Source organism: Myotis myotis, unplaced genomic scaffold (genome assembly GCF_014108235.1).
Source record: "Myotis myotis isolate mMyoMyo1 unplaced genomic scaffold, mMyoMyo1.p scaffold_m19_p_15, whole genome shotgun sequence".
NCBI lineage: Eukaryota > Metazoa > Chordata > Mammalia > Chiroptera > Vespertilionidae > Myotis > Myotis myotis.
In genome coordinates this window covers 16,913,787-17,047,172 of record NW_023416319.1, presented here as the reverse complement: position 1 = coordinate 17,047,172, position 133,386 = coordinate 16,913,787, and the positions used below count along the sequence as shown (strand labels likewise).

Sequence of the window (133,386 nt, the reverse complement as noted above, 5' to 3'; positions counted from 1 at the left end):
ATCCATGTGTGACATTGACAGGACCAAGGGGTTGCCCAGGCTCTGGGGTTTGGAGGTGTGGGGTGGGGCAGTGGACATTTACAAGCTCTGTGACCAGATTACTTCCTGTCTCTCAGCGTCAGTCTCCCCGGGTGTAAGATGGGGGTGAACGTCTTCCTTCTGGACGGCTGTGAGAACTCCGTGGGTCAGGGTTGCGCCGAGAAGTGCTTGCTAAGTGTGAGCCATGGTGGTAATGGCCATTAGCCTCCCCCGCTTTGGAAAAGGACACAGGTGTCTTCTCTTCGACAGACCACATGTGGGCCACAGCGCTCCAGCCCCATCCTGTCACCACGACCCTGGGCTGAGAGGGGTAGACCAGGGCCCATCTCACCCCAACTCAATCAAGACCTGACCTTCCAGTGCCCCCAACACAGCTCAGCCAGGGCAAAGGGCCTGGACCCCAGATTCTCCAGCTCCAAGGCCACTCTCGAGCCCTTTGGGGATTGTGCCCACCCTACCCCAGGCCTGGGCCAACCCAGGATAGATGGGCAGGTGGCAGGCGGGCGCTGCATGGGCAGGATTTACAGCCTGGCCAGCCAGGCTCCTGGTGCTCCGGTGGGCGTCATGTCGAATCTGTCCCATTATATGGACAGTTGAGTTTAATAGTCATTGTGTGCTCACTCAGAGCCCAGCAAACATCACGGGGCGACACCCCCTCCACGCAAGCCGCCCGCTCCCCAGCCACACGGCCCATCCGTACAGTAAATTAAAAATATGAATCACTTCTCCCCACTGCCTCCCCAAACGCTCATCTTGTCAGCCTCTATGTTGCCTTCATTTGTATTACCTTAATTTAATGTTAATTATGGTCTTCATTTACAAGGAACAAGCAGGCCCTGCTCTGCCAGGGGACCTTCCCCCATCCCTCTCCCTCCGCACAGCAGGGAGCGGCTGGGGGAGAAGGGGAGCTTGGGGGGCTGCAAAGCAATGAGGAAGGGAGTTAGGGGAGGGTGGGAGGGATGAGGAAGACACCTCCCACCTCCTCCACACACCCTATCTTCAATCATTTATTCATTCAACAGTTATTTATTGAGCACCTAGTATGTGCCAAGACAACCAGGGACCAGAGAGATGGGACGGGGCACGCCTTCCCACAAAGGGCTAAAGGAGTCCCTCGGCCATCCTGAGGAGAATGGCGGCATCAGGAAGACATATTATCCACACTCCAGGTGGGCGGGTACCCGACGCAGCCCAGACACAAACAAGAGATCTCTCCCTCCAAGCTCCCCTCTTGGCTGCTGGCACCGTCCTTACCCCAAACTGTCTCACACCCTTTTCAAGCAGGAAGTTCTTTCTTGAATCTTTCCTGAGTCCCTCGTGCTGCAGATCAGTCTAGGCTCAGAGCCTGAGCGTGGCCAAGAGTGGAAGGGTGACTCCCAGGCTACACTGTCTCTGGAGGGTTGAGAGGAAGGCATTGTGGGGACCACCACCCATCCACACCCCAGAATCCCCTACCCAGCCTTGCCATTTTGCTCAAAGTCCTTGTGTCTGGGAGGCCTGAGTGTGACCATTTGGTTGTCCCTGTGCTGCCACACTCTGCCGATGGGACACACAGTCACACACAAGCCTGTAGAGCCAGGGCAGGGGGGGGGGGGGGGGTGTCAATAAATGTTGGTGGCTGATGCCACACGTGTGCACACAGGGAGCTGGCAGAGGGCCACCTGCACTCAAACTGCCATTAGCCACGAACACCAGCCCTTCCCCCCAGTGCAGTCTCCTCAGCTCGGGAGAGGATCTCCAGCTGGGAATATCTGCCTGACAGATGAGGCTGTTCTGTGTGTGCCTGCATGTGTGTCCCTCTCCAGAGAGCCTCGATCCGCACACGGGGACATGTGTCCCGGGGCTCAGCGTGCCCCTCAGGTTCCGTGGGCCCGTTACCTGGGCACGAGCGCTGTCCAGCGGGCCCACCTCCCTGTGTGCGCGCCTGTGCTCGTGCACGCGACACCCCCACCCCCGCCTGTCAGCGGCGCTGATGACATTGGCGCAGAGGAAAGTGATGACAAATGCCCGTTATCAGCGAACGAGGCCGATGACAAATGGGCGGGCGCCCGAGCAGCCCCATTACGCTGTAATAACAGAAGATGGATGGCCTAGCGCCCCCCCACCCCTACCCCCTGCGCCGGTAACGGGAGCCCATCAGGCTCCACCCTCCCGGGAGGGAGCCACGCCGCCTGCCCAGCCCAGCCGCCAATCATGGTGGGCCAGGCCGAGATGCCCAGGCCGGAGCCGGGAGCCCACGCAGCCGCCTGCAGCGGAGGAACAAAGCGGCGAGCTCAGCAGGAGCAGGGGGCGCACCGGGCAGCCCGCTTGCCCGAGGCGAGGACACGCAGCTGTGCACACACATGGCCTGCACACGCGCCAGCCGCCTGTGTCCTTGCACGGTGCACCTGCAGCTCCTGTCCAGGCACAACCCCCACCTCACAGGACCACAGACACATGCTTGTGCGCCATGCACGGGCATACATGGCCACCAGATCTGGGTACACACCCACCAGCAGAAATCCAAGCTCACAGAGCCATGCATACCCCTACACCTGCAATTTGTGCACGCGCCTATAGAAACCACTTATGTCTGGGCACATGTATGCTCCCAACATGCCTGCACATGCCTGGATAATATGTATACACATAAGCAGAAATGCTTGTGTGTGGACACAAGCCCTTACACACAGCTCTGTGCACACAATTCAGGGGCTCCACACACAAAAGATACCAACAGCTGTATCCGCAAATATTAACTGAGCCCCTACATGCGCATCAGCTAGGTGCTGTGGAGTTACGATGATGAATATGACACCATCCCTGTCGCCTAGAATTCTAAGTCTACCAGAGGGACCAGACAAATGGCTATGAGTGAAGGCAGACGATGATTTGTGCTTTGACCCAAGTACATAGTTTGCGATGTGAGATTTCCAAGTGGAAAAATCAGAAAAATTGGTGGCTAAAGGAAGAGTAAATTTTCAAGAGGAACTGAATTATGAGGGAGGGGTATGAAAATGGGAAAGTATAGGGAGTGTTTGGGGCCGGAGTCTGCGTAGCCAGGAGTCCAAGAGAATGGCGTTGGGTGAATGTGATGGGAATGAGTCCTAGACAGGTTGGGGTCAGGGAAGGGGCTGGAGACTACGGAGCCAGCAAGGAGGCAGGCCCACGTGAGAGACGCAGTCGGTGGGAGCTAGCACTGGACTTAGCAAAGGAGAAGACCATGAGGACAATGAATGTGAAAATAAGCCTGTGGGAGGTGCCAGGCAGGGCCACCTTCACAGCTGTGTGACCTGTGGAGTCCCACAGGGCTCTGCATTTAGAAGGGCCCTATGCTGGGTTTAATGCCGCCTTAACATTTTTGACAATATTATAATAAGGAGCCTGTATTTTCGTTAGGCACTGGGCCCTGGAAATTATGTAGCCAGCCCTGGAGCCTGGCATCTGCCAGGTTTCCCCACTGATTAAGATGGTAGAAGGAGCAGGTGGCGGGAGATGGTGAGTTTGGCTGGGGCCAGGGGTGTGTGAGAGTTTTGATGCAGAGCGAGGGGTGGAGGTGATGGGTGAGGATTCAGTGTCTCCATCCCCAGAGTGGGAGCTGGGGCCTCACATATGTGTCTGCCATGCGTGTTTCTACTCTGCAGTGAGTCTACACATGGCTACCCACCACGAGGGTGCTCCTAAAACATACCTATCCTGTGTACTCCCCTCGCTAGAACGTAAGCGCCACAGTGTTGCCCACTTATCCCAGGGCATGGCACACGCTTGCCACTCAATACCTGTTGGTTGAAGGAATAAGTGATATATGAATGAATGAGCATACACAAGTCCACACATGTACACACTGGGCATCCAGTCACCCACCAGGAGGGGTACATGCATGCCTGAATATGTTCCTCTAGCCCAGCAATTTTCAACCTGTGTGCCACAAGAATGTTTAAAACACGCAATAACTGACTATTTAGTCAGGGGCACTGACCTGTTTTCGCTTAGATTGTCAAATTTAAAAAATGACAACAGCCAACACAACAGTAGCCATCCAGTGTGAATGAATCAAAATTATATCTTTTTGGTCAAATGGGCAAAAAAATATATATATATATATATTGGTGTGCCACAGAGTTTTAGTAATTAGTTTATGTGCGCCATGAGATGGAAAGGGCTGAAAATCGCTGCTCTAGCCCACCCCACTGCCCCATGCTGCCTCCACGGTGGTCTGTCACCCGGTGTCCACTTTGAGGTAAGAATGCCCTTGCCTTAGTGGCCCCCCTCATTGGGTATCTTCTTTGCAGAGCAAGCTGGGCATGAGTTAAGGATGAGCCTGCAGAGGTAGGAGCCCAGGAGCCTGGGTTGATGGGGCAGGAGAAGCTCTGATTTGGAACAAGAGGATCTGGACTCAAGTCTCAGCTCCTCCCTCGGCTGGCTGTCCCTCTCTGCGCTTCAACTGCATCCACAAAATGGGACTGGACGATGGAAACACATTTCCCATTTACACAGGCACCTTGATGCTAAGAGATTATTAGGGATATAGTTCATCAAGTCAGGTAGTAGAAGAGCTGCTCCCTTCCCCTCAACTCTGGGTTCCCTGGGGTGCTGAGAACAGACACGGGACCGGGCTGCCCAGGGGACCTGAAGAAGGGGCGTGGCAGACCTGGGAGGAGGAGGCTTTGGTCCACTCCCAATAGAGCCAGATGACCTAGAGGTTGAAACTCAGGCCCCAAACCTCCCACAACCCCCCTGCCAGGAGGGACACAGGGCAAAAATAAAGTAAACACTGTGACTGCAGGTAGCTTGGGGTAGTTCGGCAGAGGACACCTCCAGAGATGGAGGCTGGGGAGGAGCCTGGTGGAAGGGGCATAGGGGGGAGAGAACACCATTGTTTCTATTTCCGCCTGAGGGGGACTCCACCTGCTAACTTTGACTTCCCAACATGTGATGTTTCCTGTTCCTGGGTACAGAATGGGAGGGAGAATTCCCGGGACCCCCACCTGTCTCCCTCACCCGCCTGTGATCCACTTTGGGTCTCTGCAGTATGTCCTGGTCCCTGCCCTCCCAATATTTTAGTTGTGTTAACTGCAGCCTCAGACCTGCTAAGAGCCCTGGGGAACCGCCAGCAAGGGGTCTGCAGTGAGGGGCATTGGGACTAGAGAGAAGATGCCGGGAGAAAGGGAAGCTATGGCCGCTCCCTCCTCCCTCGTCAGTTCACTTTTTCTGTAGCGGCATTGACCCGTCATTAGTTATCCGTCCAAGGTCGCCGGGCCTGGCCCAGCCATAAATCATGGCGGCTGGAGGGCGCTCTGGGCAGAGTGATGGTTGCAAGGATACAGTGGGAGGTGCTGGCCCCATTCTCAGGAGAGCTTCCCGAGGGTGCTGGGCCCCTCCTCCTGCCCACCCACTCCCCCTGCCTCCTCCACGCTCCCCTCCACTTGCTTCTCTCCCTCCATCACTCACTTCTTTCTCCTCTCCCCTTTCCTCCCCCCTCCCCCGAGCTCCGTGTACCGGGCTGAGGAGGGAAGGCAGTGGGGACGCGGGAAATACTGGTTTTCTCTCGCTGGGCCCTTTCACCCTACCTGGTCTCAATGTAGAGCTTCCAGGAGCAAGAGCAGAACTCACCCAGGGAAAAACTGAAGCACAGAGTCCAGACCAAAGGCGAGTCTGGGAAAGGGGTCCCACTCGACTCAGCATCAACATCTCCAGTCCTGGATCCGCAGACCCTGCTCCCCTCCTGGGTAAGGGGGGCGGGGGAGGGGGTCAACCCGCGCTGGGGGCGCTGGGCCACATCCCCGTTCCCATCGGCCGCCTCCTGCAGAGGAGCGAGGGGCCGCATTGCCATTGCGTAGTCCGGACCCTTCCAGCCCCACTGCCCCCCCCCCCCCGCCCCCAGAGCTCGGAGGGAAGCCCCCTGGACGGTTCCTCGCCGCACGGGCCGCCCCTTCTACTACACCCGCACCCCCGCGCCAGCAAGCCGCCGGGCCTCTTCTCCGGTCCTCGCGCGCCCTCTGCTGGCGCCTTTCGGGAAACGCGCTCGTTGGCCTCAATACCCGCCCCACTCCCCAGCGCGACGCGCCCGGCGGCTGCCTCTGCCCCCAAATACCCGTTACGGCGACTCCCCTGCCCCTGAGGATACCCCTGGGGCATTCCCCTGTCCCACCATCCCCCTGCTTCGGAGCAGCCACCCCCACTCCAGATCCCAGGGAGGGAGGGAGATCCAGAAAAACACAACTTGAAGCGTGGAGTGGAGGGAGCCGTTTTCTTTAAAATTGTTTTATTTGTCGATTTTAGAGGGAAGGGGGAGAGACAGAGACTCGGAGACATGGATTTGCTCTGGTGGATTCTTGTATGTGTCCTGATGGGGGGCACAGCCTTGGTGTATTGGGTTGGCGCTCTAACCAGCTGAGCTACCCAGCCAGGGCGGGAGAGCCAGGTTCCGGAGGGGAATCTGCAGTCCATATACTTCCAGGGCGGCAGGTGGGGTCCTTCGGGCCGTCTCCCTGGGGCCCTCCTCCATCACTAGGGCCTGTGGCTTCCACGGGAACTTGGGTGGGGGAGGCTCGGGAGGCCTTTACGGCAGGGGACATTGGTTCTCACCTCTGACCTGGGGACTGCAGTCCTTGGCCCCTGAGTGGGAAGCTGGGGCTGCCCAGAGCTCCAGGACTGTTTCCCCGCGGGGAGAGGAAGGCCCAGACCCTGAAGGTGCCCCTTAAAACGAGACCCATTTATTATCTCACTAGAGGTCCGGTGCACGACATTCGTGCACTGGGGGTTGAGGGGGGGGTGTCCCTCAGCCGAGCCTGCGCCCTTTAGCAGTCCCTGAGCCCTCAGGGGATGTCCACCTGGCGGCTTAGGAAGCAGGCCTAAGCCACAATCAGACATCCTTAGCGATGTGGTGGAGGCTCAGCCCAGCTTCTGGCTGAGCAGAGCTCCCCCTGTGGGAGCGCACTGACCACCAGGGGGCAGCTCCTGCATTGAGCGTCTGCCCCTGGTGGTCAGTGAGCATCATAGCGACCGGTCGTTCCGCTGTTTGGTTCACTTGCATATTAGCCTTTTATCATTATCGATAGTTCTGTAGGCCAGAAGTCCCAGCAGGCGCAGCTGAATTCACTGCTGAAGTTTTCGCAGGGCTGAAATCAAGGTGTTGGCTGAGCTGAGCTCTTATCTGGAAGCTCTGGGGAGGATCAGCTTCCATGCTCATTCTTGTTGGTGGCAGGATACAGTTCACCGTGGTTGTAGGACTTGCTGGCTGTTAGCTGGGCTGCTCTCAGCTCCCTGAGGACTCTCCATGGTTCTGGCACAAGGCCTCCGCCATCAGCAAAGCCAGCAAAGGCAGGGAGAATCCTCCTCATGCTTTGAATTTCCCTGACTGCTCCTCCTGCTACTGGCCAGAGAAAACTCTGCTTTTAAAGGGCTGGTATGATTAGAATAGGCCTACCCAGATAATTCCCCTTTCCCATATAAGGTAACATAACCACAGGAGTGACACCTCATCATAGTTGAAAGGTTCCTCTCGCACTCAAAAGGAATGGGGGTCCTACAAGAGCAAGGGTCACTGGAGGTCTTTCTTAGAATCCTCCCACCACACCCAGCCTCCAAGGTGGGGCGGGAACGTCCCTCAATCCTAGTCTCAGTCCCCCTGACTTCTGTGAGACCTTGGGCCAGTCACCTCCCCTCTCTGGTCCTCAGTCTCCTCATCTGTAAAATGGGGCAAGGGGCTGGATGAATTCTAAAATCCTCCCAGGTCTCACATACTAACTGTGACAGAAGAAGACAGAGAATTTTGATCTTTTGGACTTCTGGGACCCCACTGCCCATAGAAGGGCAGGACTGCATGATCCTCCCAGCAACACCCTCCTGCAGGCCTTCAAAGGGGCCTTTTTAGGAAGAGCAGTAGACAGCACAGCCGCACAGCACAGCCAAGGCACCCAGTGTAAGGGGCCCAGCCACCCAACGGGGCAGCAGAGAGGACGCGTCTGTTAGTCAGAGAACATCTGTGCCTGTGAGGCCCACACATGAGGAAGGGTCCCCCCTGGAGTCTGCAGGCAAGATGGCCTGCACTTAGTTGGTGGGGTTGAGGGGCAAAAACCAGGTCAGGTGGAAAACCAACCTCTCAACTCAAGCTGGCCTTCCAAATTCATCCCCCAAACCCGTTCTGTCTACCCTCCCCAGCCCGCCCGCCCCCCCATCTCAGCCTCTGAGTTCCAAAAAAGCCCTCTAGGGCTCTTGCTGCCCTCCCCCAGCCCTAGCTGGGCAGGGGTAGTTGATCCAGCACCTGGGCCCTCTGGGCTGGCCCTGCCCAGGGAGAGACAGGAGCCTCAGAAGCCTCCCATCAGGGAGCCCAAATCAATCATCCCACCCCCTAGGGTGACAGCCCCCCTTCTCCCAGGCTCCCCCAGCCCTCCCCAGGCCCTGCTTTCTGTTCTGCCTGCAAGCTCCCCTTCACGGTCCCCACCCCAAAGGCTCCCACCAAGGCCTGATGGAGGGGCTGGAAGAGACCCTCCCCAACGCCATCTGAGCCGGGAGCTGGGTAAGAGGTGGGGAAATGAATATTAATTTATCATGATTAGGCAAATCCGGCAGGGAGAGCCGATTCCGGAGGAGGCTAAAAAGATGAATTTCAGCAATAAAATTAAATAAGGACGGACGGGCGGCCCCTCCTCCCTCCCGCTTTGCTGATCTCTCTCTTTCTTACAATTTATGAGGCCAATTATGAAGATGAGGTTGGAAGTTCCTGGAACTTCACTAAATGCAAACGGCGGTCCCTGCTGTTCCCATCAAATTAATTAACCGCACGCTATTGATGGCCGCTCAAGGCTGACGCAGGCGGCCCGCCCTGCGGCCGCCTCCACGGACACAGCACCCGAGCCCAGAGCCTGGCCGGGGCTCCACCACCCTCTGCAGTCCCTGCCTGGCCCCACAGCGGACTCCGGGGACCCTCCTTCCAGCCCGAGGCCCTGCCTGAGACCTTGGCCACACAGGGGCATGCACACAGCGCTCTAGACAGACATACCGACATATAGCCAGGTACCCACACGCGTGCACAGACACAAAATCACGAACACGCGGTGCACACGGGGCCTGGAAATGCACGTTAGGCACAAGCCAAGGAGCAGACTCAAGCGCAGTGAGAGCGCAGCTGAGGAACCGCCCGCCTGGGTGAGGGCAGTGAGGCCGAGGGGTCTCGCTGTAAAAGGGACATTTGGGGCCCGGAGCCTGCGCCGTCAGGGCTAGGCCTGAGTCCAGAGCGGCCAAGCAGTGGTTTCACTCCCACTCAAGCAGCTGACGACCCCTCACCTGGTACCTGCACAGTAGCCCCTCAGTCTCCGCGGGGGATTCGTTCCAGGACCCCCATGGGTACCAAAACCTGTGGGTGTTCAAGTCCTTTATAAAATGGTGTCGTATTTGCATATAACCTACGCACATCCTCTGGTATACTGGTACTTTTTTGAACTGAACCATGATCTCCTGGTTCATAGGTCGACGCTCAACCACTGAGCCATACCGGCCAGGCATCTGGTATATTTTAAATCATCTCTAGGTTACTTATAATACCGAATGCAAGGAAATGCTTTGTGAATAGTTGTTATATTGTATTGTTTAGGGGCTAATGACAAGAAAAAAAAAGTCTACATGTTCAGTAAGATGCAACCATCATAGGCAGGTCGGCAACAATGTAACTTAGAAAAATATTTTCCACCTGCAGTTGGTTAAATCTGCAGATGCAGCACCTGCAGATATGGAGGGTCAACTGGACTGTCCCCCGTGGCACCCTCAGAGCCCTCTCCACAGCCCCTTCCCCTGCTCCCCCTGCTCCTCTGGCCTTTTCAGGAGTGTTCTCTCTAGGTCTTTTCTGGCCTGCGCTGACCTCCATGGCGGGGCGGACCAGGCTTGCAGAGTCCCCAGTGAAGGTGATGAGGATGGGGCCTTGCCAGTCTCGGGCCAGCTTTGGGACTTCAGCTTGGGGGCCCCCCTGTTCCAGAGCTCAGAAACAGGATTGCCTAGAGCAGCGGTTCTCAACCTGTGGGTCACGACCCCCTTGGCGGTCGAACAACCCTTTCACAGGGGTCGCCTAAGACCATCCTGCATATCAGATATTTACATGACGATTCATAACAGTAGCAACATTACAGTTATGAAGTAGCAACAAAAATAATTTTATGGTTGGGTCACATCATGGGGAACTGTATTTAAAGGGCCAGAAGGTTGACAGCCATTGGAGTGGCTCAGGGGTTCTGGAAAACTAGCCGGCTGGTGCCTTGACTGAAGGGCACGGTGGACAAAGGGCTAAAGATCTTGGGGCTGAGCCCATCTTGGGCCTGGGGCAGCTCCTGGGTGTCTGTAGAGTCTGGGTAGCATTAGGTACCCTGACAGCTATAGTATCTGGTGAGGTTGATCTCTGAGATGGTCGGGAGGCCTGGAAAGGTGTTCGCTTTCTGGGGCTGCATGTCCTTAGGAAGGTTCTAGAGTACAATGTTTCCTTGCCTCCTCCAGCTTCTAGAGACCACCCACATTCCTTAGTTGGTGGCCCCTTTATCATCAAAGCCAGAAACATCGCATCTCTCTGACCCTTCTTCCCTCGTCACGTCTCTCTCTGACTGTAGCCGGGAAATGTTCTCCACTTTTAAGGATTCATGATTAGACTGGGCCCACTGTATAACCCAGGATAATCTCATCTCAAAATAAAGCCTAAGGACCTCTGCAAGGCCCCTGTCACCAGTAAGATAGCATACTCACGGGTATCAGGGCTCGGATGTAGACATCTTTGGGGAACCATTATTCTGCCATACCTGTGGTGTGACCAGGGGCAACTCTGGCCCAGGGACAGGTGACAATGGCTGGGCAGGGGGCAGGAGGCGAGCTTGTGGGGCCGTCTCCCCCCCTCAGGACCAGGTGCTGACTGGCGGTGATTTGGGGTCCTCAGTTGCTGGAGAGAATGCCCGTTCCCACCTGCGCTCTGAACTCAGTCTCCCTTCCCAATAGGGTGGCGCACTGGGCTGAAATCCAGGTGCAGGCTCTCAGGTGGCTGGGGAATCCCTCGACCACTCTTTGCTCCCTTTGCACTCAGAGAACCACCCCTCCCCCAAACTGGGTAACCTCAAGACACAGAAATCTCCCCATCAGCTCTTTTCCTGGGCTCCTGTGTCAGCGTGTGCAGCAAGGAGACCACCCTCTGAATGGCTCTCTGGAGGACATGGGCACTTGCCCTTTGCATCCTGTGATTCCCTGCTGCCCTTGCCAGGGGGAACCAGGACTCTGGAATTCGGAGTCTCCTGATGGGAGGGGGTAGTAGGATGGGGGCCCCTGGTTTCAGACGTAGAAGCCAGCACTATTCCTCCCCTTGGTTCTGGGGAGGTCTTGTGTATAGGTTAACTGGCCAAGTTACCCCAAGATCCACTGATTCCCTCTTCTCCTCGCCCTGGAGGCCCAGTTCCTCTGTGCCTACTGAGACAAGGGGCACAGAAGTGGGAAGCAGAAGAGGAGAAGCAATGGCCACATGTGGACCCCGACATCCCAGGCTTTGGGCTTCTGCCAACTCCGACCTTTCTGGGGATGGGGCCCGAGGGCACAGTCCAGAGTAGAACTAGCAGACCTGGAGCAAGGACAAAAGCAGCCGTAACACCTGGGGGGCCCAGGGGTTCCCCAGCTCCTCTTGTCCACTCCAGGCCCGGGGCAGCCACACCTGCCTGGGAGTAGCAGCTCTGAGGGAGAGGCTCAGCCTCACCAGGTTTCCAGGCCTCTGAGGGAGCTGTCTCTGGCTGGTACTGAGCTGTGACAGGGGCCTCAGACTCCATGGGCCTTCGGTTCCTTCCCTGAGTGACCCATGCAGACAAGGCCCCGTGGCGTGACTTCAGGGTTCTGAGCTAAGGCTGCTGGGGTCCCCTGACTGAAACCAGGTCAACAAAGGCCAGCTCTGGGACTCCGCAAGTTACTGACAGAGACCAACCCACCCTGCCTCGCAGCCAGTGCACTCAGGTTTGAGCCCAGCTCTGCACCCAGAGCTCCCCTTATGCTCTAAAAATCCCCCATATACCTTCATTCCCCTCACCAAATTCTTCCATATCCCTCCACTCCCCCCACCGAATTCTCCATCCTGCAAGGTCCAGCCTCTGAAAACGACCTTGATGCCACTAGCTGGACTTGCTCCTATCTGCTCTATCGAACTAAGCCCCTCAGCTTGACCTTCCGTCCTCCACCAGCCTAGCCTTCTCCCGACTCCCAGCATACCACAGCCCCTCTAAAGTGGGTTCCTGTTATTTCCAGAGCCTGCTTAACCCTCTCAAATAGGCTATTTCCCTGCCAGCCTGCCCCTCCCCTCTTCCAGGCAGCCTTCCTTGACTGCCTCACCCCTGTCAATGGCACACAGGTCACCATTTAGTTGTTCCTAATGAGTCTTTGCCACTTTTTAAAAAATATATATATTTTTATTGATTTTAGAGAGGAAAGGGAGAGGGAGAGAGACAGAAACATCAATGATGAGAATCATTGATAGCCTGTTCTAGGGGAGGCCCACAGGAGATGCCGATGGGTAGACAGGCACCCCTAAACGCCTGACTCCATGAATTCTCCCTTTTCACGTCCCCCAGTGTCCCTCTGAGTTCAGGAGCTGACTCAGGCCTGGCCTATATGAAGAGCAGCTAACTTGCATTTCTGGGCTCCCATTCAGCTCCCCTCTCCATGCCCCCCTGGGTGGAAGAAGGCAGGCAGGGGCTGCAGCAGCTCAGACACCAGGCAGGTTGAATGTCGAATGCACTTCACTGGGCCCCTGGGCCTGCCAATGCTGTCCTCACGGAGCCTGAGGCACCCTCTCCCAACACCTCCAGCTGCACAGGAAGCGGGGTGGATAGAGGGAGTATGCGAAGTGGTTCATTCTCCTGCTCCAAAGGGTCTTGGGTAATGCTGGGCCAGAGCTGCTTGCCTCTCCCACTGCAGCCCCATCCCACCGCCAGCAGCTTGCTAGACCCTCCTCAGGGTAGAGGAAGGGGATGCCTGGGCCACCTGTTCCTGCTTAACGTGGGGCCACATGCAAGCTTCTCCCAAGGGCAGCTGTGCAGAAGGGAGAGCAGCCTGCTCTTGGGGAGAACAGGGCAGACCCTGGGAGCGAGGCTGGCCCTTTCCCTCAGGCCCAGGGAGCTGGTGATGGAAGTGTGAGGTTTAGCCAGCTGAGTCTAGGGAGGAGTCCTGATAGCCAGGTGGGGCAGCTGGGCCAGTGGGTGCCCCTTCCGCCTCGACCGTGGGTCACCAGTCCCGCTCAGCTGGTTCTCGGTAGGGCAGGCCTAGGAGCCTGAAGACATCCTTCTCAGTCGGGGTGGGAAGCACTCGGCCAGACCCCACCTTGAGACCTCGGGTGTCCCGCACCACAGCTGCGCTGAGGGCGTGCTCCGACAAGCTCATGCCCTTGGTCTTGGCCAGAGCCCGCATGGAGCGGTTGAAGTGGGCAGAGCCGGTGAAGTAGAGCAGGGCGCACGCAAACTCGCTGTAGGGCACAATGATGATGTCCAGTCGTCGGTGCCGTCGCCCTGGTCCTGGGAGCTGGCACACACCCAGGTACTTCTGCTGCTGACCATTCTCCTCGTGGCTCACCAAGTCATCAGTCAGGAACCCTGGCCCGACATAGGAGGGCTGCTGGGAGGGCTAGGAGCCAGGCCTGGGCCATCCCATCCTCCCAGCTCTCTCAGGATCACCCTGGGTCCTCTAGTCCCAGGTGACCCTTTACTTGCTGGGTGACCTGGCCCTCTCTGGGCCTGTCTCCTGGCCTGTAAAATGGGCACAGAAATTCCTCCCGCCCCCTAGTGTCACAGGAGGATCAGATGAGACACAACCTGCAGGTGGTGCTGAGCACCTGTGTGGTGTGGGGCCGTTTCATATCTTCCCTGAAATGGCTCTGGCCACAAGGTGGGATTCTCATGAAGCGACCTTCCCCTGCTTCCTGCCTAGAGATTGTGACTCTGAGGCTCTCCCTCCTGGGGGCCGCCTAGCCCTGCCCTGGCCCCTGCCAACCTGCTCACCCAGAGATGGAGCTCATACCTCGCTGCCGAAGGCTGTCAAGGAGGCGACTGAAGATGCCCTGGTGAGATCGGCCATCCGGGTGAGTGAGCAGCACGTCCACATCACCACAGGTTGCTTTCCCCCGTCGGTAGGAACCGCATGCCACGCACAACAGCCCAGGGCTGAAGGCCTGAGCTGATTCCCGGACCTGGGGAAGGGCAGTGAGGGCTGAGGGCTGTGGGCCTTACGCTCTTCAAGGAGTTCCTCTCCTGTGTCAGCACAAGGGCCTTCCCTGACCCAGGGACCCACCTCCCAGCTTATGCCCCAAGCTGATCCCTGGTATGTGAACAAGGCCCTAGGGATGGGCCCCAGGGAACAGAGGCCAGAGATCTACCCTGGGAGCAGCAGTTCTCAAGCTTCGCTAGGACATGCTCCCACCCGGGAGGCAGCCTGGGAAAGACGTAGAAGATGCCTATGCTGTTTCTGAGGGAAAGTCCTGATCTTCCCTCTAGGGCTCTCTCAGAACAGAGACACGCCTTCTGGTGGCCCCTCCCCAACCAGGTGCCCGGTCTGTGAAATGCCACTTAAGATAAAGGGCCCTCAGCCAGGTCTCAGCAGCCCGGGGTATCTATGGATTTAGTACGACAGGCAGTGTGTGTGAGTTGGGGCTTGAGGCCTGAACAGGTGGCTGGCAGGGTGGCCTGGACCCAAGACTGGGAAAATGGAACCCAGAAATAGAACTACATCTGTGATGAGAGGAGGAGAGGAGAGGAGCCCGGAAATAGAACTACACCTGTGATGGTGGGGAGAGGAGGACAGGGAAGAAGAGGGAGGTAGGGGAGAGAGGAAGGCAAATCTGAGCCAGTGTTCACACCCTTACACGGAGGAATGGGACGGTGAGGAGTGAGTGTGACAGAGGAGACTGTCAGCTGAAGGGCCATCCCTCATTGAGAGGGATAAGCCCATCAGCCCCGCCCAGAGACACGAGGCCTTTCATGTGCAGATAGCCTCCCGCCTCCACCCCAGGATGCTGAGATTTCTGGGGCCCTGGATACCCTCAACCATGACACCTCAATTCTCCTGACAAGCGGCTCTGCTAATCCCCTCACTCCCTTCTTGAGCCTCCCTAGAAGATGGGAGGAGGCATAGGGCGAGTAATCCCATCAAAAACTCCTCAGGCTGGAGCCCTTCAATGGGGGGAGCGTGCCCGGTGGGCAGGAGGGCCCGGAGGCTCACTGGGGCGTTCTCCTTGCCTGGACCGTGGCTGAGTGACGGTGTCATCACTGACACCGCGCCTGGCGATGGGTGAACAAAGGGGCCTGCTCATCCACCCCGCTCCAGCCTCAGGTTCCTGTGGCCGGGAGAAGAGCTGGCAGTTGATCTCAACTAAGCTGTCCACAGAGTTTCCGTGGAGTTCTACGCTATCAGCGTCCTAGACCAAAGTAAGCAAACCTTGTCCATAGCAACCAGCTCCTGATCTCAATGCCAGTTATATGAACTTGACCCATAATCCACCTCTAAACCAAACGCTAATCTTGGCCAAACCTTATTTCTAGGGCAACCATGAATCTTAACTAAAGGCATCCAATACTAAAAAAACTTACTCCTAACTCAGGCCTAACCTTAACTCACTTCCTGACCTAGCTTTCTTCTAACCCCAAACTTAATCCTGCTTGCACTGGGCTTCTTCACCAACTCTACCCCAAACAGGTGGGCTCCAGAAAGTCCATACGTCTGGAAAGAGATATAAAACTCTGTACATGTGTACAACTTCTCGAGAGAAAGTTTTCACCAGGTTCTCAAAGAAGTTTGTGAGTCCCTGACCAGTTTGGCTCAGCAGATAGAGCGTCGGCCTGTGGACTGAAAGGTCCCAGGTTCGATTCCGGTCAAGGGCATGTACCTTGGTTGCGGGCACATCCCCAGTAGGAGGTGTGCAGGAGGCAGCTGATCAATGTTTCTCTCTCATCGATGTTTCTAACTCTCTATCCCTCTCCCTTCCTCTCTGTAAAAAGTCAATAAAATATATTTAAAAAAAAAAAAAAAAAAGTTTGTGAGTCACAAATGTTAAGAGCCTCTGCCCTGACCCAGCCTAACCTAGTACAGTTCAAATCTCAATGTCCTTATGTAGTTCCCTACCAGAGCTTTAGTCTTGACTCGCTCTTTCCTCCCTGATCCTAACCTCTGGTGGCCCACAGCTTCCTCAGCCTGTTAGGCTCCCCAGCTGAGGGATCAGGAGTTCTTGGCTTTGAGTCAGGCCCTGACCTTACAATAGGGCCTGGCTCTCCTCACTGTTCTGAGACACTTGCTTACTGTCTGCTCGATCTCGGCAGCCTCCTCCCTGGGCATGCGTTCCAGAAAGTCATCATAATGCTTCAGGCCAATGGCCTGCTGGGTAGTCAGGGAGGCCTGGTTGCGGATGTCTTCTAAGCTCCGGAAACCCTGGAGAAAAGAAGCCAGTGGGGCACTATGAGGATCCAGGACCAATGAAGAGGCAGTGAATGAGCATACACAGAAGGCTTCCGTCACCCCCAGCCTCCAAGGAAGACCTGAGGCAGGACCTCCCCCAGGAGCAGTTGGGTCTGTAATCGGTGGAACCTAGGAAAGGCAGGACGCATGGAAGACAAGCCCCAACCGAGCCCTGCCACAAGCCTAAAATATGATTCTGCTGGTCTAGTGGTGAATCTGGACAGGCCAGATCGGGAACTACTGCTCTGGATACTCAGCCCTGAGGCCTGGTCTCTTCAGAAAGGCCCTTGCTGGTCTGAGACAGAGAAACATACTTCTTGTCTCTGCCACAGATCAATGCCTCAAGTATACCAAGCCACAGGGCGGTCCTGGGAGCTAGGAGAGGGGTCTACATAAGCCCTGGTCCCTGTGAAAAATGGTCTCCCTATAGCCTGGGTTCATTCCCATCAGAGCACAGGGTAAGACAACTGGAGGTCAGGAGCTCTGAGACACAGCGAAACTGAGAGGGGGCGGGGGCAAGGTATGACCTGTTGGTACCACATCTGGGCAGTCTTGGTTCCAGCTCCCCAAATATTAGAGAAGAGTTCCAAGACAGGCACGCTGTCGCTGATGTGGTCCAGCTTCCGCAGATGTCCACTTTCTAGGATCTCTACGATCTTCTCGGCCATCCGTTTCCCAATCCCAGGGATACTGCAGGCTTCCTACAGGAAGGGGTTGGCAGAGGCAGGAAAGAAGAGTGAGAAGATGGGATGGGTAGGGCCAGAGGGTGGGGAAGCTGACTCCTTTAGCAGATGTCCAGTAAAAGCCAGTTAGCAATTAATGGCTCTGTAAAGCTTGGGCACAACTGAAGATGAGAAGTTTGGATGGATGGAATGGGATGGTTAAGTTGTCTTTTGCTTCCCAGAGGGATGGAGATCAGCACAGGAAGTAGAAAAAAGGCAATAATGGTGACACTAGTCATCATCATCATCACCACAATAGTGAGAGCCAACATTTACTGAGACCTAAGTGTGTAGCCGGCTGTGCACCACAGAGATCACCTCCTTTAGTCCTCACAGAACACTGAATTTGTTGCTATTCTTAGTCTCTTTTTACTAGTGAAGAAACTGACACTCAATGGGTTTAAGTAACTTGCCTGAAGTCACACAGTGAATGATGGAAAACAGAATTCAAACCTTGCTCTGTTGGCCTCCAGATTCTAATCGTTTAAAAACTTTATTATGGAAAAAATTCCAAAGTAGAGAGAACGGTTTAACAAACCCCCAAGTAGCCAATACCCAGCTTCTATAATTATCAAGATTTTGCCAAACTGCTTTCATCAGTCTCTTCTGTGCAAGTGCCGGACATCATAAAATCTCAACCACTCCACCTGATCCCTGATCCCCTCTTGTGACCGGTGCCTCCACCAACCTCTAGCCAGTAAAGAAAAGACCGCATCCCACCCGTCTGCATCCCCTGCCCCAGCCCCCAAGTACCTGGTAGGAGGTGACAGGCTTGTGGAAGCTCTTGAGGGCATTGATGGCCTTGTCATAGCCAAGGGCCCTCCACTTGTCTCCCTGAACACTGTAGGCTTTGGCCAGCACTTCCAGCTTTTCTGTGATGTGGGTGTTGTGATTGGTCGCCTTTTGACTCGAAGGCTGTGCACATACCCACTTTTTCAGACCCTCAGGGGCAGGGCTGGGGTCACCATCTCCCTCAGGGGGGATGGGGTAGCGGCCACTGATCAGGGCTTCCAAATCAGCTGCGCTAACTGGGGTCTCTTCCCCATCACTGGTGTCATCATCCGAGCCAGGCTGGAGGGAAGGAAGAAGAGACAATAAATTCCCGTGAATGCTCCTCGGAGTGGGTGGTTGAGTCTCCCAGTTAGACCCAGGAATTAGGCTGGGTCTTCTGCATCTACTTGGGTTTCCTAAGTGTGGGGATGTGTTCCACTTGATTTCTTGGTCCAGCCTAGGGTGCCCGGTGGCATGTAGTAGATATGATCTGGGCAAATACAGGAGTGATGAGTGTTGGGAAGAGCTAACTGGCTTCACAATAAGAGAGCCCTCGTCTCTCAGGGGCCCTGGCCTTTCTGAGGCTCTCCCTGTTTCTATGATCCAATTTCCAGGGAAAGTGAGCTGATAGTGCTGAAGGGCTCCTTACCTGGGCTTGGGTGTTTGGAGCTTCTTCTATCCTCTGGGGAGGAGATACAGGTCTAGGGGGAGTAGGGGGAGGAGAGGGGGCTGTCCTGAGCAGAGCCTCACAAGCTCCGGGAGGAGAGTCTTGGTCGGCCTTACTGAGCTGTGGTTGGTCCAGGTACCTGCAGGGATGGTGATGGGATGTTAAGACACCAAAGGTCTCACCCTAACTCTGCTCTCAATCCTTCTCTACTCAGAAACGTTGGTTTTCTAATGTATTCCATTAAGACAATGAGAGTTATTTTTAATAACCCAAAGAAAGAGCTCAAGATGCTGCCAGAAAACATTTGAGGAAAGACTGGGATCAGCCCACCTGTTGGGGATGAAGATGCTGAATCCTGCCGTGTCCACCAGCCTTCTCTCCTGCAGGCACAAGCTCAGCCAGGCTGACTTTACCAGCTGAGCACCTGGGGGCAGCCGGGGCAGTCTAAGGAGGCGTAGGGCTCGCTCACAGTCCATGCCATCATCCACCACAATGTGAGTGACCCCTGGGGCCTGGGCAGAGTATATCTGGCCACCATGTTGGACAATCTGCTTCTCAAAGAGTTCTGCCCGGGCTCGCCCAATGCCGGCGGGCACAACATGGGCCCGTAGGGAACTCAGCCACTCTGTGGAGGAGATATCCATATGCCTATTGTCATAACTTTCAGACCTGCTCCGAATGAGCCCATTAGAGTCTCCTACCCCCAAACAATCATTTTTCTTCCATTCAGGCAACCTGCCTTCTGAGGGTCCCACCACAAGCACACAATTAACTTCCTTATGTGTCATCACTTGATGTAAGAGGCAAACTAGAACAGTGTCTGGCACATTGTAGGCATCCTATAAATCACTTTGTTCATTTATTCTTTCAACAAGTATTAATAGATACCTACTGGATACCAGGCACAAGGTATATATATCTTATAGGCCTCATAGTCTAATAGATCCTTCCTTCACATCCAATGTAAGTTTTTGCCATCTATTTGTCAATTTGGCTACAAAATATCTTTTAACTCTAGAGGCCTGAGATGGATTTCTGCTCCCTCTCTCCCCCTTCCCCCCCAAACACACATACACACTGCATGGAACCTCCTGGAGAGCATGGAACCTCCTGCTGGTCATTTCCTCAGGGACTAGGAGTATTTTCTGATTAATGGAGGTTCTCAGGGTGAAGTAGAAGATAACAAAGACCTGGGACCAAGCCTACTGTAAGGCAGGTATAAACCAACCTGCTGGCCCTGGGCAGGCAGAGTCGGCTCTATCTGCTTCTGGCCATGAACAATGTGGGTTCTGAGATTGGGTTCGCTCACCTCTTGCTTCTTCTTCGTCTTCCCTCTTGGGAATCTTTGCAAGTGCTTTTGATGATGGATTGGCAAGGATTTTCTTCCGCTTGGGAAATGCCTTCAAGATGCCCCTGGGGTCCATTGAGGTATGGCTGGATCCTGGCCTTTCTGTTTGAGGGTTGATCGGGGCAGCTGTCATGTAGAAACCTAGAACTGGGGTTCCCCAAGTCCTTTGACTATGGCGGTAGGATCTCTACTGACCAGGCCTTGGGGGCGGTAGCTCAGTTCCCCAGGGTCTCCCCAACCCCATTTGAACTTCAGTTGCTTAGCTGAGCTCTACACTCACCAGCCTTTCAAAGTCAGAGTATTGGAGGAAATGGGGGGAAGAATGAAACTACTGGGGGAATTTGGGGGGGGGGGGAGGGCACTAAACGGTATCATTCCTCAGAGGGATTGCTCTAAAGGTTCAGCGCAGTGTCTGCCCTGCTGCACCCCAAAGGGGTCTCCCGAAAGGGGATGCCAAGTTAGGAAATGGAGCGATGCCTTTAGGAAGGCCTTGGGCTCCCACGAGGAGTGCAGACTGAGTGGGACTCCGCACAAACGCCACATCGTCTTGCTCTACCCCCATCACTGACCCGCAGAGGAAAACCTGGGGGTGCGAGTGTGAGGGCGGGAAGTGAGGACGGCAGGGGAACGCCCTGCACCTGCCCCGGCCGCAGGCCTCTCGGCACGGCGGTGCTCAGCCCCGCAGGTGCGGGAAGACCAGGCACAGCAACAGCAGGTGTGCAGCGCCTTCCGGGACTGGGGGCGTCTCAGCCTCACAGCTGGGGGTGAAGACGCCGGCAGGTGTGGGGCCTCCGCCGCGGTCGCAGCTGGAGCGTGCTGGCGACTATCCCAGCTGGAGGCCACAGGAGGGGAGACTTGTCCGGACCCTGCCCGGAGGGCCCCCGCCCCAGCCCCTGGATTCGGTCCGGGGCAGAGTCCGCCTCAGGCCCGGCAAGCCACCCAGGGGTCGAGCAAGAGTAAACTACTACTTACTTAGCAGGGCAGCCAATGAGCGCGGATGGAGGGAGGGTCGGGGAGGGGGAAGGAAAATGACCAGAACAATTTCCGGGTCATCCGGAAGTGACCCTGGGCGGGCCGGTCGTCATGGTAGCGGTGGGACGCACGGCTCGGCGGAGGGAAGATGGCGGTGACAGGCTGGCTGGAGAGCCTGCGGGCGGCCGAGAAGACTGCGCTGCTGCAGGACGGTAATTCGAGGCGCCCCGCGAGGTCCCTCGTCCCTCCCTCCGGGTCCGGCCCTCCGCGCTCGCGCCTCGGGAAGGGCCTCAGCGCCCGGGGCGCAGAGCCGCAAGCGTCGCGGCCGCCACCCAAGTCAGGTCCTGCATTTGCAGATGGGGAAACTGAGGCCCAGAGAGGTGACGTAACTGGAACGCGCATCTCTGGACACCCCCTGGTGGCCTGTATCCCACCTCGCTCCGCTCGGAGTGGTGTTACTAATAACACATAATTCCTTTCACATTCATGGTGGCATTTGCTCCGCACCGCTGTCCCGAAAGGCTGTTAATTTTTCACCCCATTTTACAGAAGAGGAAACGATCCCAGAAGGTTTTAGACTAGTCCCAGATCCCCAACCAGACGGTACAACTGACCCGGGATCCCATGAACCTCAGTCTTGGGGTTCTGTTGCTGAAGGCAGCCTGGTGCCTGGGAAGGGCGGGAGACCTGGCTTCTAGTTACGATTCTGCCGTTAAATCCCGGGGCTCTCTAGTTGTTCTCTGTACTTGTCTGGACCTCAATTTCCTCATCGGCAAAATGAGCTGGATGGGCTCCCTCTTATCTCTGAGGTGCTTTCCAGTTGTAAAGTTGTTTGTAAGTGAACCTCTAAATGTTCCTTGAGTCTTTAGGGGAGACAGCAAGGGCCTGGGGCTGTTCCAGGAAGAGATGGGCACAGGTGTAGGAATCCTGACTTCCATCCACTCTAGGATTGGCCAGTGCAGGCCCTCCTTGAACTTCAAGGTCCCTTCCTGGGCCCACTTGGTAGCCAGAATGAATTAGGTCTAAATTCCTGTAGCTTTTAGGTTACCAACTGGGGACTCACAGCCACAGGCAGAGGCCAATCAGGGAAGCATGGAAATTAAAATCAGCTGCTCATCTGCTTGTTATAAACACGGCATTTAGGGTGGCTTTACTGTGTGCCAAGGTGTGCCCTGGGAGCAGATAGAAAGAGACAACATCGAGCCCGCCACCCGGGCATGTGCCCTGACCAGGAATCGAACCAGTGACCTCTTGCCACACCACTCACAGATAGGTTTTAATAAAATATCATACCAATATACTTAAAAATTTTTTATCAACATACATATATACATACCTATATACAGTAATTTCATTCTGTGTTAGAATGAAGTATAAATAAATATTTTAAAAATCTTTGGGTAAAGAAGGATATTCTAAGTACAACTTATGGGTAGTAACCACAAAGGAAAAATAGTTGACTGTATAAAAATTAAGCACTTTTTTTTTTAAATAAACTTAACTTTTAAGTTTATGCTTATTGTATGGTATTTAGAAAATACAGATCAGTGTAAAAGAATATAAAAATATTCATAAACATGTTTCTGTATAAGAAATACCAATTGTCAAAATCATGTTTAATACCCAAATATATTTCATGGTAGGGCTAATATATTTAGCTAATTCTCTGTTGTTAAATGTTTGGGCTATTTCCAATTCACTCTTACAAAAGATTCTGTAGTGAACATTCTCTTTGGTAAGTCTTTGTGTATATAGGCTTCTTACCCTTAGGATACATTTTTTTTTCCTCATTCCCCCCATTAACACCCAACACCCCCCCCACACACACACACACACACACTCATGCTCCCATTTGTTTGGGGAAATTCACTTTAAACAAAGTTAAAAGGCAATTGAAACAATATTTGCAGCCTGTATGACATGTGGCTAATATATATGGCACATGGTTAATATATACAAAGCTCAATTAGATTAGTAAGAAAAAGATGAGTACCTAAGGAAAATAGGCTAAGGCCTAAACAGGTAATTCACTAGAAAATTACCAGCAAGCCCATGGAATGGTGTCAACCTTAAAAATACCTAAAGCCATACAAATTATCCTAGGATGGTTATTAGAGCATGGACTTAGGCTTCAAGTGTGTTTAAGTATGGACCCATCATGTCCTAGCTTTATGACCTTGGACAAGTTGCATGACCTTTAAGCCTCAGTTTTTCTCATTTGTGAAATACAGGTAATGGGGACCCATAGGATTATTAAATGATAATTAAATGCAAACAAAAAACAAAGTAGCTGGCCAGTAGTAAGCACTGCATCCTGCCTGGACTGAAGATTGGACTCCAGGCCAGACACCCTCAGCTACTCACAGGCAACACCTTGTATCACTCCTAACAGAAAAACTCCTTCCAGCTCTTTGAGCCATCTAAATGATTACGGATGGTGTGACCTAGGGGCCTGCTGAAAGACATGCCAATTTGGGGGGTGAGTTTCCCCAGAATATATTAGGAACAACTGTAAAGAACAATGTCCCAGAGGAGTGAATTGAACAGGAAAAAAGGCTTGGTAGATAGGATACAATTGCAAGTTTTGGCTAATACTTTGGTTAAGGGCCTTGGGGCTCTTATTCATCAAATGTATGTTGGACCTGCCTACTGGGCATTAGTTCTCTGTTATTAGTCTCACTGAGGAGCCTACCCATATCCACTTACCAGTCTGTAAATATAGGGGAAAGGCAGAGCCACCTTTACAAAAATGCTGTGATTACACCACATTGATGGAAGAGACAGGCTGGCATACTCCCCTGGGTTCTTTCATTCTTTCAGTGAAAGATGAATCACTGTTCACCCTTTCTTTCAATCAATATTGAGTTGAGCTCCTTCTATATGCCAGGTACTGTGCTTGGTACTAGGGGAGCCATAGGCAGGGGGGATAAATCCATCTTATCTAGTAGAAGACACAGGCAGTAGTAATTCACACAGATGTAAAATCATAACCAAGGTAAATGCTATGAAGAAAACACATGGGGCCCTACCTGGTTTGGTTCAGTGGATAGAGCATCGGCCTGCAGACTGAAGGGTCCCTGGTTTGATTCCAATCAAGGGCACATGCCTGGGTTGCTGGCTTGATCTTCAGTAGGGGACGTGCAGGAGGCAGCCGATCAATGATTCTCATCATTGATGTTTCTATCTTTCTCTCCCTCTCCTTTCCTCTCTGAAATCAATAAAAAAAGTATTTTTTTAAAAAAAGGAAACACATGGGGACTAACATTGTGTGTCTGTGTGATAGGAATGGCCTAGAGGCGTGCACAAGGCAAAACGATGGCATGACTAGGAGGAGTACTTAGTTGGGAAGCCCACTTTAATATCCCGAGAATATAAGCTTGGTTTTAGAAACTGGGGAGAGGAAGATAAACATGATATCATTCCTGGGGAGATAGAGGCTTTTAAACGTATCATACCATATGGTAAATTCTCCACTATGGATATAAATAAAGCATTAGCAAGGCACGAACAGGGAAGCAAATTTTGCCAAGGTGGCCGGAGTGATAGTTTAGGAAGACTTCCCAGTGGAAGTGATATTTGAGCTGGGTTTTGAAGAGCAAGGAGAAGCTTAACAGATGGAGAGACATAGGGAGCTATTGCTGGTAGAGGAACAGGAGAGCAAAGATGTATCGAGAGAAATCTTCAGAAAGGAAGAGAGTCCCAGGACATATCTTAAAGTAATGATGGGCGATGTTTGGCAACGAGTGCGAGGCCCTGGGAGGGCTTCTCAATAAGCCCGAGGCTGTGGTGTCTCCCAGGTAGACCCCTGATCTGTAAGGGACAAGGCAAGGGGAGGCTTGGGAGTTAAGCACCCTCTGCTTTGTGCTTAGGGAGAAGGAAGGTGCACTATTTGTTCCCAGACGGGAAGGAAATGGCCGAAGAATATGATGAGAAGACAAGTGAACTGCTTGGTAAGTGACAGGGTCTCCCAGCAGGCCCTTCGGGACACTTGGGATGACCTAAGCACACACCGCGCCTGAGGCTTGCGGGAGGAGCCCTGCACCAAATGTGGAGCCAGGGGAGACTGAGGCCTTTGAAGCAAGATTGTCCCTGAGAATAATCTGAGGCCAGGGCTGGACACCGGAGGTGGAGTGGGAGTTCGTTTGACCACTCAACCCAAAACAAATTAGAGAGTGAGTCGTTTTTCCAAGGTGGGAATGGGGATGTGGAGAATCCGTTGGGAAAAGACTTCAGAGAAGGTGCAACTGGAAGTGAACCTTGTAGGCTGAATAGTGGTAAGGGCACGTTTTCACTACAGTTTTTTGTGGGGTTTTTTGTTTGTTTGTTTTTTGCTTGTTTTTTTGAAGCCGCACTAGAAACAAGCAAGTATCAGAGGCAGCAGCTTCTGACTTTGCCTCAGTGTTAGTACTATTCAATGTGACAGTTATCTTGGAGAATGAATCAAAGGTATAGGGCAGGGGTCCTCAAACTACGGCCCGCGGGCCACATGCGGCCCGCCGAAAACATTTATCCGGCCCGCCGGGTGTTTTTGCTGCCGCTGTGTGCTTAGGAATTTGTTCATAGTTTTTTTTTAAACTATAGTCCGGCCCTCCAACGGTCTGAGGGACAGTGAACTGGCCCCCTGTTTAAAAAGTTTGAGGACCCCTGGTATAGGGGGTAGAAATGGTAATTTGTAGCATTGTACCTTGTGTTTCTGCAGCTCTTTTCCTTTAAGAAGAGGCTCATGAATAGAGGCTCCAGCTTGGATTTCTGGGAATTATTTGATTTGTCCATTCACTGTTCCCAGATCTGTACATCAGCATTAACTCACTTCCCAGAGCTAGGTGGCTGGTTCTTTGACCCAGGGCCTGAGGCTGTCAGCAATGGGAGTTAGTCTCTTTATTAAGTTCTACCTGAACTGCTAAGACCAATGATGGAATCATGGACTGGGTTATTTTCTTGTCATTATTCTTGACTTTAATTTCTTCCTGGGACTGATCGACAGGTAGTATTGGTGAGGGAATTTCTTTTTCCCTTTTTCTGACAGCTCATAAATGTCCAGAACCGACAATACAGATTACACTGGTTTGCATTCTCTTAGTCTCCAGTCTTAAAATGTGTGTCCTGCGCATGTTCAGTCACAGAGTGAAGTGTTGATCTCTCCTTATTATGAGCTGCTTGGGCTCTAGTCCCAATTGGTTTAGTCTGGTGCTATTAAAAATCTTGATGTGTTTAGCATATGACACTGATTTGGTGGAAACCAATACAGTAGTAATATCCTCACAATGCATTGTAATTTATAGCACTCCCAGGGGGTGACAGCCTTGGAATGCCTAACGGGGCGAGCTTATGAAAGCAGAGGTCACGTGGGCTAACCACCACCATCACCAGGCCAGAGACTAGTTGCAGCTCCTCTCCCCCAGCCCCCAGCGTCACCTCTCTTCTCCATACAGAGCAAATCAAACAGCTATAGCTGCTGTGGCTGTAAAAACAAACAAACAAATAAAACCCAGGCCTTTTAGTTGTGCTTGCACATGAAATTAAAATGAAAAAAAAAAAAAAAGTCCAGGTTTTTTCATTGGTAGCATCCTATATTAACCTGCCACTTCTCTTGGAAAGTAGAGGATAGACACTGGCCTCCAAATTCCTTTTTCTTAAAAGCAGAAATGGAGGTTCATCAGAGAACATTGTTTGGCTAAAGTTTACCTAATAATGACAGTGATACCGTAACTTCTATTGGGTACCTCGCTAAGTGCTTCGTGTGAATTATCTTGTGTAATCATCCCCATTACAGCCCAGTGAGGTAGGTACTGTTGTCCTCATTATAGAGTTAAAAATGGGGGGGGGGGGGGCCAGAGGTTAAGTGCCTTGTTGAAAATCACGTAGCTGGTTAGCTTCTGAGCTAGGATTTAAACCAGGTCTGCCTGATTAAGAGCCAGTGCTTTAGTTCTCAACAACATACTGCTGGGAGTGAGAATATTTAATCCTGTTTTGTTTTCTTCTTACTAAATTTTGCTCTCCTCAGAATAACCTGAGGAGGGGCTGGTGGGAACAGGACAGAGATGGGCAGAGAGAACCACCAGACCCTTTGAGCAGCTGATCCTTTTCTTACCCATCTCTACCCCCACCCCACCCCACCCTCACCCTCACCAGCTACCCTTGCAAAATACTGTTCATTATTAACTTTAAAATATATATATTTTTATTGATTTCAGAGAGGAAGGGAGAGGGAGAGAAAGAGATAGAAATATCAATGATGAGAATCATTGATCGGCTGCCTCCTGCACGCCCCCTACTGGGGACTGAGCCTGCAACCGGGCCTGTGCCCTTGACCAGAATCAAACCTGGGACCCTTCAGTCTGCAGGCCGATGCTCTACCCACTGAGCCAGACCAGGGGGATCATTATTAACTTTTAAATATAAATACTCCCAGGGCCTGAGCTGACTTTTACTTGTGCATTCTATGAAGTAGAATATGGACAGGGTTTTTGTGGCCGTAAATGGGAATAGTTTCCATTTTTCAAGCTAATCATATATATTTGGTAATTGGCCAAAGTGGTTTTCTGTTAGAAAAACTCAGAAAGTAATTTACAGAGGAAGACTTGCCAATGGTGCATCCGTCTAGAACAGAGTTCTTCCAGTTGGTGTTAATAAGCATAGTAGTGTCATATTTTTTCTACCCTGTCAATGCTATTCATTCCTACCCCCACAATGAATGCTGTATGTATTCATAGAGGAAAAAACTGAAGGGCCCCATAACAATGATCGGAACATCAAACCAGCCCCAGAAGAACACAGCATGTCCAGGGGGGCAGAGGCTGAAGGGCAGGCCATCTCCCAACGATTACATTCGGATTACCGGCCTAATCTGCTTTGGTATTTGACCGCCAGCCTAACCACCCCAGGCTGCGGCTGGAGGATATTGAGCACTTTCATTCCCAAGCACTTCACCAGCTTTATAAATGACCCACTCGATTCCCTTCAGCCTCCTCGGGGATGGGACGTGGCAGCTGTTTAATAGCCACACAGCAACGCTGCAGTGTTTTAGGGCAGAAAAGAAGAATCCTGCATCCAGTGTAAGCTGCAGGGAGTATTTGGAAGGGAGAATGTAATTACCCACATTGGAAATGGGCCAGGCTCGGAGCTTTGGGGAAAGAGGCCTTCAGGACCTCCACTTTCCAGCCCACCTGGAAGATGGGGCCTCCTTTCAGCAAGCAGCCGGGGGCATCAACCTGCTTCCTGCCGACAGGAGAAGCCCCAGGCGCTGCTTCCTTCATAGATTCCCCATCAGACCCTTTACAGGGTCAATGACAGTCTCCTTTCCAAGGACTGGCCCTGGCTCAGCTGGGAAGATCTGACAGCGTCCCAAGGAGCTGCCTTGCACACACCAGTTTGGGTTTAACATATAATCAAATCAGAGTGACAGCAGGTGGAAACAGTCGTCTGTTGCCGCAGGAGCTGTCCTTGAGTTCAGGAACAAAGACGACAGGAAAGACAGTGTGGATTTGCACGTGTGCACTCACGCCCACGTCCGTGGGGAAAAAATAACCAGGACTTTACCACAGTCATTTATTGAATCTTAAAAGGGAATGAGTAGGGAGACTTTCTTCTGCATTCTAACAAAGAACTTAATCCTAAGATTTTTTATTTCTTTTTAAGAGATGAAACAGCCATGGGTGCTAAATTCCTGTGACCTGAGTGGCTTTTAAGGTCAGTGGTAAAGAAATGAGTAGCTGATTTTCCTTCTCCTTCGTGTGCTCCTTGGGAAGGCTTCTGTGCAAAATCCTAGAGTCGGACTTGCTGCTCCTGGCCACGCTGGCTCTCAAGCTTTAGGACATGTGATTTAACAAGGCCCATGATTAGAGGAGCACCTCACTTGTCCAGTCCCGGGAGTTAGGTACTCCTCATAAATTATATTTCAAGTAAGCAAAGCTTTTCCTTTAAAGGCTACAATATAAAAAGAGAAGTAGAGATACTTAAAAAAATAAATAGAAACCTTTTTAAATAGCATACAATCTTATTGAACATTTATAGAATATAATTTAGCCTTTTATTAATGATTCAAATTCTGGACTTGGAGTTAGGGGGCCTGAATTGTAGCTTTGGCTTTACAAGTTGGTTTATCTCTCTGAGCCTTGATAAGTCCCCAAACTCTGTCCCCTGGAGAGTGGTGGCAAGGGAAGAAACACTGTTTCTCATTTTAAAGCCACAGGCATCGGACTAGCTGCTTTCTGAGGGAACCCCCACATTTAGATCTGTGATGACTGTATTTCATTACATAGTGATGCCCTCAGGGTCTAAGGGTGCTTACTTGCCCTCACTAAATGGTCCCATGTGCTTTGTAGTTCTGACACTGCCCCCTGAATGTGAGCTGTCCCCTCATGTGATTGCCAATGTGCCTGGGAAAACAATTCATTTCCTGCCCTATTCTACTTGTATTATTTTATATACATAGTCTGAGTGAGAATGCAGGAGTGATCTTTCCTACAGAATAGAGTGAGGTGTGTAGGTCTCGTCACAAGAAGCTGCTGCTGGGAGGCATTTGTCACTTCTGAGTTTGTGACTGTGACAGAGGCCCCAGAAGGCTGGCTTCCAGTTAAGCGAGGTGCTATATTACATGAGTAGATTTGGATATACTCCCGGTCACAGTCCATTCACTTAAAAGAGTAGAAGTATTTGTGAAAAAAAAAAAATTGCCTATAAAGCATATTTCCAAGTTTTACTCTTCCATATTAATTTTCATTATAAACTTGGAAATGTGTTTCTAGGGAGAATTTTTGGCCCTAAGACATAATAAAATCATACTGCAGAATGCAGCAGACCTTGTAAAAGCACATATTCAAGGGAAAATTCTAATTTTACAGCACACTTTTGTGTGCAGCTTGCGTGCCTTTCTTAGAGCAGTGAGGGTGTTTCGGTTTGGCACAGCTGCTCAAAAAGTCTCAAAGAAACTCACCGCTTCCCTGATTTGGAGAATCAGACTATAGCGCTCATCCCCCAGCCCAGAAAAAGCGGCTAACTGGAACAGCTGCAGCAGACGCCCTGGCCCTTTTTGAGTCGTTGAGCTCCTAACAACAGCTTTAGGAAGGCTGCTGGCCTTAAGCAGCACCTGGGCTGCCCAGGCTGGAGATCACCCCAGTGCAGCAGGAAGGAAAAGGAACAGAGAGGCTCCAGCTCCAGAGGGCCCCCCTGCAGTGATGGGCTGCCCCAGGACGCAGCCCTGATGACACAGCTGAATGGGGTTCCCGGCAGGGCTTTCCAGGTAATGTCCATTGAACTGATTTTTTCACTTAACAATTCCCATAATGTATGTTCCTTACTTGAAAAAAAAAAAAAAAAAAAAAAAAGCTTTATGCAAACATCTGGCTTGTAAAACAAGGTAAAATAGAGATAGCTGTTTGCATTATAAAAGAATGATTCTGCTTCACAAAAAATTCACATTACATTTGGACTTCCTTTTTTTGTTAAATATATTTTTATTGATTTCAGAGAGGAAGTGAGAGTGAGAGTGAGATAGAAACATCAATGATGAGAGAGAACCATTGATCGGCTGCCTCCTGCACGCCCCCAACTGGGGATGGAGCCCACAACCTGGGCATGTGCCCTGACTGGGAATCGAACTGTGACCTCCTGGTTCATAAGTCGACGTGCAACCACTGAGCAACACTGTCCAGGCTACATTTGGATTTTTTGAATCATGAGACAAATCTGTCTCTCAGATTTCACCCTCATAATTCATTTTTCCTTTGCACATTTTTAGAGAGAAAGAATGCATGTCAACTCACACATGTTGGGATCCAAATTTTCCCAATTACCAGTAGTTAAGCCTTTTCCTAACCCTCCCCTCTTCCCCTTCTGGAAGCCACAACTGGGGTTTATCTCCATGTGGCTTCTTAAAGAGCTATGTTCCTTTTGTCTGGGCACTCATGATATGAATTTTATAGGTTGTCTAATGTTGAAATGCTCAACTGAGATTTCAGAGTCTGGGAGGTCCCTGCTCAAAAAGCCAGTGCAAAGGAGCCCGTAGCTCCCACTTTGATCCTGTTCCACCCACCTAGTGTGATGTCTATGATTCAGCAAAAAAGAGCAGAGCCTCTTTCTTCCCCATAATTCCCTTGCTTCTTTCTCTCCCCAGTCAGAAAGTGGCGTGTAAAAAGTGCCCTGGGAGCCTTGGGCCAGTGGCAGATTGAGGTGGGAGAGCCAACACCCCACGGAGCAGGGAACCTGGGGCCCGAACTCATCAAGGAAAGCAATGCCAATGTATGTTTATCTACCAGGTGTCTTTGGGAGGGGAGCTGAGTGGGGAGTGGGCTCCCAGCCCTTGAAGAAAGGGACCGTGTCTTGTTCACCTCTTCATCTCCAGTGTGCCCACCTGGGCACAGTGCTCTAGAAATGTTTGCCCGAATGAATACCCAAAGGTTTTTGACGTGGTCATCCCAGGGCAAGGGCTTGAGGCCTGGCATGTCACCGTGATAGAAGCGTCAGAGGGAGCTGAGAAGAGCTGAGGGTCTCCCATTGTGTCTGTAGGCAGAGATTTGTAGGGGGCGGGGGCATCCCTTCCTACCCTCCTCAAGAACAGTCCTGGGGTTGGATTTCCTTCTGCAGCCCATCTTCATGCGCAAGGACACCAAGACGTGTTTCCAGTGGCGGATTCGAAACCTCCCCTACCCTAAGGATGTCTATAGTGTCTGTGTGGACCCGACGGAGCGCCGTGTTGTTGTCAGAACAACCAACAAAAAGTAAGCAGCGTGGTTGACAGCGGCCCGCCTATGTTGGAGCAGAGGGGGTGGGGTGGGGTGGGACCTGGGTTAGGGCTCAGACTGCTCCTTACCCTGGGGAGCGGGAGGGCAGAGAAGCCTCTTTCTTTAGCTGAGGGAGGGAAGTAGGGAAGGAGGAGGGCTTCACTAAAACCCCAGTAGGCAATGAATGCACAAGGGTTTCCTCTCTTCAGGATCAGCTGTAATAATGTCATCAGCTCCATCACGGCAGGGAAACTAAACAAGTATCTGGTCCAATACCTGGCATATACTGGCTACTGGGGCTCAATAAATATTTTTTGCATGAATGAGATGAGGGGATCACCTGGTTATTAACTTGTGATCTTAGGTGCTTCTGTTGTAAGGTTATTGTGACCTTGACCTCTGGATCCATGGGCTAGATCTAGTCCATTTTCTCAGATGTTGTGGTGCCAGCTCGTATCCCTCAGGTCCACAGGCCCCCAGGGAAGCAGCGTGGTTCCTGGGCTTCCCCAGTGCAGCTCTGGGTCCTGCCTATTTCTTTGGATCCCCCCAAACCCCCACCCCATCACGTTGGCAGGGTTAAGGGGACAGGGAAGGGGTGGAGATGAATGAATTAATTTCAGGATTATTGCTGTACATGCAGCCAGTAGCCGCTGCAGTGGGCCTTGTCTATAAATATAAAGTCATAATAATAAGGGTTTGCGTTTATAAAGCACTTTGAAGCCCTCAGACAAAAGGCACTTTATTCCCGTTATTGTTCTCATCATTAACAGGAGTCAGTGCCTAAAGTGGAATTTAGCAATTTCAGACAACAGAGCAATTGCCTTTAGGAAAACAAACTCCATACTTCAGCAAGCATTCCCTGGCGTAGGAGGCCTCGGGTCCAAACTGGGAACAAAAGTGCTTCTGATAGCACTTGAATCTGCAGCCCAGCAGTTTGTGGAGCTGGCTGCTGCCTCCCTTTTGTCCCCCAGAGGTCACTGTCGAATACAGATATCGGGCGGAAATGTGATTACCAGGGCATGAGAGCAGAGAGGCTAGCTGGCTCACCAAAAAATTCATCCGAGTGCAGATCCTCTGGGTCCCCTCTCCTGTGCGTACGCAGCCATAGGTGGCGCTGTTGGCCAGGAGCTCCATGGCTAGAGGCCCACTTCTGGGTTCAAGGGAGGGAGGACATTTTTGAACTGATGGGTGAGGCCAGGTGGAGTAGTGCCTCCAAAAGGGTGGGGCCAGGGATTGGAGGGAAGATGAGTTTGTCAGTGCTCACTTTGGAGCCAACACTAACCATTGGCTCCAGTGGCCCAGTCTGGCTCAGCCCAGCCTTCCTCAGGCCCCTCTGCTGGGAAGTAGGCGAGAGGGAGCGCTAAACCCTTAATCCTGAGCTTAGTGGCATTTTCAGATTCTACCTGGAGTAGTAAAATACCCTATACCTTTTTTTACAACTAACTGAACAGAACTTAGTGGCTGTTTCTTTGAGCAATGTTTAGCCTTCTCAGAATACTTTCCTTAAAATCTGTTCTCTGATTATCATATCGTCTGGAGATTGGCAGGGTACATATTTTTATTCTTGTGTTATATGTTAACGATTATGTAAGTGTATCTGCAAAATCAGCTTAATGGGCTGACTTGCCAGAAGGTACATTTAGGCCTGGTCTCAATGCCCAGGCACCTGCAGATTCCACTGCACCAGGGCATTACTCTCTGATTTTACTTCTTCACTCACCGGGAGATTCTGTGCCTGCCCCAGTTCTAATATTCTGGAATGTGGTTACTAATGAAACTCAGGCTTCCTTTGTCCATAACTGCCTTGTCCCTGAAGAACTGGGCTGGTCACTTTTCTTGAAGGAATTGATTCCAGTGTATCATGTCCTTGGCCAGGTATTGGTGAGGGAAGGAAGAAAGTGCTTTTCCAGGACCCCAGTGCAGCACCGTCTGTTCCTGTAAAGGGAGCTTGTGCAGAAAGGTTCTTACCCTTAGCCTGGAAGCTGGCAGCTGTAAGTGGAATGAGCCCGGGTGCTGGAATAGGAGGATGTCGGCTTAAATCTGGCCTCTGCCACGTGTTAGTTGTAGTATTTGGGGCAAGGTTTCTCGTCCATCACAGGTGAATACTCATGCCTACCTCACAGATCGGAAAACTTGATGAAAATGTGTATGTACAAATGGCCAGCCTTAAGCAGGTCCTCAACAATTCTTTGGAAATTTGAATGTGAAGGGAATTTGGCTGATTTGACATCAGTGATACTAACACTGTAGAAAGTGTTAATAGACACTGCTAGAAAAAGGATTCTGTGCTTAAATAAGTTTAGGAAACTCTGGAATAAACAACTTTTTCTTCAGTAGGACTTTTGAGAGCCTTTAGTATGTGAATGTATATTGTGATTCTCTAGGAGGGGCTACTATAGGCAGGGATGAACAGTGCCCAGAGCCTTGGTGTGAGAGAGAGAGAGAGAGAGAGAGAGAGAGAGAGAGAGAGAGAGAGGGAGAGAAAGAGAGAAAGAAAGAAAGAAAGAAAGAAAGAAAGAAAGAAAGAAAGAAAGAAAGAAAGAAAGAAAGAAAGAAAGAAAGAAAGATTTGCCTACTGATTTTCTATGGACTGGACTGGCTGGAGGCTTCTCTTGACTGTTCTGGCCAACCCTGCACACAGTTGTACAGGGTGCCCCCTGGAGTGTGTGGCGTATGGCCCATGTGACTGTCCACAGTGGCCCTGTCCTCTAGTGTCTCTCTCTGAAGACCTGACCTGTGCCCTTTCTCAGTTCACTGCAAGGGCGAATGAGTTGGGAAAAGACTGGGAATGGGGAAGGTGATGCAGTGGGAAGAGGGTGATGGGGTATGGTAGGTCATTTCTGAAATAGCCAAAAAGGAGTGTCCTTTTGGCACACATTGAAGAAAGTCGGCCTATTCCAACCTGTTGGACTGGCACCTGCAGACTTCAGACTTATCTAGGACAGCGCCTTTATTTGAGGAGGAAGAGACCGAGGCCGAAGCTAAACGGCCTGCCCTCCTGAGAGCCTTTGCTCCCACATGTCCTTTGAATACTCTTGAGATTCAGAAAGAAAAGCCACCATGTGTTAGAAAGAGTGCTGTGGAGACCTGCAGGGTGGCTGGATTCCTGGGGAGCCACCCATATCTGCCCCCGCCTCGGACAGGTGCAGGGAACTTATACCAGGTCGTCTATTACTTGGAAGTGAGAATGTGGAAAGATGGAGGGGTCAGGCTTGGGGGATTATCACTTGTTTTTGGATTGTCTCCCTTTACCAGTTTTGTGACTTGGGCCTCAGTTTCCTCTTCTGTAAAAGAGGATTCGAGAGGTAGTAACCCACCTGAGAGGGTTGTGTTGAGGAATCAGTGTGTAGAACAGTGCCTGGCACAGACTGAGTATTAATAAATGTTACCTCCCAGTGTGGCTGAGACTGAGAACAATGAAGGGAGATGAAAATGGGGAGGAGTGTTGGGGCATCTGCAAAAAGCCCAGGAACCACCTGCTGTAAGAGTTTGACTTTGAACAGAAATACAGCATGGTCTCCTCAGGCGGCAGTACGGCCTTGTTTCTTCTTCATCCTTAAAATCCTGAGGCTTACAGCTCAAGGCCTGGGACACAGTTGATGCCTAAGAAATGTTTGCTGCCTGAGGCTGAGTATTTTGGTTTCTGCAGAAGTACAGTAGGTCTCTCTCTAGTCCAGGTGCTGGTGAGAAAGTCAAGTGCAGTTCCTCTGAAGGCAAACCCCAAGGCCAGGGAATGGGGGCGGGGCTGCTTCTTGAGGAGAGATGTCCCACACTCCCCTGAGCATTGCCCGTCAGGAGCTTCTAAGGAAAATTGTTTAACTTCAACCAATAAACCTATTAGAACGACTCAAAACAAAGCTGAGTCTCCAGACCCACTGCTTCCATTCCCCTAATCTCGTGAAATATGGTGGGTATAGGACAGAGGAGGCAGCCATACACCTCAGGCTCCCTTAGATCTTGTTGCCATTGCCATGAGGCCAAGCTCCAGGATTCCTTTACTATCCCAGTGCCCCAGCCTGGGGAATGTGGCTTGAGAGTGCCCTGTCCCACGGGCGGGCACACAAGGCAGGTCAGCAGAAAGGATGTCCCGGTGCTGGTCTACAGGGCAAAGCCTTACACGGCCCTGGGGTTCGGCTGGGCTGCATGTGCCTGCGCTGCTTCTCTCCCAGTTGTTTCTGTGTATATTTGCAAGGAAGATGTTAACACTTCCTAACAAGCCTTTGTGTTCATCTAATCTTTGCTGTTTAACCTTTGACTCCCCCCTATTATCAGTGTCTGCCACCTTTGCTGGCCAGACCGAGGGCCCCAGGAAAAGACCTCAGCTCAGGCTGACTAGGAAGAGGATGAGGCCGGCATTCCACTCCAGTTTGCAGGCAGATGGATCACCTTTCCCTGGGGCAGAGCTTTGGAAAATAAAGCAAGCCTATGGTGCCATTAGGACCTCCCAGCCCCCACTCCTTTTGAACTGTCAGCCTTTAAGTAAACATTCTTTTCCTGCCATGGGTCCCAGCACCTTGGTGGGGAGTGGGGAACCTGGGAGGAGAGGGGCCCTGAAGAGCCTCTGCTAAACTAAGGGATTTGGGCAGGGAGAGTGGGGCAGAAGTGCTACATTGATGTCAACTCTCTGAGTCCCCAGGGCATCAGGGCTTTTGAAGTGGACTCAAGGTAGCTGTCACCACAAGGACCAGGCTCCTCTGAAGTATTAAAAGCCCCATCCTCCCCAGGCCCCTCACTTGAGTGTGTTTGTACCTGCCTGCAGCGTTTCCCTTCCCAACCCACACATCCTGGCAGCAGCGGTGATGCTGTGCCTGGGTGACAGGTCTGGCAGCCACTGACCAGAGCCTAGCTGCACTTCCAAGGAAGATGCCAAAAGGGCCTATTGCTAGCAATGAGTAGGCCATTCTTTGTGCTCTGGTGTGATAAGCACCAGACCAGGAGCAAGGAACATCAGTCCTGACCTGTGGCAGCAAAGCAGTCCAGGGCCCCAGAGATACAGCTTCCCTGATAGCTCGATGGTTTGTCCTGTCAGGGAGCTTTCTCCTGTGATGTACTTCCCTCTCTGGCCGGCAAGTAGAGTCCGCTAATAAGGCCTTAAGAGACCCCAACAAAGGAAAAGGTAGCTGAGGTCTTCACTGGAAGCCCCCTGTCAGCTTTGGGGGGTCGCCCTCGATGTCTCTATTCTGTCCCTGGTTAGCGCACATGTCCCGTTTTCTTGGGATCCAGAGGAGGGCTGGCTTGCTCGAGCTATCTGCTATCTGTCCTGGGTAGTCCTAAACCTCAAGTATGAGTCACTAATCCCTGGTTAGTCGAGGAATCATGACCAGTTCTGCTCTTCTGCTGGACTGGCCATAAGGCCTTTGATCCTTTTCTTCCCAAGGCCACTAAGCTCCAAAATACTGGTGTTCCAGTGGGCTTCCTTTCTTCCTCTCTGGCTGCTGGAAGTGCGAGAGAACGTTGTAGAAGCTTAGCAGTACAGGGCCTGATGCCAAATTGTTGGAATCACCTTGTTGGGTGTCCCCATGACCTCTTTTTGTCCCCACAGGTACTACAAGAAGTTCTCCATTACTGACCTGGACAGATACCAGCTGCCTCTGGATGATTCTTTGCTGAGCTTTGCTTATGCCAACTGCACCCTGATCATCTCCGTAAGATTCACCCAGACATCTTAGCCACTGCGTCAGGGAGAGCCTCCCTCCTTCCCTGCCCACTTCCCATTCCATAGGAGTCCTCAGCCTAGCCTCAACCCGTGGGGTGTACTAGCTGCAGAACAGGCATCTCTGTTTCAGCATGGGGAGAGCAGGGTGGGGCTCGGGGAGGAATCTGACAGCTAGAAGAGGACAGAGGGTGATGGGGAGGGATGGAAATCACAGGCTGGGGCTCTGGTTCAAGGCCTGCTCCTACTTAGCCATGTGACTTTGAGCAAATCAGTCAAGGCCTCAGTTTCCTCATTTTTGAACAAAGGGATCAAAAGGGGCCCCGTCTGTGTGTGTGTGTGAAGTGGAGGGCGGAATGTGACAGAATGATGTCCTCTTTCTGGCCCATCTATAGTACCAGAAGCCAAAGGAAGTCCTGGTGGCCGAGTCAGAGCTGCAGAAGGAGCTGAAGAAGGTAAAGATGGCCCACAGCAGTGATGGGGACTGTAAAACCCAGTAGTGGACCCTGAGCCTGCACCTCCGGCATGGAGGGTGAGTGAGCTCTTCTGTCACCTGTAAGACTCACAGCCTGGGCCTTTCTGGTACAGGGCAGCCTCCTCTCTTCCAGCAGCTCTACAAGCTCTGTAAGAACTGGCCCCAGGGCACTCCTGGCCCCTGCATCATGGTCTTCTCTCTGAGTAAAGTTTTGAGTCACTGCGGGAACACTGCCCTCTTGTCCACTTCTGTCTGCTCCTACGCCCGGGGAAGGAGCTGGTGGCGACACTCCCTTCTCTATCCTAGGGACCTTCCATGGCCAAAGGGGTGGGTGGTCAATGAGAGGGTTTCCTGAAAAAAAGAAAACCTTTGTTCTTTGGGACACTGAGCCATGAGGCTGGTCTTACTCTTTCCCAGCATGTACATCTCAAAATTTGAATCCGTTGTCCCCTCTCCAGCAAGTGAGGAACCAGATCTTTGAACAATTAAGCTTTATTTTTACAAAAATGAATATTGTAGCGTGTCTCAACAGCTGGCCTGAGGCTGGGCTGGCTGAGAGCTCACTCAGAACTTCTGGGTTTCCTTTATCCTTTCTTGGTTTCAAAGGGAGACCAGGCCATAGTGCCCCAGGAATGAGTCCCCAGCCCCAAAAACTTGTCCAAAGGTGGGGTCTGACTGAGGAGGTGGGGGCTGGTGCCAGCAGGGGTATTGGCAGCCACACCCTCCTTCCAGGGAAAGGGCAGAGAGGGACCACTGGGAAGGCCGGAGCACCTCACCTCACCTAAGCTGTCATGGCTTTAAGGGGTGAGGTGCAGGCGGGGGTGCCTCTCTAGGCCAGATCCTTGCTCTGGCGGATGGGAAAGCAAGGCCCAGTGGGTTCAGCTTCACTCTCCCAAAGCAGTAGGTCTCTTCTCTCCAACTGGTTCTTGGGAGGGGCTGTACCACTGGGTAATCTGAGTCCCAGGAGTCAGCAGCCTTTGGCTTAAGTGCTCAAGCACTGTGGTTGCAGGTCTGGGAGCACAGGCACGGGTGGGGAGCATTATCACTGCACCCTCCAAGCAAGAGAGGTCCCTGAGTAGCTAGCTTCCCTGGCCCACAGCTAGGGTGGCCCTGCCTGTCACGGGTTTTGAAAGTCCAGGACGTGAAGGTTGTAAGATAGCGCTGCATAGAGATGCTTGGTGGTGAAGCGCAAGCAATACACCGGACTGCTCAGGGGTGTCGACGTCAGCGGGAAGGCCTGCAAGGGAAGGCACACAATGACAAGAGTGGCCCGAGTAGGAGATAGGGGAGCCCAAACCCAGGACTCCCAGGCCCAGTGCAATGGGTCAGGTGCACTGTGGGCTTCCTCCACCGCTCCAGGCACACCCACTCTCAGGTGCAGCCCATAAACATGAGTGCTGGCTTCCGGGAGGTGTGCGTGAGGTAGGCGGGATGCTTACGTGTAGGCAGGCCCTTTGGCGCCGGTCCCACAGGCGTACAACCCCGTAGTAGGAGGAACCTGTGGCCAGCAAGTGGTTCCCATCCGTCTGCAAGCAGTACAGGGTGCTGTCGTGGGGCTCCTCCCACTCCATGACACACTTCCTGTCCAGGAAGAGGCGATGCAGGGGAGCTCAGGATGCCCTCCCTCCACCCCACTTCCCCATTCTGGCTGGGGGAGAGGCTGAATCACCAAATTCTTTAAAAAGCAGCCTTAATGGGGGAAAGCCTCCTCAGTAAAGGTCTCTTTCTTATCAAACTCCAGACCCCAGGGTAGCTTATGCCGCCATTTGTGTTTCACTTGGCTGACTACATGTCACAGGACCTGTAAGGCCTTAGAAAGGTAGGAAGGCTGGGACAGAATGCTGAGAGGCGGCACCCTCACAGCTCCCAAGGCTCTGATCAGGTCCTGGCGGCTACGCTCTCCCAGGTGGGAAGTCCAAGCTTGATCTGACCTTGCCGCTGCTCCCTACCGGTCCCTGACATGGAGTCTGTACCTCCTCCCACCAAGACTGACATAGGTCTCCCACCACCTGTCCTGCCCAGCACACTCACCTGACACTGGCTCGGAGGTCCCAGTATCGAACGTAGGTGTCATAGCCACAGGACAGGAGCGTGAAAGGGGACTCGTACATGAGGTCCAGCACCCCAGCCCCTGGGGGAAAGTCACTGCCCAGGTGTGTCATCAGCTGCCCACTGGGAAGAGAGAGGGGCAGAGGATGAGCCACTGTCCCACCTTGGCCCACACAGATTCTTTGAACCTCCAAATGGTTTCAGTCCCTAAGGAAATGCAGCTCTCCTTCCTGAACTAGAATTAGACTCCCTTAGGAAGGGGGGCTGAGGGAGGAGATGCCCCAGACTCCCTTCCCTCCCACCCCAGTCCCTCCCCCCAGCTAAAGGCCTCAATCAATCACCATCAGCCCCTCCATCACACCTGCACACTGGCCACCCGCCACCCAGCCTCTCCTCTGCCGGAGGATGAATGGGCCTTGCTGAAGGGGTTGCCCCTCACACCACACACACACACACACACACACACACACACACACAGTTACTTTATACTCCTTGATCCTGCAGGTCATGCAGTTCTGAGCTGCCTGCGTCCAATGCCTTAATTCCCGCCTGTAATCTGGGGCTCAAACCTCATTGGGGATAAAGACCACACAAAGGGAGAAGGGGAGTCCCAGGAGATGTTAAAACAAGTAAACACCTTTGTGTCTGGGGACAGAAATCGCTGAGAAAGCAGCTTAGCGGGCTGGTCCCTGGTGTTCCTGGCCAGGCTGGCCCCCAGCCCGGGGCGAGCACGCCTCTGTGATCACAGCCCCCAGCCTGCTGGGCTCCAGCTTGCTCCCCCACCCTCGCCCCTCCCGGTGGCCAAGAGCAGATTACTGAGAAGAACAATTTCTTTGTGACTGTGTAATTCCCTCCGTGACCGCGGCAGTGGGCAGACCCCTCGCCTGATGCCAGACCCCTAGCAACCATGTAGGGGGGCCTCCTGGCCCTAGCAACTACCCCTCAACATCAAGTGCACCCGCTAATCCCTATGGCTAGGGGACGGGTAGGAGCAGTGAGTTTGCAGCATGACTGGGGGAAATGAAGGAGAAGAGGGGCACCCTCCAGACCCCATTCCTCAGCTTCAACCAAAAGATGCTGGGCTCTCGGATACGTCCCAGGGACTCACAGGTAAGAGGCTGGGCACGGAGCGGGAGGCCTTCGTGGTCGCACCAGCCCAGCTTTGGCCCAAAGGGCTTAAGGCTGATGGGGCTGCCAGTCACATGTGTGAATGTGGCCCTCAGCTCTAGTCCTTCCACCTCACACAGATGCTGCCCCTCTTCATTCCTTCTCCCCACTGGAGCCACCATCTTCCCTGAAGGCTGAAGGAGTAAAGGAGGAGGCTGTGGGCTCGCTCCTCTCTGCCTTTCCCCTGGAGCCCTGGACAGAGACATGACCCCCAGCAAGGTACACGGTTGCTGTCTGGTGGGGGGGGCTAGGCCCTACGTCAGCACCCTGTCCCCCCGCCTCCTTCCCAGGGAAGAACACAGGAGAAGCCTGTGTCGGGAGAGGGGTGTCGGGGAGAATCCCGAGAAGGATCAGGCAGAAAGCCCTCTCTCCAGATCAGCGGCTCCTAGAGATCACAGACCGGGCTCCCAGGAAGCCCTTCACTAGCCGTGACTCCCCCGGCTGGGCAGGCGGGAGCCCTGCAGGCGGCTGGTCTCTCACAGGCACAGGTGCAGATCTGTGCACACCGGGTAGCTCCACAGTCCTCCCTCTCCTTCCAGATTGGGGGCCCTGCCCCTCCATTAGCGAGGCCTTCAGGAATGACTGAGGAGCTCTCCCCTTTAATCTGTAGAAGTAATTTCATGTTTGTCTGTTTGAAATAGAAGATGAAAGGCAGTAGGGTTGGGGGTGTGAAGCCCAGCATGGCTCTGCCTGCCCACTGCTGGTCCCAGGGTTGAAAGGGAAGCAGAGCTGGGCATCCATGGCTAGGCAGGGTCAGCAGCGTAAGGGCCACACCCAGACCAAGTTGTCAACCTGGGTCCATGCCCCCATGTCTGAGCCACCACTGGAAAGTGTCAGCCACAACATCTGCAATAAGAAACACAGAATCACCCTAGCTGGTTTGGCTCAATGGGTAGAGCGTCATCCTGTGGTCTGCAGGGTCCCAGGTTCGATTCCGGTCAGGGGCACATGCCCGGGTTATGGGCTCAGCCCTCAGTAGGGGATGTGCAAGAGGCAGCCGATCAATGATTCTCTCTCATCATTGATGTTTCAGTCTCTCTCTCCCTCTCCCTTCTTCTCTGAAATCAATAAAAATATATTAAAAAAAGAAACACAGAACTCTGCCCTGCGGGCGAGACCCAAGAGCAAGAGTGAGCCTCAGCCCCTGGGGCCAGGACAGGTCCTTGAAAGCCCGTCTGCCAGCCCAGCCTGGCCGGGCTGTTTTCTTTCTGGTGCACGCTTCTCCGATTCTCTGTAACGGCCACACACGCTTTAAATGGGCCAATAAAAAGATACAATTTCTCTTGTCGCTGGGCCTGGACCCTCAAGGCTGTTGTGCAGTGCTCGTGAGGTTAAGTTCAGAGCATAAACGGACACACCGCGCTCTGGGGAATGGCCAGTCTCTTCCAATAGCGGCCCAGCAGTACCATAGGAGCCCTGCTGGGGTTTTGATTTGGGAAAACAAACAGAAATGGCACTGTGGGCCCTTTGTGGCCCCTACCCCAGGACCAATTTAACTAGAAAACTCTAGCTTATCTGCTGTGGTGGAGGGAGAGAGACTGGCTGACAATAGCCCCAAACTTTGGGGGGAGGGGGACAAAGCAAGCTGTCTGTCTCGTCAGCCCCTCCTCCGAGCTCCTTTTCTTACTGCAAGTGTATTTTTGTAAAAAAACAAAAAAAACAAAAAAAGATTAGATTGCAATTTGTATAACATGGTGACCCCCAAATTCAGATGTTTCACCCCTTTTCTCTGGAAAGAATGTTAAGAATGCCTCTGGGCCTATCACTGTGGGGGGCGGGAGGGGTGCATTGCCTTGGCTGTGGAACAACTTGTGTGGGAGCCGGGCTGCTGCTCAGAGCCCAGGCCAAGACAGGAGCAAGGACAGGGTCTGTCACTATAGAAGGCCGGACAAAAAGTCCATTCCCTTCCAACTCCTGTGCACAAAGCCCGGGCCTCCAGGAGCTGCTGAGGGCTGGGGAGGGGTGTGGAGGGGGGAGCCTCCTCCCCCAGCCTCCCCCAAGCATGACTCCAGCAATTCTCTCTCGACCCAGGGAAAGATAAAGACAGATGGGGCCGCCCCTGTGATCCTGATGAATGCGACCAGGCAGGGAGGACAGCCTGAAGGAAATGTGTTCACAGCCTGGTTATGTAGGGCCTCATCCCAGGGACCCTTGAGGAGGGAAATAAGGTCTCCCTGGCCCAACCCACCCTGCTGCCCAGGCAATTCCACTGATGCTGGAGGGCAGTGGGAAGAAAGAGAGGAACTCCCTAATAGTCAGGGAGGAGAAAAATGTAAATAAGACCCTGATCCACCCCCACCCCATGACCATCTTTATGGGAAAAATAACAGAAGGTAAGTGCTAGCCCTGAAGACCCGGATGTCTGACCTGGGAGGGGCCCTGAGTGCCAGGCTGGAGTCAGGCAAGGTAGGGCAGGCTCTAGCAGAAACACCCCACCACTCCCAGGCTGGGCCCTGAAGAGCCAGGAAGCCTGGTACCCTGCTCCCCTCTCTCTTCCCTCCCTCCCTCCCCTGAGACCTCTCATCCCAGCCTCTGGACACTTCCCCATAGAAAGTCCGCCTGTGCTTAAGCGCCCTGAAATGCCCCCTGGCTCCCACCTGCCTGCCCACATCTAAGAATTCCTGTGGCCCACACACCATTTTACAGCCACTATTAATGTACTGGGTTCCTGGTGATGTTCCCTGGAGATCCTATGGGTGCTCTTTCCTGAATCTGTTTGGGGGTGAAGACACGCCATCTTGCATGTGCTACCACAAAATGCAACAATGGCTTTTGGTGGAGGGAACGGGTGGGAAGGTGACAAACAGTTCAACCTTCTATGTATCTCCTATTCCCAGGAGATAGATGGCCTATAGGCATAAGCTGGGCCCAACATGGTTGCTAAGAAAGTGGGAGGTTTTCCCTCCCTTCCTCCCCTCCTTCCTCCCCTTCTTTCTCTCTTCCTTTCCTTGACCAACAGCCATTTACTAAGCCCCTTCTGTACACAAGGCACTTTAGGGAGAGGCGAGGTTGAGGGAGAGAAGTCCGCCTCGTATCCAACTACCAATACAAGGTGTGACCTGGTGGCACCAGAAGGAGATGAAAGCAAGTGTTATGGGTGCAGACTCAGTGATTCAGTGAGTGACAGGGTTGTGACAGGCAATGACAGAGAGAGGGGATGGCCTAGGTCCGTGGTCGGTAAACTGCGGCTCGCGAGCCACATGCGGCTCTTTGGCCCCTTGAGTGTTGCTCTTCCTAAGCCTTAGGAGTACCCTAATTAAGTTAATAACAATGTACCTACCTATATAGTTTAAGTTTAAAAAATTTGGCCCTCAAAAGAAATTTCAATCCTTTTACTATTGATATGTGGCTCTGTTGACTAATGAGTTAGCCGACCACTGGCCCAGGTGAAGGACCAGCAACAACAAAAGTGCAGAGCGGGGCGCCTGGTTGGCAATCTGGTTTAGTTAGAGGCTTGGTCTGTGAGGGGGGCAAGTTGGTATGACCTGGTTCCCAGGCCATGGTGGACATACTGCTCAGCTGCCATGAACTCCAGGAGGGGCAGAGAGCTGCAAGGCTTTTGAGCAGGGAGTGGCTGTCCTAGTCCACCCTCTGGTGGGGAGAGCAAGAGAACCAAGGAGGCAGACAGGTCCCACGAAGTGGTGATGAGAAGCCCATGAAAGCTTCGTCTGCCCCAGCCCTGCCAGGTGAGAGGGAAGGGCCCTTGCCAAGCACACAGCCTCTCACATGCATGTGTGTACGCGTGCATGGCCTCCAGCACCGCCCATGCACACATGTTCAGACACAATGACTCAAAGGCCAGGCAGTCCACTTTGTACTGCTAACAAGGGGACCGTAATTACAGGAAGGGGCAGCGGGCAGATAAAAGGATACAAAATTTCAACATCTGTTGCCATAAAGGGATAAGGAGAAGTGAAACGCAAAGTATCAGTTTGGTGTCAGTGGGCAGAGAGCCAATTTCAAAGAGTTCAGGAGGACAGAGGGGACAAGAAAGAAAAAGGAAAGGGGGGTAGAAAGAAAGAAAGAAAAAGAAATTACAGGGTTCCTTAAAGAGGTAAAGAAAAAAGAAAATGAAAAAAGCTGTCAGTAATACTTTCAAAGGAGAAGGCAGGTACTTTAAAGAGGGGCAATTCCCATAATCAGCCTGACGGAGGGCAGGCCCCCTGCCTGGGTGGAGGCGGAGGGCCTGGGGCAGAGACAAAGCCACACCTGGCGGGGATGGGCACTAATGGTGCCCTCAGCAGCCCAGCCTGCACTCAGGACACCCGCTCGTCCTGCCGACGGTCAGCTGGCTGCAGCCAGGCGCCCTTGCCATTCCGAACTCGAGGAGATGCCTTGAAATGCAGCTCCTGTGCTCAGTCCAAGGTCCCAAGATAAAGTTCCCAGCCCAAAGGGGGCTTCACCACCAGGCCACACGGTGGCTGACAAGGTGGCCCTCTGAGTGCTCTAAGCCACCAAGTCCAGCCACAGGGGTCAGGATCAGGGTGGGCTTCATGATGGAGATGCTGTTTATGCTAAGGTGTGAGCAGGGTTTCAGGAGACAGAGAAGGGTTAATCCAGGGTGTCAGATGGAGCAAAGGCCCCGAGGGCCCCTGACAGAATGTGAGAAGCCTGCTGCCCAGCCTTCATTGAGAAAGGAGACTTAGGGGCTTTAAGAAGGAAACAGAGGAGTAATGGGGAACTGGGGATGACCCCGGCCAGAAGAGGAGAGGAGGAGGAGTGCAGGGGTCATGCCTATGGTCACGCACAAGGCAGCACAGTGCCTAGCCAAGGACTCAAACCCTCAATGCCCTCGGAGTAGTAGCCAGGCCACCCCTTCCCTACCTGACAGTCCCCAGGCTGGCTTAGAGCTATGGCTGGACCCACTATGACACCTCCAGGTCTGGGATCACAGGCCTCTTCATCCTGTTGCCCGGCTGCCCACCACCACCAGGGTGACCACTGTGCCCTGTTCTCAGGGCACCAATGCTAGATCCAGCTCAAATGTCCCTTGGCAGAAAAGTATAACCCACAGCAAGAACAAGCCCTGGGGAAGGGGTGTGTGTGATATCAGGCCAGTCAGATACCCCTCCCCCAGTTTTCTATCAGGTGGGAGGCAGTCCCCACAAAGACAACACCTTCCCTGGGGCCTAGCCATTGTCCTGGCTCAATGCTTGATTCCTCTAGACCTCAGGCTCGGGAACAGGATGGCCCTGGCACAGTACTTTAAGCTTGACGGGACCCCAGGGCCTAGCTAAGGACACTTCAGTGGTTGGCTGTTCGCACTGTCTGTCAGGATGGAGGTCCTGAGGGCTGGGGACTGGGCCTAAAGAGCATCTACCCTCAGGAGCAGGTTCTGATGCCGCAGAACTCCATCCTTCTCTCTGCCTGGTTCAGACAGGTTAGAAATCCTACACTTGGGCCCAGTCCAGGGTCCCCAGCTCCAGGAGAGAGGAAGGGAAGGGGGGACACCAACTTCCTTAACATCTAGGCAATGGCTGTGTGCGACAGCTGCCCTCTGACCTGTGTGCTCCAGCCAGGACTTCCCCTCTCCAGGAGTCTTGATGGAATGAAGGGCAGAGGGAGTCATGTGACCTTGAAAGGGATCCCCAGGCGTTGTAAGTAGCTAGGCTGCCTGAGGAAGCACTGATGATACTCAGCAGGGCACCTACACTTCCAAGCTATGTCCCAGGCCACCATCCTGAGGGCAGCCCCTGGAGGGGTGATGCTCAGAGCAAAACGGCCCCTCCATACTCCTCCCCCAAGTCATTGCACACATAAAAGGAAAATCCCAGTGCTCCTCAAGTTTCAGCAGTGACAGGTTAAAAGCAAAAGAATCCACCCAGCACCGCACACCGCCCCACCGCTGAGTCCTGCCGGCGATGTTGCTCCACCTTCCAGATTGGCCTGTCAGTCAGGCTTTAGCGTTATTGAAAGATCAAACTCTGTCCTGCCTGTTCATTACCTTAATCCTATTTTCTACATGGCTTTATTATCTGCTCGGGCTTCTCTGGGAAAGACAGCTACACACAGTCATCCTGACCATCCATTTCCTCCCTCCAAAAGCAGATGCCTCTACCAGGGCATCGTTCCCCAGACCCTGCACTGGGTCCTCCAAGCTCCCCTGGGGACAGGAGAGATGTTTAAAACAAGCCTGGCTGCTCTCAGTGGTGAGGAGGGGAGTTACGGGGGCTAGAAAGGTGGCAATACCAAGTGACACCCATGGGTAGGCTGGCCAGAGGGTGCAGTGGCTGCTGCTTGTCTGGTTCCAGTGAGAATCGAGGCCATAACTATCTTGTACCCATTTTAATTTGGGTTCTTTCTGGGTTCTGTAAAAACTGTGTTTGGGATGAGTGAGGCCTAGGGATTTCATAAAAGAATGCCTTTCAAGGATTGGTGCCTCAGAACTCCATCCTGATCATAAATCTGTGCCCAGGCATTACCCCCCACCCTGCCAAGGCAACTACAGGCAAAAGAGGCCACTCGAAGATTACTCAACCTCAAGATAAAGCTGGGCCATGGGCCATGGCAGTGCGGCCCTCCCCCCCCCCCCCCCCCCCCCCGCCCACCTTGCTGGCTTGTCCACCATCCTGGGCCCAGGCCAGTGATGATGCCAAAGACCAGGTCCAGTAAAACTGACCTTCAGCAGAAATGCCCATCTTTGTGACTTACAGCCTTACTGTCAGGTGCCTTCTCTATGCCATGAGGTCAGCATGTTCACCCTCACCCTCCACTGGTCATAGGCCACAAATATTTAGAGGACTGAAAGGGTGAGCCTCCACAAACACCAGGTGCCAATGTGGGAGACAGCTGTGGATGGGTAGGAAGAGAGGGAAGTAGACAGTTTGAGTGGTTGACTGACCCCAAGGTGACAGGCATTGTGTGGGTACTTGTTAAAAATAAATTTTTTATACTGGTTCTGTTAAGTAGGGATAATTAGATCCCATTTGCAAATGTGGAGGCTGAGGCTCAGAGAGGCCCCCCATGTCACAGAATTAATCAGCAGCAGAGTCGGTTCTAGAACCCAGGTCTGTCTGACCATAGCCTGTGCTCCCTCTGTCGTTCCTCAAAGCCTCCCCATCACCCGCCAGAGGAGGGGCTCCTTCCCCAGCCCCGTTCAGATGCAAGAAGTTGCCAGTAGCACGAGTTTGGCAGAATGAGCCATGGGAATAACCTTCACAGACTGCAGGAACTCCAACATCCCAGGGGCTACAAACAAAGGAGTCCTTGGAAGTTTTAGCTACGCTGGCAACAGTGTGATACAATCAGCTATAATAACAAAAGTAGAAGATTTGGAATAAGGGCAATGATAGCACCCACCACTCAGCCCACACCTGCTATGTTCAGTACTCAGTTATGAACACCCCATTTTAAGGGGAATTAAACCAGATAAATCAGAGAAACTTTCAGGTAAGAATGGTCCTAAAACAGGCGTGAGACCAACACTCGAAGATTACTCAACCTTCAAGGTATCTTGTACCCATTCTCATTTGGGCTCTTTGCTATTCCTCTCTTTCTTTCTTGCTAACCAAACCCTGATTATGTGCCTTCCTCCTCCTCCCCCACTGCCAAGGTGCATGGTGGGAAGCTGAGCTCTTCCCCAGGCCTAGAGGTGAATCTGGACTGGTCATTCCATTTCCCATGACAGAGTGTGATTCAGGGTGAGTGCTAGAATACACCTTTGGCTCACTAAATACAACAAGCCGGCTTGGGAGCTCCTAGGAAGGGCTTCCTCATCTTAAAAAGGGGCCCCAGGCAAGTACATGTCTTCTTCCTTCCCTCTTCCCTTTGGGTGTTGCCTTATGAGTTGGAAGACCTTTAGTAAACAAACCTGTGGGCAAGGGCAAAAGCCACCTTGACGGGTGGCAAAACAGAAAGCAGAAGAGAAAATGGGCCTCATTCTCTCATTGAACCACTGAACCCCTCAATCCTGGAACCAGCTCACTAGCCAATTTCTGGACTCCTGGTCATGTAAGACAATAATAATAATTCCTCTATTGTCTGAGCCACTTTGAATTAGGTCTTCATTACTTACAGACAAAAGCACCCAACTGATCTATTATGTTTATGAGCAACAACTAAAGAGTCTTGGACTTTTGGCCCACAAAGAAGAAGACCCTGGAGGAGCAAGACCAAAGGTTTCTGAAATCTAAAGGCCTGTCTTCAGAGGAGAGGTTCAACTTGCTTCGTGTTGGGATCACACCTCCAGGAAGGAGATCAACCCTCGATGACAGGAGGCACTCTAAGTCTCAGAGCTGGCCAAGGATGTAATGTGGTATTTGGTGAAGTCGCGAGTTTCCTACCTCTGCAGCTGGATGATCATCAAGAGAATGTTGTAGAGAACACCTTATTTAATTATGTGTTATAACACAATGGCTACTTCAGGAAGAAAGATATGGCTAAGACTTTTCTGGGAAGATGGAGACAAAAGGAGAAGACAAGCTAGAGCAACTGAGGCAAGGGAAACGCAAGATGAGCACATCCTCATTGCTCATTATGGCATTGAAGCCAGACTGTAGGTGCTTAGGGAGAGGTGAAGAGTTCTTAGACTTGACGGGGAAAAAAAAAAAGTATTGACAATACCTAATGCCACTGAGGATGTGAAGAAACTAGATCTTTCATACACTAGGGTCAGAATATAAAATAGTTAAGATACTCAAAACAATTTGGCAGGTAACAAAAACTAAACATACGCTTACCAAATGACCCAGCAATTGTACTCCTGGGCATTAATCCCAAAGAAATGAAATTGTAAGTCCACACAAAAGCCTACACACAAATGTTCATTACAACTCTATTTGCAATAGTTAAAAAACTGAAAACAACCCAAATGCCCTTCAATGGGTGAATTCTATTCAATGGGGAAAGAAACTTGGTTACATCCATACCTGAGAATCTATCTACACTAATAAAAGAGAAACATGCAAATTGGTGTCACTCCACTACGCCCACCAGCCAATCAGAGCGACTATGCAAATTAACCCAATAAAGATGGCGGTTGATTTGCATACACAGGTGTGGTGCGAAGACTGAAGGCTCTGGCTGGAGTGAAGACTAAAGCCAAGCCTCGCTACGGCCGGACCAAAGGCCTGGGTCCCAGGTGCCGGAGGAAAACCGGTGCCGGCAGCCAGGGGAAGGAAGGCCTATTGCACGAATCTCTTCGTGCAGTGGGCCTCTAGTATATATATAAAAGCCTAATATGCAAAGTGTCCCCTCAGGAGTTCGACCGACCAGGAGTTGGATCACTCACTATGACGTGTGCTGACCACCAGGGGTTGGCGCGAAACGAAGGGAGGCCCTGGTTGGCCGCCAGAAGGAAGGCCCCGATCAGCCCTGATCGCCAGCCAGGCCTAGGGACCCTACCCATGCACAAATTTCGTGCACTGGACCTCTAGTATACTATATTTAGCAATAAAAAGTAAAGTGCTATTTATACATGTAACAACTTCTATGGGTCTCAAGAGAATTATGCTGGGGGGACATATCAAAAGATTACATACTATATCACTTATTTAATACTTTCAAAATGGAAAAATGATAGAGATGAGGAATACAAGTGTTGCCAGCGATGAGGGACCACAGGGAGTGGAGCATGGGTATGATTATAAAGGGTAAATGAGGGATCTTTGTGCTAACGGAACAGACAGTTCTGTATCTTTTGCAGCAGTGATTACCTGAATCTACACACCGGGTAAAATTGGAAAGAACTACACCTACCTGCGTGCGTGCACGCACACACACACACACGTGCAATCTGAGTAAGGGTCTGTGGACTGTACCAATGTCAATTTCCTGGTTTTAATATTATACTGTGTAAGGCGTTATTTCATATGAATCTATAATTATTTCAAAATAAAAAGTTTTTGAAAACCATACGATAGAATGGCAGGTAATCAGATGGGAGTGTGTCAAGCCTGCCAAGACAGAGAAATAAATAAAACCTGGATGTATTTTAACTGTTCTGTATAATTCTTTTTATGGGTCTGTAGGCCACTTCCAAAATATCTTTATTTTAGAAAAGCCATCTCTGAGGATAGATGGGATTTTATGTAGCCACATAGGCACTCCCCGGAGAAAAAGTATCATAAATCCAAACTGTTGTTATCATAAATTTCACATGAAATTATTTACCAATTATAAATCACTTTAACAGTCTCCTCAAGCTAACAGAACGATTCCACATGAGAAGGTACCACAGCAGAGGCTGTACTGAGTTTCGGGGCAGGAGTGCTTCCCAGCCTTCTCCCAGAACTCTGGGAAGCCACCTGCAGGGGGGCTGGCTCCACCAGCTCTCCCCACTGCCGCCCTGGCAGCTCCAGCCCCTCCCCCACCGCAAGCCACGGTGGGCTCAGGAATCTCTTACCTGTTGAGGTCCCAGATTCTTAGGGGTGAGAAGTGCCCACAACAAGCCGTTCCAGTCACAAAAGAGCTGCCAAACAAAAGGAGAGCAGAGTCAGGTCTGGCTTGTCAGAACTTGTGGCGGAAATGGCTACACAATTGACGGTGCAGTGCTCATTCTCCAAGGGGTTCTGGGGTTAAGCCAGGATGAGAGAAGCAGCCAAGAGAGCCATCAGAGGGGTTGTGGGAAGACCAGTGGGAAGTACGGTGAGGGCTGTAACCTCCCGGAGCTGCCTGCACAGAGAAACCACAGGTTCACGATGGCTGAGCTTGCCACTCTGACCTAGCTGCATGGTCTCTGCCACCATAAAAAATCATCTCTAGGTGCACAACTCTGAGGCCAAGAGAAGCAAGCCTCTCAGGCCTCAGCTGCATGAAGTTCACAAAGCCAACGCACAGGAATGGTCTCCTGGAACAGGCTGCTGGGTGCCGGACGGTGATGCCCTTCCAGGGCTGAGGGGGTGGGGGCGTTCTTGAAGGTTTTCAGAGCCCAGGGTATCTGTAATGTGGCCCAAGCACAGGGCAGATGTAAAGGCACCGATCAGAGAAAGAAAACGGTGAGAGGTGAGCAACCATATGAAAAGATGAAGCGAGTAAGATGCCTGAAATGAAGGTGGGAGAGCTGGGAATGTCAGAGGCCAGGCAGCCAGGGCCGCTGCGGAGTGGGATGGGAGTCAGGCAGAGTTTAGAGGACAAGGACAGACGTTGCCAAGAGGCAGGTGAGAGGAACACTCCGACCAACTTTCCCAGAGTATCTTTTAAATCCTAAAATAGTGATGGCAAACCTTTTGAGCTCGGCGTATCAGCATTTTGAAAAACCCTAACTTAACTCTGGTGCCGTGTCACATATAGAAATTTTTGGATATTTGCAACCATAGTAAAACAAAGACATATTTTTGATATTTTATATATTTAAATGCCATTTAACAAAGAAAAATCAACCAAAAAAATGAGTTCATAGGTTCGCCATCACTGGCCTAAAAAGTTCAACAAATACAATCTGCAGAGTTTCAACTTAAGTGCAGGCACCAGCCCACTGAGAAGGGTCTGTGCAACGAGCCAGGCTGGCTATAGTGCTAGGACTAGAACTTGAACCTATGAACCAGGCCACTCCTTTGTTAGAGGATTTGGCAGGGGTGGGGAGGGGAGGGGAAGCCTACAGGAACCCAGGGCTTGAAAACCTAAATTGCAAGCAGGAGAGCTGAAAGCAGTTGTGTCACTCAGGAGCCCGGGGCAGGGCAGGGCCATGTCCCTACATGTCAGGCATGGGGGGAGAGGGACTGGACATACTAATGACATGTTTGCAATGCGGGGCAGCAGCCCATCCACCCTGGCCCTGCCCAGCACCTGTGGCTCTCTGATCCCAAGCATGTCAGTGGGGAGATGGATTTCCGCAGAGAGGGCTCTTTAGAAGCCAGGGGCTTTGGCTGGGGGCAGGAGGAAGGGGGGACTTGGCCTGCGAGTTATGACTAGGGAGATGTTAGGGCAAGCACTGGCCAAGCCACTGATTTACAATCAAAATTGTAGGGCAGTTGTCTGCTTTTCAACCCAGACTGACAAAATAGCCACGGGAGCCACCCTGTGGCTTCCATGCCTCAAGCCAAGACTTCCTCTAGGGACATGCTCCATCATCCTACCTTCCTCTCAACCCATGGGAGTGCCAGCAGCCATGAGACTAGAGCAGTGTGCCCAAACAGCCACTCTGTCATCTCCCAAGGGACTCCCAGCCTGGGAAATGGCCCTGGACAGTGAAGACCCAAACTACAAAGCTGCGAGGTGGTGTCCTGACCGCCCCCTACATTTTTCTTTGGAGGGTAATCCATTGATAACTGGTAAAGCCAATTACCTTGGGTAGGAAACGTAATAGCCACTTGGAAGTCATTCGAGCAGGCCATTGGGCTCTCCAGATTTTTGAAGATTTGGGGCCAGGTAAGGGCGCCAGCAGAGACATCTCTTAAGGAGACCTGCGGCAGGCCTCTGCCCCGCCACAGGCCTAAATGGGCATCAAGGTCAGTCAACAGAGAGAGGGTAGGCACCTGGAGCCTGAATCCCTGCCACTCCCACAGCTCTGACGTCCCAGCAGGCCGGGGTGGGGAGGGGGCACTTTGCTGGGACTCCTGTGCTGCTCTATCCCTGCCCACACCCTGGCCCTGTCCATCTGCCACCAGGAGGGGAGCCTCTCAACTGCATGCCCCACGAAGGCCCTTCTTAACTGTCTTTTTATGACACCCATGAACGTTTCTTCCCACAAGCTGTCTTCCCCTCACTTCACCATGTGAAGCAGGGAGGAAAGGAAGGAGGGGAAGTAGAGAGTCCGCCTGGCACGAAGAGTTTAATCAAATATGACACAGCAAAAAAAAAAAAAAACAGTCAAGCAACAGTCAAGCATATCTGGAGCCAGGTTCTGCTGGGGATACTCAGCAGGACTCAAACTCAAACCATGGGGCCGCCTGGGGACAGGGACAGCAGAGGCAGAAGCTGCTGGCTCCCAGATGGCTTGACCATCTTCCTCTGAGTCCCTACTACACTTGGATCTCACCTTCTTGGGACAAATGGCCTTTTGGGAGGTTATCTTCCCATGTTACCTTTGAGATCATTAAATAGCTGGTGGCTCTTTTGTGTATTCCAGTGACCAGCAGAGTGCCTGACCCAGAAGAAGGGCTCAGGACAAATCCGTGGACTTGAACTGAAAGGGCCTTCCAGAGCTCATGGCCAACAAGGCCAAGAAGCTAGTCACGGGCTATGAATGGGGTCCCTCTGCTTCTTAAAGGAATAATTCCCAAATCAGCAGACTCAGACCTGAATGACACATGACAATGATATACTGTTGTATATCATTGGGGCAGTGAAATAAGCACCACAACCAGATAATAGATGAGAAATACCAACAGTACCTAAAAATTAATGTCAAAACTCTCTCGTCTCACACATGCAAATGCACAAACTCTCAGCTTGAGTGTCTAAAAGTCATTCTGACTCCATAAACTATACTCTTTTTGGACAAGAGAGCCCTTAACAGGAGCCAGTCTTTTACAGTTTCTCATTCTGTGCCAAGATCCCCTTCCTACCTATTGGCCCCCTGGCCCCAGGTCAGGTAAACCTGGCATCACAGAGATCAGTATCAGGCCCAAGCAGTAGACATAGGAGCCCTCACATCAGGACAGCAGGAATAGAAAATAAAACACAGAAGAGAGAGAAAGGTATGAAGGGAAATTAGTTGGGTGTGAGTAATTTATTGAGCACTTGCTAGGTGCCAGATTCTGAGCAAGTGTTTCAAAAGCATTAGTCTATCTAATCTTCGTAACCCGGTGCAGTAGGTTTTACTTTCCCTATTTTACAGACGAGGAAACTGAGGCACAGAGCAGTAACGTCAGCTGCTCTAGCTCACACAGGGAGCAAGCAGGAGGACTGGAATTTGAACCCAGTCTTGATTCCAGAGCCCAGGTGGTTTTATACCCCTTGCCACATAAGTTCTCTCCCCAGCACCTAGTATAATGCCTGACACATACTGAAACCTCAAATGCTTGTTGAATGAATGAATGGACAAATGAACAAGTAACTCCACCTGGAAGATGAGAGGAGCGACAGAGTGGCGTGCTCAGCAGCTGTGCCCCGTGGCTGGCCCGGAGCCGCCCAGCTGGCCCAAGCCCCAGCCGCCTCTGAGCCGAGGTTGACACACTTTGGCAAGGGAGGCCACCAGAGCTGTCACATCATTCACCAACATGCCCATCAAGTGTATTCAGTTCTCTTCAACCCGCATTGGCATTTTAATTACTGTTGGGTAAACTAATTTGTACAAATGAAGGCTGGGCTGCCTAATAGAATATGCAAGCTCTCTGACCTCTGACAGGCACTGACACGAGATACAAAGGCCGCCGAGGAAGGCTTTTTATCTGAGCCTTATTACTCTCTATTACTCCAATTAGTCAGGCTCCAGTGCTCCTAATTGGAGGAAAAATTGCAATTAAATCAATTTTTGATGGGCTGCAAGTGGGCTCCTAAACCGCCCCACTTGTGAAACACTGATATTATAGCAGCAAAGGTCACAGGCCTCATCAGCACCTGGGAGCCCCCCAAACCTGACTTCCCTTGGCCCCCTCCTAAAATGCTTCAAGGAAACCCCTGCCCCTCCACTGGCTTGGCCAGCAAGGACGGGAAGGAGGGAGTCATTAGAACATGTCAGGTCTCATTGCTGCCGCGGCCATCTGCTAACCTGCACCACTGACATCATTGCAGTGGCTAAGTCCCGAAGCATGAATACAGTGTGAAGGTCACGCAAACTCACCCAGTGAGGGGGAGCCAGGAGCAGTAGTGCAGTGACAGTACCGTGAGGGAGGAACTAGCGGAGTGGGAACAGAAAGTCAACAGAAGTCAAGAAGAGGAGAGACATAGGCTGGGGCAAGTGAAAGAGTGAGGCAGCCAGTTTCCAAATTCTAGTCAACAGGGCACCCTGAGCCACCCAGCGGGGAAGGGAAATAGATGGGCTTGGAAAAGAAAGAAAAAAAAAAGAGAGAGAGGCAAATAAATCTTGTTCACTCCAACCAACATCCACCTGCATGCAATACACAGACCAGAAGACCAAGAGTCACATCAGTGCTAGGGGCAGGAGCATGCTTATGGGGCCTGCATCTCCAGTAGCGCCTGCCTATGAAGGTGGGGAGGGAGGAGAAGATACCCAGAACTGAAGCTGTAAGACCAGGGAGGGAAAGGTAAACATAATTTTGCTCATCAAACTAAAAGATAATAAGACCTTTATTATTATTTTTTAACAACAAAGGAGGCAAGAATATACAATGGGGAAAGGACAGTCTCTTCAATAAACGGTGTTGGGAAAACTGGACAGCTACATGCAAAAGAATGAAACCATACACAAAATTATACCAACACGAAAACTAACTCACAATGGATTACAGACTTGAATGTAAGACCTGAAATCATGAAACTCCTAGAGAAGAAACATAAGCTCCTTGACATCAATCTTGGCAATAATTTTTTTGGATCTCACTCCAAAAGCAAAACTAACAAAAGAAAGAATAAACAAGTGAGACTACATCGAACTAAAAATCTTCTGAAGAGCAAAGGAAATAATCAACAAAAATGAAAAGGCAACCCACTAAATGGGAAAATTATTTCAAATCATATATCTGACAAGGGGTTAATATCCCAAATATATAGAGAACTCATACAACTCAACAGCAAAACAACAACAAAAATGGGCAGAGGACATGAGTAGACATGGGCCTTGAGGGCATATGCTAAGTTAAATAGATCAGACAGAGAAAGACAAACACCTTATAATTTCATTTATATGTGGAATATTAAAAGACGTTAGCTATAATACATATTATAATAAAATATGAAATGATGGCATCTCAGAATTGAAGAAGGATGATAAGTTTTAAAATAACTGCCCTGGCCAGTTTGCTCAGTGGTTGGAGTGTCAGCCTTCGGACCTAGGGGTCATGAATTCAGTTGCTGGTGGAGGTGGAGGGTACATGCCTCGGTTACAGGCTTGATAACCTGGCCCTGGTCAGTGAGCATGCAAGAGGCAGCCAATCGATGTGTCTCTCTCACATCAGTGTCTGTCTGTCTCTCTCTCTCTCTCTCTCTTTCTCTCTCTCTCTTTCTCCTCCCATCCCTCACCTAACCTCCTCCCTCCCCTCCACTCTCTTTGAAAGAATCAATGGAAATAATATCCTTGGGTGAGGAAAAATAAACCTATTATAAGTTTAAAAAATAAACAAGCAAATCAAAACAACAACAAAAAACAAGCTCATAAACACAAAGAACAGATTGGTGGCTACCAGGGGGAGGGGGTTGAGGGTGATGGGTGTCAAAAGATACAAACTTCCATTATAAAATAAATGTTATAGAGATGCGATGTATAGCACGGTGATTATAATAAATAATACCACATTGCATATTTGAAAGTTATGAGAGAGAAAATCTTAAAAGTTTGCATCAGAAGAAAAACATTTTTTTTAAAATATATTTTATTGATTTTTCACAGAAAGGAAGGGAGAGAGATAGAGAGTTAGAAACATCGATGAGAGAGGAACATCGATCAGCTGCCTCCTGCACATCTCCCACTGGGGGATGTGCCCGCAACCCAGGTACATGCCCTTGACCGGATTCGAACCTGGGACCTTTCAGTCCGCAAGCCGACGCTCTATCCACTGAGCCAAACCGGTTTCGGCAGAAGAAAAACATTTTGTAACTATGTATGGTGATGAATGGTACCTAGACTTATTGTGGTGATCATTTTGTGGTGTATACAAATATCAAATCATTATGTCATACACCTGAAGCTAATATAAAGTTATATGTCAACTAGAGGCCCGATGCACGAAAATTCGTGCAAGAGTAGGCCTTCCTTCCCCAGCTGCCAGCATGGGCTTCCCTCCGGCATCCAGGACCTGGGCTGTCAGCACCAGCTTCCCGCCAGCACCCAGCTTCTCTCCTCTGGCCACCAGCAGGCACCCAGGACCCAGGCTGGCTTCCCTCCAGCCCCGGCTTTGTCAGGAAGGACGTCTGGAATGACGTCCGGAAGACATCTGGTCTAATTAGCATATTACCCTTTTATTATTATAGAAGATTATATGTCAGAAAAAAAATAGCCTGCACACAGAAAAGGAAAGAGTGGAAGGAAACATACTAAAATGCTAAAAGTGATTGTGTTTTGGCAATAGAGTGATTAGCAACTCTTTCTTAAATTTTCTTTATTTTCCAAATATTCTTTAATGAGGGTGTGCTACATTTTTAAGACCAAAACATTATTTACATCTTGTAGAAAACACAAAACCAGACACTCCTGTCCACTGACTCATGGCCAAGAGCAGGTGAACCCAATAATGAGCTGCCTGCTGGAGCAGGTGTCAGCAAAGGTGGCCTGGCACAGCTTGGGCTGAAGCTCTGGGGCTGACCATAGCTCAAGGTTAGGAAGGAAACTCCAGATCAAAATAGCACGCTCCACTGGCCTCCTTCTCAACTAGGCACTAGGCAACAGAGAACAGACAGACCCCCACAGCTGGCAGAGGCCTGGAACACCTCTCCCAGTCATACATCTTCCTCTCTCTCTCTCTCTCTCTCTCTCTCTCTCTCTCTCTCTCTCTCTCTCTCTCTCTCTCACACACACACACACACACACACACACACACACACAGCCTCAGGACAAGATGGTGCAAATAACCACCTAGGTCAGGCTCCAGAGAGAGTGTCCTGAGGCTGAGGATGCCAATGCTTGCCCTCATACTGCAGCCCTAACCAACAAGGGCCACCAAAGCAGGGTTTCTGCTCCCCACAGAGGCGTGCAGTCCCACACCTGGGAAATGCCTCCACAGAAACACAAAACGGTTACTTCCCACTCACACCATGGTAGAAGGTCAGCCTGGCCAAGACCGTGGCCCGCGCAACATCAGGAGGCTGGAGGTACAGACACATTTGTTCCCAAATGTACCCACTCCACTCAAGAAGCAGAAACTTAGAAACTCGAGCAATGGAAGAACAGAATTAATATACAGAGAAAAAATTAACTACATAGGAAACAAAAACTCACAGTACAATGGAATAACATACAATCTATTGAATTTAACAAGAAGTGTGTTGGGGCAGCAAGAAGAGTTTCTACACTCTATTTTCCATATACCTGGCCTCTAAACACAACAGCTTCACCCACTCCCAAGAGAAAGAAATGGCAGTATGTCCCAGTGCTAAAGGAAAAACTGACTGGGTCAGACTTCCTGAGAAATGATAAGATATTCACAAAACTATGTATCCAACAAGAGGCATGGAAAAAGACTAAATAAAAATGGTCATTATTTACACACAATATAGTTGTCTACCTACAAAATCCAACAGACTCAACTAAAACATTATTACAACCAGAATCAGTATTGGATGAGGTAGCTGGCATGCTGCATTGGATAGTGGAAAGGAGTGCAGGCTCAGGGCTTCTGCCTCTGCCACCTAGTGACCGCGTGATCTTAGATGAATTTTTTAGCCTCTTTAAAGCCCAGTTTCTCTATCTGTAACGCAGAAATAATAAAAGGACCTATGCATAAGCTTGTCGTAAAAACTGTGTAAGATGCTCAGAGCAGTGTATGGAACATAGCAAATACCCACAGATGTTAGTTATACATCAGCAATCACCAACCAAAATGTAATTAGAAATCTATTCACAAAAAAAGAATGAAGAAACTGTAAAATAGCCAAGAATAATCCTAACAACAACAAACAAACAAGACAGCCCCATTGGAAAAAAACTATAAAACTTTACCAAAGGACATAGAATTGCTGAATAAGTGGAGAGATACATCATGTTCCTGGATTCGAGGCCTCAAGATGATAAAACCAGCAGTTCTCCTCTAATTATTCTACAAGTACAGTACAGTCCCATTATACTGATTGTGCTTAATCAACTGATTGCAAAATTTATCTGGAAGAGGAAATACTCAAGAATAAAAAAAAATATTTTTAAAAAAACAATGAGAAAGAAGTAACTCTATGTCAAACATACTACAAAGGTGTATTATGATGTTCATGCTGGAACAGACAAATACATTAATGGATCAGAATAAAGAATCCAAAGCCATATTCATATATTTGTAGGGAATTAGTAGATCCTAAATGTGGCCTTTAAAGACAGTAGATAAAAAATGAATTAATCAATAAATGATATAGAGGCCCTAGAACACACACTTGGGGGAAAAATAAAATTAGAGCCCTACCTCACAGCAGATATAAATTCCAGATGGATTAAGGACATAAAAACTTCTTAAGCTATGCAAAAAACATTAAAGTATTAGAAGAAAATATAGGAAAATAGTTATCATCTTGGAGTAGGAAAGACATTATTAAGACCAAACAAAACTTTAAAGCCATAAAGGTAAAGATGACAGAACTACTCTCCAAATTCTAAAAGCTTCTACACAATAGAAAACACTGTAAACAACAAGCTGAAAGGAATTGCCAAATATATAAAATAGTCAAAAGATTAATAACCAGAACATATAAAAAGATCTTATAAATCATGGGGTAGGGGATGGGGGAAGGACGGGGCTAGATAAATGAGCAAAAAAATAAATTTCAAGAAGTAAATTATAGAAACAAATACATATGGCCAAAAAACACATGCAGTAATGTTAAACTTCCAAGTACTGTTCTAAGCACTTCATATAGATCAATTCAACTCTCAAAACATTCCTACATACTTGATGATATTTTTCTAGTATGATAATAGTATTATTAAGTATATCTTAAAGCATCACTATCTTTTAGAATATAAACTGAAATATTTACTCTCAGTGTTCCATAAGCACCAACCTGGGGAGTCAGTTTCATGTGACAAGCATCAAAGTACAATCAAGACCTTAAAGAAAGAGGTTCTCTTTAAGGAATCAAAGGGCAGAAGAGCTCATCCAAACTACCCACCACATAATTGCCTGATCTTTCTCATCCACTGGCCTCCTAACTCTTGCCCGGATTAAGACAGGCCCTGATGACCTGCCAATGAAAAGGAATTCCATGGTGACATCCAGCAAGTTAAAAAAAAAAAAAAAAAGGAGGCAGTGGGCATGAGTGTTGACCTACAGATTTACCATCACCATTTGCATCCCTGGACTACTGCTCTTCCATTAAAACAGGAAAGAGAAGGGGAGGTGAAGTTCTACACTCCTCAGCCGGGTCTGATTGCTGCAGCATTTTCCACCATTACCCCAAGGCTATTGCAAGGGGTAAAGGGTGTTGAGAGACGGAAGGGGGTATCATGGAGGTTGGTAGATCAATAGGGCCTGCTATGCATCATAAATTATAAACAGCAGGGTTACAGATGTACAACCTATGACAAGAAGAAAATAGAGGACTGTATATGTGCATATATGTGTGTGTGTGTGTGTGTGTGTGTGTGTGTGTGTGTGTGTATCACGTAAAACCTATTCCTCAAGAAAAAAGGTCTTCATTGTAGAGGAGGGCTAGCAGCAAATATTGGTATGCGAATCCAACTAATAGTTCTTGTGTCAGCTCCTTTCCTGTGCTGGGGGACAAGGGCCCTGAGTCCTCACATTGGCCACACAGACAGAGGCTTATATTAAAGGGGGAGGTGGAAAAATCAACAGGCTTGAGATAGTATAAAAATGAAGGTACTGAGGTCCTTTTATAAAGCAAGAGACTTCCATCACAGGACTTTTCAGGAAGGTGAAGTTCTGAGGAACCGCCTGATTTCCAGATTAGTTAGTAGCACCAGAAACTTTGACCTTGAACATGGTTTCTCTTCAAGATTTCCTGCCCTCTTAACAATGGCACTAAGGAGGGAAGAGGCAGGAGTCTCTGTCTTCCATCCTGTTCTACCAGGTCAACTGTACTCCCAGAGTCTAGTTCAGGCTGCCTGCTAGTCATTTTCCCCTGGAGGAGGAGGACCAGCCAGGTCAGGACTTGGCTCCAGTCTCTCTCTCTGCCCCACTGAGAGGGTGCTGGCCACTGCTCATTTGTCCAACCTCACACGTCTGCAGCCAGGGTCTTTCCCCTGTGCATGTCACACTAGGAAAGTGGCAGGTTTTTCTAAGGACACCATCAACAGCTTACAAAGGAGGAAGCTCTGATCAGCAGACCATTAACGAAGTGAGGAAGAGGAGGTTAAAGGCAGCGCCATCCACGTATACACTTTGGGACTGGGTGTCTTGGAGTAATTTGGCCTTGATGAAAACAGTAGAGCCTACTGTTCTGTTTGCCCTACACTATCCCTCCGTACATGTGGTTCCTAAGAGATTTCCCGTTCTTATGCACTCTCCTTTCTCTGGACACAGTTAATTGATTTAGGGATGGGCAGCTGACCCAAGCTGGGCCAATGAGTCTCTGCCCTGAGATTTTTGAAAACCAGTCACTCTCCATGACTTAAGTGATGAGCTGCCAAACTCAGAAACTCTTGGCAGCCTTTGGAATACACTGGTCAGCTGGGAAAACGGCAAGAGCTAAGATTCAGGAAGAATGAAAGATGAACACCTCAGAAGTATAAAGTCCTGGCAGCTCTGTGGCTTCTGGGTCCAGCTACTCCTGAGCTCAGATGTATTTGTGTTCTTCCTTTGCCTTGATTGCTCAGCCAAACATTTCCAGTTTTATTTAAGTTAATGTGAACTTAGTTTCTATCACTTACAACCAATCCGTCCTGACCACTATACAGTGCCTCATTCAGTAACTGATGGGTTTCTCACCCATCTGAATATCCTCACTGACAGATGAACAAAGGGCTTTGTCAGGCACCTACTGCACATCTGAGGCCTGGCTAAGAATAGATACCTCAACCATGAAATCAATAGTTGGTGGGTCTGCTAGGAGAACAGTTAAAATAGGGCAGTACAGCCTGGCCTGGAACTTCTCTTATACCCAGGCCAGGAAAAAAATCTACTCTCCCACTCCCAGCAGTTGGTGAGGAGATGATCTGGACAACAGCAGATAACAAGGACGCTGCTCAAGGAGTGGGATTATAGCTTCTAAGGGAGAAAGCCCTGACCTTCCGAGAGCTAGGCTCTTGCATGTCGTTTTTAGAGTCTGATGAGAGTGAAAAGTTCTGCTGGAAACCACAAGGCTCACTCTGATGAGAGTTTGATCCACTCTCAGACCCTTCTATATTCAACAACAATAGTGCCAGGCATCTGAGAAATGGGTCCCTTATAGATACTTTCCAGGTATTTATCTAGTTTGAATTAAAGACAAATAAGGTAATTAAGATAGGAATGAAAACACAGGAGTTAATTTTACCATTTTCTCTTTGTGTATGTTTAAAATTTTCAGAATTAAAAGTTTAAAAATACACACACACAGTTGAGATTTGACCCCAAGCAACTCCTTTGTTACTTCTTTTATCCCTTTCCGATCATGACTACTAGCAGCCCAAAAACCAAGGAAAAAATAAATCTGACCATATGAGCAAACGTGAATATTCCACTGCTCAATCTCACTGACAGATTCAGTGACACACAAAATGCAGAGGAACCAAACAGAAAACTCACACATAGCACGTAAAATCCTGTTTTTCTTAAAAACAAAACAAACAGCCCACACAACCTAAAGCAGTCCCCAAAAACCTTCTCACTCTCTCTTTTTTTTTTTTTAAATAAACCTGGCCCTAGGTCAGAAAGACATTTGAAGTCATAAATCAGAAATTAGGTGTGAGGAAACGAAGGCCCTCCCATACATGGAAAACCACATTCTGGAACATAAAATAAATGATATCATGTCATATAAAAACTATAAATATGTCACTATATATTACATAAACAGACACTTATATGTGTGTGTGTATGTATATATGTATTTAGACATATATAGATATAAATACATACATATAAAATAATTGAAGCAAAACATGACAAGTATTTGAGCTTCGGGTTCCTCCCAAGTACCATCTCCTCACAGGCGGGCACCGTGTGGAGCCTGCCGCAGGGAGCAGCCCATTCCTGCTCCTCTCTGAGCTACTCCACACATTCCCTCAGACCCTCATACCCTAACCAGCCCTTGCTCTCAGAAAAACTTACCGCCATGCTCTTGCTCAGGACTTTGTCAATAGCCCTCACCTCCCCGCCGGCAGGCTGTGGGCACCTAACTCTACCTCCTAAGGCCCCTTGGTAGGCAAATAACTTGGCATATATTTTTTCTGGGAAAAGTCAACCCCTCGATGTTTAATTTCACCTCTTTGGAACATTGGAATAAAGGCCAAACACATCATGAGCCACAGTGAAGCACTGGGGCCAGGGCAGTACTGACTCAATGCCATGCCCACCATCATAGCCACCAGGCCCTCCACTAATGTACCAGGATTTGGGACAGGATGGGGTGTGGTACTGACTCTGCCTGTAACCTGTGGTGCGCACGGCATGCGCGTCTGTAAACGACCAAATTACAGACTTTTGATGTATAACTCTACCTCCCCTCCAATGCCCTCCCCAGATAAGATAAGATCAACCCTTCTTTCCATTCTGTACTTTTCCTCAGAAATTTGGGGGGCAGGGGGTGTGGATGTCAATTGGAGACTCCTACCATAAGGCCTTGAGCCAAGCTACATACCAAGAAAACGTCTCAGGCCACTTATTTCTTTTCTGCTGAGTCTCCACACCTCATCACCACCCAAGCAACATGAGGAAGAGCACTGTGAAGACCAGTATGTCCATCCATTACTCCCCCAGACCATTCCTAGCCCAGGGCCAGTAGGTGGCTGCTGGCCATTCAGCCCTCAGTTTCTGGCTGCCCCAGGCAGAAAGTTATGCTATGGCTCAACTCCAAGGTAATGGTATTTGGCTCCTGGGAGGAAAGAGAACATGGGCCCAGTCACAGCCTTGGGAAGAGGTGCAGGCCCAGCTGGGCTCTCTTGGCCTTGCCATCCTTTGCTGAAAAGACACATGTAAGCAGACACACACACACACACAGCCTGGTAAGGGGGCTTCCAGGATACCACACACATACTCACACAGATGCACCCAGTGCTTGGGGAACAGAGGAAAGTGGGCCCATGAACTCATGCACATCCATGCCCCAAAATCTGTGCTGTAAGCATTGCCCAGCCTTCCTGGGCAGTTGTAATTTTTAGTCGGCCCAGGTGTTAAGCCCCTGCCATTTTCTCTCCCTTCGGCCTGTCTGTCCCTCCCTCCGCCCTCCCACAGTAAGTGCTTTCAGGCCACACAATGAGTGGGAGGAGGAGAAACACTTCTATTGAGGAAGGCGTTTTGTTGTTTCATCCCCAAGGGGGGGCTGAGGTAGGGAAGACGGGGACCCACAAAATTTCTAATAAGCAGTTTCTCTCCTCAAAGCTAAAATGATTTTCTTTAATTGCTTAGTGGGAACCGTTCATTGTGGGGGTCTCTGCCCTCCCTCCCAGCCTAACTGACTTACTGAAGTTTAACAGGGGCTTAACCTGGAGAGACTGCAATTACTCCCCCATCCCACATTCGTACCTGGGCTCTCCCCACAGGGGGCCTTTGTTCCCCCTAAACACAGCAGTGACACAAATGTCCTCAGCAGCAGGGGAACCCATGCAGGGAAGTGGTAATTTTCAGCCCAACGCAATTAGCTGAGGGCTTTTCAGTCTTCCCGGAGAATGGTGGGGAAACTTCAGCATGTGGGAACGGTGCGCTGGGGCTGCTCTGTGCAAGTCAAACAAAAGAGGCCTCTGAATTGGGCCCCGTGGTAAGCCAGGGCTGGTGGGGGCAGCTGGGGTTGGGGCCTGGACAAGGGACCTACATCATCACCCACCCAATCTGTGTCTTCCAATCAAGGCCAGTGGCCCCAAATAATTTTCTGGGAGGCAGAGGCTTGCAAGATGATTGGTTGACTTGTACCTATGAAGCAAAGACTGGGGAATGGGTGGTGGGACTGACCTGGGGCAGGACGTGGGGGTGGGGCGGAGGGCCACAGGGCTATGTCTGTCTGGCTCTCCCCAGAGGGCCTGGAGCTCACATTACACTTTGGACCTTCACAGATACCCCTGAGTCAGGAAGCATTAGGGCAGGAGACTCTCCTGGGAGTGCAGAGCCAGGAGACACCAGGCTCTAAGCCTACTGTTGCCACCACAGCAGCCAAGCAGCAAGGAAGTCACAGGGTAAAAGCAGCATGTGGCTTATCTGGGGTCATTGCTAGGATGTCCAAAGGCCAGAATGTGGGTTCCAGCAGTGGAAGTGATGTGATTACTACCTGCCTCCCACAGCTGGCCCAAGAAGAGCCCTGACCCCATACCCAGGAGAGAAAGAGTAGTTCTCCTGGAAAGAATGAAAAACAACACTAAAAACAGAAGGGCTGGTTGACAAACAGTCAGATAAGAGAGGGAATGAGGAGTTGAGATCACTGCCAGGTGAGAAGACAGGCCAGGCAGGCACCAAGGCAGTGAGCACCGGGCGCACTGGCCAGCCTGGGAGCTGGGACTCAGGAGGCCAGTGTTCAGTGCCAGATGAGCTGCTCACAGCTGTCTAACCTTGGGCAAGCCTGTAACCTCCTGAGGCCTCACATTTCTTGTCTGTAAAATGGGAAACAGTTATACTACAACAATGTTTTCTAACTTTTATCTTATTTTATTTACTTATTTTTTTCGAGAGAGAGGAAGGGAGAGAGAAGGATAAACAGTTGCCTCCTGCATGCACCCTGACCGGGAATCTGCCATGACTATTTGGTGCACAAGATGATGCTCTAACCAACCAAGTTACACCAACCAGGGCAATTTTTTTTTTTCTTTTCAGATTTGAATGACTTTATTTCTTGTCTTACCAAGTTGCTTTAGCTCAGACTTCCAGTACTATGTTGAGGAAGAGTGGTGACAGTGGGCACCCCTGTCTTGTAATGTTTTCTAACTTACAAAAACAGCTACAGAAAACATTTGTGCACTTCCATCTCTAGTTGATTTATAAAACAAGAACCAGGGGAGCTGTTCTGGTTGAGCAGAGGAGAATGGAGGGTGAGCCACACCCATGTGGCCTCCAACCCTGCTGTCTTTGACGCAAACCTTCAGAGCTCTGCCTGGAAACCCCAGAGCCAGATACTCTCCAGGCTACTCCACCACAATGGCCCAGTAGAACCCGGGACCAATGAAAAGGAACAAAGCTGAGCTTCCCATACTATAGGCCACTCTCTACAGCCCTGCCTCCTGGCTGCCCTCAAGTCACACCAACAGAAGTGGGGTCACACCACATTTGTCATTAAAAACCTCACCACAGCAGCCTCTGAGAGCCTGCGTGAACTATATTCAGGAGCAACTATGGCTGGGGGGCAGTTGGAGTAATTTGGCATATGGCTTGTAGGTGGTGGTCAGGTCAAACTTTTTGCCTTTTTCCCCCCAAAACTGCGATCTAGCCTTAAAAATGACTGCAGTATGGTGTATCACCCCACCCCGCTTCTTCACTGGCCTGAACTGGTTGCTGAGAAGCTCTATTCCCACCCACTCCCCCAACTCAAGTCCTGCCAAAAGAGATTCAAAGTGACTCTCTACAGAAGAATCTAGAAAGTAAAGGAGGCTAGTACAAACACCCACAGTTCAGAAATGGGAAAGCAGACCCTCTCCTCACACCCCACTGCTCCTGGAACAGCTTCTTCTGGGAGCAACCCGACCAATCACCTGCAGGGGACAAGCAAGCCTGTCCACACAAAACAACTGGCCCAGCTCTAATCACATCTGGCCTGGATTCTGTCTTCCCAGCCTCTGCTGCCCCTGCGCCAGCCTCGTGTCCACCCTGCACAGCCACTCTCTTCCCCTCAGATGCAAGTCCCTGCTCTGGGACCAACCGCCCCTCTCATAGAACAAAGTCTTGCTGGGGCAATTCCTGAGCTGAGGCAGACAGAGATGGGCCCTCATTCCTTCAAGTACCTCAGGGCTATCCAAGGTCCCCCTGCACTACGTGCTGGGGTGTTCAGGAAAAACAAAACTTGCATAGGCTTGCCCGTAGGCAGCTTAAGTTCCAGCAAGAGAGTCAAATCTTCAATTCATATTTTTAAAAACTGGAAGCAATTCAAGACAATCAAGCAGTCCTAGTCCCAAATGACGGTGCGATCACCTGGGCTGAGGAAGCAGACCGTTTAGCATGATAGTCAAAAAGCATGAGCTCCGTGGTCAGAGGCCAGGGCTCAAAGCCTGGGTGTGTTGGTTCCCAGGGGTAACTTCGGGCATGTTAATTACCTCTTAGGCCTCAGCTTCCTTCCTTCTAAACTGAGGATGGAGACAGCACCTATCTGGGAAGATTAAATGAGATATAAAGTGTTCAGCATAGCACTTGGCATTTAGTAGGCGCTCCATAAGTGTCGGTCATTCTCATCCTCGTCATTATCACCATCATTGGTTAGACAACAGAGAGGCACTGGGGACTGCTGATCAAGAAGTGGCCAGTAAAAGAAACCTATATTGTTTCCCCTCTGAAGCTCAAAGAACCAGGTAAGAAGAGAGAGCGCAGGTTCCCTGTCCCTATCCTTTAGAAAGCTACTGTCAGTACTGATGACAGACAGGACAAATTTAACCTGGCCAAGGGCCACAGGAGATCCTGAGCCAAGCAGGGGCCTTAAAGGGACAGGCTGGAATTTGCACCCCCTTAAACTGACCACAGCCCCCTTAGCCCTCTCCCGCCCCTCACTCTACCATCCGCCTGCTGGCTGGAATGCAGGGGCCCTTGTGCCAAAAAGCCCAGGCTAGACAGGAGGCCAGGAGGCACAGGTGGTTCTCAGAGGAGATCCCTGGGCTCCAGAAAGCATTTCCCCCACAGGCGCAACAAAACTGGGGCTTGTTGTTGGTCAAGGCGCCTTTGCTTGTTTGGGCTGCAGCCCAGACAGTGAGGCGGCCGGGGCAGGCCAGGGGACGCAGAGCTTGGGGTTGGGGGGAGCAGTAGCAAGCCCTTTTGGCACCACCTTCCTCCTTCCCTGGGTTTCTCACTTGGTTCAGCACAGTAACCCAAAGGAGGCTGGGGAAGCACTTTTCACTGCACAGCAAATACAGTCACGGGGAGAGGGAGAAGGACGAAAAGTTTGGGGGGTTGATTTGGTTTTGGGGTATTTAGGTGGTTTGAAAAATAATAAAAGTAAGTTGTTTCTGCAATCCAATTAATTTCAAACCCAGGTTCAGGTCATAAACAGCCAACAGTGATCCCACAACACCTAATACCTTTTATCCCTCTTCTGAGACTTGAAGTTCCAATAGAGCCAGAGTTGGTCCCTAGAAGCCTGGTGGGGATTTTTCTACCTCCTGGTGACAGTGGTTAAGGATGGGGCACAGGCATGGCTTCAGTCAGCCTGACCACAAAACTCTGGGGCCTCAAGATCCCCAGTCCGCACAGACCCATGCGGTCCTGCTAGTCGTGGGTACGCATGGTTTTCCAAACAGAGGCTTGACACCAGACGCTGCCAGAGCCCACTTCTTCCCAAGAACCGAGTTCTCCTGGCCCTGGGCCTGGCCAAGGCTTCTTGCAATGGGTAGCAGAGATTCCAATGATGACCTTAACTTATCTGTTTCCTACATTATTTCCAGAAAAGGAGCCCCCACCCACAGGACATCCTGCCTCTGTTGGTTCCCTTCTGCTAGGCCCAAGCACTGATTCCAGACCCTCTGTGGTCCGACTGCCTCAAAGAGGATGAGGGGAGGGACTCTTCTCATTGGGTCTTTCACAGAGAAGAAGTTTTCACATAGGCGTTTAGGGCAATACTGGGCCTAGGAATCTCTTCCCTAAGCAGCTGCCTGCCATCCGTCCAATTCCTCGAGTTATAAGCCCTGCCACTCACACCGCATTCTCATTGCTTGCTTTGGAATAGATTTGTTCTGGTGGCATGGGGTTTTGTTTTTGTTTTTTAGTTTTAATTTTTTTTTAATTTATTGAGAGTATTACAGATGTCTCCCATTTGCCCCCCAACCCCCACCCCACCCCAGGCTTTCACCACTATTCTGTGTCCATGGGCTATATGTACATATGAATATATGTTCTTTGGTTAATCTCTTCCCATCCCCCCAAGCCCCCTCCCCTCCGAGGTCTGTCAGTCTGTTCCATGCATCCTTGCCTCTGGACCTATTTTATTCATCTGTTTATTTTGTTCATTAGTTCCCACATATAAGTAGGATCATGTGATATTCGTCTTTCTCTGACTGGCTTATTTCACTTAGCATAATAATCTCCAGGTCCATCCATGTTGTCTCAAAGGATGAGATTCTTGTTCTTTGCAGCTGCACAGTATTACATAGTTTAGATGTACCACAGCATTTTCTTATCCACTCATCTACTGATGGGCATTTGGGCTGTTTCCAGATCTTAGCTATTGTAAATAACACTGCTATGAGCATAGGGGTGCATATATTCTTTCTGATGGTGTTTCAGGATTCTTAGGATATATTCACAAAGTGGGATCGCTGGGTCAAATGGCAGTCCCTTTTTTAATTTTTTGAGGCGACTTCATACTGTTTTCCACGGTGGCTGCACCACTCTGCATTCCCCTGGTGGCATGTTTTTGTTATCCACTTTTGAAATCACAAAAACTATGGGTTTCTCTCTGGAAAAACATTAGAATGCCAACAAGGTCATTTGACAGGAAGTTTCCTTTCTCCCCACCTAAGCCACTTGGGATGGAATACAAACCTTTCAGAAGAATGAAAAAAAATGACATAAATTTGCACACACTTGACAGTGGTGTGGGTTCCTGATTTACAGGCTGGGTGACCCACCTCCCTTCAGACTTTCATTGCTACACAGTACCTGTGCCAATATCGGACACTGTTAGCTGCTGGTTTGAGGAATCCTCGAGAAGGTTTCTAGAGAAAACCAACTTCCCATCCCCCTCTGTGAAAACGCTAAGGAGTTTAGACGCTGATGATAAACCTGCTCAGAACTCTCAGGTCAGCTGCAACCTCACAGCCAAGTCCACAGCACCTGCTCTCGTCTGCGTTCAGGGTCTGCGTGCTCCCACAGGGCCACAACCATCCACTATAACTTACCTGAGAAGCACACACAAAACTTCTTTTAGAAAACGTGTCGGACCGAACCAAGATGGCGGCATAGGTTAACACCGGAGTTTGCTGCCTCGAACAACCACTTCAAAAATACAACTAAAAGACGGAATGGACATCACCCAGAACCACAGGAAGGCTGGCTGAGTGGAAGTTCTACAACTAGGAGGAAAGGGAATAGCATACCAAGACTCAGAGGAGGCGCAGTGCTGAAGTCAAATACTAAGGTGCGGAGGTGCATGCGGAGTGGGCTGGTGGCTGAGGGCATGGTTGTCTGTTTCAATTGGGAGGGAGTCTCAAACTCTGAGCTCCAGATCCGGGCGAGTCTCTAGGGACCCAGATGGGAGAAGCGGGACTGTCTGGCTTCGGTCGGAACTCGAAAGCAGCTTTCTCTCCGAGGTTTGCAGCAGTTGCTGGGACTCTGAGAGGCAGAGCCTCTGGGAACAGGACTGAGAGCAGCCATAACTGCTCGCTCCGCCCACCCTGTAAATCCCCTGGGACCCGCCCTGCCCAAAGGCATTGCCAGATAGCCTCAGGCAAAGGCTAGATTAGCACTGCCCTAGAGATCCAGCACAGAAGTTCTCCCACTGCAGACACAGCTGATTCTCATAGCCAGTTGGCCTGGAGGCCAAATCCCCGCCAGTAATACCTACAACAATCAAGGCTTAACTACAACAAGACTGCGCACAAAGACCACTAGGGGGTGCACCAAGAAAGCATAAAAAATGCGGAGACAAAGAAACATGACAGAAATGGAGGATATAGAGCTCAAAACCGCACTTTTAAGGTCTTTCAATAAGTTTCTAGAAACTGCCGATAAACTTAATGAGATCTACAAGAAATCTAATGAGACCCTCGATGTTGTGATAAAGAACCAACTAGAAATTAAGCATACACTGACTGAAATAAAGAATATTATACAGACACCCAACAGCAAACCAGAGGACCGCAAGAATCAAGTCAAAGATTTGAAATGCGAAGAAGCGAAAAACATCTAACCGGAAAAGCAAAATGAAAAAAGAATCCAAAAATACGAAGATAGTGTAAGGAGCCTCTGGGACAGCTTCAAGCGTACCAACATCAGAATTATAGGGGTGCCAGAAGATGAGAGAGAGCAAGATATTGAAAACCTATTTGAAGAAATAATGACAGAAAACTTCCCCCACCTGGTGAAAGAAATGGACTTACAGGTCCAAGAAGCGCGGAGAACCCCAAACAAAAGGAATCCAAAGAGGACCACACCAAGACACATCATAATTAAAATGCCAAGAGCAAAAGACAAAGAGAGAATCTTAAAAGCAGCAAGAGAAAAACAATCAGTTACCTACAAGGGAGTACCCATATGACTGTCAGCTGATTTCTCAACAGAAACTTTGCAGGCCAGAAGGGAGTGGCAAGAAATATTCAAAGTGATGAATAGCAAGAACCTACAACCAAGATTACTTTATCCAGCAAAGCTATCATTCAGAATTGAAGGTCAGATAAAGAGCTTCACAGATAAGGAAAAGCTAAAGGAGTTCATCACCACCAAACCAGTATTATATGAAATGCTGAAAGGTATCCTTTAAGAAGAGGAAGAGGAAGAAAAAGGTAAAGATACAAATTATGAACAACAAATATGCATCTATCAACAAGTGAATCTAAGAATCAAGTGAATAAATAATCTGATGTACAGAATGAACTGGTGATTGTAATAGAATCAGGGACATAGAAAGGGAATGGACTATTCTTGGGGGGGATAGGGGTGTGGGAGATGTGGGAAAACACTGGACAAAAATCATGCACCTATGGATGAGGACAGTGGGTGGGGAGTGAGGGCGGAGGATGGGGCGGGAACTGGGAGGAAGGGGAGTTATGGGGGGAAAAAAGAGGAACAAATGTAATAATCTGAACAAGAAAGATTTAATTAAAAAAAAAAAAGAAAACATGTCCCTGCACTCCACCACCAATAGGAGGAAAATTCACAGGGAAGGGGAGTCCCAGGGAGAAGGCTGGGCAAGAAAATCTAGAGAAGAAAAAGGACTTCAGGAAACACAGTGATTACCAGAAACTCAGTAACCAGGTTCTGCGCGCCTCTTCCATGTTCCAGGGAAAAGGAAAGGAGGGCTTTAAGAATCCACATACATGCCCTCAATTATGCTGAGGAGTCTTCTTGACATACTCTATACTAGGAGAAGGAGTGGCATTAACACAGAGAAATGAAGGCGAAAAACAGAGTTGCATGTGGATCATCTCAGGAGAGTTGTTCTTGCTTAGGGGGAAGGCTCCCACAGACTAAGGAACCTGCCTGCCACCCTGATGCACACAGACGCACAGGCCTGAGACAGGTGACAGATACACACACTGCTCCGCTCGTTTTCATGAGGTGTTAATTGCTTCCTCTGATCATCTCTTCTCCATTTTGGGGGGAAGCAGAAAGTGCTCAAGGGGATACTTTTTCCTCTGTATGGGTAGGAATGGGGGGAAAGAGGGAAAGAGACAGATGAAATAAGCTGCCTCCTACAGGTGCTCAGTAAACTCATGAACCCCAGGTTCACCCAATCATTGGGGAGGTCCCAGGCTAAAGAACAGGACTAGGCCTCCATTAGGGATTAGGTCCACAACCACAGAAAGACATCCTGTATACTTAAAGTCCCAGGAACCTCAGGGAGGTTGGGCTAAGCAGAGACTTGTGCTAACAGCAAAGGATGGTTTGGGTGAGAGAAAGCAAAAATTCTAGACCTTTGATCAAGTCACAACAAGCATTGATTTTAAATGCAATTCTGTACCTCTGCTCTTAGGACCCCCTTCATGGGAGAAACTTTCCCATGACAAATCAGTGCCTTTTCTCAGCTTCCCTGAGAACAACGAACACCAGATATGTCCTGAATCAGAGTTTTCCTAGTGACTGATTAGACTTCAGACATGAACCCTAGGATGGCAACAGTAGGAAAAGGAGTCAAAACTTTAAAGCTAACCTCACCTGACTGACTCAGATAATATTCCACGAACAGGACCAAACCTGGACTGAAGTTAGTATGCATTCAATCAGACCCAGCCTACTTCAGCCCTTCCCTGGCTCCAAAGGTGAAAGTCCGGTGCATGCTGGGAAACAACAGTTGTCAGACCATTGCACTGCATCTGAATCTCACAATTTTGTACTTTTAAGATTTTTATGTTTTTTAATTGATTTTAGAGAGAGAGGAAGGGAGAGGGAGGGAGAGAAACAGATTTTCTGCCTCCTGCAGACCCCCTGCTAGGAATTGAACCTGCAACCTGGGCATGTGCCCTGATGAGAGCCTCTCAATGCATGGGACCACGCTCAACCAACTGAGCCACACCGACCAGGGCACCGTTTTGTACTTTTAATACAAAATTTAAAGCAATCAAATCATACCTGAAACCTATATAATCTTATTAACCAATGTCACCCCAATAATTTTTTTTTTAAAAAAAGGTCAAGTATCAGGTCTCCCAGAAATCAGGATTTCTGATCAACATTTTTATTTTTTGTCCAGATTCCTCCATCTTATTCCAGAAGTGAGGTCCCCACCCGCATCAGGGCTTTTCCACCCTTTTTTTATTGTCAAGGAATGAGGGAGCACCTCCAAGCACCCTGCCACTAGTCCATCTCTCCCTTCTCCTACCTTATTCCAAACTCTCTTTTAAATCCCTGGGTGCTCCACAAAGTTTCCAAGAGCAACTCTTGACTCTTCCTCCAACTAAATATAATTATGCTTTTAAAGGGGGAAAACCGTCCAGGGAGTTCCCAAAGAGGCTGCTGCACTCTGCCCCTTGTAATGAAGCTTAATAATGAAATGCCCTGCACTCCAAATAGTAAGAAATGCTCATTTTCTCCAGCTGAACACCCTCTACAGATAGATCTAATTTGTTTCCATGATTCCATCTCTTTCCTCCATCGAGTTCACAGTGAAAGATTATGATCTGTTGGTGCCTCCCAGCCCTGGTAGGATAGCCTGGGGGAAGGACAGTGTTTTCTTGGAGCCGCAAAGTAACCATCCCTGACACCCCTTCCCTCTATTATCATATCCACACACAGAAGCTCAGACTCTTCCAGGCTCTTCAGGAGCTGTCCACCAAAGGAAGAGAAGGGTGGGAGAAATCGCTTTGGGGAAGGTTAAAGTGAAAGAACAGTACAAGGAAAAAGGGAAGGGGTCGGTATTGCTGGGAGTGCCTACTTCTCAATAAGAGAAATGTTCTCTGCCACAGAGTGGCCCAAAGCAGGAGCTGCTCCTTACTAGTGAGCCCCACTGGAACTCAGGCCCCTCAAAGGCCTTAGAGCTCCAGCTTCTTTTCCCTCGTCAGGCCTGGCAGGGTGACTGGCACTAATTCCTGAGACAGTCTGACGGATGCCAAAAGCAGCACAGAGGAGCCGCTGTGCTCTGGGAACCTTGGCGGGATGCCTCTCCAGGGCCACCTCATCCCAGTGGCCAGCCCACACCGCTGCCTTCTGATCATATGGAAAGTGAAGACACAGCCCCTTTCTAAAAACCTGATTCCTCAAATGAAGGCGCCACCCCCAGCACCACACCAGATGCTAGGACCAGGACGTGGCCATGGGTGGGTGGTGCTGGGCAGGTCATCACCACCAGCTCCTCGACTCAAAGTATCCCTGGGTTTCCCTCTCCCCAGAAGCAGAGCAGGCCACCACCAGGCTGGGAGATGCTCCCAGTGTCTCCCCCTATTTAAGTCATGCATATACATCTTCTCTCTCAGCAAGACCAAGGGCCCAGAATGGGTAAAGGCCCGTTCCCCAGCTCCCCACACAAGGGTACAGTGCAGTGAGGTGAGTGGTAAAGGCAGAAGCCATCCTGTGGGCCAGTCCCTAGTGGGTCTACCTGTGATGGGGCCCCAGTTATCCTCACTGGAGAAAATGCCTCCCATTCAGTCACTAGTTTGTAGGGAACTCTCCCCTCAACTGCTGAAGATAAGCATTTGAGATTTGCCAATGCTCCCCCAGACATTCGTCTTTTTTCTGTCTAGTCCTGTTCTCTCCTGACCCTACCCAATTGCTGGGTAGTCATATGCAGCAGACTTGTGCTCCCCCAGCACCCCTCCTGTCGGTCCATACCTCCTCCTCAACCTCTGCAGACAAGGCCCTGTCCTGGCTCCCTGAAGCTCACAGTCTGTGCTCCTGCCTGACTGTCACAAGGAGAGTAGCTCACTTCAAGCTGGCAGCCCTGTGTGGTAGAACTAACCACCCCCTCAAGGGGTGGGGGTAGAGGGCCAAGCAAGCGTGTGCCTGCGCATCCCAAGGTGCTCTTGTTTTCTGGGCACCCCACACGGTCTGTGACAGACGCATGGATGGGGGAATTCTTTGCCAGCCAGAATTGGCATCTCACCCTACCTCTCAAATCTGCCACTAGCCTCCAGGGCTGAAGACCCTCCAAGAAGAAGAGGCCCTGCAAGACAAAGACTTGAGGCCCCCCAGCCTGGCCTCCCAGCCCAACAGAGACCCGCATTAAAATCAACACTCCGTGAACACACAAAACTGACAGGGCAGAGGGGGAGCACACATCGGATACAAAGATCGGGCTCTCGGGAGACGCGGCCTGTTGGTCTCCCATGTTAGCTCCAAGTGACTAGGCGCAGGGTGGGAAATAACGCCATCGCTGGGGCCAAAGCTCCCGCCTGGGCTCCAGGTTTGGCAGCCTTTTCACAGGAAGATGCCTCTGCCTGGAAAAAAATGCAAGCATTGTGTGGGGACCATTAATGCGTGCGCCTCTGCACATTCCTTCGAGAAGCAGGAGCACACTAGTCCCTGAGCCCCCGGCCCTGTGCCCCAACGATTGTGCCGGCCTGCAACACACTGCACATGCCACCTGGTCCTTCCCCCCAGGCCCCGGCTCTGTGAGCGGTGGGAAGGGGCCTGCCAAACACCCTGGCTTCATTGTGCCCCAGAAAGAGGGGACTAATTACTTGCCTACACTCTGGAGCGCCCAGGGAGAAAACAGAGGCCAGTGGGGTGGAGAGGGTGGGAAATGGCAGGGGGAGGGGGGGATTTGAAGAAGGGAGAGAGAAAGCCACAGGATACATTTCAAAGTTTCTCTAGTAATTTGGGGGTGGAGGAAAGAAAGCCTGGTCCTGATGTGAAATCATACAGAGGTCAGGGCTGGGTCTCCCACCCTTGTGAGAAAATGGTGAATCAGGGACGGTTTATCAAACGATCATTTTTTTCTTTTGAAACCAGGCGGCAGCAGCTTGGACAATTCTGCAGATGTGCTTGATGAGTTAGGGACAAAAATGGCCCTTCTCTGCCCCCCTCCTCTCCTCCTTCTATAAGGGCTCCCATCGGGGGTTGCTTCTCCCTCCACTGCCTCCAGGACCCTCCCCTCCCTTCTTCAGTGGTCAGCTGAGACCCCCACCCACTGCTTGCTTTTGTACTCTTGGCCTTTGGACATACTGACGGGGCCTTTATGAGACCCCAATCAAGACCCCCATGTCACAGGTACCTAGTAGAGACACCAGACCTTTTCAAACAAGGGACAACAAGGAAAATCGGCTGGCCCATTGTCTCTCCTCTGTGCTAAGTGAGATGAAAGGGGCCCGCAGCCCCCTCCCCACAGCCCGCCTGCCAATCACCTCTAGTTATTAAGGTCACAATGTGTAAATTCTTTTGACCTGCACCTAATCAAAGATTCACCGGCCCTTTCAAATCCGAATGGGGAGGAGGGGAGAGATCCCCCCCCTATAAACCCAGCCAACTCTCCCTCAATAAAATTTCTCTGATTCCTTCTCTGCTTTCCATCTCCACCCCTTCGCTTCTCCTCATTCCACCCTCCTTACCACTAGCTTCAAACACAAATGACAAACCCCATGGAATTACTACCCTAAAAAATCTGAGGAGGATTTGAAAGTTTCTATTTAATTCTCTTTAAAGAAAAAGTTTTCAGACAGGCACAGATGCCCAAGCAAGCCCAGAACCTGGTCTGCCCCTGGGGCTCTGATGCCAAATCTCTCCAAATGGCAAAGTGGTCAGTTGACTTTTTCTCTCTCCTAAATCGGCCTCTTTTGCTTTCCTCTGATACCACCATACATGGAGAAAACTACTGGGACTAATGACACTCCCTCACTTAGCATCTCTAGTTCAGTTGCTGGCCTTCCACGACCCACTTACACTAAATGGTTTTGTGAGGGGGCAGGGGAGGAATTACCAAGCCCAAAGTAGGCAACCCTAGAGGGAAAAAAGCAAAACAAACAAACAAACATAGGGCAGAACAATAGAGAACAGAACAAGAGCCAGAGGAAAAACCTTGAGAGAAAGCTTAGGATTATTATAGTTTGACTTAAGCAAAAAGAATAAAATGCTTGCAAATCTCCACGCATCACTATCAAGGTTGTTGTGCACTTTGATTTTATGTCTCTTATCATCACTTAGAAAAGGGAGGAGGCCTAACAAGCAAGCTAGTAATAAGTGAGTGTATGTAAGTTGCCCAAAGTCTAGTCTCACTAGAGGATCTGCTCTCTCTGATAGTATGTTTTGCCTCTTGGTTTCTTCTCCTTACCCGGATGGATGCCTTTATTTCTTTCTGAGCTTTCCTTTGGTACTAACCCCTCACATCATTTCAACTGTTGTCTCCGTACTGATACCTTCCACATCTTGACCCCATATCTGAGCTCCACCTTCCTGGCTGTCTCCAGCCATGGCTACCGGACTGCCATCACCAACTCTAATCAACAGAGAACTTAGCCTTCTCAAAGCCATGGTCCCCTTTAACCATCAGGCTCACAGAAGCACTCATGCAGGCCTCTTCCCTCTCCTCCTCAAATGCAGTCACAACTGCCCACAGACTGTTTCCTCTGTTCTCCTGAATCCAGGTTGTCTTCCCACTGTCCCTAGGAGTCCAGTCCCTTACTTCTAACCAAGTGTACTCCCAGAAAAGTATACAACAGCCTCAGCCTATACCCCTCCAAAGTATCCTATACACTGTGCCACCAACTAAATTATTCAATGGCTTCAATCTGGCAAAAACCTTCTATGGTTCCCTATTATCCTCAGCTTAAAGTCACACTCTGCTCTTCAAAGTCCTCCACTCCAGGCCCCAAGCCTCCACTCCAGCCTCACTCACCACGTCTTTACACAAAACCTCCATCCCAGGCAGCCAAAGTTGTTCATTCTGAACCCCCAAACATACACTGAACTTCCCATCCCTTATGTCTTTGTTCAGACCTGTCCCCTTGCCTCAACTTCCCTTCAGCAGTTTAAGGAAAGCCATCCTTGAAGTCCCACTTCAAATTCCATGTCACCCAAGAAGCTCCGGAGTTAACAAAAAGGCCACTGCTTTCCTTTGGTTTCTTGTTAATAATCCTGAGAATTGATGGCTCTCACACTGCATATATCCTGGAATAAACTGAGGGTGTGCAGATTTATTGGACTATACGCCCCTGGATGGTGAAAACTGCCTCTTGTACTTCATACTCCCCATGTGAGCTTGCACATGACAGCATTCTTGATACATCTGTAAGGCAGGCACTCAGAAATACGCATTCCACATAGAAAAACATTTCTGAGTTTACATTGCCTTTTTAAACAAATTCCAATATTTTAACTTATTTCTTTCCCCACAAAAGGTTCTGAGCATGAAACCATATTTAACGCTGCAGAAGTGAATGTAAGGAAGGATCTTTTCAGGGTGATAAAAATATGCTAAGTGAAATGTGGTGATGGGTGCACAGCTCTGTAAATTTGCTAAAAATCATGGAATTGTATACTTAAATCGTATACTTAAAATGAGTGAATTTTATGGTATATAAATTATACTTCAATAACACTGTTTAAAATAAAAAAGTAAATATAGGTCCATATTTAATTTAATAACTATAAAAAATAAAGGAATGATTCTGTATACAGATGCCTGATACTAAAATAGACATTTAAATGTAACTTAAGTTTTTTTCTAATTATAAAAATAGGTTCATTATAAAATATTTAAATACAAACAAGTAAAAGAAATAAATGTCAGCACAAACAGACCACATGAGCTAGTGAAGTAACTATCGTACTGTTTTGTGACCTTTTTTCATTTAACAATATGTTATGACATCTTTTGGGATCAATGACTATATATCTAGATTCTCCTTTTAATAAATATGTAGTATTCTATTGAATGAATGTACCATAAAATATTTAACCAGACCCCTATTAATGTATATGTATGTGTTGTTAATATAAATCTTAATACATACATCTTGCATACTAGTCTGGTTATTGCCTAGGATACATTCCTAGAAATGGAATTTATGTGTTAAAAGGTTTTCAGGTTTTTATTTTGATTCTCACTGCCAAACTAATATAATTTTATAACCCTAACTTTTCCTCTCCTTCTTCCTGGCCAGACCTCTAACAAGTTGAAGAATCCTCTGAACAACTTATCTTTTTGTATTAATTTTTTAAATGTATTTTTTTATTGATTTCAGAGAGGAAGGGAGAAGGAGAGAAAGATAGAAACATCAAGGATGAGAATCATTGATTGGCTGCCTCCTGCACTCCCCCTAACAGAGATGGAGCCCAAAACCTGGGCATGTGCCCTGACCTGGAATCAAACTGTGACCTCCTGGTTCATAAGTCGACACTCAACCATTGAGCCACACCAGCCGGGCTAATTTTTTGTTTTTATTCTCAACCACAGCTCACCTTGGATGCTAGTGAGATTCAAACTGGTCAGGAAGGTAGAGTACTTCAAACACATTAACCCATGTGCCCCTCTCTCTTTGCTAAATGTTACAAATCTCACCCTCATCCCAGCTCCTTCTCTTGGATCATTTACCATTGGATCCCACTCCAGTCACTCACCTGGTCTCTTCCCATTCAGACCCAGGAGGAAGAGGCCCAGGCTTGGCCAGGACAGCTAATGCTATAGCTGCAACAAGGCAGAAAATAACTGGAGAAAGAGAAACATCTTGTAAGAGTAAAATCCTCAGGAGAAAGAGAGACAGTGGGTCATGTGCTCTGAGCCATACCCTCTCCATAGCCCCTGCAGGCCATGGTGCAGTAAGTTCAGAGTGAGGAGTATATGTTAAGTGATGGCTGATTACATCTGGACAACATCCTACCGGGAGACTGTGCTCCTGAAATGCCAGAGTTTTGACCAAGCACAACAGGACTGACCCAGGGCAAGACTCGAGATAATCTCTCTTTCAAAAGTCCCCAGTCAATGGTCGCCATGGGCAGAAAGGGGTTCATTTCAGTTTACCCCACACATCTCAGCCTCTCCTTCCCTATCTATTCTGCCAGTGCATGTCACATATGCAACAGAGCCACACATAAAGGAGAAGATACAGCCCCCCAGCTACACAGGGCCTCTACTACTGAGGCACATTTATAATTGAAAAGCTCTTCCTTCTATTCTAGCCTTTCTGTCTTCCTGTCTACTTCACTTCAGTTCCCAGAAAGAAGCTGATCTGAAGCTTCTCACCTGACCACTTACTATGCCAGCACAATGAAAGTGGTGGCCATCCCCTACCTATCCCCTCCTCCAGCACCACCAAGCAACACAGACTTAAATGTCTTCAGTCTGGAAGCAGAAAGCCACACCTCCTAGATGGGGCAGATGAAGCATGGGAACTAGAGGAAGGAAAGAGGCCTGCTGGCCCCACATTCTGCCTAACACAGCGTTAAGGGGATCAGAGAAAGTGTGAGATGAAGAGCCTTGGTTTTAATGCCTTCTGTGAAGGCGGGCAAGCTCCTCCTCACGACGCCTGCTCCTCAAAATGTACACAGGCTCCAGCCCCCAGGGCCAGTGTGCACATTTTCTAAAGTGTGCCGACCGTAGATGCAGCTGCTGTGAAAATCAAAATACTACACTATGACCACCATGGCCACTGTTTCAGAAGCTGGATTATGGCTTTACTGCAGGAAGGAGCAGAGAAGGAGACAGCAGGGCAAGCTGAGCAGGGCCAGGGACAAGTCTGAACACAAGAACACGGAAAAAGTGTGTGTGTGTGTGTGTGTGTGTGTGTGTGTGTGTGTGTGTGTGTGGTGTCACAAAAAAATATGATTTATAATTATTTTAATCTCCTAAAAGGTTCTTGCTCATTACTTGAAATTCCCATTTGCAAATTAAGGCCCTTGGGAAGATTGTGGATGTTATCACATCCCAACTGGCACTCCACCTGCCCCTCCTACACTTTTTGTTCCCTATCCATGTTTTAAATTTGCATTGCAAACTATGAAAAAGGAAAGCTTCTGCAGAAAGCAATTTCCTGGGCCAGCAGCTCTTGGACTAATATTCACTTTGCAATTACCATGGCTTCTGTCTACGCGTACTCCTCTCCCTCCTCCCTCCACTCATCCTCCCTTGCCAGTCCCTTCTGCCTAAACCAAGCCTGTCTGACAGGCCATGTTACAAACTACCCCTAGGAAAATGCCCTGGCCAGTGTGGAGCAAGAACCAGTTGGGAAAAGGGGCAAGGATCTTGGGTGGTCAGCTAAATAGGGCAGCCCAGAGGCACCGGGGTTTCATCTGTAGCACACAGGCACGTAACTCTTACAAAAGATGGCAAATAACACCCCTCCCCAAAGTTCACAATCTGAAACTTCTAGAGTCCTGTTTAAGAAACTGCTAGAGAGGCACAAGGATTAGCAGCTATAGAATCCACAAAGCCAGAAATCTTTTAGTACTGATCTGAAGGAAAAACCAAATACATTTGTTGGCTTGCTGAGGCATAAATACATCCTTTATGGTCACCATACATGGAAGCTAGTCAGCACAGCAGAATTCAGAATCAACACAGACCTTTATGATTCATAGCATCTTTGCAGTTTTCCATATCAATGGTGTCAACATATCTTACTATTGGTGGCATACATTGGTGTCTATTCTTTTGATGATGTGAGGAAAATGTTCCAGCTCTTGGGTTCCAATCTCATAACCCCTCAAATGGAACTACTATAACAGAGAAACTTACTGAGACTCACTGATATAGGGACATGGTCATGGGCATCAGGATTCCTGTTCTCGGTCTTAAGCCCATGACCAAGCAGAGCTTTGCATGATTGTCCTGAACTTGGAGAACATAAGAAATATAGCTGACACTATGGACTGCCATCTGGAGATCCCAGAGACAATAACTCTGAGAGATGAAAAGGGGGAAGCACATTTTCAAAAAATTTGGCTTGAAGTGAAAGGGAAAACAAGGAATTTTAAAACTCAACTCAAAAATAAAATATTAAAATCTGCCCCAAATTGCCTGAGACTCACCGAATTGCAGGAGGATGGGGTGATCTTTCCACCTCTGACATGACCCCCAATACACAAACATTCATTAATGCTACTGATCCAGCTACACCCTCATCATTATCTTTTTCACTCAGACTCACCTCAACTCCCAATTTACTTATAAGAGTAAGCTCCATGACTCAAGAAACTAAAAACACAGATATTACATGCAGATCCCTCTTCTGACTGATCCGAGGGTTACAGCTAACAGGTGGGGAAATCTTCTTAAATATACGAGTATTATCATGACAGGGCCACTGGAATGGATCGGTGCCATAAGTCAGACAGGACTAGAAGTTTCCGCCCCACCATCAGGTTCCTCTTTAGCCTTGACAGATCAAACTCACGCCGAAGCAGGCAACAGAGATCAGTTCAGTCTCCGAGCCAAAGGTCTTCACAGTGAGGGACCAAAGCTGCCCTGGCTGGGCCTCTGCCGGCCCGTGTCCCCGATTAATCACCACCAGGCAGGGCCTGGACACCAGGCTGCAATCTGAGCCCAGCAGCACCTGCACAAGGGTCACCCTGGCTCCTCCCACACTCCCCTTGGGCAAGACTTCAGGGCATGAGGGTGTCCACCTGTTGACGAGGTTACCTGGAACAGGAGGGCAAGACACTCAGCCATCTTCAATCCTGCAGATAAGTCAGAAACTGTCTGAGTGGATTAGTGAAAGAAGGAGGAAAGATGCAGTGACTCAAATAGTGAAGTCAAAACTCTGAGAGAAAGAAAATTCTCAGTCTCTGATCAGAAAGAGAAAAATGCCCCAGTTACTGTCTAGAGAGGAAAGCCAGCTCAAGACCAGCAGTTAGATGAACTAAGCCCTTGGAAGTTATAAACTAAGGAGATGCTTTATGAGTGTTTAGTACACATTCTCATCATCTACAGATCAACAGGATGCTGAGGAGGAGGAGAGAGACCAGAGCACGAATATCTTTTCAAAACACCACCAAATGCGGCCAGATATGCTAGCGGGGAAGGAAGCTTAGAAACAAATTCACTGTGTGAGGAGGAGGAGAGCTTCCTATGATGCCAAGACCTCGAAAAACAGTGTCCTCGATGTTCGCCGAAGTCAGTATGCCGTTTCAAACACTGTCCACTCAGAGCTGGCAACTACGGTGTGTCCACATGTCTACCGATTCTAGAATGCACTTTTTAGGACCAAAGGATCCTATTATATTGTAAATTCTTCCCGGATGGTGATCTCTTTTATAATTGTTGCTTCTCTAAGTAGAATAGGAGGAAGTATTCTTGAGGCTCAAAAAAAAAAAAAAAAAAAAAATCCAAAGGAGGAGGATAAGCATAAAGATCTGTATCTTGGAAGGATCTGTCCCAGGGCCTAACCTGTGATATAAGGAGAAAGCGCTCATGGATGCAGGCTTTCCCACAAGCTGATGGCCCCAGGGAAGGAAGGGTGGGAGGGGTCTGAGTCGGATTGAAGTGTATGTCCCTTAAAAGAGCAGAGAAAAGCACAGGTCAAATAAGAGGAGAGAGAGCTCGGCACAGCGCCTTCATCGTGGAGGAACACCCACATCCTGACTGGTACACCTTGTACCTCCAGAGCTCCATCTCCAGGAATCCCCTTTGAACTCCAGCTGCAACCCAGAGTTAGGAGAGAGCAGTGGCTACAATTACACACTTGCTTGGAAAGCAGGGGGGGTGAGGGTGGGGGGGGGGTTACATGTGACAGGCCATGAAAGGTCCCTGCCTATAAAACAGACTGGAAAACAAACCCTTAATTTAAATGTTAATGAAAGTGCTGTGGAGACATCAGAGGCTTCCCGGCTGCTCAGAGAACAGCTACACCAGCCACAGAATTTATAGCTCCCCCTCACCCTCCCACCTCCCTCTCTGCCTCATCACCCACTGAAGTTTAAAGAGTAAAGAAAAAAAAACACAACAACTAATTTTAACATTAACTCCATGCTTCCACCTTGGGATGTGATTGCTAAATTATCTGTTGGCAGAACAGTGATCAAAGGTGGAAAAACACAGGCACATTGCACACACAACCCAGAAAAGTCAGCCACAGCTGCAGAGGGAAAATTACCTTCCTCTCTCTTCCCGCTTCGGGAAAACAGCGGTGCAGGCGGGGACTGGAGCCAGAAGGAAGAAGACTCTGATCCCTCCAATGTGTTCTGTTCCCCATCTGAGAACTTAGCACACAGATTACCACTGACTGGTCTGTCTCTCCATCACACTATGCTGTCTAGTTCACTGCTGTTCCCCCAGAGTTTAGTGCATAGTAATGCTTACATATCTGGAGAAAGATAGATTGGGGATGGGCAGCAGGTGGGAGAGAGACAAGAGACGGGGAACCAAAGAATTGAAGCACTGAGACTGGGTGGAAATGTATCCCTGTTAGTAGGGGCAGGGTCTCCATGCACCGGCTGTGTTTCAGGCTTCTGCAGCAGCCTTTGTTTCTGTTTGTGGTATTTTATTTAAGTCAGCTCTTGACAACTGAGCCAACCTTGCTGGCCTGGGAAGGAGTCGCTCCCACAAATGGGTTCTGGGCCAGCCAGGACTGGTTGGGTTGCTGGTCTCAGGCCAGCAGCTTAGCACATGAGCCTCCCTGTGCCCATCTTGCCCTGGACAGTGGCAGAAATCCAATCTTGAGGAAGTGAAACCCACCCCAGTTCCTGTGGCATTTCGTCCTTGCTACTGATGGATACATCCATAGGAGAGGCTTGGCTTAGCCCAGGCAATGAACTCTAGGGTAGTGGGCACTGCCCTGAGACTCAGAAGGACCAGACTCTGGTTCAACTGTATCCCCACACTGATCCTTTTCCAATTTTTTGGTCATTTCAGGTTGGACTAAGGAGCCCATCTAGCATTACCCAGAGCATCCTTCTTTCTCCAGATGTCATGCCTCCCCTGCCAGCCATGCCAATCCCTGGCCCCTCCATGGTGCCTTTGTGCCTCTGACTCTCTCATCCGAGGGCATCACATCAGGAAGCTCCCTCCTGTGTGCTCTACAGCCTGGCAAAAGGGAACATCAAGCCACTCCTTCATTAGGAAGGTCCCCTTTCCCTAGACAGGCCCCAGAGGAAGCTTCCCCCTTGCCCACCCCTGGGAGGGAGAGCAGAGAGGTCTTCGAGTTGACCAAGGGCCAAGCCATCAGGAGAACCAGCCACAACGTGAAGCATAACTAAGTCAACCATCAGAATATTTTTCAGGTTATCAAGGTTAGGGATCCTCTTCAAGACGCAGCTCTCCATTGCCAACCAGAAAAAGCAAAACTCAGAGGCACAACCTTCATTTTTGATTTGTCTTCTCCTAAAAGCACTGAGTTATGCAGCCCAGGGCCAAAGGGTTGCTGAACCACTGGGAATCAGAAGAATCCAAACTGAAAGTTGGCTGCTGCTTTTTCCAATCTTTCAAACCTCTCTGTCAGGGAAAACTCCAGATGCAATTACCTTTCTCTAAAGAAAGGTGCATTTCAACAGGCTAGTGAATATGCATCTACCCCACACACGACACACAGTAAACTCTGTAGCCACTGGAACAAACACCCTGCTCTCCCAATAACCCACCCCCTTACCAAACAGTACACAGTGCCTGCTTTCCTTCCAGACTCTCCCTCACCTCTGGGAAAAATGAAGCAAGAAGGGGCAGCTGCTCCATCAAAACCCCCCAGAGGCCGCAACTCACTTTACGAATTTGAATCGGTACATTTCATGCAGACTTGGACTAATCCCCCAGAAAACAAACAGGCCACCACAGTGAGCAAAGTAACACAAAATTATACTGTATATTTAATAACATAGCTAAGTCAAGTTTCTACACCTATACCACTCATATATTTCCCAAATGACAGAAACAAGAGAGAAGGGATTAAAACCCAAGTGTCCCGGGAAGCCTTCCTGACCACACTCTCGCACGAGAGCAAGTGTTGTTCAGAGACGGGGAGAGGATTCTGTTGAGCACGTCCTTCTTCTTGAAAGGTAATAAATATGGCGTCTGGGGGCTCTTCTCTCTTCCCCTCTCAGGCAACCAGGGCAAGTCGGCTTACAGATCCATTTTACCACCAGGGCCCCCATGGCTGGCTTGGAAGGAGCCCTGCGAACTAAAGATCTAGGAGCATCCATACTCCTGGACTGGGGCAAGCATTTACCAGTACAGCTGCCTGAGTAAGCCCAGACCTCGACTACACACTGCCTTCCACCATCCCTCTCCATCTCAACTCTGGCCTCCAGGAGGAGAGAATTTTCCCAGTCCTCACAGAGTCCTTCAAGGGCCACAGCTACTATCCAAGATGCCAGTGGTAAAAGCACGTCTTGTGGTCCTCCCTTAGCCCGTAGGACATGGCAACAGGCTAGAGACCTGAACACCAACTGCTGCCTCTTCTGCCCCATCCCACATGAGCCCAATATCAAGCTTCCCTAAGCTTCTATTTCTCCCTCAGCCAGGAATGGCACTCCTCTTACCCCTCAATCAAAGACAGCCTAGTTTTAGGCTCTTAGTACCATCTTGTCCCCACCACTGAAAGGACCTTGGGGAGCTGCCTCATAGCAAGTGCTCAGTCAATACACAGGGAATAAGGAGGAAAGGAAGTAAGAGAGAAAAAGATGGAAAGTAGAAGGAAGTGAAATTAAGTCTTTAATAGTTCTGCATTTCCTAACTCTTGAGTATTTACTAGCTTTACTCAGCTGGAAATAATTTTAAATGGCAACAAAACATAGTTCACATTTTGAAAACTCTGCTTTTCTGTGTTACTCATGGACAAGTGCTCAGAATCCACTGTGACCTCAGAAGGTTGTATGTCTGAGACCAGCTGGACTGAATGTACTCAGCCCCACAAATACACCCCGACATGCCCTTACACCCCAAGCATGCCTCCAGCCACTCTTCCTTCACTCATTCACAGCGCCAGGCTGGGCCTCCTCTGCAGGAGGAGGGCTTCACCTATAAGTCATGAATCTTAAAAACAGGATTACTGCTATCAAGGCAAGAAGATGGGTGAGAGGCTAGAGCAAAAGGTCCTTGTCTGCCACCCTGCTGTGGAGACTACTAGTTTTACTTCTATGTTTTGTGAGTACCTGACACACTCTAAGCACATGATGGGTGTTAAATATCATCTCCCATTGCTGTTTATGAATCGAGAACTCAGGGTCATGGAAGGAAGGATAGGTGATACTTGGACACAAGAAAGAATACCTGCTTTCTTCCAGTCGTGAGCACCACAAGTTAAGCCTGGGGCTTGAGGTTTCATGTTTCATGCTACAAGTATCTAAGTTCACACATAAGGAAAAAAGGCACAAAAGCCCAGCATCAGATAAATATGACAAATAGCTCTGACATATTTTAAATAGAAGAAAGAGATTAATTAAGAAAAGAGATGTGCCAGATCTTCTAACTGTCCAGGTTCCTTCTAACTATGAGGGAGCTAGAAATTTTCAGGTAAACAAGGAGTAGCTGCCCTAGAGGACAGCTTCTCCCCACCCCACCCCACCCATGTTCTTCATGAGGGGTTCAGGAGCTCATCACATTAGTGACACTGATGACCACATTCAATAGGGAAAGTGGCAGGGACGGAAACGGAAGGCAGCCATCAAGGGCAGGAACACTATGGGAGGAAAGGGAAATTCCTGCTGAATCCCCACTTCAGGAAGACTGCAAAAGAGCCACGAGGGCCAGCCAAAGCCCCGGGCAAGAGTGGAGCCACGAGAGCAGGTAAAGCCACTAAAGAAGTACTATCCCAGAGAGAAGAGTCTGGCTTTGCAGAGTATGGTCCTTTCAGCTTTGCAGAGTATTTTCTTATTGATCATTTCAGGTCATCTTCACAATACTCTAGAAAGGTCTAGAAAAGTAGTATTTACATTTACTAGATGAGGAAACTGAGGCTCAGAGAAGGGAATGACTGACTTAAGGCTACTCTGTTGGCTGGTGGCAAAGCAGAATTTCAGTCTTCCAGAACGACCCTGAGGCTGGGAGGCAGAGGCTCCCAGACTGGGATAAATGGGGTGAGTTTATTGAAAGGTTCCAATTCATGGACACAGAGAAAAGAAATTGATCTAATAATAAGATGAAAAGGCCCCTGTCCCAGTATATTTTCAGGTAAAATAAGAAGGAACAGAGATAATACCAGCATAAGCCCTGATCACCTAGTGTAATCCCAAAAGCAAACTATTTTTAAAGAGTCCAAGATACCATCTGTGAAGTTAGGCAAAAGGTCATCTCAAATAACTGTGGGTCAGGAACTGAACAGCCAGCCAACAGTGAGTGAAAGATTCATCCAGGGCCAAGAAAGTGCGCTAAGAGGACAAGAAGACTCTAAAGGAGAATGTGAAGAAAACATAAGATCCAGGTTTTCACCAAAGATGAGGAACATTAGGACGTAGCAGAGGGTTTGGCACAGAGCTAGTGACTAATAAACGTTAGCTGATAGTAGTAGTAGCAGGCACAGAGCAGTACTAGTAACAGAAAGCTATGTCCTTCCTCCAAGTTGTAGCCAAAAAAAAACAACAAAAAACCCAAACTCAGTTCATGGTAATCTAAACTGCTACTCAATGATGAGGGCAGACGTCTGTCCTAACCTGGTTTGGTTTTTTTTAATCCTCACCCGGGGATATTTTTCCATTGATTTTTAGAGAGGGAAAGACAGAGAAACGCATCGATTGGTTGCCTCCTGTATGTGCCTGACTAGGGCCCAGGCTTGGGAGAAGCCTGCAACCAAGGTACATATCCTTGACCGGAATCGAACCCAGGACCCTTAGGTCCACAGGCTGACACTATCCACTGAGCCAAACCAGCTAGGGCTGTCCTCAACCTTTTATTGGCACCATCTTCAACAGCTGCCATGCTCTATTCTGTGAACAGGTAGCCTAACACACTCCAGAAGAGGCAGGTAGAGTAGAGGAATCTGTGTGGGGATGCTGGGAGAGCCTGTTTGTGTTATTTGGCCTAAACCCATATGCAGCAAGCACGTGGACCATCTCCAGCCCTGAAGAACTTCCCTCTACCACGGACCCCACCCTAGTCGCCTGAAGCCAGCAGAAGTCCACAGGTAACCATCAAGACAAAGTCACCAGCCCACCTGTCATCCCCCACAGGCTGTCCCACCCTCCCTCAGGCCTTACACATACCCAGCCCACAGACCCCAAAGCCTGGCTGACTGGCTTAAGCAGGGACATCATTAGGAAGAAACTGAGGAGGGACAAAGCTCGACGGCTCCATCTTCCACCCTCCGCTCCCACAGGCGTAGGCCTCTCCCTGCTGGTCTTTCCTTCCCTCTTTCCGAGGATCGCTAGAATGATTTGTTCTGAACAGCGACAGGTTTATAGGTTAGCCGACACCTCCGCTCTGTGGAATTTTAATTAACTTCTCCCACCGTCAATATGCTAAGGAATGGGGTCTCCATTCTCTGGGGTCAGCAATGTGTTTCAGGTCCTGCTATATCAGCCGTCAAATTGAAGAATTAATGACGTGGCTAATCGGCTCTAATTCTTTAGGAAGAAAAAAATTTGAAAGGGAGTTGTGGAAGGGGGCAGGAGGAGGCATGCAAGCTCCATTGGGTGAAGAGAAAAAAGGAAGGGGGCTGAGCAAAGGGGGGAACTGACTCTCCCATAAAACAAATGACTGACTCAAACCCAGTGTTGGAGGGTGGCAGCCCTACAGCTTTCCTACTGATCATCTAGATGGGGAGTGAGGGGTAAAGTAAGTGGGGTAGACCCTAAGTAAACACTGTGACAGAGCAGGTGCAGGAGAGGGCATCAATGCACCCTGCTGAGGAGGAGAGAGGCTCTGCCTTAGTCCAAGAGAGCCTAGACTGAAAGCAGAAGTTAGAATGCAAGCTCACTCATTCATAGATAAAGCTAGAGAAATACCAGTCAGGCCAAAGGTAGGATAAATCCACCATAAAAAATCTGGCACTTCTGCTACAATGATCAATGCCTCTATGTACATACATGTCTTTGGATGAGGGCCCAATGGCACACAGGTCCCAAGCTCTCCTAATGACTCAGTGCTCTAAGGCAGTGGTCGGCAAACTGCAGCTCACAAGCCACATGCGGCTCTTTGGTCCCTTGAGTGTGGCCACGAAGTTTCGATCGCACTATACGTGCGTGCCCGCACGTGGTATTTTGGGGAAGAGCCACACTCAAGGGGCCGCAGTTTGCCGACCACTGTTCTAAGGGATTCTCCAAAAGACATTTCCCAAGGGGAACAAACCACTGATGTGTTATGAGAGCAGTTTGGCTAGTGCTGGCACCTCCCAGAGGTGCTGAGAGGCCTCTGCTTTGGTAACAACCCCAAAGGACATCTCTTCCAGAAGAGACATGGCTGTAACAGCTGGACTCAATTACCTTCTAACATAGTATCTCTTCCTTCACATTGCTGGGCTAGATGCTTAGGAAGTTGGTTCCTAGAAGGTTATCTCAACCCAATGCTTGTATGAACCGGAGGATTTCCAAAATCTCCAGGAGAGTAGCACAAAGCAACCTAGCATATACAGGTAGAGGATTTTCTAGCCCAACTGGCCTTGTAAAATAAAAGCATTATTATATGAGACATATCCAAAATGTCTCCCTTACCTGAGTAATGGGCTGATAGCAATGGACCAGACTCGGTCTTCAGTCTGGATGGTGTGTAAGCACTGCCCAAGCCGGCCTGAGGCCAAAGACCATACCTGGAAACAGGAGAGAAGATGCTCTCGTTGGCATTGCCTGGAATTGGTGTGGGGTGACTGTCCCTGGGCAGGGGTAAGGAGGGTGGGAACGGAGAATCCTTTCTGTCCTGTATACACAGAGCGCAGGGTATCAGCAGAGGTGCCGCCCTGGCTTCTGGATAGCCTACCACCCAAACAGACCTGGCTCCCAGTCCTAACCGACCTCTTTTACTTCCACCCAATACAGCTCTTACTTCCCAGCCAATTTTATACCAGGGAATCCGAAGTTCCACATTCCTCAGCTGAGACTTGACCGAGATGAGCGAGTAGATTGGGCTCGCTTCTCTTCGCACCTTCCCCGAGTTTGTGGATTTTCCTCTCTCCTATCTCTCACCAAGATTTTACTTTGGGGAGGTAGGAGGAGGGAGAAAGATCAAGGCACAGTATGGAAGGACAGAGACAGAATTAGAGTAGAACTAGAGAAAGGAGTAAAAAGAAAGAGGCAAGGGAAGGAAAGAATGGAAGAAGAGAGACTTCAAAGTAGAAAGGTGGTGTGTTGTTTGTTTGTTGATAATGCCCAGGATTCAATGCTATTCATGTCAGCACGGAATTTAGCACCTAGTGTCACCAAAAGTAGCAGAAAAGCTTAACTCTTTTAAGCTTCCATATCTCCTACAGGTTAAAAATATTGCTTGGAGCACATTATCTGGTCCCTATCAGTCAGGAATGTACATTAGCAGCCACTCTGGGCTTAACTCTAATCAACACTCACAGAGCCCTCTCAGCATTCAGTGCATTTAGAAATCTCCCATTAAGCACAAGGCCCCCCTACCTCACCCTATCCTAGATGACACACACAGGGAAATAAGCCTCTAACTAAACAGAAAGGAAACCTCAAATATACAGAGCAGTCCCCAGACAGCAGCCAAGGAGGGATCCTGAGGCAGCCAGATGGATCAATGACCTCTCAAGGTCCCTGCAGTGCTATAAGGGGAACACGCAAGTCAGTTCGGGCCTTAGATGGAAGAACTTCCAGGAAACATTCCTTGGGCTTAAGGGGTAGGTAATGGAGTGGGGGTGGTCCTGCCTCCTTAGGGTCACATGATATCTCTTCCCTATAAAAGGAGAAAGTGTTTTAGATTTTGTGTACATGATGGAGGGAAGAGGGTATGACTTACTTTTCTCAAAATAGGGAAAAGGAAATAAATTTAACAAGAAGATCCTGGATGGAAAAGGGCAGAAAATAAAAGTAAATAGCACAAATTTCTTGGAGTGCCACGACTCCAGCTTACTCTTCTGGATCTGCAGTCAGGGCACTCTGATAGCAATAGATGCACTTCTAATGTCCTCTTAGATGGCCCAGATTGGAAGAGAGGTTTTCCTTTTCCCTGATGCAAACCCCCTAGAAGGCATGTTCTTGCACGGGTGGTGGGAAGACACAAAGGGCTCTGATTACAAAACCTACGGGAACAGCTGAGGCCTGAATTTACTAGTGCCCTCCAGGGAACAGGCTGGTGGTGGGTTCCTAGATTGTGCAAACCACAGAACAAGGTTCCTCGTCCCCAGAAGTGGCTTGGGAAGTATGCTGCCAATTCTGAGCGTCATCTTGGGAACATGGCCCTCCTGATCAGCCCCAGCAACACACTATCCACCGGAAACATGAGTATGCTGATCACATCTTCATCCTCAGTGGCCAAATCCAAAAGAGACCCATCCGCTGGAGAAGACAGAACTCAGTAGGAGTAGACCTTGATACTAAAGGAGTAGTCCTTTTAAAAAGCAGTTGGCTGTATATATCAAGACTCTTAAAATGACCAAAGCCTTTGACTGGGTAATTCTATTGCTGAGAACCTATCCTAAAATAATTATCCCAAAATGAAGAAAAACCTAAATGATAAAACTATTCCCTGCAGTCTGTGGTAGCAGAAAGCACATACATGGGCTTTGGAATCAGACAAATCTGGGTTGAGCTCCAGCTGCTACTTATTATCTCTAATCTTATAGATATTTCGTAACTTCCTGGCCTCAGTTTCCTCATGCGTAACACAGAAATAACACCTATCTTTCAGGGTTGCAGTGTGGAAATGGGAAGATATGTATAAATTATCTTGCACAGTAGCACAGTATTTGGTAGGCATTAGGCATCAATAACAGTGACTCTTAATACTATATGAAAATAACTAGATACAAATATCCACTAGGAAAAACAGTGACTAAATTATGGTAAATCCATTGTGAAGCCATTAAAGACGACACAAACAAATAATTTATAATACTAATGGAAAACCTTATAAAATAAACTAGATATATCAGTGTACATTGGGTATCTAAAATATATTATAAGAATAATTATGTAGCAGAAAATTATGCTAAAAGATAAAGTGAAAAAAAAAACATATATATAGTGCTTAGTACAGTGCCTGGTTACATCCTGGATTGTTACAAATCAAAAAAAGCAAACCCATGCATTGAAAAATAACTAAAAGGTAAAAAAAATTCAAATGTTCCCTCTTCATAAAGTCTCCCCTCCCAATCCAGCCGTGATCCCTCCACCCTCTGAACTTTCTGGCCCTTTCCATAGAGCCTTACACTTCAGTCTTTAGCCACCTCTGATCACCTTCATAGTGCACACATGTCTCAGTACCACTTGAGGAGAGAGATTATATCTTCCTCCTCTTTGAAGAGCCCTGATGCCTTGTATAGACACATATCAAAATGAATGAAATAGAGAAAAAGGAAGAAATGAAGGGATGGTCAGTACCAGCCCAGGTCCACCAAGAACATAAGCTACCATCCTGTCACATCTGAAGGTGAGACCAGCCCCACTAAAGCCCAGAGAAGCAACCCGCGCTGAGTCACAGTAAGTTAGAAACTAGAGTTGGGAGGGGAGGGAAGAGGGCTTTCTGGGCAGTTCCTTGCTCAGCGATCTTACAAAGAAAATGTTTTTGTTTCCTTCACCCCAATAAAACAAACCTCTATCCTAAGACACAGTACATATTTAGGGAACTCCCTCAAAATGGGCTATAGATCAGCGGTTCTCAACCTGTGGGTAGCGACCCCTTTGGCGGTCGAACGACCCTTTCACGGGGTCGCCTAAGACCATCCTGCATATCAGATATTTACATTACGATTCATTACAGTAGCAACATTACAGTTATGAAGTCGCAACGAAAATAATGTTATGGTTGGGTCACAACATGAGGAACTGTATTTAAAGGGCCAGAAGGTTGAGAACCACTGCTATAGATGTTTACAGGCAAACATGATAGTTCTTATGTAGGTTTAGGTGTATCAGAAATCTGAAGAAGCAGCTGTAGAATTGCACATGCCACCAAAAGAAAATGGAGAGTCAGTTATAAAGAATAACTGTGGGTAATAGCGAAATGGGTCAGGAAGCCCAGTTGGTGTGGCTCAGTGGTTGAGTGTTGACCTATGAACCAGGTCACGGTTCGATTCTAGGTCAGGGCACATGCCCGGGTTATGGGGGTGTACAGGAGTTAGCTGATCAATGATTCGCTCTCATCTCTGATGTTTCTATCTCTCTCTCCTTCTCCCTTCCTATATGAAATCATTAAAAATATTTTTTTAATAATAAAAGAAAGAAATGGGCCAGGAAGACAAAGGTGGTGAAATGCAAAGACAGTATCAGAAAGGAAGAAACAAAAGCAGCACCCAGAAATCCAGAAAAGATGAGCTAGCCTGGAGGTCATAGGGGAACCCCAAAGAACTGACTAGCTTTCTGAAGTTGAAGAACCAGGAGGGAGAATTCTGTCACTGACCTAAAAGAAATCCTCAAAAGAAACAGGATATACTGCAGTGACGATTTTAGAATTCAATATTACCTATTTCAATACTTTTTAAAAAACTAAGTCACTAAGTAGGGCTGAGTTGGTAAAACATGAAACTAACCCAATATCCCAGATAAAATTGCTATAATGTTTTACAATATACAATCCTCAAATTGCTGTGGTCATAAAGCCTAATTTTATACTGCTCAGGGTATCAGCTCAAATAGGATAAAAGAGGTGTCACTGAAAAGGAAGAGCCAGGGGAAGCTTAAAGCTGTGACAAGAAGATACAACAATGAGATGGGATGATCTAGGTCACAGGTACCACAAAAAGGTTTTTATGAAAACTGACTTCTGAGCAGCATAGCAACTTAAGGCCAGTCTCTTTTCAAGGAATGGTACAAACACAGTGACCGATCAGGAATCTGAAGTACAGAGTAGAGGAGTGGGAAGCAGGTAATAGGAAATTCAGTTTCCATGTTGGTTCATAAATTTTCTAGATTTTTCAGGCTCCCTGTGCTGGTGCACATGTCTCTGGCAGAGTATAATGTGTGAGGAAGAAAACAGCAAATGAAGGAGAAACTTCCACAAATAGAAATGAATATATTTAGTTCTTCTTTTTATATAAATTACTGACATTTTTCCATGAAGGAGTAGTCACCAGAGGATACTCAGAGTAAGAAAAGTTAGTGAGTAAAAACTGAAACTTCCCTCTCCTGAGTCCTCTCCCTTTATGTCTTAGAGGCCTATTTGCTGACACGGATAAGCATTTTGCTCCTGTTAGCACTAGGAAGTCTGTAGATGCTGGGAAACAGACAAGCAAGATACTATCAGGCCTCCTGCACCATCAACTGAACTGTCAGCAAAATTCCCACGGCAGCCCCAAAGGACCAGGCATGTGTGGGCCCTGCCTCGGGCTGCTGGACACAGAAATGGAGAAAGTTCTCTATCTCATGGGTGGAAGCCTATTTGACCCAAATGTGGATGAGCTGAGTCCACAAAGCAGAGGGCACACTACCTATCAGTCTCATTCTGTTAGGACTTGGCAGATGTCTGACTGTAGACCAGGCAATTTGGCAATGACGCAACAAATAACACCCTTCTCTTGTCATCTTTCTGCTGCTCACTGACCTCATCACTCTCCAGAGGAGCAGCGAAAACACATTTTAATTATCAGCCTGATTGCTAATAAACAAGGTGGTGAAAAATTAACCTCCCCAAACAGAGAGCAAGTAAAAAGAGGGAGATTTTTAAATAAAATATTGGGGTCAGAACTTAACCCACAAACTTGAGGAAACTCAGCTCAGAGAGGAAAAGCTGGCCAGGCCCTCTGTTTTTGAGTTCACGCCACATTTCAAGTGAGTGGCAAGCTTCCCAGCCACTGTCCACTCTTTTCCCAGGCCAGCTGGCAAAGAGACAACCTGGCATGGCAAGCTGCATGCCAGAGGCACATAAGTGAGTCCTTTATTGTGTTGTCTCCCCCACCCCCACCCAATGCTCTCAGCCAATCCCGAGACTCAGGCCCTATCCACCCTCTCCCACCCACTCCCTATAGACAGAGGGAATAACCGTATAAGGGAGTGACCATCTCACCTTGGCCGTTCTGTCCCTGGAGCCACTCACAATGATGCCCCCTCTGCAATCCACACAGTTCACCTCTTGCTCATGAGCTGAGTACTTGACGGTGAAGGTGCTATGAATCTTATGAACACCAATCTTTCCATCTCTAGGAGAGAAATAAGGAGCCCACCCCAAGAGCCAATTATTCTCTCTGTAAGAAGAGAACAAGTCTATAGAAACAGCCCAAGACTCCAACGACATCCAAATTTGCTAAGCTGTAGGCAATTCAGTCCAATAAGGTCAGTCTGATCTTCCAGATACCTTTACTTCTTCAGTATACTTGGGGCTGAACAGAGCTGAGAGACAAAACAAATTCCCCCTTGAGAGTATCAGGACCAGCTTCACTTTTCATTAAAGGCTCTTCCTGTTTTCCTTCCCAGCTAACCCTAGTAAGGGCCTTTGGGAAATCTCTGTGCTCTGAATGGGGGGAAAAACCCACTACTCCTTCTAGTCCCTCCTCATCCCTTTGGAGCTGAGACAGAAAAGTCAGAGACAGGCAGATGGTCCCTGAAAAATCCTAAGAGGCTGGAAGGAGAAACCTTAGCACTTACCCTCCTGCACTGATAATATGTGAGTTGGCCAACACAAAGTGGCAAACGTCCTCATCATGCCCAGCAAAGACTCCCAGGGGCCGACGGTTCAAGCTGGCACCATCTGGGCGGAACTGATAGGCCAGGATGAAATTAGCCTGGGATATGTACAGAGAATCACCCTCTAGCTGCATCCAGGGCATCTGACTAGAGAAATGAAAAACAAAATTTAAGGATCATCAAGATACAGAATGAAAATCTAATTCCAAGCTTTGGAGAGGCTGACTGATCCCCAACTTAGCAAGGATGACCTGCAAGGCTAAGTCTATCCCTCACTCTCCCCTTCTTCAAAATGACCTTAGGGTACCCTCAGAAAACTAGAGTGACTGAATGTTGTGTTGATCTAGTCATCTTTGGACTACCTAAGAAGAGTGAGAATTAAAAGACCAATTAAATATCACTTTTAGTTGGAGAATGCTTACAATTTAAATTATTGGGTAGGCAGAGCTTAGAAAATGCAATGATTGAGGGGTGGGGAGAGACTAAAAGAAGCCTTCCACGCTGATGAAGTAAATTTTTTCATTCTGTATCCTCACTGATTTGCTAAGTTTCAAGGTTCCAAGACTCCCATACATGTCTCTTTCCCAATAGATTGGTTAGGGTATGATAGAGAAAGAAGAAGAGTGATCCCAGGAAAGCTCCCTTCCCCTGTCATTCTAGTGCAAAGGGGCCATTTACTAGTATAAGTGAAAGGAATACAGCCATTTAGGAAAGGATGCTAATAATGTACTGATTAGCTACCTAGATCCTCACAGGGGATATCTACATTTCTAAATGTATGAGAGGATACAGGGTAAGAGTAGCAATGGAAAAACACAGTCCCTAGGGCAGTTTACTACAGGGGCTACAGAGAAATAGCTCTCATAGGCAGCAGATAAAATAAATCCACACAGAGTTAAAGCTTCCCTCTACAATCTGGCAAGAAGAAAGGTAGAAGGGAAAAAGGAGACATATGTAAAACTTTAAATAATAAAAAAAAGAGCGATAAAGGTATATAGATACTGGCAAGAAAAAAAAAAGTTAGAAGCCACAGACCAGTCCCATGGCACAGAGTGAGATTTAAGAAGAAAGAAGGCCCTGCCAGACACCAGCTCTCTGTGGGGCCTAAGCCCCTTTCCCAAGGTAGACTTCCCAGCAGCCTGTCCTGTGCTACTAGGGATTCTGAGGCTACCAGGTCCCAAGCAAAGCATAGGGACAGTTGATTCATCCCCATTTACAGACACCACCTCTCACTGCCAAGCCTGTCTGAGCAAACTGGGCTGTGTTTCTTCCCCAGACTCCTTAATATAAGCGTCATGGGAATGTGGAAAAGTTCTGCAAATTGACTTGACGGGCCATTAAATGCAGCTTGGACTCTGTAATAACTGAGTTTCTGCTTGTGAGGTTTTTACAAGTGTGCGCATATATTATATGGAACATGTGTAGCGTGTGTATGGATGCCTGCATTCTCTCTCATTATGCACATTCCTCTTCAGCATCCCCTTGCATGAGTTTGTGGCACACTCAAGTGGGCAGCAAGCAGAGGGGTTTGAAATTCGTGTTAAGAGCCATCTGGTAAACAGCCATTGCCTAGGACAAGAAACCAGGTTCATGCCAGGTGAACAGTGGAGAATCCCAGGGCAGCCTGGTAACTGTTTTGTGTGTTTATTTGCCAAACTGCTTTAAACCAGCCAAAAATAATAATAAAAATAAAAATGCCAGGGACAAAACCTTGATAGAGAAATAAACTCTACTTTCTGGTATTAAAAGACAAAAGTGGGAAGCAAAGGGTAAAGTCCTTCATCATAAAAATCCACGTTTCTCCCCTGTGGTTTCTTTACCATCACCACTATCACATTAATTCACAGCAGCCGATGTCAATAAAACCAGCAGAAACTGGACACAAGCGAGAAGGGTCATCAGATGAAGAAGCCTGGCCTCTATATCTATCAGTACAGGTACAGATGAGCAATCATGATATTCCCTATTCAATCCAACCAATCAACAAAGAGCAGTTTTTTTGGTAGAGAATCATGTAATAACTTTGAAAAAGTTATTATGATAAGGCATAAAATCTGTGGCATTAGTAGTTCCAAGGCCATTATTTAAATCTCCTAGCACTTTTTCTGAGCTCTGCCTCCTGTAACATGTATCGACAAACCTTTAGATTCTATTTTGCTTTTTAATAAAGTAGGGGAAAGAACTATAGGAAGCCAGGAGTAAAAGGGTAACTCCCTAGAGTAGAAGATTTAAAGAAAAATCATTGTAAAACAAGATAGGTTGAAATATTGGCTTCATTTATTTCTTTTGATGAGATACATTAACAGTGGTTACCTCTGAGTGGTAGGATTATAAGTTAAGTTTTATTTTCTTCTTTAAACATTTCTATTTTTTTTCAAATTTCTACAATAAACATTTATTGTTTTTATAATCATAAAAATACGGAATTCGTTAAAATACCATTTCTGTAATCCTTTTGATAAATGTGAAAAAAGTTGTCCCTCTGATGTCCCCTTTGTCATATCTAAAGGATCACCAGGGCCATCTATCCAAGAAAGGCTACTCAACTCCAGCTAGGACCAGATTTTTCACTTCCCAGCATGCTTTTCTGTCCCAGGTAGCTTTAAGAGTCAAAGGCTACTTACCTGCATCTCCACTTCAACAGAATCCTCTCTCGGCAGCGCCCCAACCTCCAGTTTTGAGACACCTTCACTCGTTCTTTTACTGGTACACTGGCCATCCTGTGTCCGGACAGAACAGATAATTCAGTCACTACAACTCATTGCCAACCAGAGAAAATTCCATGGGCTTACAAGTCAGGACTCAGGAACATCCAGAACAGTGGTTCTCAACCTTCCTAATGCCATGGCCCTTTAATACAGTTCCTCATGTTGTGGTGACCCCTAACCATAAAATTATTTTCATTGCTACTTCATAACTGTAATTTTGCTACTGTTATGAATCGTAATGTAAATATCTGATATGCAGGATGTATTTTCATTGTTACAAATTGAACATAATTAAAGCATAGTGATTAATCACAAAAACAATATGTAATTATATATGTTTTCTGATGGTCTTAGGCGACCCCTGTGAAAGGGTTGTTCGACCCCCAAAGGGGTCGCAACCCACAGGTTGAGAACCGCTGATCCAGAATATATCTGGATATAAATGAAGGGGCTAGGAGACAAGAAAGGAATAACTCTTCTCTCTCCATGCTAGGATATCTAAGAAATCCAAGGAGAACAGCTTTTCCTTTAAAGGGTCTATAGTGATGCTAAAGCAATTTAATAAAGGATGACAAACAGTGCTGGAAGCACAGACTATCCATAAGGAAAAAAATGAACCCTGACCCCTACCTCACACCATAAGGAAAAATTAATTCAAAATAGATCACAGAGCTAAACATAAAATCTGTTTATAAAATTGCATATCAGTAGAGCAAAAACTGAATTTAAATTATCATCTCATATCACAATAATCTCACCCAAAATGAAAGTGAATTTAAAATAGGTTTTTAACTAAAAGTTGTTTAAATACTGCACAGAAGAAAAAAGAGATTAAAATGAAAGCAACACAGTAGGAAAAATTAACAGTTAATACCATAAGTAAAAGTTTTATGCTTAAAAGTTTTAAGAAACTGTAAAAACCTATCAGGGTAACACCCTGTCTCCAATACACTGTCATCCATATCCAAAAGCAGCTAAGAAGAGTCACACAGTGTTCACATGATAAAACACTAGGGAAACAGCCACAACAATAATAGTTCACAGAAATGCACATTAAAACAATTATTAAAAATAAAATTTAAAAACAACTATTAAAAGTACCACCTCACATCTATTAAGTGGAAAACCACTAACTTTGGTTTGACAGAAGGATTTGGTTTGGCTATGCATTGCTAGCAGTATGCTGGCACAGCTTTTCAGAAAGGAATTCTATGGAGAAAAGTTGTTAAATTATAGCTTCTGACCCAGCATTCCCACTTTGGGCACTGCAGCGCAAAGACATAATTCAAACAAAAAATATATTTTATGAAGATATTTATAGTTGCAGCTATACATTAGAGCTAAAATCTGAAAATAGCCCAAATGTCTGTCTGTGGGAGAGAATGGTATACTAATACAATGAAATATATTGCCCACTAGAAATGATAAATGTGAGGACTGCAAAATACTTTGGAAATTATTATAGCAAGGAATGGTAATTTTAAAACTAAGTCAAATTTATAAAGTAAAGGTGAGGAGACACTACATAAAATTATGTCTCCATAAATAACAGGTCAGAAGAGGTAAATAGATGGTACTTTAGGAAGTGAGCAATTTTTAAAAAAATATATCACATAATTATTGTGTTAGGTCTTTCAATTTACCCTTAAATAGTAGATTAAATGCAGTTATGGGGAAAGTATAAAATGCAAACTTAGAAAACTGGGATCCAAACCTGGTTATCTAATTTCTCTAGTTATCAATTTCTTTGCCTATGAAAGGGTAATATTTCACACAATTGTGGTATTTTAAAGATGACACCTAAAACAAAGTACAGTATGAGTTATAAATCACTACAAAAAGGTTAATTTTACATGAATATAAATATATGTAGTGATTAATATCCATTAATGGTGCCATCTCTAAAAGCTAATTAATCATTTTTCTTCTAATTCAATTATAACTATTAGAAATTGTTCTTCTAATGTCAAACAGTCCTCTTTCAGGCTGAATGATTAATATTTGGGTGCACACATGCTAAAGCTAAAATATATTACTGAATTTGTCCATTGGGTGACTATGGTCCTTGGTTTCACATTACTAGTAAGTAACCTATACTACCAGCTAGACAGAGAACTGAGGACAGTAAAAGATAGTCAACAGGGCCTGGCCATGGTGGCTCAGTAGTTGAGCATTGATCTATGAACTAGGAGGTCACAGTTTCCGGTCAGGGCACATGCCTAAATTGTGGGCTCAATCCCTGAGGGGGGGGGGGGGCATGCAGGAGGCAGACGATCAATGATTCTCTCTCATCATTGATGCTTCTATCTCTCTCTCCCTCTCCATTCCTTCCTGAAATCAATATATTTTAAAATTATTTTTTAAAAAAAATAGTCAACAGGATGGACCAAAAGAATTGAACTCTTAATGAAAAAGATCAGATTTCCTGTCAAATCTTATTTGCACAGCCCAGATATAAAAGAGATAATTTAGCATAACCAATGGACACAGTAGCGGAGTGAGGGCATGTGCTGGGGGCGGGGGGGCGGAGCAGCTGGGGAGAGGTCAATGAGGGAAAAGGGAGACATATGTAATACTTTAAACAATAAAGAATTTAAATTTAAAAATAAAAAGATAGCTTACAGCTAACCTCTCCTCTTCGGTTAGGTCTAAGTTCATAGGTGGAATAAAACCAAAATTGAATGTTCTGGATCATAACAGGAAGGAAACAAGGGGGAATGAATCAGTAGATCTCCTGAATTGGGATAAGGACAACACTTCTCTCATCTCCCTGGTCACTTAACTGCAATTTGGTGACACTTTACTAAGGGTCAAAGCACTGCCCTGAGGGCCTGATCAGAGCAGCAAGAAACTTTCAGAGTTGAACTTTAGAAGCTGCGACCAAATAGCAGGTACAGGCTTCCTCTCCCACAGTGAATGCTTCTGGTCCTTCAAACCACATTTCAACTGTTTTAAACCATTCCATTTGGCTTTCAGCCGAGATATAGTACCACTTTGTTAAGAGCAATTGAACAACCAGGCTTTTTCATCCCTTTTCTTTTTTCTTCTTTCTTCAATCATCTCTGATGGTTTCCTAGCTAGACAAATCATTTTCATGTTCTCATTGGTTTTAATGCCTGAAAAATCAAGAATTAAAAAAATTTCCGCCGAACCGGTTTGGCTCAGTGGATAGAGCGTCGGCCTGCGGACTGAGGGGTCCCGGGTTCGATTCCGGTCAAGGGCATGTACCTTGGTTGAGGGCACATCCCCAGTAGGAGGTGTGCAGGAGGCAGCTGATCAATCTCTCTCATCAATGTTTCTAACTTTCTATCCCTCTCCCTTCTTCTCTGTAAAAAAATCAATAAAATATATTTTAAAAAAAAAATTTCCTTCTCTGAAAGCAAGTACCCCTCCTTCCCTGTGGGGACCTGCTGTGGTCCAGTCAGAGAGGGTCAGTAAAACAAGGCAGCAGAAGTGCCTGAGAAGACAGGAGCAGTTGCCCCTGGGAATTCAACAAGGACCCTGGTTCCCATCCTTGAAATGCTCTCTGGTTGGCCGTTTCTGCAACACAGTTACTGGTGTGAAGTGGGGGTACTCCCTCCAAAAATGATTGGTGCCCTGTAAATAAGCCTCTTGCATGGCTGTTATGCACGGAGGAATCTCTAACCTGGCCTATGGGCCTACTGGAACTTCCATTTTCCCAGCCCTCCTTCTCTTGCCTCAGGCTCATTTTTCCACTTGGGCCCCCTCTTCTCAGCTTTCCGGCACTTAGTCACCATTATAGTTTGACTGCATTCCTGGGCACATGACCTATTTTAAACAAAAACAACCAACATGCACCCACAGTAAGCTATTGGACCCCTTAAAATCTTGGCAACAAGTGAGTCCAGAGGGATAGAAATTAATCTAGGCAATTATCTAGAGTCCCCTTTCATTTCACCCCTCCTCACACTCCAAACCAAAAGCAAATAAATAAACCTAGTCTGAAAAAAAATGGTTGGGGGGTAAAGGAAAGGAAAGTGTGTCTATATTATAGAGGTCTTAAACCTGCACGGTCCCTAAGATCAGAAAACGCCTGCATCACAAATCAATTTCCCTCCCTGCTCTATCTTGAAGTTTGACTCCCCTTGATGCCACCCAAGCTGTCCACCTGCATGACTGGCATGATTACCATAAACATAACTTCCTGCTGACTTGAAAATTCAGAAAGGGAGGGTATCTGTCCACAGGTGATGGACAAGGCCATCTCAAGGAGCACTTGGCTAAGGAGGGGAAACAGGACTATGCAAAATGATGCTTGGGGGCCTGGAATTTTAAATTAGTACTATCTCTTGATTTCTCTGATCTTCTTACTCTCCAGAAAGCAGAGTTCCCCCCACATTGTCTGTACCCACCAACTCTTCTACTAAATTAATAATTTGGCTTTAAGTAGAAGTATTTAAACAGCCTAATACAAGAAACTTCTACAGAAAGTGAAACTACAGAAGCAATCCCATTTACCATTGCACCAAAAAAATTAAAATACCTAGGAATAAACCTAACTAAGGAGGTAAAAGACTTACATGCTGAAAACTACAGGACACTGAAAAAAGAGATAGAGGAAGACATAAACAGATGGAAGAATATACCGTGTTCATGGATTGGTAGAATCAACATCATCAAAATGTCCATACTACCCAAAGCAATTTATAGATTCAATGCAATCCCCATTAAATTACCAACGGCATATTTCACAAACCTAGAACGAACGTTCCAAAAATTCATCTGGAATAAAAAAAGACCCTGAATAGCTGCAGCAATCCTAAGAAAGAACAAAGTAGGTGGGATCTCAATACCAGATATCAAACTGTATTACAAAGCCACTGTTCTTAAAACAGCTTGGTACTGGCACAAGAACAGACATATAGATCAACGGAATAGAATAGAGACCCCAGAAATCGACCCAAACCACTATGCCCAATTAATATTCGACAAAGGAGGCAAGAGCATACAATGGAGTCAAGACAGTCTTTTCAATAAATGGTGTTGGGAAAATTGGACAGATACATGCAAAAGGATGAAACTAGATCACCAACTCACACCATACACAAAAATAAACTCAAAATGGATAAAAGACTTAAACGTAAGAAGGGAAACCATAAAAATACTAGAGGAATCCACAGGCAGCGAAATCGCAAACATATGCCGAAGAAATTTCTTCTCTGATAATGCTCCTAGGGCAATGGAAACTAAAGAGAAAATAAACAAATGGGACTACATCAAAATAAAAAGCTTTTGCACAGCAAAGGAAACCATCAACAAAACAACAAGAAGACCCACTACATGGGAGAACATATTTGCCAATGATACCACCGATAAGGGTTTAATTTCCAACATTTACAGGGATCTCATGAAACTTAACAAAAGATAAACAATCCAATAAAAAAATGGGCAACGGACCTAGATAGACACTTTTCGAAAGAGGACATACAGAAGGCCGAAAGACATATGAAAACCTGCTCAAAGTCACTAATTATACGAGAGATGCAAATCAAAACGACAATGCGGTATCATCTCACACCTGTCAGAATGGCTATCATCAACAAATCAACAAACAACAAGTGCTGGAGAGGATGTGGAGAAAAAGGAACCCTTCTGCACTGCTGGTGGGAATGCAGACTGGTGCAGCCACTGTGGAGAACAGTATGGAGCTACCTCAGAAGACTAAAAATGGAACTCCTATTTGACCCAGTGATCCCACTACTAGGAATATATCCCAAGAAACCAGAAACGCCAATCAGAAAGGATATATGCACCCCTATGTTCATAGCAGCACAATTCACCATAGCTAAGATTTGGAAACAGCCTAAGTGCCCATCAGCAGATGAGTGGATTAGAAAACTGTGGTACATATACACAATGGAATACTGTGCTGCGGTAAAAAAAAAGGGAACTCTTGCCTTTTGCAACAGCATGGATGGAACTGGAGAGCATTATGCTAAGTGAAATAAGCCAGTCAGAGAAAGATAAATACCACATGATCTCACTCATTTGTGGATTATAGAGAACAACATAGACTGATGAAAAGGGACAGACCCAAAGACTGAGAAACAGAGATCAGGCTATCAATCCCCAGAAGGAAAGTAGGGGAGGGCGGGGGTAAGGGGAAGGGATCAACCGAAGGACTTGTATACATGTATATAAGCCAAACCAATGGACATGGACAACAGGGGGATGGGAGCATGAATGTGTGTGTCGGGGGGGAGGGTGGGGGTTAATGGGGGGGATGAGGACACATTTGTAATACCTTAACTAATAATAATAATAATAAAATAAAAATAAAGAAAGAAAGAAAGAAGGAAAGAAAGAAAGAAAGAAAGAAAGAAACTTCTAACTCTTCCTTTATATTTGGCATTAAGTTAAATCCGCCAATAGCCCTCAGCAGCAGATGTCCATAATTAGGTTTAAAAAAAAATCAATGAAAAATCATTATATTGTGTTAAATTGCTTACTCTTTTGGTCAGGGAAGAAGGAGTAACCCAAACATGCAAGGTGAAGTGAGACTGTAGGGAACATGCCAGCCTGAGGACAGAACCATGCCCGAGAGCATGGAGTGACTCACATCTCCCAGGAAAGGCCTCCAAACAACAGCTCACCTTACTCATTCAACCTCACCTTCCATGGCTCCACACTATGCAAGTGAACTCTAGCCAAGCCCATCTCTTCTACATGTATAACTATACCCATACCTTCTCCTATATGCCAGCACCAGCCTACCTTTTTCCTTGACAAATGCCTCCTTCCCTCTTCTGGGCACTTGTCAAATTCACCCATTCTTCACAATCCAGCTTAAGCCTCTACTTCACTAACCCCTCCAAACATTCCTATCCCTCTCATGTGAGCCCATAGACTGAATCTATCATAAACCTAGCCTTGTTAGCTTTTCACAGCTGTATGTCGTGTTTGTCCAATACAGTCATAAATTCCAGAGGATCAAGTCTTAAACCTCTTAGTACTTCTAAAAGTGGATCTCAACCAGTGGTATACCAGGAACCCTGAATAAGTGTGCCATCAAATTTTAAACAATTTATAGAATTTCATTCAAAAAAGAGCCACACTTTTATAAAGTTTTCTGTGAGACACACCACTGAGCCACAGTGTGACTCGTGACATAGTTGCTACAAATAAGAGGAAGATTGCATGTTCAGAGGAATAGATATAAACTTTACCTCAAAGTATATTATAAGAGAACAAGGTCAGGGCAGTAATAGTTCTACTTAAATAGGAACACACCAGAAGGTTAACAAGTATATAAACTAGTTTTTCAACTTTCTAAAACTTGGTTTAAAAAAAGACTTTCACCTTTTAATCCTTTAAAGTATTATCAAAAATTCTAACATCATACACAAAAGTATGTCTTCGACACAAAAGGTGAGAACCATGGTCCTGATATAATAGGTATTTGGAGAGGAACTGCTTAAACAAGTTCTCAAAAGTGCAGTTTCCCTTCGGCAAGTCAGTTTCAAAAATATCTATAGACTTCCAGGAGCCTGGGCATACTACCTCCAAGCTCCAAAGGCCCTTCCTAAAAACGTGTAATACAGCACATCTTCAGGAATCCAACCAAGGCTTCCAAATCCTTATGCTAGACAGGCTTCCCGGGAGGGATCTGAGCAGATAAAGTATCTTAATGTGGCACCCACAGGGCAAAGCCGCCCAAAGCAGTTTCAGAAGCACTGGGCATGACCCTGATCCCTTGGTGAGCTCAGGATTTATGGTCATGTTCACATCCACATTCATTTCCTCCTGCTGTTGGTCAAGGTCTGTATTTGCAGAACACTTGACCGTGTGCGCGTTCTGCAAGATGTTAAGGAATATTGATCAGTGAAAAAAAGAATTTTATAATAAAAACATTTTGGGCAATAAATGGGTCTCTATCAGAGAACATCTCGTTGTCTTTTTTTAAAAAATATATTTTTATTGATTTGAGAGAGGAAGGGAGAGGGAGAGAGCTAGAAACATCAATGATGAGAAAGAATCATTGATCGGCTGCCTCCTGCACACCCCCACAGGAGATTGAACCCACAACCCAGGCATGTGCTCTTGACCAGAATCGAACCTGCGACTCATCAGCCTGCAGGCCGACACTCTATCCACTGACCCAAACCGGCTAGGGCCATCTCGTTGTCTTTAATTTACCAATGGGCCTGTGACTACCCAAGAGAGGGGATGTGGAAAACAGCATTTCCCACACTCATTTGGTCACAGAATCAGTTTTCAAGAATTCCACAATCCAAGGCTAATCTAGCACTTTCTGAGAATAAACAACAGCAAGAAAGATGCTACTATTTCTTTATAGTAGCCGTGGTTGGCAAACTGCGGCTCTTGAGCCACATGCGGCTCTTTGGCCCCTTGAGTGTGGCTCTTCCTAAGCCTTAGGAGTACCCTAATTAAGTTAATAACAATGTACCTACCTATATAGTTTAAGTTTAAAAAATTTGGCTCTCAAAAGAAATTTCAGTCGCTGTACTATTGATATTTGGCTCTGTTGACTAATGAGTTTGCCGACCACTGAACTAGACCATCTTCGAAGTGAAACCCGAACTGGGCACTAACAGACTCAAAAGTGGACTTTATTCTCATACCTTCAAAATGACGTTTCCTTGGACTCCCTGAAATGTGAGAGGAATACACTACTCTGCTTCTCGGGGTCCTCTCACAGTTTTTAATCTTATAACGGTGTTCCATACTAATCACCAAAGCAGATTCTTAGCCCTAGTGGCCAGGTTTCAAATCCCTGGTGCCTTCCAGCCTGGGATGAAGGGATGGAGAGAACATGAACTAGATACCACCCAGAAAGTTTTTATATCTCCAGTTCCTAGGCCATTATGATAAAGTCAAACTACAGCCAAGATAAGTGATAAATGAGCAGTTCTCCTTTAGGAACTCCTAGAGGAAGGCCTCTCTTAAGCACACACACCACCCGTATCGGCATCTTGACCCACCTTTTCCATATGGACTTTCTAACGAAAATTCAAAGAAGCATGGGGGCTACAGGGAAGACAGAGAAGTACTGGCAGAGTCCATTACAGAGCTGGGAAATACCATTCCTTCCAGTGAAACAGCTTTCCAGGAACAGTATCTCAACATATTTATTATAAAACAATTTCATTTCCCTGTCCCATCACCTGCCACCCCATCCCCATCCCCCCAAAAAGCCCACAGATTGTGGATTTCCTCTCATTCTTGGCAGAGTTACCAGAAGAAATATAATACCCTCTTCAGACTGCTCCCAACAGCTGCTAGAACAAGAGGGGGAGCTGGGGTAACCTTCCAAAGCTGCCTCTAAAAATGACCATTCTCCCTGCCAAACCACGCCGCCAGTAAACAGAGGACTTCTTTCTCTGCTACTTAAAACAAGGGGAGACCCACCGAAAGCAACAGTGTCCCCTAGTCCAAAACACTTCCCTCCAGCCCATCGGTTCTTCTCAACTGGACTCTAAGCTAAAGCCTCTTGAACAGTAGCCGCCAACCACTTTCTTCCCTAACATGCATTCCTCGAAACAAAGCTCTACGACTTCACAGGACTAGTTGTTGTTGCTTTTTAATTTGTTTGTTTAACCCACCCATTTGCAAGGTAGAATTCTTAGCAAACTCCTATTCAGTGTAATTTCCTTATCCCCGTCCACCTCCCCAATACCTAGCGCGCGCGGGCACGCGCACACACACACACACACACACACCCCTCTTTTCAGGTCAAGGGCCCTGAAAAACAAGAGTCTAGGAACCAATTCAGCAGTGGCTACACTGAACCCTGGCCCTTTCCCCTTCCCCAACATCATCACACACTGTATGCACGTTCCTGTCTAGAAAAGCCCCATCCCCAGGCAGCAGAGACTGCCGTTAGCCTTCAGCCTCTCAGCTGAGACCACCAACAAAGAAGTTCACGAATGTCACTGGGGGCAGAAGCAATCTCTCTCTTTGCTGCGGGGAAACTGGACAGAGCCTCCAGCATCATTCCCCAAAGGTGACGGCCGGGGTTGAGTGAAGACCGTGAAAACTGTACAAGAGCTGGAGGAGAAATATAATGTACGGAATGATTTGGAATCAGGGGCAGGAGAAGGCGGAGGGATGAACTGGCTGACCCCAAATGTCTTTTCCATCTCTAACTCCTATGATTCTTTGACCTCCAATTTTGTGCTGTGGACAAGGAATGGAAAGTCAACAGACGTGGTGATGTTTTGAAAGAGCCTGGCAGTCTGCTCTTGTCATTTAGTGGCCTTTGCATGTATTTTTTAAGGTGTCTCCAAGCCCTGTCTTCATTTCACAGTTGTCACCTTTCTCAGCAATTTGAACTCATGTCAAATACCAAAACGAAGGAGAAGAAGAAAGAATGTACTGGCAATTAATTGTGGGCTAAAGAGGGGCAGGCACGGGGGCCCATTGGGTGGCCCAGACTTCCAAGGAGGGCAATGTGGACAGTTTGAATATAATGAAGAACTGATTCAAAGTTGAGACAAGATGCCAAATCACTAACAAGAAATAAATTCGTTCTCCAGATAGTCTCATACTCAGTTTTAGATACAGTTCAAGCATTTACATGATTCAGGATTCAAAAGATTCAGGATTCAAAAGCCCAGCCATCTTGCTTCTACAAATTACAACTGCAGTTCCAGCTGAATCCTGGTCAAACCTGAGCAAGAATGCTGAATAGAAAGAATAAGCCAGATCTTGGGATTCTCAACCTCGCCTGATGGTTGACACACCTGACATAAATTCTGGAGCTTAACAAAAATCTGTTTCTAAGAATCAAAGTCGGGGGTATGCCAATTTTTACTGAAAATTCAACTCAACTTTCTCATTTTCAAACAGCTTATTTCATCTTAAATTTTCAAAATTTACTGGAGCCTGGCCTCCAGAAGACTCTACCTGAACTCCTCCCTGTTCCATGGTTATGAGTTGAGACCAGAAATGTATCCAATGCCAGAGTCAACCCAGAGTTAAGGTTAAGCTGTCACACAAAGGTAATTCTTTTCTATGTCAAATTAACTCTGTATGTTGCCTCAGTAACCTCACTGTCAGTTTGACTTCAGCAGCTCAAGCACAACTTTTTACCTCAGGTGAAGGTGTTAGACACAGAAAATTGAAAGTATGGAGTACTGCAATAGCTTCAAATATCATTCCAATAGGAACTGCTCATCCTGCAGATTGGGAGGACTCTGGGTTTCTCCATGTTTCTGCCCTCAAAGCTAGCAAATTCACCCCCTCCTCTTCAAGTTTTACAAGACTGGAAAGGATATAAGCAGCTTCTATATTCTCACGGTCTTGGAGGAAAAGGCCCCTTCCATTCTTCCAGTCTGCATTTGGAGGTACTGACTGCACTAGACCATTTCCTGCTTCCACAGGTGTATTGTTTTATTTATTTTATAAGCATGTAAACTGAACTCAATTTTTATTAACTCATAGAACCACTAAAAATAAGGCTTCCCCAAAACGACTGAAGATTAATAACATCCATACAGGGGTGGGCAAAAGTAGGTTTACAGTTAATAAAACACCTAATAATAATTAATAAATAAATAATACAAGAATATACAGTGTTTCAGCATACTCACAACTGTAGACCTACTTTTGCCAAGCCTGTATACAAAACCTTGCAATGAACTGGAGAACAAGTAAGTGACTCTCCTCCCTAGGTAAGGCAGAAAGGTGAAGGAGAAAGCAAAGTTACTTTAAGTTGATATTTGTTTTAGGCATTAAATGTAACCAGTCCGCAATACCTTCTCTGTTCAGAGTTAGGAAAGGAAACTTTATGCTTTCTGGGCCCAAAAAAGAAAATGCTCTTAGGCGCAATCATTTTAAAACAAACAAACACACTCTGCTTATCTGTGTCCATCTCACCACTCTGGACGTTAATCATCACTGAAATAGATACCCCAGGTCCCCAGCCTCAAAGTGCTCCCAGCCTACCAGACCCCGTCTGAGGAATGAATGTACATGCCAGGGCAAACACCTCAGAGCCTGACTCCCTAAACACCTATTGTTAGTTCCAGGCAAATCTATCACAGGCAAATGCAAGCGCACCCAGGTATTGCTCAAAGGATATTTAAAATAAAATTCAAGTTTGAAAACATATAGGACTTAATTTGGGAGGAGGATTAAGTAGGCTTTCTTTAACATAAGACTGGCAGAAGTATTTTTTAAAAATAGGTTTACTAGTACATACACAGATGTACTTCTTTCTTTCCTTTCTTTGCTCTTGTTAATTTTCAGTATCAGAATATCTGTAGATAGCATCTTTGTTCTTCCACCTGTCACACGAACTACTTGCATTTAGCCAATGTTATAAACTGACAGAGTTCAATTTCACTATTTTGTTTTTGAAGACTGAACTAGTCAATTTCCCCCCTGCTCTAGGGAAAACTTAAAAGATTGCTATATGAAACCTTTCCTTGATTTTTATATTAAAGATATTTCTATTTCCCCAGGCTTAATAAAGCCTTCAAACAAAACTGATTTTAAGCCAGATGACTGACTCAGGCTGTCTCTGTGTCTGCTTGGAGGAAAAAAAAAACAAGAAAAAATAAAAACCCTCAGGATACCTACCAGTGTTCACTGTTTGGGCAAGAGGCCTAAAGGGAAGCAAATCATTTGTTTGTGGTTTAAAAGTGGCCAAAATGCCTTCAAGCACAAGTATAAGACCATTAACAAATCACAAGGAACCAAAGCAGTTCATCTTACTCACATCAACAAAGCTATGATCAGTTAGGAACAGCCAAACTGAATGGGACTTGCCCTGGGCCGGAAGGTCAGCAAACCTTAGCGGTTTGTGTTTCAGAGAATCAAGAGACTCTCCGGCAGGGAGTGCAGACCCAGGCCTAAGCCCACAGGTTCTGCTGTCACGATTCCAAAAACATCCAGGGCAGGTGAGAGAAATTAAGCAGCGTGTTTTCCCTCTTGCCCTTAGGCCGCACCTCCACTGTTGCCATATACAGATTGACTCGCGGAGAAGCCAAGCAATTAAGTTCTACTTTACAACAATTTATTGAGTGCCTACTATGCGCTGAACACTGTGGCACTCACACATTTAAGCCTCATTTTTCTAGGCATGGTATTCCCATTCTTGATAGATGCTAAAAACTCTGATGCTGTGAGGTTAAGGTTAAGTTTCTGATAAAATGAAGTTTTGTGTCACTGACAAAAACTTATCCCACTGTCCAGCTGGCAGTTAATCAGCCCAAAGCATGAACTACAGCCCTACCACCATCCAAGCAGCCATACTCTCACTGAACTTTGGCCCTAGCGCCCTGATGCCCTAAGAGGAATGGGTGCATGCCATCTCCCTCCAGGGATGACAAGTACCTCTCTTGGTAGCTTATCACGTCTCTGCAGCTGTCCAGAAACAGACCACACTGGTCAACACGGGCTCCACCTGCTCTAATACAAACTTTTCCTCTCAGTTCAGAAAACAATGACCTTGCTCTTTATCAAGTGCTGTGGTAAAGCAGCTTCCCTAGAAGTTTGGAGATACCTCATTCTAGGGCACAGTCAAGAACTCAAAACACACAGGCTGAATAAATAATAAAGCTATATCACTTTGTAGTCTCAAAGCACCAGACATTTATACTGTAAACTCACTTTTTTTTTATTGTTATTGCTTATAGAATGCACACTCATTCCCATTATCTCTCTTTTAAAACACTTGAAAAATTCTTTCATTCGTTCACTCAATCTCTAGAACAGTGACGGCAAACCTCACTTTTTTGGTTGATTTTTCTTTGTTAAATGGCATTTAAATATATAAAATAAATATCAAAAATATAAGTCTTTGTTTTACTATGGTTGCAAATATCTAAAAATTTCTATATGTGGCACGGCACCAGAGTTAAGGTTTTTCAAAATGCTGACACGCCGAGCTCAAAAGGTTCGCCATCACTGCTCTAGGAGAGAGAGAAAGCAAAACTTTGCCTTGGCTGTCTTGAGTTCAGTCATTTTAGCCAACTTCTTTTATAGGTCAACTGATACATTCTCTGAAAGTATTTCTTATCAGGAATAAAGATAACAAGACTACAACCCTCAAAACCCCAGATAATCATTATCATCAACAATAAAATTGTACTAGAACAAAATGACCAAAATTTATAAAAGATTAATCTTGTACATGATTAAAATACCCACTAGAAAACATACTGAAAAAGGAGATTATTCATAATAAAAACAAAATGCATAGAATATTTAGGAATAGTTAGGAATAAATATAATAAAAGTTGTGTGGGAACTTTATAATGAAAACCACAAAAACTTTTGAAAAGGAAAAGAATTTATTTTTGCTTGGGTGGTTGAGTGGAAGTAGAGATGTCACACACACACCAAAAAAAAAAAAAAAAAAAAAAATCCAACAAGGATAATCTAATCCTAACAGATATTAGACCCTACCAAAAAAATATTTAAAATAGTGTGGAAATGGAAAAATATATCAGTAGAACAAAATGAAGAGTTCAGATATAGATCATATATACGGATATGTACATATATATATATGTACACATATATATGTGTATATATGCATGTATGTGTACATTAATATTTGACAAAATAAGCTTTCTAGAACAAAGGGAAAGAACAAAATGTATAGTGATAACTAGGTAGCCATTTAGAACATAAGAGTTGAAGTCTCATCCCTTGTACACAAAGTGATATTGATGAAAGTTTTAACTATTTTTTAAAATCAAATTATAACAGCCCTAGCTGGTGTGGCTCAGTTGGTTGGAGTATCATCCTGTGCACCGAAAGGTTGCCAATTCCATTCCCGGTCAAGGCACATGCCCAGGTTATGGGTTCAATTCCCGGTCGAGGTGCATGTGGGAGGCAACCAATTGATATTCCACTCTCACATTGATGTTTCTCACATTGATGTTTCTCTCTTTCTTCCTCCCTCTCTCTAAAATCAATTTAAAAACATTTTAAAAATCAAATTATAAGGAAACAAGTAGCTATTCAAAGAGAAGATTTATCAGGTCTGTAGAGGAGTTATAAATTTCTCAGATTTGGGGGAAATAGAAAATAAACCACAAAAGACTGACAGATTCTGATATACAGGGGTAAACAAAAGTAGGTTTACAGTTGTGAGTACACAAAACAGTTTATTCTTGTATTGCTATTTATTAATTACTGTATTATTTTCCATTCAGTAACTGTAACCCTATTTTAAGTGTAAACCTTCTATAGGCTAAAAATATTAAAGTATAAAGAATTGGGGAAAAATACTTGAAAACAAACTAAAGCCTAATAGCTACGACCCACAGGATTCCAAATTTATAAGAAAAACATCAAGATTGCAATAGTAAATGGGCAAAGACTTGGAACAATCTCACAGGTGAAACAAACACATGGGTAAATATTTATCCTGGTCAGTGGTAAAAGAAATGCATAAATAACAAAACTTTGAAGTACCATTATGTGTCACAAAATAGCGAAGATTTTTTAAATTCTCACATGAAATTGGTTTAATCATTCATTGCTGGTGCCACTGTGCCTTGATATATCTTTACAAACCAACCTTTGATTCCATAATGCCAATCTTGAGAATTTATCCTAAGTAACCAATTCAAAGAGATATACTATATTGGATGGAATGTGACTTATACTTCAATAAAGCTGTTACCAAACATACATTATTCATTTCATTGTTATCTATAATAGCGAAAAGTTGGGCATAACATAAACATTCAATATTAGAGGAATGTTTTTAATCTCATTATGGTACAGCTTACAAACTTTTATTATGTACCTATTGTTAGAATCAGTGAGAGGGAGGAAGAAGTGTGCAACCGAAAAATTTTTAAAAATGAATAGTTGTCTAGAGGTGGTGGCATTATAGCTTTGTATGTTTTAAAACAACTTTCTTTGGTGTTAATACTGTATTAGAACTACTTTTTTTTTTTAACCCAAACTGGATGGAGTTGGGTGCAATCTGAAAACTTTTCCTCCCCACCCTCCCCACCCCCACCCCCGCCGACCCCCTATGTCCATACACGGTTTCCTTTCTATTTAATAGCTTAGGGGTCAGGAAAGTGGTTCATTCAGAGGTCTCAGATCCCGCCAGGAACAAGCCGAACGGCAAGGCAAGCCCTTCCATTCAGCCCACACGGAACCCAGCCTCCGGCCGTGCGCGGGCACCTGCCATGCGCGGGCACCCTTCTGGGCGCCGTTCTGCCCGTATCCAGTCCTAAACCACAGCTGACCCTGGCCCCGCGCCTTCTTCTCGGGTGTGAGCCCTTTTCTCCATATTCGGTTGTATGTGCGCCCTGGAGCCCCACAACGTTTAGAAGAGGGTGCGGGGATGCAATTCCACAAAACGTCCTGGTGGACCCCACAGTGGCCGAGAGCGCTAGACCGGGGCCAGGGGGGCCTCCAGGGCCCCAGACCAGCGGGCTCTCGGGCCGGGGAACGCGGGGAGTCGGCGTCGTGGAAAGAGCACCAAACGCTGCAGGGAGAGCTGAGGGTGGCTACGGTGGGGGCCGCCCTCGGGAGGCTCTTCGGATGGGAGCCCCCCGAGAAGACAAGGGTGCTCGGTTCGGGGTTCGGGGGGGGGGGCGACACGGCCCCGGGCCGGCCAGGCCGCGGCGCCCCGCCCTTTCCCCGAACGCGGGCCGGCCCGGGGCGGGGAGCGGGCGCTTACAGGTCGGTGCCGAGCCGCGTGAAGCCGGAGTTGAGCGAGGCCCGCGCGATCCGGCGCCAGAGCAGGTCGCAGCCGGTGAAGCGGCGCAGCCAGCGGCACACCTGCGCCAGGCGGCCGAGCGCGCGCGCGTCCAGGTAGGAGCAGATGAGCAGCAGCAGCTCCTCGGGCAGGCGCCAGAGCGCGGGCCCCGCGGCGGGGCGGCCGGCGGGCTCCGGGGCCGCCTCCTCCTCGGCCTCCGCCCCGGCCCCGGCCCCCGCGAGGCGGCCCCCGGCCTCTCCCCCAGGTCCCTGCGCGCCCCCCGGCCCGGCGTCCTCGCGCTGCCCCGCCCGGGCCCTCCGCTCCTCCAGCCCATCGTCCCTTCCCTCGGCCTCCTGCCCCGGCCCTGCGCTCCTCTCCGCTCCCCTCGCGGCCCTGCCCGCTCCTTCCTCCTCGCGTCCGCCGCCCCCCGCTCCCGCCCCCGGGCCTGCGCTCGCTCCCGCCGCGGCCCCCGGCCCCGCCGCCTCCTGCGCGTCCCGCGGCCCCGGCTTCCCCTCCGCCCCGCTTCCTCTTCCGCCCGGCCCGGCGCCCGCTCGCCCCTTCCCCTTCCTCCGCTTCTCCCGCGCGGCCCTCCCTTCCTGCGGCTTCCTCGCCTCCCCGCTCTCGCCCTCGCCCGGCCCGCCGTTCCCGGGGGACCCCAAGCGGCCCTGGCTGCCCATGAGCGGCCGCGGGGCCGGCCCGACGCGGAGCCGAGCCTGAGCCCGAGCCGCCGCCGCCGCGGGAGGAGGCGATACCGTGTCGGACCGGGTCACATGGGGCGGCGCGGGCCGGGACCTGGGCCCGCCCCTCGCAGCCGCGGTGCAGCCGCGGGGTTCAGGCCGGGAAGCCGCCCTCCCTCCCCCAGGCCGGGGCCGCGGGGAGCGCTCGGCGCCAGCACGTGCGTTCATTCCAGCGAGAGGCCTGGGCCCGGCCGAGGCCGCCGCCCAGCTTCCCCCGCAGGAGCGGCTGGCGGGAGCTCCTGCCCGCAAGCAGCGCCCACTCGGACGGCCTGAGACCTCGCCTCCGCCTCGGGAGATGCCCCCTTTCCACCAGCCACCGCCCGGGCCCACCGCCTGCAGCCCCTAGAAGTTGGCAGGTGCCTTAGCCCGGGTCCTCGCACCGGGTGGGACCCGTGGGCCTGGCAGTGAGCTGGTATTTTAGACATTTGGGGAGGTTTGCCGTTTGCTAGATCCTGAGTCCCCGAACTCCCCAGTCTTGGAGCAGTAAATGGCAAAGCGAAGGCTTCTTATTAGTCACCACCGAACGCAAGTGGGTTCTTCAGAGTCACCCAGGAGCCCTTCCCCACGCCACCCATTCCATTCACAAGGGCACCAATCGGAAGGGAGAGCCAAGCAAAACCCACTGAAGTCTAGACCTGCTGGCACGCCCCCGCCCCCCAGCCACACGTAGCTTTCCGGCATTTGAAATGTGGTTAATCCAAATCCAGGTGGGCCATGGCGTGAAATACACACCAGGTTTTGAAGACTTAATACTAGAAAAAGAATGTAAACTGTCTCAATAATGTTATATGAATTACACGTTGAAGTGATAGGATTTTTGATACATTGGCCTAAATAACATATTTTAGTGTAACTACAAGAAAGTTTAAAATTATACATCTGACTTACATTTGTGGCCCGCATTATTTTTCCATTGGACAGCACGATTTGGAGGGGAAGGAGGAAAATGCTTATTCCTGTCGGTGTATTCTGTACCCCCAAATTCTGGTAGGAAGGATTTGAGAGTTTTACTTTGTATTAACATCTTAAGACCCATTTTTAGGTAGAAAGAATGAATGAGAAATCAACTCTGGAAATTATTCAACACCTTAGCCTAGTGTAGAAGAGGTGTAGGGAAGCAACTACATTGCACTATGGCGCCGCAGAAGCATCATGTAACAGGGTCAGACCCGAGTCTGGCTTTGCCCTAGAATTACTTTTTGATCTTAGCAAAACAACAACAGAAAACCCCACCTATGTTGGCCTTTTAGTGTTCTCAGTTTGTAGCGGAGATAATGCCTCTGCCTTACTTTCGAGGGATAAATGAGATGATCCCTGTAAAATGCTTTGAACTCCACTAAGAAAATTCTCAATAATAGTTACAGGTCAAATCCTGTTACAAAAAAAAAAAAAAAAAAAAAAGGCGCCGTGTAGAAAAAGATTTCTAAACTCCAGCCAGTGGTTTACTTATTAAAAGCAATATTTGCTATGACATTTCAGTACACCTAAAGCATTTAGACCATCGCTTTGAGATCATTGTAAAGAAGTTTACTTATTCATACTGTTATAAGGCTGTTGAGGTGGGAACTCTGCAACCTGAGGTAATAGCATCATCTTAGCATTTATTGATTTTGTTATACTGTACTGTGAGGGACGCTGGAAGACAGAAATAAGTACTGTATATGGCTCCTATATTTTGTGTTCAGATCTGTGTTAGACACATTTGTAATTTCTTACTGTGTGACTATTTTTCAACTGTTCCTTTACACAGTAAAATTGAGTAATGTATCCATATTGCACCTAGATTTTAGTGGAAAACTTCAAGGCTCAGAAAATTGTTTAATTAATCCAATATAAATCAAATCAGTATTAAAATCCACAATCACACAAGTGCAACGTACTCTTTTTACCCCGTGTTACCTTTATTAATGGAGAAATTAAATAATCACTACAAAACATCAAATCACCTTCTTTCACACCCAAATTAGACATTAAGTGAATGGTTCAAGGTAGAATTGATGGTTTAGTGATTGCCCCCAAAAATCCAAAGTACTCACTATGCAGAAAGGCAAAGCCAAAATGGAAAATTGGAATATATTCTGTTATCCTAAGAGCTTTCCATGTATTGTTCCACTTATTCCTATCAACAACCACATGAGGAAGGTACTATTAACCCATTTTGGGCAGAAGATGCAAAAACAGGCCTATGATCACATGGTTCCTGGATGGAAGAACAGGTAGGTATTAAATCATACCTAACCCCAAAGCTTGCTCTGAACCATGCCTTCACCATACACAGCAGAAAATGGAATAAGGGACCTGTAAGGTCCCTTACAACTAATAAAGACACACCTACTAATACTATACCTCTGACTATCAAGCAGTCCGGTATTTAAATAAAAGCTGTTTCTAAGCAAATAAATTAGCTCCTGTCTCAATTACTTTTTAAGAGTTAATCATGTAGACTTACAACCCCTAATGCTTTTCATAATCTTTAAACTGATTTGTAGGAACTGATGTATCTTGCAAAAGAACATTTAACTAACTAAAGTTTAGTAATTCCTTCATTTTGCTTCAGCTTCAGTTTCTTCTGTTGAATTTAAGTAACTATGTATGGTATATATATTAGCCTTTTGGGAACTTTGTCCCTACTTGTATGTATGTATAGATGGATAGATATAGTTTTTTCTAGGTAATACAATTTTTGGATTTTACTTTGTACTTTTTCATATTGCTTGATTTTTTATAAGCATATATCACCTTTATAAAATTAATAAATCAAAAAAGAAAAGTTGTCATGATTCCAAACACATCATGCTACAAGAGAGTTGGAGATTTGAAGCCTAGATCATTGTCAGAGTTTTTATCTGGCCACCTAAGTTTCTTCAAACTTTATTTATTCCATTTAAAATGTGGAATTATTTACTATCATATAATAGTAAAATTAAGAACAAATTAGAGTATTAGAAGAAATAAGAGGCCTAACAGTGAATGCTATATCTGTAAACATTTGAGCAAGTCATAAATGGAAGGATAGAGTCTAAACTGTTGTTTTCAGAAATTATCAGGTTGGTGGTTTATATCCTGAAATTCTATTAGAAACACCATCAAGATCTCTGTTTTTTTATAAATCCACTCTCTGTGTCATATCACCTCTGGAAATTAAGAGATAAAACATTTTTATTTCATATGAAACAATTTAAAGTACTGTTTAAAAATAGGTACTTTATGCAGAAAAGATTAGAAGTAAAGATGACCAAATGCTAGAAATGAATGCTTATGGCTTATGACAGGTGGAATTGTGGGTACTTCTTTTGCTGCCACTTTACATTTTTCTGCATTTTCTAAGTTTTCTGCAGCGATCATGTATTACACAGATAATCAGTTCAGAACAAAAAGCCCAAGAAGTGTTCAGACCCAAATTGGAGTATTAGAAGAAATAAGAAAAATAATTAAGCTAGTTCATTTTAATATTTTAAAAGTTTATTTTATAAATATCTCATGCAGAAGAATTCCAAATAATTTATACTTCACCTTCAAGGAGGTGGAGTATAACTCCTCCACCACACACACACACACACACACACACACACACACACACACACACACGGCTGCATATAGTGACTTTTTTCCAAAGAGTACAATATGGAAAGCTTGACAATGGAAAAGGCTGACAAACACTATTTCAGCCAGGTGATCAAGTTCAAAATCTACATGTCATGTTGATAGAAGGTGCCCTTGATATGGTGATAAAAATGGTACTTGTCCCCAAAACTCATAATCCTGGCCTAATAATGAGAAAAACATCAGATAAATCCCAATCGAGAATGTCCCTGACTAGAACTCCTCAAAAATATCAAGATCATCAAAAACAAGGAAAATCTGAGAAACTGTCACAGCCCAAAGGAGTCATGTCATGACAAGTTAATGTAATAGGATATCCTAGAACAGAAAAGAGGACATTAGGTAAAAACTAAGGAAATCTGATTGGTCCATTAACTGATACAAATGAACTAATGTAAGATGTTGATAATGGGAGTATGTGGGAACTGTCTATACTGGCTTCACAATTTTTTTTGTAAATCTAAATCTGTTCTACAAAATAAAGTTTTTAAAAATATATTTTCACAAAAAGCAGTTTGTTTGCAACAATAGATAGTCGCTGCTATACCTCAACGGGAGAAGTCTCAATGTGATGAAGAACTGTAAGACCTACACCAATGATAATTATTTATATATATATATATATATATATATATATATATATATATATATATTCTCTCCAGAGAGAAAGGGAGGGGGAGAGAGAAACAGAAACATTAATAATGAGAGAGAATCATCTATTGGCTGCCTCCTGCATGCCCCACATCAGGGATCAAGCCTGCAACCCAGGCATGTGCCCTGCCCAGGAATCGAACCATGAGCTCCTGGTTCAGGTCAACGCTCAACCACTGAGCCACGCCGGCCTAGCCAAAAGAAGTTTTTTTAAAGTTAATTTTAGCCTTCTGTGACTTTTACAAAAAATCTTTGTAAAAGTAATGCACATGAAGGCAGTGTGTTTCCTGAGTTACAGAGATTCATGATATGAAACCCTATCCTCCCCCCAAAATGCAAAAGAAAAAAGTAAAAATAATGCACCATAAGTCATCTCCAACAAAAAGCAAACCACTACCTAAGAATTCTAGTTATCCAATTAACATCTGTATTAGATTTATTTTCCAAAGGGTCAGATATCATTCCAAGATACTGTCCTGACTATAACTGAGAAAACAGACATTTTCAAGCACAAACTTTTATACAAATTATATAATATGTACTTAAATATATATTGTAAATATGCACATATGTATATAAAATTTAAGGATCATATGTCTATATGGATCGAAGAGCAAGGAACGGGGTGGGCAGGATGGAAATAGAAAATGTAACTTTGTAGGAAAAACAGATTTCCAGATGTGCCAATGAAGCAATGCTATTATTGCTTAGTCTGAAATAGCCTTCTTCGTGTCAATAGATGGTGGTCAAAGAGATTTTGAACAAAATGTAGAACATTTAGGATCTAACATAAATTCCTGTATTGCCATATAGCATCAGAACTTGTGATTTTTATGATTTCTGTCAGTCAGAAGACAGAGTCACTTAGCAACAGATGATGGAAGATATAAAACTTGAAGATGAATGGAACCAAAAAATCTTCTGAAATTTTTATGAGTATCTATGGATTTCTTTAAGTAAATACATACATAAAAATAAGGTCACCACTGAGATAGATTATATACAAATATAATCTTAATGAGTTTTTTTCTAAGAAAAGAATGATACATTCTAGGGGAAAATTTTCTCTTAAGTATCTTCAGTTCTTTTGGAAGAAAGTGCCAGGTCAAATATGAGCCTTTAAGTTTTTTTCATTCAAGACACTCATTACACTGAATGAACCACAGAATATAATTTATCTTATCCTAGATTTTGGGTCCTGTTAAAAATGTGAAAAATACAAAAGGATAATTGGACTATCATTCAATTATTCAAGTACATTATTCTGAACAAAGGGTGGGTTGTGTTTAGTTGTTAAATATGAAAGTTTGGATATGAATGGAATAAAGATAGGTCTTATTTAATTTGGGGGAGGGGTACTTTAGTAAAATATATATACACACACATACTCATATACTAGGTAAAGCTTTTGGACCAGAATTTAACTGTTATCCTTTCAGAACCTGTGTCACTACTTCAAAAAAATTATGTAACCAGTAAATGTGTCTTTTTTTCCCTTCTCACAGCAGCTGTTTCAAACACAAATGGAGAAATAAATGAGAAAAATTCCCTACATTTAAAATCCACCAAGAAGAGAAAATCAGGGCGTAGTCCCAGCTAAACCTGGGATTTTCCCAGGTTCCATAGATTGGCCCGAAAACAAGTGCAGCTGGAGCTCTCCTTCCTTTAGCAGTGCAAGTGCTGGCCAGAAAAGTTTCAAACACATGGAGCTTAGCAAGACCACCTGCTCCTAACATAGGACAACGGCCCCTGAACCACCAACTCCACTGCTTCTCTGCCAGCTCTCCTTCGCAACAGACGACAGGCTTTATGCTAGAAGTTTCCCAGTAAAAGAGTAAGCTAAGAGAAGCTAAAGGTCACATCTATGACGGGAGCTCATAAATTAGGAGCGAAGTGGATAGATTAAAAAGCTGAAACTGAAGTCAGTCTAATAGTAGAACCAAACAATAATTGCCTAGATATCAGCCCCGGCAAGACAGAGCTAACGTTCAGATCCTCACTTGGCAAGGGCCTGGGCTTCCAAGTGCTACGGAGCCACCAAGAAGTAGAAAGGAACTTTGCCCAGCTGCTCATGCATCCCTGAAGCACGACCAATCTCAGTGGGTATGTGACATCACCCAGGATAGTTAACCTATAATCTCTCAAGGTCTCCACCTCTTGGCCCTCTCAACAAGAGAAGAGGAATCACAATGGTCAGGCTCCACTGCTTGCCCAGCTCTTCCAAAAGAGTTGAGGTCAACTAGAAGTTTGAATTTCCCTGATGTAAATCTTTAGTCACATATGAGATAGCATGTTGAATTGGTGTTCAATTAAAGGGCTAAAAAGCAATATTTAATATTTTGTAGGTTAAGAGAATTAAAGTTAATATCAACTATTAGAAGAAAATTCTCCATTCAGTAACCTATGTTAACCCACATGGGGAAATCAGTGAACAACGGTATTTTAAATGTTTAAGCTGTTAGATCATGACACGGTCTAGGTGGAATCCACGAGGAGACAGAGGAAGTAACTGAAAGTCTTGGCATCACACAACTTCCATAATGCGGGTCTTTTGAAAACTCTAAATCCTTATCCCTTGGGATAAATTTTTTTTAAGTTTTTAAAAGTTTAGAAAATAACATTTTTAAATTTGTTCAAGGGTCTTCCTTGTTACAGTTAAATCACTTCTTCAACAGAACCCATAGATAAAGTCATAAAATCAACTTGAGAAGAAACAAGAGAACAGAAGTGTTTGGAACAAATATATTCCAAACTGCTTACATCACTCATGGAACATCCATAGAATAGAATACTAAGAAGTTGTGATAAAGAACAAGGAAGAGATCATATGCATTGTTATAGAGGATCTCTAATATACATTAAGTGAAAAAAGCAAATGCATAACTGCATATCACATATTGTCATTTGTTCGGGGGAATTATATTTGTGTGCTTTGACTCTTGTATATCTGGAGAAATACAAAAAAGCTAGTACCAGTGTTTGCTTCTAAGGAGTGGGTGAGGGGCAGAGTTTCTTTTCACTATCTATGCTAGTTTATACCTTTAGAATTTTTAACTGTTAAGTATTTGTGTGTATTACTTATCAAATAATAAACTTTATCTCTCTCTTAAAAAAAAAAAAAAAAAGGAAGGCACACTCTCTAAAAAGTAAAAGAGCACTTCCGAGCATATTTCGGGTAAATGGAAGAGGCCATCATGAAAATCATGGAAGAAATTGTTGCCCAGCTGGAGTGGCTTAGTTGGTGGAGTGTTATCCTGTGCACTGAAAGGTTGCTGGTTTGATCCCTGGTTGGGCCATGTACAGAAGGCAACTGATATTCTTTCTTCTCTCCTCTCTTCTTCAAACATGTCCTCAGGTGAGGATTTTTAAAAAAGAAAAGTCAAAGAAATTGTCATTACCCGCCAATACAGAGCTATAGTGGAGAAGAGGGCTGGGGTTTTTGCAATATACTAACTGGTGTGTCAGTGGTAAATCAAAATTAATACCCATATTGTGAAAATATGATAGCTGCTGACAGAAAGAGAAAAGGCAAAGTCTATCTCATCTCATTCAAGTAAACAGTGATATGTTAGGAAAAAGGACTACACAGGGAAAAAATACTGGAACTCAATTAAATAATCAGAGTGCTGTAATGTCACAGTAAAATATATAAATTTCCACATGGATTCCATCAGATCCAAAAATCAGTAGAACAATTTCACTTTCCTCAAATGCTTGCAGAAACACACCCCTGAAACACGCACAGACTTCAGACACACACTGTGAGAAGCCTGTAAGACTATTAGGACAATCCTGGACTCTTATGGCTATTTCTTTTTTTAGGGGTCATTCTTTGCATTTTTACTGCTCTAAATTTACCTCTTCAAGTCACAGCAGTGCAGATGGAGCTTTCTTTATTTTTTAGTTTTGTTCCCAACCAAATCTTTTGTACATTTCTGGAATTTAAGCCACCTCAGTTACCGCTACTTATCTATAACACCATTGCTTTGAGGGATTAGAGCAGGTTTCTTGTAATACACTTAGATCAAGAGTTATCTGAACTGAGAAGAATATCCTGTTTGAGTTGCAGACGGGGAGTCTTTTTTATTTTTTATTATTTATTTTTTTATTTTTTTAAAATCTTGAGTTGTTTTGATTTCCCCTGAGAGCAGTAATCTTCAGCAAGTGATATTTTTTAAAAGCCCCAAACACACCACAAAACATTCCAAGTGATTTTAACTCCTGAATGAGGTCGGGCTACCTGAGTGACTCTCTCTCTTCTCTTCTTTGGCAGAAAGGATTACAAACCTCCACAGAACCTGCTCTCTATTAAAGTGGAGTGCTGTGCATTCATTGGCAAGAGGTGAATTGTTTTCAGATTACATGCGAAAGAGTGTGTGTGTTTCTTTCCCACATCAAAGACTTGGATGGAAGCAGTTCTGAGTATTGCCAGGGATGCAAGAATTGGTGCTAAAGTGATTAACAAAATTGCTTTCCTGCAAAAGAAGCACAAAACATTACCTAGGGATTAGAGGAGGAGAGGGCAAGATTAAAGGTGATGTTGAATTTTGGATGGAATATCTTATCCATCTTTTTCAAATCATGCTTCAAGGATTCTGTGGCCCCTCCTTAAGGAAACCTGAACAAATCCAAGTCTTGCTTTCTCAAGTTTTGTACACAGGGGTGCTGACAAGGAAAAATTAAAACTACTCACAGAACCAGTACTCCCTTGTGACCTCCGTATCTTTATCTCACCACAAATACATTTTGAATGTCTTTTATTCAGCATGCACCAATGACTCCATTGATCAAAGAGTCTTTCATTTGTAATTGGTCTGCATCCACCTGTTGCACTTAAATGATACTGTTTTATAGAATTTCTGGAGTTGATTGGTTTTAGCAAATCTTGATTTGGTTCCTATAGTATCCCTTTTTAAACATATCTTTCACAGTCAAAATCTTCATCTAACCAAAATGGGGTTTTTATTAGCCATAAAACCTATATTCTATACAATAAAGGAAAAATCATACAGCAAACCTCACAGTTTCTAGTTTAGGAAATTATTTTATGGGGTATCTCTGAAATGCCCTATGACATGCTTTGTCACTTAGCATTTTTTCATCTCTTTCAAAAACTGAATGTAGGCCTCTCTTCTTCCAAGAAGTCCTCCTGGCTTTAGTCTCCCAAACAGAGATAGGCAAAAGCATATAGGTACATGCAACTGTTATAGTATGAATACATTTTTCTTCCTCCAAAACATTAAGTCCGAAAAAAAAATCAAATATATATCTGGATAGATGGCAAAAAACATAAAGTTGAATGTAATAAGCAAAATAAATAAATTCAGAACAATATATAAGTATGATACAATTTATGAAAATTTAACACAAAAAATATCGTAATTCATATGGTATAACAATGTATACATGTATATAAAAATTCAAAAATTTACAGAATTATGTATCTCAAACTTATGCTAGTCGCTGCCTCTGGGAAGGGGAAAATGAGATAGGGGGTGAGAGGGAATTTTAGCTACATTTCTAATATTTATTTCTTTTCTTTTTTATATAATATTCTTTTAAAAGAGGGAGGAAACCATTCAGCTTAGATGACTCGCTTGGACATAGTTAAGGGATGTGAAGTATCATTGAAATTCTTGTCTAAAAAACACAGCAGAGGTTTGAGATCCCAACTTTGTCCTCAAATTATTCTTTCACATAATGTACAGACGTATTTTTTTGTCAGACGCTAGTTACGTCTCACTTTCTTTGTAACAACAATAAAACCTGTTTCCAACTGATTAAATAATTCAGGGTAGTTGTGACCTCCTCTTTTTTCCAAGATAACTTTATCCTCAGAAATTAATGGTACTGTGGTGGTAGAGCTTTCACTGTGTGTGTATGTGTGTGTGTACTGTAAAGAAAAAGACACACCGTGAGTCCTCAGCAGAAAGAACAGAGAATAAATAAGCCGTTTGCTCGTCGTCCCGCGTGCAATACTGTGTGGGTGTTTTCATTTTGAAGTTGTTTCTGGAGGCTGCCGATGTGACTTCTTCGCTTTCAGGACCTTGTTGAGAACAATCATTTTTTATCAGTCTTTCCCTTGGGGTCCCGTAAGGTCACTGGACATAAGATAGCTGTGAAATTTGACATTGTTCCAATTTAAATGCCTTGCTCCAGCAAGTGCAAGACTGCGGACGCTTCGGTGTGGGGATTGCCACGGCCAGGCAGGCCGTTTCTGAGACCCGCCAGCCCTCCAGGCTTCAAAGCCTGCCATCCTTGATCTCACTAAAGAATGTTTTTGAATTCTATGTCCATCTAGTGGTTGCCTGCAAAGATCTACTTGGCTTTTTCTTTCTTCCTTTTCTTTCACACTTGATCAGTGAGATTCTGTTTGTGATGGGGGTTTTGCCCCCCTTGGTCTTTAATTCTTTCACAGGTGGTTTCAAAGTGTCTATCCTTAGCCACTGCTTTCTATAAACAAGTAGGAATTCATGCACCGCAGTTCCTGATGGCTCTCCTCACAGAGCAATTCTCCCTCACTTTGAAAATAGACTGTTTTGTGGACAGTAAAGTACAGTTCTTTTTCACAGATGAGATTAGAGGGTTGAGGGGAGGCTGGAAGGAGGCAAATTTTTTTCTTTTCCTTTTTTCTTTCTTTCTTTCTTTTTTTTTTTAAACTGGAGAGCCTTTGTGTTGTAACTCATTTTAGCAAATGCAAGAACTTCACTTATTTTACACTCAGTTGCACCTTTGGTTAACGATGACATGGCACTAAGTAGAGGGTGCTAGGAATTTGCCAATTTCCTCATTAATTCCAACATCTCCAGCATCCCAAGTATAAGGTTAGGAGTTGAAGATCTGATGATGATGGGAGCTAATGGGTTACATATCTAAGGGGCCAAATTATATCAATTCTACCTAAGTTTGATATTCTTTTTTAAAAAAATATATTTTATTGATTTTTTACAGAGAGGAAGGAAGAGGGATAGAGAGTTAGAAACATCGATGAGAGAGAAACATCAATCAGCTGCCTCCTGCACACTTCCCACTGGGGATGTGCCCGCAACCAAGGTACATGCCCTTGACTGGAATCGAACCCGGGACCCTTGAGTCCGCAGGCCGACGCTCTATCCACTGAGCCAAACAGGTCAGGGCGTAAGTTTGATATTCTATATGGGTTCAGATATCTATCTTATTATCTCCTTCCCCCTTTGCACTGAAAGATCTCTCCCCAGGTCTCAGTTCCCTTGATTTGAGGTTTTAGAAGAAGTGGATTCAACCTCTTATCTGTAGCAGTGTGGTCTTTGCAATTTTCAAATGAATCATGAAAATGAAGGGGGGAAACATATGGATTTATATTACTCTGAATTCTGTGAGAAAAAATAATAGAGGCCAATTGTTATCACTTGGCTCCGAACACACCCACAGTGTTAGGGCATATATGTGTCCCGGGCCAACTTGGCCTCTAGGAAAATGGGGACACACAGTGAATTAAAGTCTCTGCCTTCGTTCCAGCTCAAATTAAAATAATAAATTTTTTAACATTTTAAAATACTTTTTCTCTTTATAAATGTAAAACGTGTTATTAGAATCAACTTAAAAACCATAAATTGTATTCATGCAGCATTGTTGGTAATAGCAAAAAAAACTGCAATTAAACAACCTAAATGTTCATCAATGGGCAACTGGTGAACTAAACTATAATGTAACCAACTATAGAATGATATACAATAATTAAAAAGAGAGAAACTAGAAAAGAGTGACATGGAAACATGTCTAAGAAATAGTGTTGATTTTTTTTTTAAGTTAAAAAATGTTATGTACCAAACACTCCTAGCCCCGGCCAGTGTGGTTCAGTTGGTTGAGTGTCATCCCATGCACCAAAAGGCCACTGGTTGGATTCCCAGTCAGGGCATATACCCAGGTGGCAGGTTCAATCCCCAGTCGGGGCATGTGCAGGAGGCAACTGATCCAGTTTCTCTCTCACATAAGGTTTCTCTCTCACTCTCCCTCCATCTCTCTCTAAAATCAATAAAAACATTTTTTTTTAAAAGCCTATAGATATAGGTGTAGATTTTTTTTTTTTTGATTGAAGGAAGTGATCTAAGGAGATTTTAACCTTATCTGTAATGCTTTACTCTTTTACATGGAGAATGTTTTTATATAATTCTTATGTAGTTAAAAGCAAATTGTTAATAATTTTTAAATCCAAATAGAAAATAACTAAAAAGAAAAGAAAATCTCCTATAATCTGCTATCCAGCCTTCTATATAGTCCTTTGTATATAGACTTTTCTTTTTAAAAAAATTTTGTGGTAAAATATACATAATATAAAATTTACCATTTTCACCATTTTCAGTGTATAGTTTAGTGGCATTCACTACATTCACATTGTGGTGCAACCATCACTACCATCCATCTTCAGAACTTTTTCATCTTCCAAAACTGAAACTCTGTACCCATTAAACAGTAACTCCACATTTCCCCCTGGCCCCAAGCCCTGGCAACCACTGTTATACTTTCTGCTTCTATGAATTTGGCTACTCTAGGAACTTCATATAAGTGGGCGCATACAATATTTGTCCTTTTGTATCTGGTTTATTTCACTTAGCATCATGTCTTCGGGGTCCATCCATGTGGTGGCATGCATCAGAATTTTGCTCCTTCTAAAGGCTGAATAATATTTCATTGTGCGTATAGACCACATGTGTCTATTCTCCATTGATGGACATCTGGGTGGTTTCCACCTTTTAGCATGGTGAAGAATGCTGTGATAGACACTGGTATACAAATACTTGTTTGAGTCTCTGCTTTCCGTTCTTTGCGTATGTACCCAGAAGAGGAATCATTGTATCAAATGATAATTCTATGCTTAAGTTTTTGAGAAACCACCATACTGTTTTCCACAGCAGCTGTATCATTTTTTATTCCCACCAGCAATGCACAATCGTTACAGTTTCTCCATATCCAAGCCAACACTTGTTTTCTGATTTTTTTTTAAATATATAATAGTCATCCTAAAGTTGTGCAGTAGCTATATATTTTTAAACATTAAAAAATGACTTAATTGTAGCCCAGCCAGTGTTACTCAGTGGTTGGGCATTGACCCATTCCAGGTCAGGGCACATGTCTGGTTTGGAGCTCGATCCCCAATAAAGGACATTCAGGAGGCAGCTGATCAATGATTCTCTCTCATCCCTGATGTTCCTAGTTCTCCCTCTCTCTTCCTTCTGCTCTCTGAAATCAATAAACACCTTTTTTAAAAAGAGATGGTAATGGCTTGTTTGTACAGGGCCTCACAGAATATTAAAAAATTGCTCAACTGTAGCTTGATATAACCTTGACATTTTCTGTGCTATTAAATATTCTTCAATATAATTTTAATGGCTGCATAGCATTCCACTAAATAAGATGTACCATAATTTACTCAACCAATTCCCTATTATTGGAAACTTAGGTGTCTCCAGTTTTTCGGCATGACAAAGAGTGCTCCATATTCACATACTTGACTTTGCTTTAAATTTGCTTATAAAGTCCTAACAGTGATATTGCTAGATCATAGGGCATGTACATTTTTTTAAAGCTCTGAAGATCAATATCCATTTTAAAATTCAGTTAAAAACAGGATTGGAGGAAAGAAAGAATTACTACTGCAGATACACATTTGAGACCCCAAGCAAACTACTACTTAATCAATTAAGAAATTCTCATACACAATGTGGGCATTGTCTGTTAACCCTCCAGCAATTTGTCTGTCACCATTGACCGACATCAAAATCTTTAGTTGAGGAAAAGAATGTAGAAGCCTCTTATTGGAAGGCTTGATTCAATAGTACTCACGGTGCTAGCATAGCCGGTGTGAGAGCATTTTCATCACTGTAACTCACTACAGTATCCAGGACCAATCTGAATCTCTTCTACTTTTCTCATTACTGAAATACGATGCTATATTGGGGGTGGAAATTGCAGAAGTACCCAAGAATAACACAATCAAGAAAATAAGTTCAAGATGAGGAATCATCCAGGAATCCTATATAGTAAAAGGCTAATATGCAAATAGGCCGAACGGCGAAACAACTGGAACAAACGAACAACCGAACAACCAGTCGCTATGACGTTCGCTGACCACCGGAGGGGCATGTGCAGAACATGGCGGGTGTTGGCCATGGCGGAATGGTGGAGCAGGTGATTGGGGGCGCCAGACCAAGGCAGGGTGCTGGTCGCTGTCACTGGGGCAAGCCTCTGGTGGTTACTGAAAATTCTTTGCTCTTGTGCACCACTCGGTGCTCACACCTGCTGCCGGCGCCAGCCCCACTTGCACCCACTGCCAGTGCCGGCCCTGCTCGCACCTGCAGCCAGCACCAGAGCAGCAGCTCGCACCTGCTGCCGGTGCCCGGTGTCAGTCCCAATTACTTATCAGCGAATGGTGGCTGCCGGCCCTGATTGCCCCTGAGGGCTTCTCCACCTCCCCCTGCTCCTGAGGGGCGATCGGGGCAGCAGCCACCGCTTGCACCTGCTGAGAGCACCGGCCCTGCTCGCACCTGCTGCTGGCACTGGCTCCAACTGCTCCACGCAGTCAGTGGGTGCAAGTGGGGCCAGCGCCATCAGCGTGTGGGAGCAGCAGCGGCGGAAGCAGGGCTGCAGGCAGACAGGAGACTGGGGCCACAGTGGGATGGGCGAGGGCACGGAGGATGGGCTGAGACCCACCCCTGTGCCTACCACAGCCTCGGGCCCACAGCGCACTGGGTGCATAAATTCGTGCACTGGGCCTCTAGTAAATTAATAAGGGGCTACCTTTTTCCCTCCTGAACTGCCTAATAATTAGTCAGTACAGCCAGTGCCCCACAGAGCCTTGGACTTAGAAATCCTATACAGACTTTAGTTGTGTCACTCGCTCCCTTACTTAGAGAACTTGGCCACCCATGGGCTTCATGGTCAATATAAACCCCTTTGCCTAGCACGCAATATTCTGATTCCCCCTACCTCTCTCCACTTTTATTGCCCCAGCATGAAAACTTCCATCCATATTGACCTATTTTCAGTATTTCAAACAAATACTTCATACTGTAAAAGACTTTTGGACTTGGAGTTAGATCATCTAAATTTGAACTCTGGCTCTGCCATTTCTTTATTAGGTGACATTGGGCAAAACACTTAATCTTGCTGAGACTCAGTTTCCTCATCTGTAAAATAGGGATGACAAAGCCTAATCCAGGGGTCCTCAAACTACGGCCTGCAGGCCACATGCGGCCCACCGAAAACATTTATCCGGCCCGCTGGGTGTTTTTGCCGCCGCTGCCTGTTGCTTAGCAGCCTACTCGTCCCGGCCCGCAGTGCGCATGTGTGGAATGTGCGCCGCACTCTCCGACTCCCCTCCTTCTCTCTGTCTCTCAACTCCTCCTC

The 133,386-nt window shown here is 47.1% G+C and overlaps 3 protein-coding genes and 1 long non-coding RNA gene across 9 annotated transcripts; 2 read left to right on the top strand and 2 right to left on the bottom strand.

Moving 5' to 3' along the window:
- Positions 1-12,412: 12,412 nt before the first annotated feature.
- POLL (DNA polymerase lambda) lies at positions 12,413-21,083 on the bottom strand. Of its 4 annotated transcripts, none has more exons than XM_036336229.1 (9): positions 20,945-21,083; positions 19,934-20,119; positions 18,955-19,249; positions 18,607-18,763; positions 17,940-18,257; positions 16,992-17,165; positions 16,261-16,437; positions 14,038-14,206; positions 12,413-13,613 (listed from the first exon to the last, which is right to left on the bottom strand). In XM_036336229.1, exons 2-9 carry the CDS (start codon positions 20,103-20,105, stop codon positions 13,249-13,251), a joined length of 1,827 nt encoding a protein of 608 aa, XP_036192122.1. In that variant the 5' UTR covers positions 20,106-20,119; positions 20,945-21,083; the 3' UTR covers positions 12,413-13,248. The 4 variants fall into 4 exon arrangements, with proteins under 4 accessions (XP_036192122.1, XP_036192124.1, XP_036192123.1 ...); XM_036336231.1 differs by having other exon boundaries at positions 19,934-20,074; positions 20,945-21,077; XM_036336230.1 differs by lacking the exon at positions 20,945-21,083 and having other exon boundaries at positions 16,309-16,437; positions 19,934-20,938.
- On the top strand, positions 21,026-38,021 carry DPCD (deleted in primary ciliary dyskinesia homolog (mouse)). 2 transcript variants are annotated; one of them, XM_036336236.1, is made up of 6 exons: positions 21,036-21,156; positions 24,814-24,894; positions 31,059-31,183; positions 31,529-31,662; positions 37,208-37,310; positions 37,714-38,021. In XM_036336236.1, the coding sequence occupies exons 1-6, from the start codon at positions 21,093-21,095 to the stop codon at positions 37,816-37,818; spliced, it is 612 nt and encodes a 203-aa protein (XP_036192129.1). In that variant the 5' UTR covers positions 21,036-21,092; the 3' UTR covers positions 37,819-38,021. The 2 variants fall into 2 exon arrangements, with proteins under 2 accessions (XP_036192130.1, XP_036192129.1); XM_036336237.1 differs by lacking the exon at positions 24,814-24,894 and having other exon boundaries at positions 21,026-21,156.
- Positions 38,022-38,267: 246 nt separating this feature from the next.
- On the bottom strand, positions 38,268-117,744 carry FBXW4 (F-box and WD repeat domain containing 4). Of its 2 annotated transcripts, none has more exons than XM_036336234.1 (9): positions 116,993-117,744; positions 100,270-100,365; positions 97,607-97,792; positions 97,029-97,161; positions 91,574-91,668; positions 51,352-51,417; positions 39,825-39,965; positions 39,233-39,374; positions 38,268-39,030 (listed from the first exon to the last, which is right to left on the bottom strand). In XM_036336234.1, exons 1-9 carry the CDS (start codon positions 117,685-117,687, stop codon positions 38,911-38,913), a joined length of 1,674 nt encoding a protein of 557 aa, XP_036192127.1. In that variant the 5' UTR covers positions 117,688-117,744; the 3' UTR covers positions 38,268-38,910. The 2 variants fall into 2 exon arrangements, with proteins under 2 accessions (XP_036192127.1, XP_036192128.1); XM_036336235.1 differs by lacking the exon at positions 116,993-117,744 and adding an exon at positions 102,068-102,092.
- A 4,505-nt stretch (positions 117,745-122,249) lies between these two features.
- On the top strand, positions 122,250-127,790 carry LOC118669824. Its single transcript, XR_004972146.1, has 2 exons — positions 122,250-125,356; positions 126,275-127,790. It is a non-coding gene; the product is annotated as an uncharacterized LOC118669824 (long non-coding RNA).
- The last annotated feature ends 5,596 nt before the right edge of the window (positions 127,791-133,386 follow it).

Bases quoted from the DNA above. Each gene is read 5' to 3' on its own strand.
- POLL (XM_036336229.1), bottom strand. From the start codon at position 20,105: ATGACAGCTGCCCCGATCAACCCTCAAACAGAAAGGCCAGGATCCAGC. The intron at 19,250-19,933 runs GTGAGCGAACCC...TCTCCTCCACAG, and splicing joins AGACGAAGAAGAAGCAAGAG to AGTGGCTGAGTTCCCTACGG. The intron at 18,764-18,954 runs GTGGGCTGATCC...CCATCCCTGCAG, and splicing joins AGCATCTTCATCCCCAACAG to GTACCTGGACCAACCACAGC.
- DPCD (XM_036336236.1), top strand. From the start codon at position 21,093: ATGGCGGTGACAGGCTGGCTGGAGAGCCTGCGGGCGGCCGAGAAGACT. The intron at 24,895-31,058 runs GTAAGTGACAGG...TTCTCTCCCCAG, and splicing joins GAAGACAAGTGAACTGCTTG to TCAGAAAGTGGCGTGTAAAA. The intron at 31,663-37,207 runs GTAAGCAGCGTG...TTGTCCCCACAG, and splicing joins GTCAGAACAACCAACAAAAA to GTACTACAAGAAGTTCTCCA.
- FBXW4 (XM_036336234.1), bottom strand. From the start codon at position 117,687: ATGGGCAGCCAGGGCCGCTTGGGGTCCCCCGGGAACGGCGGGCCGGGC. The intron at 97,793-100,269 runs GTAAGTAGCCTT...TCATTTCTCTAG, and splicing joins CTGTTGAAGTGGAGATGCAG to TCAGATGCCCTGGATGCAGC. The intron at 39,031-39,232 runs GTAAGCATCCCG...CTTCCCTTGCAG, and splicing joins GCCAAAGGGCCTGCCTACAC to GCCTTCCCGCTGACGTCGAC.